The sequence below is a fragment of the Cynocephalus volans genome, chromosome 5 (assembly GCF_027409185.1).
Source record: "Cynocephalus volans isolate mCynVol1 chromosome 5, mCynVol1.pri, whole genome shotgun sequence".
NCBI classification, from domain to species: domain Eukaryota; kingdom Metazoa; phylum Chordata; class Mammalia; order Dermoptera; family Cynocephalidae; genus Cynocephalus; species Cynocephalus volans.
Genome location: NC_084464.1, coordinates 79,107,456 through 79,251,634, shown reverse-complemented (window position 1 = coordinate 79,251,634; position 144,179 = coordinate 79,107,456). Strand labels below are relative to the sequence as shown.

The 144,179-nt window shown below is 38.3% G+C and overlaps 1 protein-coding gene across 3 annotated transcripts; it reads right to left on the bottom strand.

Moving 5' to 3' along the window:
- Window positions 1–24,334: 24,334 nt before the first annotated feature.
- CD109 (CD109 molecule) lies at window positions 24,335–143,400 on the bottom strand. Of its 3 annotated transcripts, none has more exons than XM_063097479.1 (33): window positions 143,327–143,400; window positions 142,060–142,232; window positions 124,696–124,724; window positions 116,128–116,358; window positions 113,715–113,840; window positions 96,456–96,495; window positions 94,149–94,233; window positions 86,848–86,944; window positions 86,437–86,578; window positions 85,650–85,759; window positions 83,319–83,543; window positions 82,340–82,441; window positions 82,189–82,251; window positions 81,405–81,581; window positions 78,584–78,736; window positions 72,911–72,985; window positions 72,351–72,411; window positions 70,514–70,655; window positions 69,482–69,599; window positions 67,644–67,757; window positions 65,983–66,201; window positions 64,933–65,077; window positions 61,854–62,030; window positions 48,805–48,886; window positions 46,538–46,766; window positions 45,362–45,527; window positions 43,562–43,752; window positions 41,081–41,236; window positions 39,794–39,859; window positions 36,672–36,814; window positions 27,140–27,287; window positions 25,444–25,546; window positions 24,335–24,551 (listed from the first exon to the last, which is right to left on the bottom strand). In XM_063097479.1, the coding sequence occupies exons 1-33, from the start codon at window positions 143,398–143,400 to the stop codon at window positions 24,376–24,378; spliced, it is 4,338 nt and encodes a 1,445-aa protein (XP_062953549.1). In that variant the 3' UTR covers window positions 24,335–24,375. The 3 variants fall into 3 exon arrangements, with proteins under 3 accessions (XP_062953549.1, XP_062953550.1, XP_062953551.1); XM_063097480.1 differs by having other exon boundaries at window positions 41,132–41,236; XM_063097481.1 differs by lacking the exon at window positions 116,128–116,358.
- Window positions 143,401–144,179: the final 779 nt, after the last annotated feature.

Below are 144,179 nucleotides of genomic sequence, written 5' to 3'. Positions count from 1 at the left end.
ACCCTATTTTTAGGAAGCTGTCAGGAGGGGAGGTAAGGCTGGGTAGAGTACATTATAAGCAATGCTATGGCTGCCAATCTCAGATGGCTAGGAAGAAATCAAAGCTAAGAAAATTCATCCACATAACCCTCTGTCATAAGGAATTTTACTTGTAATGGAAATTTTCTACAAGCCTGGAAAATTCCCTAACCTCTCTTTCACATAAATGTATTATAATATATGACATAAGAGGAATATTACTCATTCAAAGATGAGTAAAGAAAAAAAAAAAAAGAAGAAGCCATCAGATAAACCTCACCAATGGAATAGAATAGATAGCTCAAAAATAAATTCTTGCATATATTATCAAATCATTTTTGACAAGTGTTCCCAGACCTTTCAATGGAAAAAGGATAGTCTTTTTACAAAACAGTGTTAGAGCTGTAATCCGCATGAAAAAAACAATGAATTTGGACCCTTATCTTATACCATATAAAAAAATTAACTCAAAATAGATCAAAGACCTAATTTTAAGAGTTAAAACTCTTAGAAGAAAAGAGAGGGAAAGTTTCATAACATTGGATTTGACAATGATTTCCTGGATATGACACTAAAAGCCCAGACAACAAACGATAAAATAGGTAAATGGGACTATATAAAAATTAAAAACTTTTCTGCATCGAAGAACACTATCAGTCCATATAATGGTAGGAAATTCTTACAAATCATATATCCAATAAGGAATTAATATCCAGAATATGTAAAGAATTCCTACAACTCAGCAACAAAAACATTAAAGTGAAAGTTAAAAAAAAAATGTTACTCAAGATTTTTTAAAAAAGAATCTACTACAGGAAGGATCTGGTTTCCCTGAATGACAGCTTATAGATTTAGTCATTGATTTGTAACACACAAAAAGTTCCCATGGACTGTATAAGAGGGGGAAAACACAGGGAGCGATGGCTAGCCTGTCTCTGATTACACAAGGCTTCATTTTTCACGGACAGGAGAGTGAAGAAAAAAAAAGCTCAATTAAATAATGAATACTTGTGCAGTGGATTGAATGGCCCCCAAAAATCACTGGAGTTTAATCTCCACTGCAACTGTTAAGAGGGTGGGAAATCCTATTATGGAATTGAAAGGTGGGGCTTTGAAGAGGTGATTGGATTCTGAGGACCGTGAACGAGGGAACAGATTAATAATGGTGGTCATGGGCATGTTTCTGAGGGCTTCAAAGAGAGGGCACATGAGAGTCTCACATTTGAGACCCCTGTATTGCTGTAAAGCCACCACCAAAGAAGACCCTCACCAGATGTATTCCCTGGACTTTGGACTTCCCAGCCTCAGAAACTATAAGCAGTAAATTTCAATTTCTTTATAAATCACCCAGTTTCAGGTATTTTGTTATAAACAGCAGAAACAAACCAATACAACTACAACAGACACTTCTCCAGAGAAGATATTTGTAGCCAATACATACATGAAAAGATACTCAATATCACTAGTCACTAGGGAAATGCAAATCAAAATCACAATGAGATATTGCTTCACACCCATTTGTCAGCTAATATCAAAATAACAGAAAATAATGAGTGTTTGGACCCTTGTGCACTGTTGGTGGGAATGTAAAGTGGTGAAGCTGCTATGAAAAATGGGATGGTGTTTCCTCAAAAAATCAAATACAGAATTATCATATGATCCAGCAGTTCCACTTCTGGGTATGTACCCAAAAGAACTGAAAGCAGGGATTCAAAGAGATATCTGTACAGCCATGTGTATGGCAGCACTATTCACAATAGCCAAAGGGTGGAAATCATCCGAGTGTCCAGTGATGGATGAATGAATAAACAAAACAAGGTATGTGAATTCATCCATTAATGGACACTTGGATGACTTCCACCCTTTGGCTTAAAGTACCCTAATTTCAGCAAAAAGGGAGATTGTCATAAGGCAGAGGAGTCTGTCAATACCAATGGCAAAGTTACAAATGGTCCGAGGAAATGAATTAGAAAAAGCAATGACTAGAATACTGAAGAGAACAAAGAAACCATATTCCTCACCCTGGCAACTGTCTAGCATCTGCCTTATTCTCTCTCACTCTGGTCCTGGTTTATATCTACTCTGTCTGGGAGAACAGCCAACTATCTAGACTCTCTTGGTCTCAGAGCTAAATTTGAGGAGGGACATATCTGCCCACATTTGTCCAATCAACTCTGAGGGTAGAGACATGTTGTATGAACCTGGTTGCTCCCAGTGTAATCACATGAAGAGGGTGTGGAGCAGGGGCAAGGGATGAGAAGTTACCAGAGAAGGAGAAACCACTACGAGCTGACCAGGCAACCGCATGGATGTCCACTACAAGCCCACACTCATATTTAGCTTTTCACACTTTGATTTCTTTTTCTCTCCCTACTCCTTGTTCCTACTGCCACCCACTGTCTCCAAGGTTCTCAGAATCTCCAAGTTCACTGGTCCCCCCATACATGCCTTGAGGGATTTACCCGTCCTGTACCCCTTTCACCAAGGGTTCTGCCACACTCTGCAGCTCAAAACAGCTCATTTAGTTCTTAAGTTTACACATGGTCCTTCTTGTGTGACCCTAGTTGCATTTTCACAGGACTTGCTGAATATAACACTTTATTTCTCTATACCATTAACAAGTATTTTAAGGCAGAAACTTTTCTACACCTTGCAAATCTTACTATGTGAAAAAAGTGACAAGGGCAAGTGAGTGTGGATCAGCATGGTGTTTGATAAATAATTCATAAGGATAACCGAGTAATTCAGATAATAAGGGCTGAAAATTTATGAGCTTAAAATTATTTATTTAGAAAAAGAAACTAAAACAGTACAAATTGCAGAGAGAAAAGAGTTTGAGCAAATCAAAGCCAGATGATAAAAGTTGAATACTAAAGAAAGAAAGAATGGCACACATAAAAAACCATCTTTAAGAGCAGAACATATATAGCAAAACAAAACTCAGAAACACAGAGACCAAGTGTTTTGATCCGTTTTGTGTTGCTATAACAGAAATACCTGAGACTGGGTAATTTATAAAGAAAAGAAGTTTATTGGCTTACGATTCTGGGACAGCTGCATCTGGCGTGGGCCTCAGGCTGCTTCTACTCATGGCAGAAAGTGGCAGATACAAGCAGATCACATGGTGAGAGGAAGCAAGAGAGACAGAGAGGAGGTGCCAGGGTCTTTTAAACAACAAGCTCTCACGGGAACTAATAGAGCAAGAACTCAGTCATCAATCCCCCCTCCCCCAGGGAGAGCATTAATCCATTCATGAGGGATCTGCCCCCATGATTCAACCAGTTTCCAACACTGCCACATTGGGGATCGAATTTCCACATGACTTTTGGTGGGGACAACACATCCAAACTCCATCACCAAGCCTACATTGTTCACAGTTTTTCAGGAAATCTCACTGATTGGGAAGATGTCTGTTCTGAATTGCACAATGGCCAACTAGGGTACTGATATAATTCTGTGATTAAGAATGTGTGCACTGGAGTCATAGCATTGGGTTCAAATCTCACTCTCACCTGTTAAGAAGCTGTATAATGCTCGGACATAACTCAATAATGTTAAATTCATCTTTAAACTAGGGACACTAATAGTACTTATCCCATTTGGTCACTAGGTGGATTGAGGGATAAGAAATGTAAAGCAATTGTTTTACATTTAGTTAAGTACTAAATAATACTTCAATAAATACTCACTGTATCATTTCAAAATAGTATTGTATCAAATGTAGGGAAGGACATCTCAGGTTATATTATTCCTGAAATAGCACTGGAGTGATTTTATCATCAAACTCCAGTTTTTACTCTAGATTGCTTTGTTTGTCCAAGCAAAACACACATCTTCCACATATGTGATCAAACCAGAACTTAAGGGATTGTGGATAAATCGTGCAAGATTTAATATCGGTCAGTAGGAAGTCAGGTGAATGCTACCAGGTAGCAGAGGGTATAGTGGTTAGGAGCACGTATTCTGGAACAGACTGCTGGGCTTTGAGTCCAAGCTCTCCACCTACTATCACGTGATATATACATAACCTCATTTTGTCAGCGTCTTCATCTGTAATACTGCACTTACCCTAAAGGGACTTTGGAAGGCTCACCAGGCATAAAACATCTAAGGAGCTTAGAACAATGCTAGATGCAATGTCCTCAAGTAATCAGTGTTAGCTACTGCCATGAGTAACATGTGGCGGCCACTGAGAGTTGCCATATTGGAGAGAAGACTGGATGGGTGTTATGGAAGAGTCTTTGATGTTTCTATACAACCTTTCTCACAGGAACACACATGGTCAATAATCTGTAATTATTAAGCAGTTATCATCAACATCTTGATGCTCTTTTCCCAAAGAGATAATTTGCACTGAGGAGGAGAAAATGGAACACCTGGACTCTCCTGCTCAATGCTCCTTTGTGTGGAATTGGGATGGCTTCCTTCTTTCACATTTAATTAACAATAAAGAGGATTCTGCCCTTCAGTGTACTGGATGAAGGAAGAGGGTAGTGATTTGATGTCTCCCTGGCCCAACATTTCTTTCCCAAAGAGACAATAAAAAGAGTCACATCCAGATACACATATACATGCACACATGCACAAACACATTCCTCAGAAGCACTCACTTTGTCATGCCCTCAAGGCTTGGCTGTGGGATGCAGGAGAATTCTTCTATGTCTTCCCTTCCAACCAATGAGCCACACACAGCTCAGGGTTCCAGGGTCCTTGAAATAGCCTCATTTATAACACAAGGCTGAAGACCATGTAATTAATATCCCATATTGTTTAGCACTGTCTTGGGTGGGAAATAAAGAACCTGTAGAAACCTTCTTTGGCTGGTCTCTATCTTTTGGTATCTTGAAACTTCTATCTCATTGCAGAGTAAGACCTGGCCAGGAAAGTGGAAACATGTCTATTAGGGGTAGTGTCAAAATTCTTGAACTCAGAAAATGGGTTTTAGCCCCTGCCCTGACTTCAACCCTGTGACATTGGGAACATCACTTAACTTCTCTGGACCTGTCTTTGGTTTTCTCTCCTTAAAACAGTTGGGCGAGGGAATCAATTCTGAGTTTATAAGTATAGATAAACCACCTACTTGACCTTCTCACCCTAGTAATTGATAGATTTGAAAGAACTTGTCAGGGGAAAGCTTAGAGGGCAGCTCTCCAAAACATTTTGTGTGAGAAGGAATTCCCACCATCCCGTCTTTCCACATGTCCTATTCTGGGTGTCTGAGAGGGATCCATCACCCTTTAACATGGCGATGAACAAAGGCTCTCATGGGAAGGAGTGCTGGCCTTGTGACCCTGACTTTAACTTTTTGACCTTGACATTCAATTTCTTTCTTTCAATGTCTCAGCTACTGAAGCTGTCGCCTTTACACCGGCCTCACTTAGAGGCATAGTTCTCACCTGACAATTTTAGCTCTTCCTTAAATTCCCTTCAGTATAGCTAAAAGAGGACCAAAACACTTAGAAATCATAACATCTAAGAGAAAACAGAAGGAGAAAAAAAGGGGCAACTAGGTAATCTGGTTTAGATGGTGTAATTCACTCATCTTCAGCCTCCTCCCTGAATCCTCGCCTTTGTCTGTATGACAGAGGCCAAATCAAACGCCTCCTACCTGGGGGCATCCTCAGTCAGGTCTAAATATCCCGAAGTCCAGACCCAAGAGAGCAATACCTAGAGAAAGGCAAGAGTTCGCTCTCCCACCTCCTGATTCCCAGTTTCCTGTCTGAGGACCCACAACTTCTCAAGATCATGGCCCCAGGAATGACTGCCCCCTTTGGGAGATGCACCTCTCATCCCGAGATCTTCCCTCCCTCACCAGGACAATTGGGTCACATGCAAGCTTCCCTGAAGAAGACAGTAGGTGGCCCCCTGGAGGGGAGGTCCCTTCACTGTAGTATCAAACTCAATCGTGCACTTTCCTATCAGAGACTTTCTAGACACTCCTCTCAAATGAGAAGGGTTTCTGGATTCTCATAAAACATTTTTATACAGATGAGCTAGTTTGCAATAGTTTCCTTGTATAAGGAAGATGGGCTTGGAGAAGCTCTCCAAGCACCCAAACTTCTACTAACAAGTCCATTTCGCTATCTTTTCAGTTATGTTTATTCTTCTCCAGCTGTGAACATAAAAGCAGCAGCCTGGGGGGGTTGGGGGGGAGGTGGAACACTTCAAGTGCAAAGCAAAAGTAGGTGGAAAAATTTAGTAATAGATACATGTTAGATGATTAATCGAGACTCTTTGATTCTATTAGGAGATTAAAATTCCACAAATTCTAGGTCAAATTTTACTTGCCATAACTTATTTCCTAACCAAAACAGGCTAGAAGAATGACAGTAGAATTTGGCAATAGTATCTCTTTCTGAAACTTCAAAAGTTAATGATCACTTGGGTTCTGAAAATCAGGATCTGCTTTTATAAAGGCAAACAACTCCCACTCTGGATGTGTTATTTTAACTCTAAAAATAACAAACTATTATGCATAAATTGCATGCTAAAGATGAAAATGCATCCTAAAAAGTGTATGGTAATAGGAGTAAGCAAACTACTTTAATAACCTTATTGTCTGTTTGCACAGAAAGGAAAAAAAGCAGTCGGATCTCATTTCATTTTTAGTACACAACAGGAATTTTAAAATTAGGCGACAATTTGAAGGAAGTACTTCTTTTCCTCTAATCCTTCTCTGCCCCCTAGTGGCAGCATATTTTTATGTAATATAAGTATTGCCATTAGGAATATTCAATTGTTGTATTTCCACCATTAACGTAACTCTATTGTATTTAAGCATATTATAAACCTTAAAAGCAGCTTAAACACATTTGATTATGTGATAAAACCTCATGATCATTTTAGTACTTACAGATTGTGTATTAATTTACAGCAGCTTTACCCAAAATATTTTCCCTGGAAAACTCCTACAGAGAGATATTCTGGGGAAAAGGACATACATGTGGTGGTCTAAAGATTTGGGAAGCATAGAATATCACACCTGTCTCTTAGAATTTGAAATATACATTACCATATTAAAGACAAATCCTATAGCAAAACAGTGTGATTTCCTAAACTTTGCCATTAAACACTTCTTTTCACATTAGACTTGTTGGCAGCCTGTAAAATACACTTGGGAAGCGTTGGCGTGTAGGCATCGCTCCCAGCCTTATTGATTTCTCCTGAGAATGGCTAAGAATTTCTTTCTTTGTGATTCTTCGTTTCTTGTCACACCTTTTATTCCTCATTATATCAGCTTCAACTATTTCATTTGAGCACTTTATATAAGGTTGGCAAGTGACGTATGCTCCATACCTGGAGTACGTGGGGTGTCAAAATCAAATTCTCATTGGGGTGTCCAAAGCAAATTCTCAAAAAACTCCTCAGTAGTAAAAGGCAATGAACACTGATACAAACAACTTGGATGGTGGTAAGGGCATTTTGCTCAATAGAAAAAAATCCCCAAAAGTCACATCTGTATGATCCCACTAATATAACATTCTCAAAATGAAGACAATTATTGAGATGGAGAATAAATAAGTAGTCACCAGGGATTAGGGAAGGGGTGGGGGGGTGACTGTAACGAAGCCTGAGTTCCTTTGCGCTGATGAAACAGATCTGTCTCTCCGTTGTAATGGCAGGTATATAAATCTACGATGTGATAAAAATGTCCTAGAATTAGACAAAAACACACATAAAAATGATTGCATGTAAAGAGACGATGAAAGCCAAGTAAGGTCTGTAGTCTAGTTAACTGTACTGTGCCAGTTAATGACTGGCTTTTTTTTCTTTCTTTTTTTTTTTTTTAAAGATGACCGGTAAGGGGATCTTAACCCTTGACTTGGTGTTGTCAGCACCACGCTCTCCCAGGGAGCAACCGGCCAGCCCTATATAGGATCCGAACCCGTGGCCTTGGCGTTGTCAGCACCCCACTCTCCCGAGGGAGCCATGGGCCGGCCCATGACTGGCTTGATAATGCACTATAGTTATTTAAGATGTCATCTTTGGGGGACACTGGGTGCTGGGCGGACAGGACCTCTGTGTAGTACATTACACCTTTTCATGAGTCTATAATTATTTCAAAATGAAAAGTTGTAAAAATGAAATCATATGCTCCACACTGAGTTTACAAGATGAATTCCTTTGGATTTTTCTAAGTCCCTCAGTAATTTTTAAATCCCTCTAAACTGCAAAAGAACAAAAACAGGAGTAGAGCATTGTACTGTATAGGAATAACTAGGTAATATGTTGTTATGCTATACGTTGGCAGATTACTCAAGGGCCATAACTATCTGTTGTTCCTTTTCACTGGGCATGAACGGAATCCTTCACACACACACACACACACACACACACACACACACACACACACACACACACACAAACTTTCTCCAGTCTTTCTTCTTCATCTCAATAAATGCCTCTCTAAAAATAAATTTTAAAAATAATAAAAAATAAAATAAAATAAAATATAAATAAATAGATGCCTCTCCCCCATCACGTAGTTGCCTTAGACTTTCTGACTCCTCTTTTCCTCACTTCCTACATCCAGTTGATTCTCAAGTCTTACTGATAACACCTCCAAAATACCCCAAATCTGCATTGAAAGAATATACAAGGGGAAACGAGATTCAGAGGACACTGAGACATTGCATCTGCCAGACAGGAGAATTTGCAGACATCGAAGGCAAAGGGAAAAGAAGAGTCAGGAGGGAGAGCGGTCAACAGTGTCAAAGGCTACTAAGATGTCAGGAAGAGAAGGAAGGACACTGCTCATTAGATGCGAAGTGAAGGAAGACAGCTGATCACTTTATTTAGAGCATCTTCTGTCAAGTAAGCCTAAGTTTCAGTGGTTTGAGGAATGGATGGAAGGTGAGGAAGTGTAGGTAATAAATATAAAAGCTGTCAAGAAGTTTGGCTGTGAAGGAAGAAGAGATAGAATCATAGCCAAGAAAGAATTTTCAATATGGTAAAACTTCAGGATTTCTTAAAATTCTGCTTGTAAAGAGTCATAATTACTATTCATTCATAATACTCCTTATTTTATAATTATTATAATACTCCAAAAGTATAGTCATTCACAACTATCATATTAATTATTGAAGTTAGTTAAAACTAAGAATTAACACTTTCTTATTCCTGAAGACTTGGGCAAGGGTAGCAAGGAATTAAAATAATTCAAGAAGAACACACAGAACAGCACTGGCTCATGACTTTATAAATTAAGGTTAACTTTTGATTCAGCACTTATAACGCAGGAGTGAAACATCTATAGTGTCTGGGATTAGCTGAGATTCTCCACTAATCCCCATAACCAAAATGTAACAAGTCACTCACTGGTCATGCTTAGAACTCCTCCTTATTTCTCTCTCATCCGCATTTCTTTCTTTCCACTCTCTTCTTCCTTTACTTCCTCTATCACTATTCCTGTATCTTTTTATTTATTCATGTGGGGAAGTTGTTCATTGCTGGTACTTCAAATTCTATTATTCGGTTAAACATTTCTGAACATCTACAGTGTTAAAGGTAATGGCAGGTGCTGTGAGAGACAGAGCACGGATGTGACACTGTATTCTTCCTTGTAATTGGCATCTAAACAAATTAACTGAGGTTCTGGAGGGATCCAGACAATGGGCCTTAAAAAAATTAAGGCCCATTGTCTGGATCCCTCCAGACAATGGAATTAATCCCTTCATTCATTCCAAAATAAATTTTTTGAGTTATCTACTATATTGAGTATCTGCTATATGCCAAACTCTGTGTAGATGCTGGAGATTAAAAACTGAATAAGGTATAATCCCTGCGCTCCAGGAACACACATCTCATTGCATATGATGTATAGAGTAGAGATAAAGGAAAAAGACAGGGTAATGTGAGAGGTGAGTAGAGTACTCTCAGAAACTACCAAGAGTAAGGACATAAATCTAGTTTGAGGACTTCCGGTCAAGACAGTAGAATAGATAGTCCCCAGTGTCACTCTCTCCAACAAATCAACCAATTTACAACTATTATAAAACAACAACAGCCAAGCTGGGGCTGCTAGAACTCAGGTGAAGAAGAGGAGAGATCTGCAGAGTGCATGAAGTCAGGAGAAGCCACGATGAGAGAAAGAAAGGATTGCTCTCACCATTTTAGGCCCTGGCCACATCCAGGCTGGAGCTGCTGAGCACATAGAGGAGGAGCCTGTAAAAGCCACAGCTGTGCCCTCCAGATGGAGTTGTTTGGAGGTGGCAGGGGAGAAGAGGGCCTTGGTGGCACCCAGGCCAGCAAGACCACTAATAGGGCTCCCATGGACCCACATAGGAGCAAGGGGCCACAGACAACTAAAAAAGGGAGCCACTCAGAGGCCAGTAAGTCATCACAAGGGCCCAACTCATGGCCTGTCTCATGTGATGTGTTTGGAGGGTGGGAGTAGGGGAGATGGGCCCACTGGGGGAACATTGGGGCACAGAATGGACAGCTGATCTGCCACCCAATCAGTGCAGGACCACTCAGTGGAGACTGGTCAGTAATACAGTACTGCAGGTGTGCAGTTTGCTGAAAAGACTAGGCCCAGACCAGAGTTTCCACAAAACTCAGGTGTATCAGACCTCACGAGATCTGCAAGTGCTTACAAGTTCAACAGTTAAAACCTTAGCTATACAAAGGATTCCCCAGAAAATCAGCAGCAAAGCAGCAATTTAGCCTAACCACAGGGCTCAAGTGCTGGTTCCCTTAGGAAGTTCCCCCGTTTTAGAAGTAATCAAAGGACAGCAAATTAGTTACAGTGTAGAGTTTAAGTGGTAGAAATAACAAACAATCCAACAGAGAACTGAAAGAAAAAACAAAATACCTACAGACCAGAGACAAAGTTTGATATTAACTAGTAAAAGTCTCACACCACCAAAGAACACCTATAAAACCTAGAAGGACCGGAAGTCCCCTGGGCTCCCAAGCCAGGAAGGGTGGAGGGCCAGGGGCCTCAGCAATGCCCCCCTTCTTCCCCACCCCCCGCAGCAACATCCAGCCCAGCAATGACCAAACCACTGCTGGAAGCCCCCTTGTCTCCCCTTCCGGAATGAGGGGGGTGCCACAGGCCTCGACCACACACCCCCTTCCTCCTCCTTTCACCCTATTCCCCTCTCCCTTCCCCGCCAAGTGCTCCACAACAACATCTTAGAATGTAAAAAGAAAATAATATTAATAAATAAATAAAGTTTTTTTAAAAAAGACTTTAGAGGCAGAGATGCTTGAGTCAACATCCTGGCTCCACCACATACCAAAAGTGCAAACTTCGGAAGTAACCTTCCTTTCTTCACCTCATTGCCTGATTTGTAAAATTGGAATAGCCACACCTTAGTGGCTTGTTGTGAGAATGAAATGATGTGTCCAGAGCATTAAGCATACTTCCTGTTACATAAACACTCAGTAAATTGTCATTACTATTATTATTTTTTAAAAAAGAAAAAGATAATCGAAGTTAAGAAAAAATATTTCATAATTCCATATAAAAGTATTTTTATTCCTTCTTCTTCTGGGTTCTCTGTTTTCACTACCATTAGGTCTACTCTGGGTCAACAGTTGTGAAATGAGTATGAGTTAAATGAGAATGTAAATCCACCCAGCAGGGAGATAGGCAAGCTGAGCTCTGGCACTAAAGGACTCTGAAAAAGGTATTATATAGTGTAGAGGGAACTAAAACAAGTCATCATTTAAGTTCATTTTTTATTAAAAAAATAATGCATTCATTTTCTTCTATTGGAGTTTGTATTATGGAGAATGTAGTATAAGTCTCTTCTCATTTAATAAAACAGCTTTTCTTTGTGGGAAACATACAAACATTATCTGATTTAGTCTCTTTATCTAGAGATGGAATTACCTACAGCAGTGGTATCTCTTTATTAGACCAAGGTTCACCACAAGAAAAAGATAATTATTTTAGTGATAATTTAAAATTATATGTATTCATAAAAAGCCAGCTAAGTATCCCACAGTCTGTGAGAAACACTGTATGAGAGGAGCACATTAAATATCTATGATGTGTCTAAAGAAGTTTTATGCAAAAAATTGATCAAGATATTAGGATTTATGAGTGATATACATTTTAAAAATAGTCATATATGATAGAAGAAAGCTGTGAAGCATCTACAAGATTCATGCATTTCAATTCTTTATTAATATTGGTTTTGATAATAATACTTTTTTTTCTGTGTACAAATCAATTTATCCACTTTCATTATTTTTATTTTAAGAAATTAGGCAGACCATCTCTTTATTTCTTTCTTTTTCTCTTTAAACTTCCTTCTTTTCTTTTTTTTAAATTGAATCATAATTGATTATACATATTTTTGGGGTTCAACACTAACATATATTGATCAAATCAACATTATTAGCATATGTAATATTACAAATCATACTTATTCTTTATGCTCCTTGTCCAATCTCTCCCCATGCCCCTTCCCCTCCCACCCACCCCCAATAACCCAAGATTTCTTCTCTCCTTCTAAAAGAGTAACAGGCCCTGTGGCAGTGGTGGTGTGTCTGGTTGCAGGAGAAGGAGTCAGTCCCTGGCTCCATACCTCAGGACCCTGAGCAGACCCTGAGCAGTTGGGTGGGAGGGGGAGAAGGGAAGGGAGAAGCAAATGGGGGGAGAAGGAGGAAGGAGGGAGAGTGTGGTTGAAGCCCATGGTACCCCCCTCATTCATGCAGGGGAGACTAGGGGGCTTCTAGTAGTGGCTTGGTTGTTGCTGGGCTGAATGCAGATGTCAGGGGGATGTGGCTGAAGCCCTTGGCCCCCCACTCCTGCCCCTGCTCAGGAGCCAGTGGGGGGGGGGTTCCTGTGGCAGCTTGGTGGTTGTTACCGAGCTGGTTGTGCATGTCAGGGGGCTGTGGTTGAGGCCCGAGGCCCCCCACTACCCCAGCTAGGGAGCCCAGGGTGCTTTCTGTGGTGGCTAGGTGGTTGTCACTGGGCTGGGTGTGGGTGTCGGAGGGGGCATGGCTGAGACCCAAGGTCCCCCACCATCCTAGTTTGGGAAGCCAGGGAACTTCCTGTGGTGGCTCGTTGGTCATTGCTGGGCTGGTTGTGGTTGTCAGGGGGTGCATGGCTGAAGCCCTCGGCCCTCCCCCATCCCTGGCTTGGTAGCCCAGGGGACTTCCAGTCCTTCTGGATGTTATAGGTATTCTTTGGTGATGTGAGACCTTTACTAGTTAATATCAAATTTTGTCTCTGGTCTGTGAGTACTTTGTTTTTTCTTTCAGTTCTATGTTGGATTATTTGCTGTTCCCACCACTTAAACTCTGCACTGGAACTAATTTATTGTCCTTTGCTTACTTCTAAAATGGGGAAACTTCCTGTGGGAACCAGCACTTGAACTCTATGGTTGAGCTAAATTGCTGCTTTGCTGCTGATTCCCTGGGGAAGGCTTTTTGTGCAGCTCAGGTTTTAATGGTTGACTTTGTAGGTACTTCCAGGTCTCACGAGATCTGGTACACCTGGATTGGGTTGCGTAGAAACTCTGGTCTGGGCCTGAGTCTTTTCAGCAAACCACTCCCCCTGCAGCTCTATATTCCTGGCCATCTACATTACTCGTCCCCACTGAGTGGTCCTGCACTGATTGGGGGGCAGATCGGCTGTCTTTTCTGTGGCCCAGTGTTCCCTAGATGGGCCTGTCTCCCCCACTGCCTGCACTTCAAACACTTCCCATGGGATGGGCTGTGCACTGGTCCTTTGCAATGACTCACGAGCCACTGAGTGGCTCCTTTTTTCAGTTGTTGTGGCTCCTTGCTCCTACCTGGGACCACAAGAACTCTGTTAGTGGTCCTGCTGGCCTGAGGGCCACCAAGGCCCTCTTCTTCCCTACCATCTCCAAGCAACTTCATCCAAAGGGCACAGCAGTGACTTTTGCCAGCTCTTGATCCATGCGCTCAGCAGCTCCAGCCTTGAAGCAGCTGAGATTCAAAATGGTGGGAGTGATCCTTTCTATCTTTCATCATGGCTTCTCGTGCCTTCATGAATTCCGTAGGTCTCTCCTCCTTTCCCCCTGAGCTCTAGTGGCCCCAGCTTGGCTGTAGTTGCTTTTTTAATAGATGTAAATTGGTCGATTTATGGGAGAGAGTGATGCTGGGAACTGTCTATTCCACCATCTTGACCAGAAGCCCCTGAAAATAAAATTGTAAACTATATTTTAAAGATAAAATTTTCTTTTTATACAAGGAAAAAAACTAGTTTGAATTTCCAAAGAACAGAGAAAAAATCCTTTCCAGTGTGCTTCTTTAAAATGCAAGAGAAAAATAAAATCCTTCAAACCACAGCTTTTATTTGCCAGTTTACCAAATTATCTTATATTCCTAAATAACTTCTGTTCTTCAATATCTGCCAACCAATTTCTAAGAAAACAAAATGTACGGTAACTTGCAGGGTACAGAGGAAACACGAAAACTAGAGAATCAAAGCCTTTACAGAAAAAGCAGTTGTCTGTTTTTACTTGTTAGGGATGTCAGGAAGCTTAATGCATTAACCTTATTATTATTATTATATTTTATTATTATATTAGTGTTATTTATAAATGCTACAATTTAAAGGCTGCAGTGTACACTGAATACATGAGTCAGATAGCCTTTATCTTACATATCATATGTGCAAGCAGATAAAGTCCATGGTGTAGGATAGAAAATTCTAAAAACGTAGGTTTATGATACAGTAAATGAATCAAGATCAATACCAATAAAGACAATTAGTTCACAGTGCAACACAATATAATTAAATGTTATATTGCATAGTTCAGACCCTACCTAAATCAGGAATGGAGAAGTCCCAGCTCAAATGCCACCAGCTGTCCCTGCCTCACCCATGCAGACATCCACAGCTGATTCCAGTTCTGATTCCTATTGGGTCCAGAAGTTGCCTCTAGCTCTCTAGCAAAATCCCCAAAGCAGTCATTTCCAACTGATTTCAGCTGGTACTTAAGAGGAAATCTATTTGACATCACAACTATAAGAGCTTATTAAAAAACAGAATAAGTTAGCCTAGACTGGATGGCAATCCCAGTCTTTCCACCTGTGACTGCAGGCGGGAAAGCCAAGAACAGAGGGCAAATGTTGGGGGCTTAGCCATTATGCTGGGTCCACAGAACAGGAAGCAGGAACTGGGAAAGCCATCAACACGCTAGAATTCAAAGTCAAGGTAAAGCAGGGCTTTACCCAATCTACAAATAGTTATTGATTGCCTGCCACATGCCATGCAGAAGTCCCAATTTTGCTCTTAAAAAGTTGTAGAGGGGGTGGAAAAGAAGTTGTAGAACTTGTGCAAGGCACTTGGTCTCTGGGTCTTAGTAAAAGGAGGGAGCTGTATCAGTTCCCTAGTGCTGCTATAACAAAGTGCCACAAACTGAGTGGCTTAAAACAACAGAAATTTATTGTCTCACAGTTCTGGAGGCTGGGTCTGAAATCAAGGTGTCAGCAGCACCAGGCTCCCTGTGAAACCTGTAGGTGAACCCTTCTTTGCCTCTTCCCAGCTTCTGGTGGTTTTCTGGCAATTTTAGGCATTCCTTGGCTTGCAGCTGCATAACTCCAGTCTCTGCTTTGGTCGTTGCATGGTGTTCTCCCTGTTCATCTCTGTCCTTACATGGTCATCTTCTTATAAGGACACCGGTCATATTGGAGTAGGGGCCCAGCCTGCTCCATTATAACCTCATCTTAACTAATTACATCTGCAGTGACCCTATTTCCAAATAAGGTCACATTCTGAGGCACTAGCGGTTGGGACTTCAACATATCTTTTTCGGAGAGGACACAATTCAACCCATGACAAGGGCAAAACTAGGAAACCTCTTAACCTCTACCATTTTTAACACTTAATGCAAAAAAAAGTAATAGATAAGATACCATTTTAAAAAGTGCTAGCCACTCACAGAAAGAGAAATACCACATTTTCTCACTCATATGTGGGAGCTAAATAGTAATAATAAGTTGAACTTTTAGAAGTAGAGTAAAGAACTGTAGTTACTAGAGGTAGGAAAGGGGAGGGGAGAGGGGGTATAGTGAGAGGTTGGTTAATGGACACGAAATTACAGCTAGATAGGAAAAATAAGTTCTATTGGTGTACTGTAGTGCAAGGCATCTAGGATTAACAATAATTTATTGCATGTTGTCAAATGGCTAAAAGAGAGATTAAATGTTCTCATAACAGAGAAATAATACATTTTTGCAACGATGATTTTGTTAAATACCCTGATTTGATCACTACACATTGTATACACGTATTGACATACAACTCTGTACTCCATAAATATGTACAATCAATGTGTTTAATTAAGCTTTTTTATTTTTTATTTTTATTTTTTTAAAAAAGTTTAAGGGGATCTTAACCCTTGACTTGGTGTTGTCAGCACCACACTAATCCAATGAGCTAACCAGCCATCCCTATATGAGATCCAAACCCATGGCCTTGGTGTTATCAGCACCACACTCCCCCGTGTGAGCCACAGGCCGGCCCCAATTTCTCTTCAATTAAACTTTTTTAAAAGCGTCAGCCACTAATTATTATTAGCCTCTGCTAACCAACCTCAGGGACCATGTAGTCACCACCCACTGAAATACGGATGTTCTATTTGGTTCTTCCTAATATTGACCCCAAATCTACCCACTTGCAATGATTCTGCAACTTGAGCTTGCTCATAGCAGCCTTTCAGATATTTAAGACAAGCAATAGATTCCACATTGTCTCTTCCACCAGCTGAGTACATCCTTTGATCTTTCACCCTGACACCATTATGGCCACTCTGCCCCATATGGACTCCAGTTAGTCATCTTTTGTTGTTGTTGTTGTGTTTCCTTTCTGTAATTTTTACATGTTTTTATTATTATTACTGTTAGCATATTCATTCTTACAAATCATGATTTTTCTTTATGCCCTTTACCCAACCTGTCACCTTCTTAAATTGCGACATTAGTAACTGGGTATGACACCCTGAAACATGCAGGCTATACTAGCACTGATACTCCCTTTGTTTAGAAACCAGAGGCATTTGCTCTCCTGTCACTGACCATACTTTGCTTAAATATCAAGTTTTCCTCACGTGTGCTGTCATTTAATGTTTCACTCATCCTGAACTCATGCAGTTGTCTGATTTTTTAGATAACTGGGAGAAAAAAGAGGGAAATGGCCTGAAGAAAACAGTGAGCATCCTCCACCCACAGGTTTCTCTGTTAGCAGAGGAAATGTCCTTGTGGGGACACTGCAAGAGTCCAGGCAGTAAGACCTCGTGTGGCTACACAACCTGACAGGACAATGTAACTAGATCAAGTGCACAATATTCCTATGTCTAAATCTCTATCATTTGGATTTATCATTGGTGACCTTGAATAAATTGTTACTTGAATGTCCTTCAAGGTCCTATTTGTGAATTGACCTTAGTGAAATGATGGCACAGGCAGGAGCAGGGAGGAGTAGAGAATCCATGCATCTCCAGGCCATTGTGAGCATCAGAGACCGCGTCAGTGCAACCTATGGGGCATCAGAGGGACCCACCCACAGGCAACAGCTCGGCTGGAGAATAGGGGAGTTCCCTACCCTCCTACCCAAAGTTACGCATATACAGCAAAAGCCTAAATTATGTCCACTCATGTATACACTCATTGCAACCATAATTAATTACCTAATGTGTACCAGATATTGCAAAACCTGCCCAAGATCATGCTCTTAGTAGAGGTTTTAGGGTCTCTGAGGGAGTGCAATAAATAGCATCCTTCATCCCCATCTGGTGTACAAAAGTCAATGGATAAAGGAACCAAAACATTCACTCTATTCCCGATAAAGCCTAGATTGAAGGACACTTGCCTGGTGTGAGAACCCAACAAAACTGCCCACTGACACCGTTTCCTGGGCATCGGCAAGATTGGGGTCAGCACAGGGGAACTGAGGAGGATGTCAGGGTGGAGCCCAAGACAGAGAAGAGGGAGGTGAGCCCGCCATCACCAGTTAATTCTTCCCAACTTGACAACGCAGAAAAGCACCGTCTCCTCCGGGGTGGCGCACGTTAAGGGAAAGAGAGAATCTAAGGACATTTATGGGAAAATTCACTCACACACCCCAGAGGGGAAAGGCTCTCCTCTATGACAAGAGGCAGAGCCAAGATTCGAGGCCAGGCCTGTCTGGTGCCAAAGTCCACACTCTTACCCACCACAGTATCTACATGTGAATGTGCCTCGTGAACTATTGGCAGGGAAGGTTACCAGGAGTCAATCTTGTTTGAGGATTTTGGAGAGGGGAGAGAGAAAGAGATTGAGGGTGTCAGAAAGAAGGCAGATTTGGAGGACAGTATAATATCTGTACCCTATGGCATATAGTCCAGCCTCCTGGTCTTAGGTCTCAGCTAGAGAGAGACTGTAAGCAGAAATTAAAAGAACAGTTTCCATTAAAAACTGTGAGCACTGAGGCACAAGGAGCCCCACTATGTGTCCAAGGGATAAGGTATAGCCAGAGACAGGGAGAGAAAAACTCCCCACTTCAGTGTGGAACTCAATGTAGCTCTGGAGCAATGAGGTCTTCAGAGAAGACAGCTTCTCTGTGGTGCAGAGACAGAGGTGGCAGTGACAGGTGGAGGAAGTGCTGGGCACCAGGGCTAATGCTAAATCGTTTACAGGCCCCTTAAGGACAGAAAAGATGACGACATCAGGTGAACCAGTTAGGAATAAATCAGGTGTACACAACAATTAGTTTTTTTAACTTGTGTATTGGTTATCTATTGCTGTGTAACAAATTACCACAAACTTAGTGGTTGTAAACAACACACATTTATTATGTCACAGTTTCTGTGAGTCAAGAGACTGGGTACTTAGCTGTGTCCTCTGTTTAAGGTCTCACGCAGCTATAATCAAGGCATCAGCTGGAGGCTGCCCTCAGTTCCTAAAAGTTCCTCTTAGTTCCTTGCCATGTGGGCCTCCCAACACAGGCAGCCCACATAGGCAGCTCACTTCTTCAAAGCCAGCAAAGGAGGAGGAGACTCCAGCAAGAGGGGTGCTTCAAGCTAATGAACATCCTGTCACCTTTGCCATATTCTGTTGGCTAGAACAAGTCATGGGTCACTCCTACACTCAAGGGGAGAAGATGCACAATGGCATGAGTATGAGCAAGCAGAGACCATGGGGACCTTCCTATTCTTTCTGACACTACTGGTTTAAACAAGAGAGAAGTTTGCTCTTTCGCAAAGAAAATGCAATGACAGGCAGTCCAGGGTAGTTCCATCATGATCAGGGAGCCAGCTCCTACAAGCTCTCTAGCTCCTAGTCCTCAGGGTTTGGCCTCCCTCCTGATAGACCAAAAGGCTGAGAGAGCCCCAGCCAGCCCGCCACAATCCGGGCAGCAGGATAAAGAAAGCAGAAAAGGGCCTTTCCAAAGTATCACTAACATCTCAGCTTATATCCCACTGGCCAGAATCTAGTCCACAATTCCACCTAGCAAAGGAAGCCGGGAAATGTAGCTGCCGGTCTGAATAAACTCAGGACCCTGAGACTAGGAGGAGGAGGAGGGACTGGGTAGGAGGAGGAAAGTAGCAGTCTCTGCTACACTGGACATCAACAAAGTAGGCCAGACAGGAGAGAAAGAACAGAGCAGATCCCTCACAACAGACCCCAGGATCTTCTGTGAGTGCATGAAACACTCCTGAGGCTCCCAGGAAAAACTGGGAAGGACTGCTCCAGGGGCTGGAGGTCCTGCATGACCATTAGCTTACATGGATGATGCTATTTTCAGGATCCTATTTTATACCCAGGCCAGTGAGGTCTGGAAAACTCGCTACATGTTCCAGTGGTTCCCAGACTGAAATGATCAGAATCACCTGTTTGCTTAACGATTCAGATCCAGAACCTAATCCTAGACCTACTGAATTAGGATTTCTAGAAGTAAGGTAACGATGTTTTGTTAAACCAAGATCTTTAGGTGAGTCTGATGATCAATCAACTTGGAAACTACCATTATATTTCAAAAAATAATTACTACATCTTTTACCAGTCTCCAGGTTATGTTTCCTAGACTTGGGATGTAGACTTACTTGCTAATCTAAATTAATCTAGTTCAGCATTTCTAATGACTCTATTGTTCTGCAAGGATGCATTACATTAATCATATTAATTGACATTACAAGATGATCTAGAATTGCCTAGCATCACTTAGCTAGAGGGTTTCTCAACCTTGACATTTTTGATATTTGGGGCTGAATAATTCTTTGTTGTAGGGGCTGTCCTGTGCATCGTGGGGTGTTCAGCAGCATTCTCAGTCTCTATTCACTCAACGCCAATAGCACCACCTCCAGTTGTGACAATCAAAACTATCTTCAGACATCAGCAAATGTCACCCAGGGACAAAAGCACCCCCAATTGAGAACAATCTTGCTATCCTTAATATTTCACAGAAGCCCAGAAATATATATATATATATATATATTGTGTGGGAATCAAGAAAATACCTAAAGTGTTACACTCCGGATGCAGTGTGCAGTGATGAATGCCTCCATTTTCCTGTGTGTACACAAACTATGCATTTTGTATTTCTATACAATTTCCAGAAGTACAGTGAGTGATCACCTCACATTAATTAATTTTTTATTTGTATATCACCTACCTCTCCACCAACTGCGCCCCAGTTCCTAAAGCAAAGAATGAGGAGGGAGGTAAAGGGGGTTGGTGATCAAATTTCATAAACCTCACCCATGTCAAGCCTTTGTAACACAATAATGCCTATTCTAACCCACCCACAGACATCCTATTTCTCGTAAATAAGTTTAAGTAAGGGAGATGTGCTATAGTCATGCTTTAAGCTAAAATAAAAAGAACACAGATAACAGATGGGAATTCTAATTTTTATTGATAAATCAAGGTTTTCTATTGAATCCATAATAAAATAGAATTAACAATAATATAACAGTCCAACATTTAAAATTAAAACTTTCATAATCATCTTGATCAATATATAAAGCTTTAGTTCCTGGAAAAGTGATGTTTATTTCAACAGTACATTTCTCATACGCAAAACAGCTTCCCAAAATAGGATATTTAGGAATGAAATTTATAAAGATTCCTGTGTACAAAAAAGATTGACTCCACGTTAACTGCACCCTACTAAAATCCAAAACATAAAGGCTTGAAGGAACAGAATCAAGCCATATTCTAATGAGGTTATCAAAGATAAATCTTAAAGATCTACAAATGGAACAATGGAACTACCCTCTACCACATATTCAATACACTGGGCAGAAGAGTGGCAAATCTCGGCCTCATGACAACATGAGATAGAACGATTCTTAAATACGTAGCAACACATATATCAGTATCATCCCTATTACAGAGACACACACATACCAATGTAGAAGTGTGCTTTGAAGTGAGAAACTCAGAAATCATCTAGGAAATACCTATTTTCCTGTGTTAAAATTGAAATGAAAATGACAATGTATTTTATGGAACAATGCAATATGGCACTGTCTTTTGATGAGGCAACCAACTCACTGGCTAGACATAGTTCAAAACAAGCCCACTCTCATTGATATATACTTAATTAAAAAGTTACATTTACTGCTTCGTTTCCTGAAGAAAGCAGGATAATGGTCCTCTATTCAAAGTAGTAATAAAAATAGTTGTACCTCAAATTACTCCCAATGTAACTTTAGATATTTAATATTAACATATATATCATTTGAATAGATGTTAAGAAAAATTTAAGTTCTTAAAAGTGCTATGCCTTACTGGAATTTGAAAACAAAGAAAAATGAGGAATATACTCTTCTGCCTGTCTAATGAAAGCCTCTACTGAGAATGTAAAAGGTTCTGAAGCTTATCAAGAGTACACCTACTATAAGTGTCTTAAATTCACAATTTAAATTTATAATTCTGCAAGAAAACGATGCAGCCAGAATAGATAATGGTACCTTGACCCATGGTAACCACTTGGAAGACTCAAAATAACTCCTGCCCTTATGTTGTGAAATCTTTCCAAAGGAGTATTTACAACATATTTTTGTAGAAATAAGTATACAATAGCTCAATAAAGCAAGTTAGAAAAAGCAAGGTTGTTACAAAGAACTCCATATTATATACCAGCAGGTTAATAAAATAGCCCTTTTAAAAAAATGACAAAGAAAAATCGTAGTTTCAGTTTTTTTTAATGTCATGGGACAGCCAAAATGTCAAATGAAATAATTGAATTATGTCAAAATAAAGATAGTTGGCATTATATTGCCAGACTACTTATAATTATATTTAGTACAAAAAGAAATTAAGGCTAAATATGACTTTTTAAAAAAAATAACTATACCCAGGCTCAAAAGAATGTAAACAGGGAGAGTTATGCTATCGACAATTCTGAAAATTCCCGTGTGTAGAATATGGTATCACATATATAACTGACAAATTTCTAGGCAACAGATGTGCATCTGTAGTAATGAGCACAATGCTCCTCAGATTACACTATAACCAAAATATTAAATCAAATATACTATTTTTACAATATTTTGAAAAACAAAGTGCAATTTAACAACACAGTAAAAGGAAACATTTCATTGACTGGGCACATTTTAATGGGCTTTAACTTCTTTTTTAGAACATAACTAAAGGAAGATAATGAAACCAAATACAGAAGTGTTGTTCTGTCCTAGAATTGTTTAGCTACTAGTTATTTCCAACATTCAGTCTCTGGTACCACTGGCCAGTCAAAAATGAGAGTGAGATATGCTGGTCTTAGTTCCCAGTCAGTGGAAAAGGGGGCTTTAAATTAGTTTAATACCAGCAAATAAAATTGACATCATTCTAGATGGATGAGTTGCAATTTGATGGGTGGATGTAATTTCTTAAAATTCACTCAAATAAGACCACTCTTTTAAAAATTAATTTTAAGAGATATATCTGCATACTTAGCTTTTGATAGATTTATTTTTAAATAGCCGAAAATATCATAAAGCAAACTCTTTGGAGTCCACGGCAATTATTTTTTCCATGCTCACCTGAGAGAAACACCATAGTTAAGGAGCTAATTAAACCACTTCTTAGATTAGGAAAAAGGTCCTCAATTTTTTTATATATCTAAATTATTTCAATATATTTAGAAAGGAAAGAAAAAAGGGAGAAGGAAAGTAAAAGAAAGAAAAGGGAATAAGGATGGAAAGAAAGAGACTGAAAGAGAGAAAGAAAGAGGGAGGGAGGGAGGGAGGGAGGGAGGGAGGGAGGGAGGGAGGAAGGAAGGAAGGAAGGAAGGAAGGAGGGAGGGAGGAATTTTTCTTTAAAATTCTCAATCAGATAAATGGATATTACCCTTTAGAACACAAGGTATGATCCAGGTGCTCAGAATTCAAGAATCTGCTTGAAGATTCGCAGCAAGCATCAGACATCACTAGACAGCTGGCAGTTCTGACGCGGAAGCTGAGCAGAGTTTCTACAGGACCCCTGGCCAACGCTGTCTCATGGCTGTCACAACTCTCGATCCCCATCAACCCCAACTTCTCTCCCAGACCGGAGAAAGGTCAGTCTGCTGTGACTCACACACTGAAACATCATTGTACCCTGGCTCCGTGTCTCCTGGTCTGGGATTGTCTCATGTGAATGACAGAAGGCGCATGCTGCAGTGCTCTCCAACTCTCACCCCTGCAACAGCGCTGGGGCCCAGCACGTGAGCGGAGCGAGCACACTCAGTACCCGCTGGGCAGTTTTCACTGAGCTCTCAGCCTCTGAGCCAGCATGCAAAGCACAGGAAACACACCGCCCCTCATTCTTCTCCAGAAGAAAGAGAGAGGGATGGTAAGGCTGAAGGATAAAAAAAAAATTCACCATCTACATTCTAAAAAAAAAAAGACATAATGTCCAGTTAGGAAGTATATACTGGACCACTGGGGGTGGGGTGGGATGGGCAGTAAAGTTGGAGGTGGGAAGAAAACAAAACGAGCTCCTCCTGCATGCTGTTTTCCCCCAGTTCCCAGGGAAATCCATCTAAATACTAAAGAGACATTGATATATAATAAGGCTTAAGAACCAAAGCTCATTTCTCTTACAAAACGAGAAAAATAACTAATCTAAAATAACACTTTTATTCTGAAGAAAACAAGCACCTCCAAAAAAAATTCTAAAAGATTTTGAGAGGGGGAAATACAGATGTACAACTACAATCTTTCTGATCTTCCACACAAAGGTCAGGTGAAGAAACCTACACAGCTATACACACTGGGACCATCCCCGCCCCCCAATCCCACAGAAAGCAAAAAAGAATTGCTTTTCAGAATAGTATCCCCCCCACCTCAACAGAAAGAAAAAAAATTGTTTTCAAAATAATCAGAAGCAATATCTGATTATGAAAACAAAACAATCACATGTGCTTTCTAGAAATGTTAGTGTTACATGGAGTCCTTAAAAAATAAATCACAGCCAAAGCTGCAAAGAGCTCAGAAGCATGAAACAGCAAATGAAAATGACTGAAGAGTGATGAAGGGAGACTGAAGCTGCAACCTCACAAGGACTGCAGCCCTGGATGTCTCTGCAAAGGTCACAGACGAACAGCTTCGCTTTGGAGTTGTAACTTCTCACCGCGTGTCTCCCTGTTCAAAGAGGCAGACGTCAATCTCCTTTGTTCAGAAACATTTACTTTGCCAAAACATAACAGCATTTAGATATACTTCTCTGAGTTTTCCCTTCTTCACATAATTTTATTTTTCTTCACAAGAAACAACAGAAATGCTCAAGAGGGGTCCAAACTGCTAATTGAATTTAAGAAAGAAACGATATTTCTCAGCGTTCAGTCCAATCTATCTACCTCCTGCACTTGGCTGGCAAGCAAACACCTCAGCCGCTATCGCAAGAACAGCTTTAACCTCCTACTGGAAAAGGAAAAATTTTAAATTGAGGATTGTTTAACCTCCTCAAGAGTTTATTTTAAGATATTTCCTATGCATTCAAATAAAATTCTCATCATTAGAATGAGTGAAAAGATACTTACCCTGGGCTTTATTTAAAACTACATAAGTACGAAGGGAAGTCTACCTATGCAATGCCTCGTTTCAATGTTTTAAACATTGAGCACATAGCATCTAAAAACCATTTATTCAATCTGGGTTTGAACAGGAAACAGATGAAATGAGTGCTTGGAATAGAAGCAAAACCTTGGAAACTGAACATAACTGGACTATCTATGTCAATTTTTCTTTGTAAAGTTTGCAATTACAAGTTAAAAACCTGAACACTATGAGTAAAAAATCACTTTTTAATATTCATATGCTAAATGTTATCATGTGACCCTTATAAATTATCAACAGTCTTTATTTAAATGGAAAGCTTACCTCCTACATTCCCACCTCATACACTTTCACCAACCAACCCCCCACCAAGCCAATACAATTCGCAGCAACTTGGAACAAATGAATAAATGAATGAATGAATGAATGAATACTTGGCTCAACTTCTAAAGTATTAGGAACACCAGAGCACACTTACTTGGTTCATAATAATCCACTATGGATACGGAAGCATCTTGGGTATTTGAAACTTTAAAGTTTCTCACAGCAGGAATATCCACACAAAACTGTGTTTCATTTACCTTGAAAAATACAAAAGACTCTTAAGGGGTTAGCACACTAGGTGTTCATGATAAAGTAAAAGACAATTCTTTTTCTTATTTTAGGAAACAGAAACTAACATTTAGGGGGGAGTTCTACATGCCAGGTGCAATAAGTACTTTCTATGACTATTTCATTTAACTTGTAAAATAACCCTTACAAGATAGGTATTATTCTTAGTTCCATTTTACCAAAAGGAATATTGAGAATTAGAGTTAAATAAGCAGCAAGCCCATGGTGCATCACCCAGATTCCCTGCCTCAGGCAGTGCACCCCACCCCCAGTTGCTGCTAATGGCTCACAGACATTCCCTTCCTCAGCTCACAGGAACCCCCTTACCCAGTAAGTAAGACAACCCCAAGGTGGAGTTGCACCCCAAAACCAGCCTCCCTACCTCCAGAAGAAACAGTTTATGTCAATTTGGCTGACAATACTGGTTGAGGAATCTGAAATTAGTAAATTCCTTCAAACATTCCATTACTTGCCAATAGCAGTAAATGAAAAGTCAAATAATCAGTCAAGAAGTATTGGACTCTCAAATTAGGATAACAATTAACAAGAACATCAGAGACACAAGACAAACTCTAAAACCAAATATATTATTAAGTAAAAACATTAAATTTGTTTTTCAAGTTCCAAATCAGGCTCATGGCTTTCAAGAGGTATTCAACATATAAAAATTTCTGAACAGCAAAAGGATCTAGAGACTGAATTAGTTTTACCAAGATTTAACCAGAATGGTTTTTGAAGTACTTAAACAAATGAGAACATTTAACAACTAGCTTTTTTAAAGTATATATTTAGCAATATATTTCTGATTCATACATAGCAAAACTGGAATAAAAACATACTTATTCCCCTAACGTAATACAAAATCCCAAGAATGCTTAGAACTCAATTTTGATTCAACTTATGAGTTTCACACAGATGCTAAAAGAACTTACATGACAGCAGTTTTGAAACGTAAGTAGAGTCTGAAATTCTTCACTTACCTTTCCCTCACATATTTTATGCACCTTATTCTTGAATCAGTAGTATTCATACATCAATGGGAAGAGTATATGAAGGAATTCTGTGTCAAGACCAAACTTCTGAGACTATTCTTCTATAATTTAAGCACCTAACTTGTCAAGGCAGGGATACTAACCTCTTTGGGATTTGTTAAGTTTCATGAAAGCATTTTAAAACATGTAATTAAAGCTTTCATCTTCAGTATTTAAACAAATATCATTTAGCAATTCTCTGAGGCAAAGGGGTTCTCAAATTCAGATCTGTACTAAATCTTGGAAATTATAATATGGTGATTTGTATATATTTTACATCCGGCGTAAATTAATGATTTAGTTAACAAGATCTTCATCAGGCTCATCGTTAATAGTAACTCTCCTTAACCAATTTTATACTGATATCTTTTTAGTGGAGACAAATATATGGTTGTCATGTTAAAATCATTCAAAAAGCTGAAATAACAGTGACTTAAAGAAAACATACTTAAAGTAAGGTAGACTTCTGAATACAATAAATGGTAGCTTTGTCAATAGTTATCTACATGAAACTTACGTTTTACTACTTACAGAATCTAAATAGAGGTTGAGTTTTCCATGATCGTGTTCCACTTTCTTCACTGTCTCACTCAGAGGGATTGCGTCTGAAGACACAGTAAAGCCACTGAGTAGGTTAACTTCCATGAGGGCCATGCCACTCCTATCTGGACCCAAAAACCTAAATCAAAAAGGGTAGGATAAAAGAAAACCCTTTAGGAAAAACCTAATGCTGTTAGAAATGATCTTCATACACGAATTAACACTGCCAAGTTTTATGCCAAATACTGTTTGAGTTCAAATAGAATTCACTAAGACATGGGGCAAAATGTCAGACTAGGGGTGGCCAGGGTGCATTTCTTCCACAGAAATGGACAGAACAACTAACAGCTAAATATAGACAGGAGCTTTGGTGGAGGAGCATAGGAGTACAGCAAGAGACTAGTGAGATCCCTGTGGAGCACAAAAGCCCAAGATGGTGGCACAGAGAGGAGAGAGAGGCACAAGGCCTCAGCTCCCACAACACTGGGATTGGCACAGGAAGAATTTTCTCTTGTGGCAAAAAGGTAGGAACATTAAAGGACCCACACCAACATTAAAGGAATTCATCACCACCAGACTGGCCTTACAAGAAATGCTTAGGGGAGTCCTACATATAGAAGAGAAAGAATAATAAAAACCATCATGAAAATACCTGAAAATATAAAACTTAGTGTGGACATACAAATTAGAAAAAGGAATCAAACTGTATCAACACAGGAAACCATCAAACCACAAGGATAAACATTAAGAGAGGAAGAAAGGAACAAAGGATACACAAAACAATCAGAAAACAGCCAACAAAATGAAAGGAGTAAGACTTCACATATCAATAATAATCTTGAATGTAAATGGATTAAATTCGCCAATAAAAAGACAAAGACTGGCTGAATGGATAAAAATTTTTAAAAAATGACCCATCCATATGCTGTCTACAAGAAACACACCTTACCTATAAAGTCACATATACACTGAAAGTGAAGGGATAGGAAAAGATATTCCATGCAAATAGAAAATAAAAGCAAGCAGGAGTAGCTATATTTATATCAGATAAAACAGTCCTTAAACCAAAATCTGTACTAAGAGACAAAGAAGGGCACTGTATAATGATAAAGGAATTAATACAGCAAGAGGATATAACAATTTTAAATACATATGCACCCAACACCAGAGCACCCAAATATATGAAGCAAATATTATCAGATCTAAAGGGAGAGATAGATGCCAACACAACAATAGATGTCGAATTTAACACCCTACTCTCAGTATTGGACGGATCATCAAGACAGAAGATCAACAAGGAAACATCATATTTACATGGCACCATAGACCTGACAGACCTAATAGACATATATGTTTTATCCAACAGCTGCAGAATACATATTATTTTCATCAGTACATGGAACATTCTCTAGGATTGACCATATGTTAGGACACAAAATAAGTCTCAACAAGTTCAGAAAAATCAAAATCATATCAAGTATCTTTTCTGACCATAATGTAATAAAACTAAATATCAAATAACAAGAAGAACTTGCAAAACTACACAAATACATGGAAATTAAACAACATGTTCTTGAATGACTAATGGGTTAAAGAAGATATTAAGAAGGAAATCAAAAACTTTCTTGAAACTAATGAAGACAAAAACACAACATACCAAAACCTGTGGAATAAACCAATGCAGTGTTAACAGGGAAGTTTATAGCAATAAATGCCCACATCAAGAAAAAAAAGAAAGAAAGAAAGAAAGAAAAGAAAAATTTCAAATGAACAGCCTAACATTGCTCCTAAATGAACTAGAAAAGCAAGAACAAACTAAACCCAAAATAAGTAGAAGAAATGAAAAAAAAAAAAAATCAGAGCAGAAATAAATAAAATTAAGACTAAAAATACAAAACAAAAAATTGATCAAAAAGCTGTTTCTTTGAAAAGATAAAGAAAAATCAACAACCATCCTCCAGACTGACCAAGAAAAAACCAGAAGAGACCCAAATGAAATCAGAAATGCAAATGGAGACAGTACAACAGATAATACTAAAATATAAAGGATCATTAGAGACTATTATGAGAAACTATATGCCAACAAATATGAAAGCCTAGAGGGAATGGATAAATTCCTGGACATATATGCCCTACCAAGACTGAAACAAGAAATAGAAAACCTAAATAGACCAATAACAAGCAATGAGAAAGAATCAGTGATAAAGAAAAGCCAGGACCAGATGGCTTTACTGACGAATTCTACCAAACATTTAAAAAATTAATATAAATACTTCTTAAATTATTTCAAAAAGTTGAAGTGTTTGGAATTCTTCCAAACTCATACTATGAGACCAAAATTATTCTTATACCAAAACCAGGCAAAGACAACAACAACAACAAAAAAAAGAAAACTACAGGCCAATGTCCTAATCAACACAAATGCAAAAATCCTCACTACAATACCAGCAAACTGAAACCAACAGCACATCAAAAAGATTATACAACATGATCAAGTGGGATTTATCCCAGGGATGCAAGGATGGTTCAAAATGTACAAATCAATAAATGTAATATATCGCTTCAACAGAATGAAACGTAAAAACCATATGATCGACTCAACAGTTGTAGAAAAAGCATTTGATAAAATTCAACATCCTTTCATGATAAAGACTCTCAATAAATTAGGTAAAGAAGGAAAGTATCTTAATACAATTGGGGCTATATATGATAAACCCACAGCTAACATCATACTGAACAGGGAAAAACTGAAAGCTTTCCCCCAAAGAACTGGAACAAGACAAGGATGCCCACTCTCACCACTTGTATTCAACACAGTACTGGAAGTCCTAGCCAGGGCCATTGGGTAAGAGAAAGAAATAAAGGACATCTAAATTGGAAAAGAGGAAGTTAAATTGTTCCTGTTTACAGATGACATGATTTTATATATAGAAAAACTTAAAGACTCTACCAAAAAAACTCCTAGACCTGATAAACAAGTTCAGTAAAGTTGCAGAATACAAAAACAACATACAAAAATCAGTAGCATTTCTACACAACAACAAACTAGCAGAAAAAGAGATCAAGAAAGCTCTCCCATTTACAATAGCAAGAAAAAAATAAAATACCTAGGAATAAATTTAACCAAAGAGGTGAAAGATCTCTACAATGAAAAACAGTATCAGTATAAAACACTGATTAAAGAATAAATTAATTTAATAAGTATAAAACACTGATTAAAGAAATTAAAGAGAATGCAAAAAAATGGAAAGACATTCCATACTCATGGATTGGAAGAATCAATATCATCAGAATGACTATACTACCCAAAGTGATCTACAGATTTAATGCAATCCCCATCAAACTACCAATGACTTACTTAACAGAAATAGAAGAAAACAATTCAGAACAACAAGAAGAGATCCTAAATAGCCAAAGCAATCCTGAGCAAAAAGAACAAAGTGGCAGGTATCACACTCTCTGACTTCAAAATATAGTACAAAGTGATAGAAATCAAAACAGCTTGGTACTGGCACAAAAACAGACAAATAGACCAATAGAATAGAATAGAGAATTCAGAAATAAATCCATGTATCTATAGCCAACCAATTTTTGACAAAGAACCCAAGAACATACGTTAGGGAAAGGACAGTCTCTTTAATAAATGGCGCTGGGAAAGTTGGAGATCAATATTCAGAGGAATAAAACTAGACCTCTATCTCTCACCATGTCTATAAATAAACCTAAAGTGAATTAAAGACATAAATGTAAACCCCAAAACTATAAAACTTCTAGAAAAAAACATAGGGGAAACACTTCAGGGCATACATCTTGGCAAAGATTTTATGAATACTTGAGAAGCACAGGGAACAAGAGCAAAGATTAACAAATGGGATTATATCAAACTAAAAAGGTTCTGCCCAGCAAAGGAAACAATCAACAGAACAAAAAGACAATCTGCAGAATGGGAAAAAATATTTGCAAACTATGCATTCGACAAGGGATTAATATCCAGAATATACAAAGAATTCAAAGCATTCAATAGTAAAAATAAAAAATAAAAAAATCTGATTAAAAAACGGGCAAAGGAACTGAAAAGACATTTTTCAAATGAAGATGTACAAATGGCCAACAGGCATATGAAAGAATGTTCAACATCTCTAATCACCAGAGAAATGCAAATCAAAACCACAATAAGATCAGCTTGTCCCAGTTAGAATGGCTATTATCAAAAAGAAAATAACAAATGTTAGCAAGGATGCAGAGAAAGAAAGAGAAACTCTTATACATTGTTGGTGGGAATGCAATTAGTACAGCCACTATGGAAAACAGTATGGAGACTTCTCAAATAACTACAGATAGAACTTTATTTCTAAGTACCCTGATATCATAACTACTTCTCTCCTGTCTACACTTTTTACACTTCTGGACTCACATCTAAAGAGTCACCTTTTAGAGACATTGCCATTGGACAGGAGATTCTTCTCCTGTGCATTGTTTTTATAATATTTAGGCCTTTGGTTCTTGAGTTTGTCATTTATTTCTGAGTGTTCAGGGGCTTTTTATTTGTATTTTCCCCCTCTGTATGATCCAGCAATCCCATTACTGGGTATACATTCAAAATTATGGAAATAAAGTTGAAGGAACACTTGCATTCCCATGTTTATCACAGCTTTATTCACAATAGCCAAGAACTGGAACCAACCTAAACATCCTTCCACAGATGACTGGATAAAGAAAATGTAGTATATATATATACAATGAAAAACTACTCAGCCATAAAAAAACAATGGAAATCTGCCATTTGCAGCAACATGGATGAGCTTGGAGAAAATTATGTTACGTGAAATAAGCCAGGCACAGAGAGAGAAATAACACATGGTCTCACTCCTATGTGGAAGCTAAAAAAATTAATCTCATAGTAGAAAGTAGAATAGTGGTTACCAGAAACTGGTGGGAGAACAGGAAGGAAGGGATAGGGAAAGGGTGGTCAGTGGATACCAAATATTAGAGAATTAGGAAGAATGGGATGAAGGGTTCTAAACTAACATAGGGATACTATAGTTGTGTATCTTTGAATAGCTACTTTAGATAATGCTGAATGTTCCTAACACAAAGAAGTGACAAATGTTTGAGGTGATGGATATACTAAGTACCCTGATATCATCACTGCACACAGAATGAATGTACCCAAATATCATATTGTACTCCATAAATATATACAATTATCATGGGACAATTAAGAAAAATAAACTTAAAAGAGAGGGGAAAAGACGGAAATAGAAAGTAGAATAGTGATTACCAGAGGCAGAGAAAGGGAGGGGGAAGAGGGGCAGGGAAAAGTCGGTAGACTGGTACAAAGTTACAAAGTTACAGGTAGATAGGAATAATCAGTTCCGGTGCCCTAGGCGGACAATAGCTGATAGTACTGTATTGTATATTTCAAGATAAACAGAAAAGAGGATCCTGAATGTTATAACCACAAAGAAATGATAAATGTTTAAGTGGTAGATATGCTAACTATTCTGTATAATGATTACATCATTATACAATATATGCATGTACTGAAACAACAAACTGTACGTCATAAACATGCACAGTGAAAAAAATAAAATTTAAATTTAAAAAAATGAATTCATTATACAAATTTTCAAAATGGTTATCTTTTGCTTACATGTGTGATATTCTTATAACTTTCAGCCATGTGAGGAATAATGATATAACAATGTGTTCATCTGATGGATAGTATGAAATGCCTGCAACGTAACAGGCTTGTGTTGGTGGTTATAGCAGGTGCGACCTACATCCTTTCAACAGATAACTCTGTTTTCTAGTGGTGAGTCCAAATTGAATTGCAGTCTGCATTTTCTCAAAAGTTTACAGCACCAAACTTTCCAGCTGAAAGCCAGGACCTGAAGATGAGGCATCACCTGACCACTCAGTGGTGGCCCCAGCCAAGTCCTCAGCCACCTTTTCTTCATCTGGTTTTAGAAAAAGACCAGTAGGGAGAGGCCTTCCCTTTGTTCTCCCACATACTTAGAGCACGTTCTGTCTTTTCTTTGGCCACCTTGAGAGATTACAAACCCTGGAAAGTTTTATTCCACTGCATCTTTCTCTTAGTCTGTTGTACACGATGTTGGCATCAAAGGATCTGGGCACCAACAACGTTTTGTCTCCTTGAAAATAAATATTTTTCTAAAATGAATATGTAGCAAGAGCTTTTCACATGGAGCAGAAAGAGCATGGTGTGGTTACAGAAATAAGTTTGCTTTCAATGTAAAAGGATCATAGCATTGTTAAGTTAGTTCCTGCTGTCCTGTTAGATGGCAAAAGCAAGGAGGGCTATTAGAAGATTACAGCAGCAAACCGATGCCTGCCAAATATCACTGACTGGAAAGCCATACAGTACGGCTGTTCACTTCAGCTGACTCAGCAATCCAAAACAACTGGAACTGTCCACTGGGCAATGCGCTTAGCCAACACAGATGTTATTGAAAACTAATAACTGCATTGAAACTATGTGAGCAAAAATTACAGAGGATATAAAAAGAAAATCTGCTCAAATACTTAAAAGTACAATGCAGATTATACTTTCAGTACATCATCAAAAATGACTTTGTTGACCTAGTCTTTCTACCAGCCAGGAGAGAATTTGTTAAACTACCACACCACACAGAAAATCTTGTATAAAGTAAAATCTTGGACCCTGTTAATGGGAACAAAGTGCCTGAAAAAATCTTTTTATAATGTGCCACTACAAAAATTCACTTAACCCAGGGGCCTGAGGCATGGAGTCAGGGACCGGACCCCCCAGCTCACAACCAGGCACACCACCAGTGCCTCAGGGCCCTGCCCAGGGTCCTGAGGCATGGAGTCCAGGGACCAGACACCCCCCCCCACAACCAGGCACACCGCCAGCCATAAGGAACATGCCAAAAACATCACCTCCATTTGGGTGGCCCACCACAACCACCACAATAAGCGCAGCAGCCATGAAAGTGGCTAGATGCCACAACCACCACACAGATGGACCACCAGCCACTGGAGTGCATTGACACAAGGAGAGTCACCAGCAGAGACCAAAGAAAAGAAGAGGATGTCTCTCTCTACAAAGCCCATTCCAGAGTGACAGAAGAAGCATCTGCTCTACAATAATACTGGGGGACCTGAACACACCTCTCAGCATTAGACAGATCATCTAGGCAACAAATCAACAGAGTAACTGTCACTCTTTCAGAGGGAGAGAAGAAATCTAGGGTAATCAGAGGAGGGGGGGAGAGGGAGAGGGGGACAGGGAGAGATTGGACAAGGGGCATAAAGCATAAGTACAATTTGTAACAATATATATACTAGTAATATTGATTTGATCAACATATGTCGACATTTAACTCCAAAAATATGTATAATCAATTATGATTCAATAAAAATTTTTTTTAAAAATTCACTTAAATGTTATTGGTTTTTCCTACTAGATTTTTCTCAGAAAACTAGTAGCAGCAGTACTTAAATCCTTTTTCGAAAACCCCTACTCTCACATGAAAACATTTCCCTTCTTCAGGTTCTACCTATCAACCAAAATCTGTTCCCCACCTGATGCTGGATTAAGATTTGGAATCCTGCATCCTTACAGGAACCCCTACACACGATTCATGGTCTGAATCCTGGTTCTACCTTATTTTCCTCATGTTTCCTCACTTGACCTCCCTAAGAGGTAAAAATCCCCCTTTCATAGCTCCATAAGATGGTTCCTCTTTGCCCTTTTCAAAACTGGAATTTTAGACTTGCTTAGGGGATTTTTTATTAATTTCTGTCTCCCCCTCCAAACAGTAAGTTCCATGAAGGCATGGCCTATCTCTTTTTTGGCTCACTATTGTATTCTCACACCTGACTCTGTGCCTGGCACATAGTGGAGACTCAAACGATGTTTACTGAATGAATGAATGAATGAAAGAGAAAAGCAGGTGTAATAATAGCATTTTACAGAGTTACTGTAAGAATTAAATGAGAAGCACGTAAAAGTGTTTAGTACAATGCCTGGCATGTAAGTCTGTGGTAAATGTAGTTTGTTTTTGTTTACAATAATAATAATAATTTGATATTGTTATTCTAGAACAGAGACAATTGCAAGCTTAGTTAAAAGTTACTGTAGTCCTACTTGTTTCTCAGCTGAAAAGGGAACTACTACAGAGATTTTGATATTCTCCTGCTGTTGGTCCAAAATGCCCAAGAAGGCGAGGAAGGGTGCAAACGTGTGACATTTTACACAAAAATCATGAACAAAATAGTACAGATGGTAGCAGTAATGGAGGAGATTGGGTTCAGGCAAAGGCTAAGAAGGTTGACCACCTGGATAAACACCAAGAGATGACCTTGAAGAGCACCTGTCAGCTCAGAACCACTTCAGTGACTTCTAGTCCAACAAGCAGCTAAATTCAATGAGAATGCTGTGGGATATTTAAAAAGAGCAGACAGCAACTCCTCAATGTCAGTGCATGTGTATAGTAACTCCCAGCTCAACACCAAATAATGCAGATGTAAGAGAATAGAGTGACAAGGAAGAAATTGTAAAGCCTCTTGATTCACGAACTTTCTCACGGAGTTGTTCCCAAATTTGTGTGTCCATTAGAATGACCAAGAAGCTGCAGCTTGACAGAGCTACTGTGAAGTCAGTAGGTTTGAGGTAGAACCTTTTTCCCTATATCCTGAGCTCCTCAGATGCTTTGGACACAAACCAATTTAACAATCACCTTAATAAGTCTTTCAGCTAATAGTGCCTAATTATGCAAGATGAGAACCTTCTAAATTAGAATATTTTCAGTGTATCTTTATCTTTAAAAAAAACCCATTCTTTTTATTGAATTTGTGTGCTCTCATAAAGTTTTGTGTTAAAAGTGTCACAATTAAGGTCAAATTATGAACCTAGAATAATTACTTAAACAGAAAAATAACTCACAACAAGAAATGATCAATAAGTCCTAGTATTCTATAGCACTATTGGATGACTATAATTAACAACAATTTATTGTATATTTTCAAATAGTCAGAATAGAGGATTTTCAATATTCCCAACACAAAGAAATGATAAATGTTTCAAGTGATATATATGCTAATTACCCTGACTTGGTCATTACACATTGTTTACAGGTATCAAAATATCACACTGTACCCAATAAATATATATCATTATTGTGTCAATTAAAAACAATAATGAAATGAAAAAATAACAATTTTTGGAATATTAAATATGATTGGCTAATTTAAAGTTCTCCTAAATTAGACCTGGTTTTTATTAATTTATAAATATTGTCCTTTCTCAAATTTGTTATAAATACAAGGAATACTTGTAAATTTTTGGACACGTCTAAGAAACATTTAAATATAATTAGTAATATTTCCAGTTTTATAACCTGAAGTGTCATATATAACTGAATTATTTGTTAAATATAGCTCCTTACATTGATATATTCAACCATATGTAATTAAATCTTCAAATCAATTTTTTTAAAAAAAGAGAAGGGAGAAGAGGGACCTAGAAGATCCTCACCTTGTACATACATTCAGATTCACGTGATTGATATCATCTTCATCATCTTTTACAGCAACATCTAAATCAAAGGCTTCTTGATTCTGAGTAGATCTTCGTCTTCTAGAAAACCCTGAATCTTTCACATTATAAATAACATTGAGCTGCAATAAATAACAAATTAGTATACATAATAAATTAGCAATAAATTACCATCATTATACATTCTAAATATTAGGTAATGATTCTCTCTGGAATAAACCCAATTAGATTTGTAATCTTCAAACTAGAAAAAAAAATGAGTTTTACTGGCTAACAAACTAACAAACTATCACTATTAACAAATATTATAAAAGTTTATAGAAATTACTTTAAAAATTGAGAAAACTGTTAGGTAATATTCCAAAACAAGTATCATAGAACACTGTGGCTATTACTCCTGGGATATTATTTTTTCAGAGAATGGAAACATTCCCTTGAGGGAAAAAGTGAAGCGACTGCCAACTTTCTTGAGAGTAATCACTAATTTCTAAGCTCTGCTGCCCAAATGGAGTGATTTTTCACAAAGTAGAACCTCAGAAACTCTCAGGAAGGTAAATCAAACCTAAGAGCCTTCATTGAACAGAAACTTGTTCAACTGCTGAGGATTCTGTCTGATCATACAACATTTTTTAAAGATGATAAAATAAATGATGGACTTCAGGTCAACTAGGGCTTTTCCAGCATATACTCTGTGCCCATCACTGATGTTAACAGTGCCGTGGGGACACTGGGGTGACTTGAGGATCTGTGTCTTTCTCAAAGGGTCCTAAATTCAGAAGCTTAGGAATGTATCAAAATTTCCTACACCAGCCTCACCACAGGATGGATCAGAATCTATTTAAATGTTTTACCTCATCCACTTTTTTTTTGATACCAAGGTTCATAACACTTACTATTGCTATGTGATATTGCATTGTATTGTATTTTACTTATACTTAAAACACATACACGCACACACACACACACTCCTTGGAACTAAATATCTAATAACCTTTGTGAATTTACATACTTTATTGTTTTTTGGTTTTTTTAATTTAGATGCTTTAAAAAATCCTCTCTCTATGGCTTCACCTTTCAAATCTAAGCGCTCCAATCTTTTTATTCTGCCATAACCCAAACTCATAACCCTTCACCCCCTTGGCCATTCTGGTTATCTCATGCTGGACATTCTCCAAGTCTTTCTTAAACTACAACAGTTAAAATTATACAGTATTCCTGGAGCAGGTGAAAAGTTTCATACAATTGGAGAGATGGTCTCTGTTATTTTCATCATCCCGTTTCCAGTGGCATGCAAGAATGTCATCAGGAAACAAACAAGGACTAGTGGATTTGTCCCTTGAGTCATAATTAATATCCATCTATAACTAAGTACTAGTGTTTATATTTGGCCTGTGGTAAAGCTCAAATGCTCACTCAGGGAACTTTAAAAGATCTTGCAGTTTTTTTCCAACAATTTAGCATTTTATTACCCAAAAGAGGTTAATATTTACTGCAAACCTGAGAGTTTTCTTCGCTCTCCTTTTCCCAGAGCATTTATAGAAATATCAAGTGAAGAAAATCTCAGCACCCATTTCTGGATGACCAACTTTTTTGAATTTTTTCCTCCACCGTGAGAAGTGCCTATTGGTACCTACCTTCTGTTTTCTGCGTTTGATACAGTCATGGGATTGGTGAACATTCTAACCAATAGCCACACACATTCACCCCTGTGTCCTTCAAAACTCAAGTAAAAATCTTTTGATCTCAATAAGTTATCTACATTTGGTTTATCAAAAATGAATTCTTTCAGGGCTGGCTGGTTAGCTCAGTTGTTTAGACAGTGGAGTTACAACACCAAGGTCAAGACTTCAGATCCTCACACTGGCTAGCCACCCAAAAAAAAAAAAAAAAAAAAATTCCAACCAACTTGGTGATTTAAGCATACATAATTTTTCAATTGTATCTAAAATACATTGCATATCTACTTTTGGATTTGCTCTTTGTATAGAAAGACAGGTCAGGAATGAGAATTTTCCCATGGTCTTTGTTAGTAAAGACGACTACGAATTACCTTTCTTTTTCTATACTTTTCATTGAATGCCATTCCTTTTCACTGTGATCATTTTTCCTTGATTTTTAAAAAACATTTACTCAGTTTTGAGTATCGTGAGAAATAACCTTAGATTTGAAGTTACCCAAATTATACCTGCTTAGCAAGGTAGACCTGCCCCACTTACAAAGGGTACGTGTTCTCTTGATCATAATAATTGCACCAGTTTTTGAAAAAGTATTTTTTCTCTATAATAATGTTCTCAGAAAGTGTTTCAGGGTTTGTTTGGTTTCTTTTTTCTACCCAAACACATATTCATTTCTGGTCCTATCACATTATTTGGGGTTTGCAATAAGATGATTTTAAAGTCCCAGATCTTCATGTATTATTTACTGTAATAATTATTCTATTCAATATTTTCATATTACTTCCATTTTATTGTAGCTCCAATGCACCATAAAAAAGGAGATTTCTTTGAATTTTCTTCCTCTACCAGAGCATTGAACATAATTATGTTCTAATTGTTATACTTACTATTTACAAGGTTTTACATTAAAGGGACACATTTCCTATCTTCATGTCAATAACTTGTGACACCATGTTGACCTTTCTATTCACAGATTAACATTAAGAAGCTTTAAGTAAAATGTATATTTGTTTATTAGGTCATAGTAGAAACTCTATCAGCATTACAATTTCTGAACTGTATTTTCACACAAAAAAAGGTGGGACTGCCCAACAACTCACATGAATCATGAATCATACTGGAGGATTTTAACTCTCACTTCAAAAAGCAAATAATCCCAAGAAATATTTTTTAAAATAGATTATCAATCCATATAACTGTTGTCTACTCATTAGCTGGTAACATTTCTAACACTTTTTATTAAGGAGAGTAATGTACCTTTCCTAAGTTATATAAGTAAATCATTAAGAATTTTTTTCCCTTTCCCCCACCCCCCCATTAAGAATTTTATACAACTTATGTAAGTCAAAGATTTGGCAATGCCCCAAATCAAGGAATCATTATAAAAAGTCATATTTAACTTTAAAAAAAAAAGTTATTACATACCTGACAAATAGCAAATCCAAAACCATTTGCAGAAATATTAACTACAGTTGGCTTTACCACAGCAAGCTGAATAAAGGTTAAAAAAGAAAGAAAAAGAGAAAATGAGATTAACTTTCCATATCCAGATCCTTCCGAGTAGCACAAGAGATCAGTGTTATCCCTTCTGGAGAGTGGAAGCAATCACTGGAAAGCACTACGAGCTTTGCATGTTCTCGCATGTCAAAAGCTATGGGTCAGCCAGGTAAGCGAGGTGAAGGCAGAGGAAGGGCTCACCCTCCAAGCTCCCTCACTTCTGCCCTTTGGGAGGGGGCACGTTAGTGCTGTGACAGGTCTGTCCTTCTGTTGGCATTAAAGCATGGAAGACAAGAAACAAAAGTCATCTCCCTTACCCTAACCTCCCTTAGTCAGGGCCTAACGTGCAGCCTTCCAGGGAACACAATGACACATCATCACTGACTGTGCCTAACTTTATTCCTTCTTCTCCTTTGCCATCAGCCCTCTTCCCCAGGGTCCAGCCTTGAAGTTATCACCTTCACCCACTGTCCTCAATTTCCTTAACTTGGTTAACTTTCCTTAACCAAGGAAATAACATATTATGTAATATGTTATATAATATAATATATAACATATCATAACAATAGCATATTCCTTTAATCCATTTTAAAGCAGGAATTCTGCTACTGGTTCTATCAATTCTCTGACAAGGATGTGTGAAGAGGATCAGCTGAAAAGAACATGGTCTTAAAAATCATGGGTCCAAATCCCAGCTCTGCTATTACTAGCAACATGATTTTGAGCAAGTTACTTAACCTCTCTCAGCCTCAGTTTCACCACTACACAATGGAGATTAAAGCACTGACTTCTTTTATTTTGCAATTATTGTTTAACTTCTGGCTGAACTTTTTACTTACAGTCACATAAAAAAAATTGGGGGAGTACGAAATATGCCTGCTAACCATTTTTTTTTAACTGTATGTTTATTGTGTACAATATGACTTAGAGTTGGTGTGAGAAGTCAGTGCAGTAGCATGTGTAATCTAGCGCGGTGCCTGTGAAGGGCAGGAGCTCAACGGTGCCCATTCCTTTCCCACCAATTTTCCCAAAGTTCCCATCTCCTCCACCCTTCAAGAGCTCATCAAATTCAACCAAATGGGGTACCACTTCCCCATCTCTCTATAGGACTCTGGAAACAAGTTTTTGTTGAAGTCAACAGATTAGAAATAAAGCAGTATTCCAGCATAAAGAATTATCCACACAGATTTTTAAATAACCACCCCTTGTCCACACCTCAGCTGTCTGAAGGAGCAAGCGGTTGTGTGTGTCAATCAGAAACGTGACAGGTTGTGGTGAGCTGGGCCCTATCACGGTCACTTGGATATGTGTCCTTTCTGTATTCATTAGGGCTGCAAATTCCGACAGGGCCTTTAAGGCCACAATGGTATCCTGTTGAAAAAAGAAAAACGTGTGTGCATGTAAGTATATATCAAGGTCTCCAGAGAGTACATTTAGTAATGTTTAGGAAGCCTGCTGTACATTCATCCACCTTCCTTAGGAATAAAACACTCGCTGACTCACCTTTAAATCTTCTCGGCCTAAAGTACAGGAGAGGCTCAGAAAACATTTGCTGAAGGGAACTGGGCATCTAGTTTTACATCAATTATCACAGATGAAAACTGGCTAATATAGATGGGAAGTGATTTATTCTATATAAATACCAGAGAGGAAGTTTATATCAATGATGAGAAAAAAATTAAAAATAGTGACTTAGAACCAGGCCTCATGACCATACAGAGCCATTCACCCCTGGGGCTCTGAAGACCATGATGGGAGCCACAGGCCTCAACCATAGCCTCGGCTCCACCCACCATCATCCACAACCAGGCTGACCATGGAGCTGGAACCAAAACCCACTGAACCAAAAGACTCCGGGGCCCTGAAATGGGCGGCCAAGGGCCTTAGTCCTACATCCACCCCCCACCACTGCAACAACAGCTTAGAGTGCACTTATTAGACATGAGTGTTTCTATGGGGTGTGTGACTTATCTGCTCATGTCCTTCACTGAGTTTCTTTTTTTTCTTTTTATTTTTTAAAGATGACCGGTAAGGGGATCTTAACCCTTGACTTGGTGTTATCAGCACCACACTCTCCCAAGTGAGCCACGGGCCGGCCCCATCCTTCACCAAATTTCTGCTTAGATTTTTCTAAATCATTTTTAAGAATTCTTTTTTCATTAAGGATGTTAATCTTTGTGTTAAATTTGTTACTTATCAATTGACATTAAAATTTTTTTTATTCTTTTACTGAGCAGGAAAATGCAGTGTTAATGTGAATAAGAAAAAGATTTTTTTTTTTTAATAAATAAACAATTTATTTCTTACAGTTTTGGAAGCTGAGAAGTACAAAGTCCAGGAAACAGATCTGGTGAGGACCTTGGTGGTGGTGACTCTACAGTGACGTAGGGCATCACATGGTAAAATATCTGAGCAAGAAAGAACTAAGCTTCTCAGCTGCTCTTCTTTTTTCTTTTTTTTTTATTTTTTATTATGAATATTCATGAGATACAAAGCTAATTGTCACCCCTCGTGCCCATGATGTGAGGGCCAGATTCATATGGACAGCATACCCATTACTGGAGATTATTTTTGTACCCTGTGTCCCCCATCCAATTATCCCCCAACCTCCCCCCATTCCCCTTTTCCCCCCACTCCACTTTGTAGCCCTAGGAATGCTCCCTCCCTCTGTAAGACAACACACCACTGTGGTCTTTCTTTCCTTCCTTCTTTCTCTCTTAGCTCCCACATATGAGTGAGCACATGAGGTATTTATCCCTCTGTGCTTTGCTTATTTCACTCAACATAAGTTTCTCCAGGTTCATCCATGTTGTTGCAAAAGGGAGTATTTCATTCTTTTTTACGGCAGAGTAGTATTCTATGGTGTATATATACCACAGTTTCCTTACCCAATCATCCATCAATGGACATTTAGGTTGGTTCCATATCTTTGCTATTGTAAACAGAGCTGCAATGAACATGGGAGTGCATGTATCCCTTTGACATGAAGATTTCCATTCCTCTGGGTATATACCCAGAAGAGGGATTGCTGGATCGTATGGAAGATCTATCTGTAGTTGTTTGAGAAACCTCCATACTGTTTTCCATAGTGGTTGTACTAATTTACAGTCCCACCAACAATGCAGTAGTGTTCCCTTCTCTCTACACCCTCACCAAAATTTGTTATTCACCATCTTTTTGATTACAGCCAATCTAGCTGGGGTGAGGTGGTATCTCAATGTAGTTTTAATTTGCATTTCCCTGATGATTAGTGATGTTGAGCATTTTTTCATGTATCTGTTGACCATTTGTATGTCTTCCTTTGAAAAATGCAATTGATATTAAAATTAATTAAAAAATTAAAAATAAATAAAAAATAAAATAGTGACTTAAACCTTTACCTTAAGTTACTAAACTTTTAGACTGCCAAGTAATTTTATTAAAAAATCATGAAAAATGCAACCACCTACAAGGGTACTTCAAAGACTTCATAGAAAAATTGAATTAATAGATAATACAAATCCTTCCATAAACTTTTTGAAGACCCCTCAAACTTCCTAAAAATATATATACAGTTTAAAGGAAGGCAGGTCTGAGTTCAGTGGTGGTTCCAACTAACTGATCACAACCAGTTACAGATTTCTTTGTTCCTTCTCCACTCCCATTGCTTCACTTGACTAGCCTTAAAAAATAAATAAATAAACTATCACCTCTCACCTGGGTAGATGCAAAACCTCCCAAGCTATTTCTTTGCCTGCTCAGCCACCTCATAATTGGGATTCCCTCAGAAACCTGCAGCTGCAGGAAGTGCGAGAGAAGTGCATAGGCCGCCACCTCAATATCCAGGGAGCGTGGCTGCCAGGAGTCAGAAAGTTTGGACACTGATGACACCCAGAACTGCATGTCTCCTGCACAAGAAAAGTAACAACGTTCTGATCAATTAAAGAGGAATGGGTAAAGAGACACGAAAATCAACTACAACGTATATTGAGAAGTTAAAATTAAAAATAAATAAATAAATAAAGCTACCAAAAAAAATTATATTTTATACCATTAAATGGTCCTATGCTGGTCCAAGCTCTACTTGACTAGCATAAAAATATATATACACATATGTAAAAATACATATATGTGCATTCACACACACATATATAAATATGTACTTACAGGTCACTTTTTAAACTATTACGTTTATATATTTTCATCCTTTTCTTATTGCCTATATTTTAGGATGTTTTGGTGAAAATATTTTTCCCAAGAAAGACTACATATGTTGGCTCAAGACTAATCAATGATAAATAAAAGAAAAAACATACTATATCCAGAAGATAATGTACATAATTTGTCTGCCGAGGCCATCTCAAAAATATCTTAGAATGAATTAGAAAGAATCCTGTTCTGGGAATCTGCCATTATCAGCTTGAACATTAGAGAAACCTCTTCCTTTTTCATACTTGAAAGTTGTTGTTTCAAGTTTGAAATCCAAGTCCCCAAGAAAAAAATAAGGGACTCTGGCCCAATCAACAACCTTCCTAGGGACAATCCTTCTCTAGTCCCAGAGGACCAACCTACTTGGTGCCCCCTATTTAGAAGATGATTATATTTAGGTGGAATGTGAGATAACTACCACTTAGCCAAGCAGAGAAGAAGAAAAAATGTCAAGGACTACTTCAGCCTCTACACAATGATCTTCTAGTCCCCAGCACTGGAATAGGTAACAAGGATTCAATCAAAGTTACTGCTGATAATAATATAATACTTTTTACAGTCTCAAAAGCCTTTACGCACTTCCTACTGTTATCCCTTCTTGAATTACAGAACTGTGAATCAGTGGACATTACCTAAAATTATTCCTGCCCATCCACCCCCATCTCTCTCTACCCTCTCTCTCACACACACACCTGGATCCCTGACTACTTTACAGAGACCATTTGGGTAGTAATGACACCAGTACTTTTTATCTTCTTGTAGCCCCAAAGCAGTGCCCATTCAAAAAAAAAAAAAAAAATCATACACACAACGCACTAACAGCATTTTTTGGTATATGCATTTCTTTTATTTAGTACTTTAGTTCATATGTTTGAGTACTTGCTGTGTGGCAGGCACTGCACATTATCTCACTTAATCCTCATAACAACTCTAAAATAGGCATTGTTCCCACTTCACAGTTGGGGAAACTGAAGCTCATCAGGTAAGTTGCAGAATTTAAACCCAAGTCTCTCCAGAACCCAAGATCTTAGTGAACACACAAGGCCCACAAACCAAAAATGGCATCAGGAACTCAAAGGGTAACTGACATAGGGCAGATCATGTCTAAAAAGAAGAGATGGTTTAGCCCCAAAATTCCGTAAAAAATTCCTGAAGAGACTAGAAGCGGTATAACCATGTCAGGCTCAGCTTGATCTCATTGTGCATTTCACTTTTCATCTCATTCCTGGCTTGCAAAACTTTCTCATAGAATTCACATATTTCAGAACACATACAGTCTAACAACCTCAAACAGGTCCCACACATTACCTTCTTGTTCTGCTCTCCAAGTCAGCATATTCAAAGCTTCCTTCGCTTTAGGACTCCCCACTGAGGACAACGCGTACGTTATAAGAGCTAAAGTGTAGTTGTCAGAAATTCCTCTATTGAATTCAGACTCCAGAAAACTGATAGACTCTTGCACATCAATATTAGGCTTAGAAGAAAAAAGATATTTTTTACTATTGAAAATAACCCATTACCACATAGTTAAATAAAAATACTTTGAAACATTAATTCAAAAATTAATTTGAGTGTTTATTAAGCACCTGACCTTGTCATAGGCAATGGGATCAACAATGATCATTGACATTTAAAGATTTGCCATGCATTTTGAAAATTATTCTGCTTTTCAGTTTTTTATAAGTAAATAGGCACCATTCCTTAGACGGAATAAGACATAAGAATTACAGCTCTTGCCAGTGTTTATCCCACTGAGTATCATAAACTCAGATGAGAGCAGAAAATATAGCTTGAGAAAGACATTTGATTTCAGGTGTTGAAGCTCTAAATTCAGGGAAAAGTTTATCTTCTACCTGCCTAGGATGGGACTAGAAAAATAGTAGGAGCTTAATAAAGAGAATGGCTGTTGGTGATCTTGTGAAGTGCAGTTGGCAGTAAGCAATAAAGGCATCAATCACCAGGACAGCTCTGGGGCAAAATTAAACTCATCAGCATAACTTTCCATGCTCTTTCATTCTCATCCAGGTATCTCTATCCATTTAACACGCTTTTCAGAGTATGGGTGTACTTTGCACTAAATTAAAAGACACTGTAATAGTTCCATGATATTTTAGAAATAAAAAAGCCTTCACACCTAAACTTGCTAGAACACATTCCAAATTCTAAAGAATTTTTCTTCCCCTAAGAAATTAACCTTTTCAATGATAAAATACGTATTGATTTATCTTACTAATAGCAAGTTCAATATATATATTAGGAAGCATTTTTAGAGTTTTCTTAGTTACTCTGAAAGAGTGGGTTAATATTTTTATACTAAGATTTGGAAGTGGCCACAAATGCAAAGCAAAAGGGTGCCCAAATTCAGATTCCAAATGTGATACAAAACTGCAAAACCCTTTAAGTTTCCAGACACATATTTGACCCATCACGACCTACCTTCCTTGGATTTCCCACCTATCACTTATTAAATTAAAGATTAAATACCTGATACTTTTTATATCCCAGGAGAGAAGTCACAATATAGGCTGTAAGTGTTACTGGGCTTTTGTTGCCACCTTGAAGCTCACTATGGATCACTCTTCCTGGTTCCCAAAATTCGCCATTGGATTTTTGACGTCCTTTAAGCCAAGTGTAGGTTCTGTGTAACACATTCTGGTCAATATCTATGTACGGATCAGCTTCAAGGAAACATCTTAAAACAAAAGCTGACAACCTTGGTGAAAAGAGGGGAAAATTACATAAAATACACTTATAAACCCTCCAAATAACACAGAGCAAGCAAAACAACACTTTTCCCCTCAGAGGTTCACCAAAAGGACAGCACTGAAGGACGAAGGGAAGAAAGCCAGCACAGAGGCCACGTGAACAGCTCTGCCGCGCAGGTGGGCCTGGATTCCACTTCAGCATGTGCAAGAAATTCCAGGTAGACTCACAAAAAATCAGATTTGGAAAGGAACTTAGAAATCATCTAATCCAGCCTCATTATTTTATCGATTGAGAATTCAACACTCCAAGAGAGTTAAATAAATTGTCCAAGGTTACTCATCTTTGAGCTGTCCTAGGTGTTTACTCAAAAAGATTTCATACACACTTCATTCAGGAAGTATATTTAGTTCACAAGCAAACAGAAGTACTTCATGTGGAGGGAATGGATATTTTCTCTCCTATAGGACAGGAGTCAGCAAACTATAGCCTGTGGGCCAAATCTGCCTGGCCCAAATCTGGCTCTCAGGCCACATACAGCCCGGGCCTGTTTATGTGTGCACCTCCACCCCCCGCCACGTGGCACCACCACCACCTAAGAATGGTTTTTAAAAGGGGAATGAAGGGCCGAGCCCGTGGCACACTCGGGAGAGTGCGGCGCTGGGAGCGCAGCGACGCTCCCGCCGCGGGTTCGGATCCTATATAGGAATGGCCAGTGCACTCACTGGCTGAGTGCCGGTCACGAAAAAGACAAAAAAGGGGGGGGGGGGATGAAAAAAAAGACAAGAGAAGGGGGAGGAAAAGGAGAATAAAAGGGAGAAGGAGAAAAGGATTGCTTCAATATTTGCTATCTGACCCTTTAGAGAAAAAGTTTGCCAATCCCTGCTACAGAACCCTATACTGAAGTGAAAAGAATGTCAAGCAATAAAACACTGAAACCTTTCTATTTATGGATCTATATCCTGATTCATGCCAAGAGAAAATGTGAAGCAGACCTGTTTCATCTTATAAAAGGCTTAGTGTGGTAAACATTACTAATATTCAATAATATCCAGTTCTGTTTTACTTTGGGTACACAAAGGAATTCACTTCCCTGCCCCTTTGAAGTTACACATGGCCAAGTGGCCAGCTCTGATAATGATAAAGTGGGTCAAAATGTTACACTCAGGCTGAAATATCTAATTGCCAGTGCGAGAGAATCCAGCCTTCTCATTCCCGGCTGTGGCCAGCCCAGAGCCTCCTGCTGAGCCAGTGAGATGGTGGCAGCTGAAGCAAAGACCGCAGAGCCCCCTGCTGACCCACAGTGGAAATGCAGCATGAACAAGAAAGAACCCTTCCTTGTCAACAAGCTACTGAGATTTAGCAGGTTGTTACCCCAGCACACCTAGTATAACCTACTGATACAGTTAGACAATATTTTTCTGAATGAAATATGAAATTGAAGATAGTGCAAGGAGAGAGATTAATGGTCCAACACCAGCCACACGGGGAGATTCCATTCTGGAAGAAACACTGGATGTTCATTACAAACAATGATAGAATTCTATCATTGTTTGTTTTTCCAAAAAATAAACTTAAAGAAACTGCATTGACTGCATTAACACACTTGTGCTAATCATGTCAGATTACGGAAAGAATTACGTCACAATAACCGATTTGCTTGTTAGTTGTACTATCATCATAAGGTATTTTTATTGCAGCTTTTCCCACACACAAAGATTTATGACTTAGAGGGCTGGCCTGTGGCTCACATGGGAGAGCGTGGTGCTGACAATACCAAGTCAAGGGTTGAGATACCCTTACTGGTCATCTTTTAGAGAAAGAAGAAAAAAACAAAAAAGATTTGACTTCCGTTTCCCACATAAAAACATCTGATTTGTTAATATTTTAAAATAATATTTAAAAAGGATAATCTCTTTTATGGCCTGACTATAGAAAAAGCAGCCTTCAAGTCTATACACAGAGAAGTGTTTGTCAATTTCACGGCCATTGTGACCTAGTGAAAGCCCAGTCTATGACAGATTCGTTCAGATGGCAAAAATACTTACCAAGTGCTCCCAGAAGGGTCATCATTCCCAAAAGCACTGAAAGAGCCATCTTCCCTTTGATAGAGAAGTTCTCTCTGGTAACCTGAAGGCACGAAAATGGACAGAAATTCAATGTAATCAACTTGCAATGATTGAAGGTTTCTAATCACTCTTCATATTGAGGAAATATGGGCAGAAAAGGGGAAAGAAGAAGACATCCAACCAACCTCTAATAATGAGTACTTTCTATATTAAGTGCTGTAGGAAGTTTAAAATACCAGGACTTTTCAAGCATAATACACAATTTAAGAAATGTGATATCCCCAATTACAGTAAATTCAAAAGAATACTATGGCATGTATGGCACTTCTAACCACTCAGAAGCAAGCAAATTAAAGGTAGAGTTTTATTTAACTATCCAGTGTTCACCACAATGGTTTCAATGCTTAGTCATCTAAAATTGTTTGCTACCTAAGAAAAATACTATCTGGAGTATCATAATTAAAGTTTAAGGCCAAAGTAAAAGTAAAAATACTTTTTATTTTTAGGACAGCAATAGAGAGGAGAAAATGTTAATCTGAGAAAATGGCTCTTATATTTTTTGTCCACGGCCAACTGAGGTATACCAAAAGACCAACTGGTCTGTCTACCACACCAATTCTACATTTCCACTAAAAAAGAAGAAAAAGTGCGTGGTGGTGGTAATGAAGTATTGCTATAGAAGTAAATTGGGGAAAGGGTGAAGGCTCATATATTTGCTCTAATAAAAGCAGATGTTTCATATTTGCAAAGCAATGGTTGCTAATAAGTGATTGCAAATAAAAGGCAGATGTTTCATATCTGCAGAGTAATACAGACCAAAGATCTCAAAGTTTTGTGACTGAGAAATCATAGGCCAAACACTATAGGATTCAGCAAACATGCACAGTAAAATAACTTGCTGCAAATGAAGTTAAAATAGCAATAATTTATGATTAAAAGGCAAGCATAAACAGGAACATTTCCAGCTCAAGACATTATCAGTGACTCTCTGATAATACAGAATGCTCCCTGAAAATTACAGGATTCCACTATTCGCAGGTGAGGATGCACAGTATGAGTTTTGCAGCATGACTACGGTACTCAACTGTAAAATACTGAATTCGATCCCCAGTAAATTCTAGTAATTAACAAATTTTACTTTACAAATACCATATTTTAGAAGTATCAATAACTACAAGTAATTATTCATAATTGCCTAACAAAACGTAAATTGCCTAACAAAACAGTACAGTAATTACATAGCCAACTTTTATTCAATACTGACCAGGTGTCAGAAACTGTTCAAAGCCCCTTGGAGGTACGAACGCAGGTAATTCTTACAATAACCCTATGATGTAGATGCTGTTATAATCCCCTTTTTACAGATGATAAAGCTGGTACTTAAAACATACAAACACCATGTGTAAGGTGACACAGCTGGTAAGGAGTGAAGCTAGGAATTAGCCAAGGTCTGTCTGGCTCCAAAGCCATTGTCTCCTAGTAGTTCACAAAGCTGCTTCAATGATTAAACATGATAATACATAAAAAGTTCTTATTATTATAGTTCCTTTTACATGGCAAGTTCTCAATAAATAATAGGCATTAATCTCTAATGGTAGGAAAAGGCTTTCTAAGCACCATATGTGATAAAATAAAAAACTGATAAATCTGACTATAAGAAAAAACTGTAAACTTTTCCATGGTAAAACATATTATAAGTGAGATTAAAAAACAAATAACAAATTAAAAGAAAATATTTGCAACATGTAATATAGACAAATAGCTAATACAAATAATATTAATATATTAATTTTATTTATATGTGTATATACTATATACACATATAAAGAACTTTTTATTTTTTTATTGAAAGGTGTTGATTGTACACATGTATGGGATACAGTTATATTTCAATACATGTATACAATGTGTGATGATCAATCAGGGTAATTAGCATATTCATAATTGCAAAACTTGATCATTTCTTTGTGATGTGAACATTTGATCTCCTCTCTTCTGTTTGTTTGGCAACATGCAATAAATTATTGTTAATTATAGATGCCTGTCTCAACTGTACACCAATAGAACTTATTTTTCCTATCTAGTGTATGTATGTATGTATTTTTTATTGATTGATTGATTGATTGATTAATTGGGAGTGAGAGGTTTAGCTCCCACATATGAGTAAGAACATGCAGTATTTCTCTTCATGTGCCTGCCATATTTCACTTGACATAATTTTCTCCAAGCTCATCCATGTTACTATGAATGGCGGAATTCCATTCTTTTTTATGGCTGAGTAGTATTCCATCGTGTATATGTACCATGTTTTCTTTAGCCAGTCATCCGATGATGGACATCTAGTTTGGTTCCATATCTTGGCTATTGTGAACAGAGCTGCAATAAACATGGGAGTGCAGGTATCTCTTCAACATGATGATTTCCATTCCTTTGGGTGTATACCCAGTAGTGGGATTGCTGGATCTTATAGCAGTTCTATCTGTAGTTGTCTGAGAAACCTCCACACTGTTTTCCATAATGTGCTAATTTACAATCCCACCAGCAAAGTATAAGGGTTCCCCCTGCTTCACATCCTCACCAGCATTTGTGATTCTCTGTCTTTTTTATAACAGCCAGTCTAACTGGAGCAAGATAATATCTCAACGTGGTTTTGATTTGCATTTCTCTGATTAGTGATGTTGAGCATTTTTTCATATGCCTTTTGGTCATTTGTATGTCTTCATTTGAGAAATGTCTTTTCAGCTCCTTTACCCATTTTAAATCAGATTATTTGGTTTTTTACTGTTGAGTTGTTTGAGTTCCTTGTGTACTCTGGATATTAGTCCCTTGTCAGATGCATACTTCACAGCTATTTTCTCCCATTCTGCATGTTTTCATTCTGTTGATTGTTTCCTTTGCTGTGCAAAAGCTCTTTAGTTTGATAAAATCCAATTTGTTTATTTTTGCTTTTGTTGCCTGTGCTTTTGAGGTCTTATTCATAAAATCTTTACCCAGTCCTACATCCCGAAGCATTTCCCCTGTGTTTCCTTCTAGAAGTTTTATAATCTCAGGACTTACATTTAAATCTTTAATCCATTTTGAGTTGATTTGGGAATATTGGTGAGAAATAGGAGTCTAGTTTCTTTCTTCTGCATGTGGAAATCCAGTTTTCCCAGCACTTTATTGAAGAGGCTGTCCTTTCCCCAATGTGTGTTCTCAGTACCTTTGTAAAAGATCAGTTGGCTGTAAATACATGGATTTATTTCTGTGTTCTATATTCTGTTCTGTTGGTCCATGTGTCTGTTTTTATGCCAGTACCATGCTGTTTTGGTTACTATGGCTTTGTATATTTTGAAGGCGGGTAGTGTAATGTCTTCCACTTTCTTCTTTTTACTCAGGATTGCTATGGCTGTCCAGGATCTTTTGTTGTTCCATACAAATGTTAGGATTGTTTTTTCTATTTCTGTGGAGAATGTTATTGGTATTTAGATAGGGATTGCATTGAATCTATATGGTCATTTTCACATTAATTCTACCAATCCATGGAAACATGCATTGTCTTTCCATTTTCGTGTGTGTTCTCTTTAATTTCTCTCATCAGTGTTTTATAATTTTCTTTGTAGAGATCTCTCACCTCCTTGATTAAATTTATTCCTAGGTATTTTATTTCGTTGCTAGCTACTGCAAATAGGATTGTTTTTTTAATTTCTTTTTCCACTAGTTCATCATTGATGTATAGAAACACTACTGATTTTCGTATATTGATTTTATATTCTGCAACTTTAGTGAATTTGTTTATCAATTCTAAGAGACTTTTGGTGAAGTCTTTCGGTTCTTCTATATATATAAGATCTGCAAACGGGGACAATTTAACGTCCTCTTTTCCAGTTTAAATGCCCTTTATTTCTTTCTCTTCCCTAATTGTTCTGGCTAGAACTTCCAGTACTATGTCAAATAAGAGTGGTGAGAGTGGGCATCCTTGTTTTGTTCCTGTTTTTAGAGTAAAAGCTTTTAACTTTTCCCCATCGAGGATAATGTTAGCTGTGGATTTTCATATATGGCTTTTATTATGTTGAGATACTTTCCTTTTACACCTAATTTATGGAGAGCTTTTTATCATGAGGAGATATTGAATTTTATCAAAAGCTTTTTTTGTTTCTATAGAGATGATCATATGGTTTTTGTCCTTTATTTTATTGATATGCTGTATCACATTTATTGATTTGTGTATGTTGAACCATCCTTGCATCCCTGGGATGAATCCCACTTGATCATGGTGTATAATATTTTTTACGTGTTTATATTTAATATTATATATACATATACAAAGAACTTTTTTAAATTTAAAGAAAAAGATTTTTTAAAAGTCCTGTAGAGAAAAGTAAACAAAAGACAAGAACAGACAAGTCATAAAAGACAAAAATATAAAGATAGACTTTAATATGTGAAAAAATGTTCAACTTCCTAATAGGAGAAATGCAAATTAAACCTACACTGAGATACCATTTCTCACCCATCAGATTACCAAAGATTCAAAAGTTTGAACGCGCATTCTGTTGAATGGGCTATGAGGAAAACAGTACTCATTCATTGCTAGAGGAAATTCAGAACGGTACATCTACTTACTATATGAAAGAATGTTTTTACCCTTTAACCCACTAATATCACTTTTGGTATTCTACCTGAAAATATACCTCCAACAATACAAGAATATATATGTAGAAGATTATTTATTGCAGCATTATTTGTAATAGTAAAATATTGGAAATTACCTAAATTCCCCCAAATCAGAGATTGGTTGAAATTAAATATCTCTGCGAACACTGAGCATACACTGTGAAGTGAAAAAGGCAAAGTCTAAAATAGCATATATACAAGTAGTACCTACCATTTTGTGTAAGAAAAAGTGGAAATTAGAAAACATACATGTATATGTTTATTTTTGCAAAAAGTGTGTGTGTGAGAGAGAGAGAGAGAGAAAAAGAGAGAGAGAGAGAGAGAGAGAGAAGATAAACTAGAAACTAATAAAGTAGGTTACCTACAAGGAGTAGGAAGAAGGAAAGGGAGAGGAAGAGAGACACCTTTTTGAATATTTTAATATATATCTGACTTTTGGAAGCATGTCAATCTTCTACATATTCAAAAAATAAACAAGAATGGAAAAAATTAAATGATTGGCATTATTATTAACACTAACCTAGTTCACTTTTTAGTTTTCATATAACCTTGAAAAAATGCAGCATAAAATCTCTTCATTTTTCAGAGGCAGTCAAATCACAGAGAAACAGAATAATTTTTTTAATGTTCACAAAGGAAATTAGCAAAAGAATTTATGACATTCTCCCTCAATTTCCAATTCAGGACAAAATCCACCAGATAACCAGAGTTTAACTGTGAACTCAATCTAACAGAAAAGGGGGCAGGAGAGAGAAAGGAAGAGGGAGGTAAAAGGGAAGGGAGGGGGAAGGAAGGGGGGGGAAAGGTGGGGAGAGGAGGGGAGGGACAGAAGGGAAATTTGAGGCCCCCCATTACTACAGGAGGTACTTCTGTGAGAAGAAGAACCAGTCTCGAGGAGAGGACCATGTGCCTCTAAGCCCCCACATCACAACAACGACTGCAGTTCCAAGTATGAGATATTGTAAAACTGGCCAGAGAGATGAGATCATGGAGATGAGATCAGTGCTTAGGGAAATTACCCCTCAGGTGACTGACCTCCAACATTCCCCATTAATATCAACAAGTAGAACCATTCTTCCACTAGAGGCAGCCAGTCCAGAGGATGAGAGGAGCCACATATAATCTCCAGTTGTGGAGTGAGTTTCTTGAGCCGGTTTAGATGAAACTGAGGTTTAGCCAAACCTTCAGCTCTGCTCCCATGGAAAAATAATGGAGATAATGAGAACCTAGAGAGAAGGTTGTCTAAGACTCTCCTGCTTGGGGTCTCCTGCAAGGTTTCCTTCCTCATCTTAAACCAGCCGTGCAGCGCGGGAGAACTTTCAGTGGTTTGTCCTCCAAAGCATCCCAGCGTGTCAGGTCTAATTTCCTCTCTGACAGCAGAAAAGGACTGTAAGGTTTGCTGTTGATACAGTAATTCAATACTCCAGTGTAGTCATCTAAGTTTGAGACGTTTCATCACAATAGCTGAGAAAGGCAATAACATGGTTTTCTCCAAAAGTTTATAGGGAAATAAAGGTCTCACCTTTAAGTTAATAGTTTAATGACTAGCTCCTGAGTTTTGGAAAGTAACAGTATTATCAGAATTATCAGACACTTCTGAAAACTGAAATACAGAAGAAGTCAAGAAGCTGTTAGGATAATGACCCCTGAACTGCTATTTACAATGGGCCAGATAAAATACCTACTTTACTGGGTCATGAATTTTCTATGGAATAACTGTGAATGTAAAAGCTTCAGAATTTATCATTAAAAAGATGAAATTACTATGCCTGGGAACACGGAATTTCAGTGTTCTAAACATAATTTGACTTGGTTTACCTCAAGTGTCAAATCACATGTAAACAGAAGTAAAATCAGCTCTTTCTGACTACATCAAGCACTTTCTCTTGAAACAGAGTAAGGCTAGGCCTGTGAACCAAACTGACTCCATTTTTCCCTGCAGAGGACACCTTGTTACTTTTCCACTCCTCAGTCATGAGACCCCTCAGGGCAAATGATTACCCCATGGGCTGCCCTGATAAAATAGACTGAGATAAGAGAGGAAACAGATATTTACTGAGTTGCAAAACGCCTCCCCAAGGCTTGTTTACTATAATTGTAAAAGTTACAGACTAACCTTAAGACCCCTTTAGGAATTCCCACCTGTGCACAAAGCATCAAGGTGACTGCTACAATGACCCTCCTGGGGTGACCATGATGAACAGCACTGCCTACTGAGCATGAGCCCATGACGCAACCAGGAAGTACAGAATGGACCACCTCCAGTGATGCTGGCCTGCCACCCCTTAATTCCTTTCCCTACAAAAAACCCTGAACAGCTCCCCTGGGGGGCTAGCTTTACTGTTGCTACCCCCTTTATGCATAAGTCCATCTCCTCTTTTAGTAAAGCTTTGCTTGCTTTACTGGTGGGCACATTTTTTATTTCTATGAGTTTGGAATCCGAGAGCCTAATTTAATCACTGGCAAAAATTGGAAAGCTTTGGGCACGGGAGAGGACTCCAGCTGCAAGAGGCAAGTGGCCACTGGGACTATTATGCTCCCAGGTCTCTGCTGCTGATAGATCTCTCTCCTGGAGTCCCTGGCCTAAATTCTGACAAGGCAATGCTTTATTCTCTTTACCTTTCTCTGATTTTCTGAGCCCTCTTCTGTTTGGTTGGATTGTATCCACGTCTGTATAGGAGCATCCTGGAGGGGTCCTGGCTATCCTTTATTTTCCTGATTTAAATCTAGTCGATACTTTTCTTCTTTATGCTGAAAACAGTGGGGAGAACTGCTTTTATCAATTACTGTTAATGGAATAGGTTGGCCCCGCCGATAAGGACTAGGCTAAACTGGCCCCCACTGCCTGGACCCCACTGCTCCTCTTTCTCTTTATTTCCTTGGTTAGACATTTAGTTGAGTACCAGTAATCTGAATAAACCTTCCAATCCTTGCATCAACTTTTGGACTTTCAGGTCATTTGTTTAAGGCGAGAGGGCAAGCCGAGCCTGACCTGTCCATAACACTCTGGTAAAAGAAGTTGATAGAAATACTGTCTGTACTAAAAGTAATCATCATCAACTTCCTCACTTTCTATGACATGAAATGGAAAGTGAGAACATTACCATCTTCGGGGTTTTTTTAAGTTTCTGCACTTTTCTCTCTAGCCATACTTGTAATATTCAAGGCAGCATCAGAATTCTGAAGCCTACTTTTTTCCTGCTTTTATTGTGATAAAGAAAATATAATGTGTTTCAACTAGACTTGGTCTGAGTATCACTTGAGTAACTGAGCTGCAGGCACTGATTTAAATATTTGAAGAAAACAAGTGGTTTAAATCTTCAGTTAACAGCTTCAGGATTTCCAGTCCTTATCAAAAAGTTTTTGTTTTATGGTTCTATTTTTCTTCCTGACAACAAAAAATACTTCAGTGATGTAGCTGTTGTTCTGAGCAAAAAAACAATGGGTTAGGTTACAGGGCTCCTGGGCCAAGCATGATTTAAGTAAAACAATGTGCTATTCATAAATGACATTTAAGTAATATAATCATGACTCACACCAAAGCCACTTTAATTTCTTAAAAAATAAAAACAACTACAGTATATTTAAAGGACTTGGCAAATGTGATGGCAAAAGAAAAAAGAGAATCTCTGAAACAAGACACTGATTTCATAATGAAAAGCATTATACCAAGAAGCTTTTGTCACTACTTTGAAATGTAATTTAGTTCAGCATGTGAGATGACGTAGTTTGAGAAGCTCCACTGTGCTGGCTTTCATCAGCCACTTCACCAGTTCAAAGGGTAACACACTAAAATCCCTGGTCACATTTCCTAGCTTACAAGAACATACCAAAGCCAGGTAGAACCTTTAGTGTCTACAGACAATCACTATATTGTGGATGCACTTCAGAGATCTTCTAGAACCCAATCTCCACATTAGAATGATGAACCCAGGGCTGAAAGAATTTAATACTGGTGATAATTCATTCATCCATTCTGTATTTACTGAGGTGCCCATAGAGTAATGTAATGGAGAAGAGATTAAACTCAGTCCCCACTGTCACCAAGCTCATCCTCTAAGTCCAGGAGACAGATGATGGGCAGGATAATTTTAAATAATGTTAAGTAAAGAAAATAAAAGAGTAATATTAATGAGAGTCATTAAATGGTTAGGGAAGGGCACCCTGAAGAAAACACCCCTGAATGATGAAAAGAAAGCTAGCCACAGAAGGGTCTGGGGGAAGAGCATCCCAGGAGAAGAAAGGGCAAGCTTAAAGGCCCTGAAGCACCGTGGAGCTGGGAGTGTTCCGGAAGCAACCAGAAAGGGAGCTGCCGAGAGTGGCTTCAGATGAGGCTAAAGACGGAGGCTTGAGGCCAGCTCACTCAGGATCCTGTAGGCTGGGGCCCAGAACCCACTGGAGGATTGTAAGCAAGGAAGTGACAGGATCTTCACATTTTCAAAAGATCCCTTTTACAATACGTGGAGAATGTATTGAAGGGGACTGAACACAGAAGCAGTGAGACTGGTTAGGAAGCCACTGGGGTAGTCCAGGTGAGCAGTGATGCTGTTTGGGTGGAACACTCAGCTGTGAGATGGACAGGAGTGGAAGAATTTCACGTTTGTTTTTAGAGGTAGAATGGACAGGATTTGCTTGCTGATTTTAGAGCCTAATTCCCTAGTTACAAGCAACTAACTGTACTACAACTGACATTTGTTGGACACTTATGCGTTGAATAAAGTGCTAAACCATCTCATTGAATCCTACCAAGTGGGCTCTTTTATTATCCCTGACTTGCCTCAGACAGGCTGAAGAAACTGGTCTGAGGTAGGAGCCAGGACTAGGAGCCCAGGTCTAATTGCCTCAAAAGCTAGTGCTGGAACCCCTGTACTCTACTTTCTCCCAAGGCCAGACTCTCCTACTGTTGGAGTGAGCAGGACTGAAGCCATGTTAGGACCTAAAGCTCCCTGGGCTGCAGGGGAGTGGAGGATTTTTAAAAGGACAGTTTTTTCTCTCCACTCTTTCTTCCCATCCCCTGACTTTCTTATCTCACTCGCCAAGGAGGAAAACAAGGCCAAGAAGCTAATTAGTACTTTGCAAAGCTAACAGTACTTTCTGTGAGACTTGTAGAGTTTTGAGAAATGATCAAGGCCAAATGACTGAAGCTGACCTTGGGCACCAGCCAAGTACACCGGTGCAAATCAAAACCTTGCAGTGTCCTGAGATAACAGCAAAGATGAGAACAGAAACCAGATGAGGCCTTGGCAAGACCTTGTACCTGACCCACAGAAACAGACCCCTTGTAACTCACGTCTCCTGCTCTCCTGATTTTCACCTCCCACATTCCATTCCCTCAACCCTTCCTTTAAAAACCCCTCAGTAAATGTAAATCTTTGAGATGGGATAGCCTACTATCTCCTTCAGCTGAAAACATCTGCTTTTCTAACACCAAACACTTGACTTCTGAATTTTTTTTCCTTCCTTCTCAAGGAGGCAGCAGCTGGACCTGAGCCCAGTAACACTTCTTACAGCAGTAGTGCTCACCATTCTGAACAACCTGGAAGACTATTTGGCATTTAGGGAACAAAGCTTTGTTTACCCTCTGCACACTCTCCACCTTTAACAACCAACAAATGTGAGGAAAGATCCCAAGCAACCAGCAGAGAGACCAAGGGGCTGCTTTGAAAACCTACAGTTGAGCACTTGCCTGGCCAGGACTGGCCTGAGGGACTAGAGCTACTTTCAGAAAAGAACAGATACTGAGGACCTCTGCTGACCCAGAGCAAAGTATCTAGGACACAAACTCAAATTATTTTTAAGGGATGAGTTATCATTCCTTAAATGATTCAAACTATTTAAAATTTATTCTCTTTTTAAAGCATTAATGTTTTATTAGCCAAAGTTGCAGTTCATAAAACATATATAAATACGGAATTATGTGACACTTTCTAAGAATGTATACCAAATTATAAAGCACCAGTCTAATTTATATGTGCTTTCTATTTGAAACCTGACAAACTAAATCTTGAATACGAATTGGAATCTTGCTTTCAAAAGGTGCAAAGTTAAATTATGACAATCCCAAATACTGTTTACTCATCTCTTAATTATAACCATTATGCCAGTGTATAAAGATCTCACATGTGTTTAGCATGGCACACAATCCACCAGAGAGCACTTGGTACCACTTCTAAAACTTAATTATAATAAAATTTGGAAAAAGCAGGTCTTATATGTATATATTTAAAATATGACTGATTCACAAACATACATATAAAAGAGGGTAATTTTAGATGGACAAGTGTGTACAGAAAATACCAACTGCTAGATCTTTGACAATCTCCTGGAGGACCTAACCACCTCTGGGGTTTGCGGGCCATCCGTAGTGTCTGCCAGGCCCTGATCTGAGGGAAAGTATACCACTATGTCCTTCCCCACATCAGCACTCAGGTCACACTCGGCCCTAGTTCCAAACCCTATTGTCCCTTGATTTGTTTTCTCATGCATGGCATTGTCCCTGCCTTGCCACCTTTGACTTCTACTCTCCTTCATCTGTGCCATCCTACCCGGGGGGATCTTTGGACACAGATTCCAGCTCATCTACTTGAACCCAACACCTTACAGCTCACTCAGTCTCATCTGACACCCCAGATTCTAACCCTTGGTGTCTCCTCCCCTACAGGACCCCATGTTTTTTCCTCATTATTCTATCAGAACCCCCACTGAGACCTCTTCCACGATGGTGGTACCCACGCATCTTAGATCAATTCCTGGTCCTCTCCCATCCTATCTCATTGCTTCTAACAACCCAAGAACAATGCAAACTAGAATTATCCCACGGTGTTCTGAGGAAGAGTGTGGACTCTGGAGCCAGACCACCTGGGGGTAACCATGCGTAATTTATTTAACCTCCCTGTGCCTCAATTTCCTCATCTGTAAAATGGAACTAATAACAGTACACACACCTCCTAAGGTTTTTGTGAGAATTAAATGAAACATGTTTAAAGATTTTAAACACAGTTAGTTGCTATGACTATTATTACATAGAATTTATTTGAGGATAAGCAAGTCTCTATAATAAGGGATCCTGGAAGAAAAGTTCACATTTAAATGGCGTCTTTACTGAGTTTTCTAATTCTTCCGTGGAAAAGTTAGTAAAACATCTAATAGCTTGCCTGTATTTTGCATTTAACCCATTCATTATAAAAGCAAACAAAAAACTTAAGAGTTAGAAAGTGTTGAACTATATTTTTCTTAGATTATACTGAATAAGCATTTCCCAATCACTTTCTATAAACCCTTCTAGCCCTCCTGAGTTTGATGGACAGCGTATATCACACAAATCATGCAGACAGAAAAAGCCAAACAGAGATCTTGCTAGAGGTCCCCTAATAAGGAAATGCAAAACTGAGGCTATAACTTTGAGCTGTTTTCTGAAGTATTTCAGGAAATCAAATTTGCATTATTATTATTATTATTATTATTACTACTACTAAACATGTCATACCTCTTCATTTTCTCCTAGATGTGAACATTAAGGGCACAGACTCTGGGGCCAGATACTGAGTCCAAATCCCAGCTCTGCTGCTTACATGCTATATGACCTTGGGCAAGTTAATTAACTTTACTGTGCCTCAACTTCCTCATCTGTAAAAAATGCTAATACTAATTGTGAGCGTTAAATGAGATATTTGACCTAAAGTGCTTAGAACAACTGCCCGCCACATAGTAAGCACTCAACTCATGTTAACTGTTATTACCAAGTTGCCAACATAAAGCATCTGCTGTCTGTGAAGTTTCCACCTCTCAAGGAGTCGGGGGACAGTCATCACCGGTGTGGTATTTCCTGAGAGGCCAGCAGGTCCTTCCCATACAAACATTTCTCTCTTAACCCCCATCTGCTTGACATTTTAAATGCACCAAGAAGTTCCCTGCCACACGACATCATGTGTGTTTATGTAGACTATCTTCTCCACTGAACAGTGAATTCCATAGGAGGAAATGCCTTCACTTCCTCTGTTTCCTCAGCACCAGAACTAATCCTAGTACTAAGAGATACTCCATAAATGTGTAACGAATAAATGAACACTCATTCCTTTACATTTTTAGAGTTTTCAGATCTCCTATTATAATGCAAATCCCTCCAGAAACTAACTCCTTAAGCCATTGCTAACAAACATCTCAGCAGCAATCAGTGAACAATTATCTGAAGGAAGAATGGTAACAGCTCCCCAGTGCTTATACTTCCAGCACATTCGAACACCATCTAGCTCCACCATCACACACCAGACCAAATCCGTCTATTCTGAAATATGGCCTAGAGTGAACCCTGCATAGAAAAAAAAAACCAAAACTTTTTTTTACAAATAAAAGTAGGTTTCTAAAATGCTTACCTTGCCTCATAAATGAAAGAGCTTTTTCTTTCAAATTGTCTGTCAGTTGTTTCTTTTTAGTCAGATAATCCAAAACATAAATATTTGGAGCAAAATTTATCATGTTCTGTTCACCACAGCCATAAGGCATCCGAATCAATGAGGCTAAGCCATTGATGGAAGGACCTAGAATATCTCCTGAAAGCACAAGATATTCAATTCATTCAGTAAACACTCAATAACTGTTACCTGCTAGTGGAAAGAGACTTCCACTAAGAACAGAAGGCATCTGTTATTGAAGCAATATGATTATTCACTGCTTGGAAGAGAGCAGAAACTTTACAGCAAACTTTCAGGAAGACTGGTCAAAAAAATAATAATGCAATGGTACTAATCTTACAGATGATGTGATAAAATAGGAGACTTTTAGCTCAGTAAAAGATATGGCATAAATTAGGCAAAAATATATGTATTTTTTAATCTTGAATAAAAATGCCAGGAGTTGACCATTAGGAGACTATCATTCTTATACAGGAAAGTAATGTTTTATTATTAGCAGTTTTCACATAAACAGAAAACTGATTTATTTATTTTATTCTGATTTCTTACTAATACTTTTATTTACAAGTACTTGAGAAATGATATTTCCTAGAAATGGAGGGCTATGGTGCTTTTCAGTGTGTTCTATTTAACAACAAAGGAGAACAAGTATTTCAACAAATCTCAAGATCCAAAGGATTAGAAATACTCTTCAAAGGTAATAATCTAAAATTAAGCAAAAAACACATGCCTAAAAAGACTCTTCACCCACCTTCTAACACCATGACTGAGGGAAGCAAGTAAAAATTCAGAAACATGGAGGCTGAGTTCTAATTTTGACCATGCTATGGGTAAGCTGTACAGAGAAGAGTATCTTTCTATGCAGTTTATTTTGAAAACTTACACCATGCCAATTCCAAATACCTAGTGAAAATCTGATCCTAAAAAAATGAATACCGAAAAGAAAGGAAGACTTCTTTCATATGAACAGGCTGAGCCATGCCAACATGTCTTAAACTATAGATGTTAACACAGAGAAGTAAACAGAGGTTATATTATCACCACTGCAGGTTATGTTTTTAATATGTGAAGTGAACATAAACTTAGACTCCAAGTTCAAAGAAGGAAGCTAATATTCTCACATTCTGGGCTACAAAGTAGGTTTTTAAAAAAATACCATATAAAAATAAAACTTGAGAATCCATTCTAAACATAAAGCATAAAAATTAAACCTCAGAGCATTTCTATTATCACAGATAGACTCATTCCTATGTAAGGAGTGGTGGTATAAATTTAAAATTCAAAGTTTCTTCCTTCTCTGTGCATGTATGCATGTATGTGTGTGTGTTTGCATGTTTGGTGTGTGTGTGTGTGTGTGTGTGTGTGTGTACACTGCATCTCCCAGCGTGTGTGTGTGTGTGTGTGTGTACACTGCATCTCCCAGCGTGTGTGTGTGTGTGTGTGTGTACACTGCATCTCCCAGCATCCCGATACTGTGGGAGATGCTTAGGCAGAATTAATTTATTCTCCTAAATAAAGAGCTTATTTAATTCTTTTTAAGAATTATATCTAAGGCTCCAAATAAAGTCCTGTGTATGAGGATGGTTTGGTTGGGTTATAATAAAAAAGCATTACCCTACAGATGAAATTTTAAAAGAACTCTGAAAAAGTGTTTTAGGCCCTGACACCTTAAAGATCTAACAAACTATTTAGATGTCATTAATTAGAACATTGTCTTCCGTCATTTGTAAAGCAAGACTACATAGAAAACTTATGATGATTTATTTTATGTGTCAATTTGAGTGGGGGCTGCCCAGATTAGACACTGTTTCTGGGTGTGTCTTCAAGGATGTTTCTAGATGAGATTAGCATCTGAATGGTAGACTGATTAAAGCAGATTGCTTTACCCAACCTGGGTGGTATCATCCAGCCCATTGAGGGCCTGAATAGAACAAAAGGCAGAGAAAGGAATGATTCATCCCTTTTTTCCTGCCTCACTGCTTGAGCTAGGACATCTCATTTTCTCCTGCCCTCATACTGGGATTTACACCATCAGCTCCCCAGCTTACAGACCACAGATCATGGATTTTTCAGCCTCCACAATCGCATGAGCTAATTCCTCATGATAAATCTCATTTTATATGTATATCTCCTATTTTATAATTTCATAAATATATATATATAGCCTATTGGTCCTGTTTCTCTGGAGAACCCTGACTAATACACCATCCAGACTCAAATTAAAAGCTATGAATTAAAAAGCTATGTTTAATTCAAAAGTATTTTATTGGGCTGTCCAGTTAACTCAGTTTGTTAGAGCATGGTGATATAACACCAAGGTCAAGGGTTCACATCCCTGTACTAGCCAACTGCCAAAAAACAAAATAAAATAAAAGTAGTTTAGGTTACTGGAAGGCAACTAGGAGAGGTGACTAAAGTCAGTAGGTAGCTTCTATTATAAAGGTTACTTTTATCTTGCACAGAAAACTGCTCTAGGCAATAGTTCTCAACCCTTGGTTCTCACAATCAGTCATGGAACCTTTTCAAAATATATATGCCCTAACCACAGCCCAAAAGATTCTGATTTAGTAGGTTTAGAGCACAGCCCAGATATCTGTGTTTTTACAAAGCTCCATAGAAGATTCTGATAGACACCAGTGGTCAAGAGCCACAGAAGCCAGAAACTCTGCTCTTAGAAATAATCCTCCACAGCATAGTGGAGCCTTGCCACTCAAAGTATGGTCTGCAAATAAGAAGCATCACAATCAGCTGGAAGTTTGTTAGAAATACAGAATCCCAGGCCCCACCCTAGAACTACTAAACCAGAATTTGCTTTTAAACAAGATCCCCAGGTGATTCGTATGCACACTGAAGACTGGGAAAAACTAATCTAGGATATATAATTTGCTAGCCTTTCTATTGTAATCAGCAGGTGGGATCAACTAAAAACTTTTGCAATCTCTTCTCAAGAGGACTAAATAAGAAAATACATCTATAAATAGATGAACATCTATTATCATATACAAATAAACCAGTAGATGGTGATAAACTCTAATCTTACCAATTGCAGTGATCTGTACTCTTTCACTGCCAGTCACAGTATCAGGAGGAAACGAGAAACTCAAAGTTTTCAGGATAGTTTGTGGCTTGTTGTCAGTCAAGTCTAATAAAATGGATTGCGAATGTGATTTTTCTATTCCTTCGGCCTGTTAAAAAAAAGGACCACAATTAACATGGTCTCTACTCATCTATTTACAGAGAACTACATGCAAATATAAACACAAACGTCTGGCCTGTTGTGTCTACAGTTTATGTGCAGCTAGATTAGCACTACCATTTCTTGATTCTTACCTCAAATCTGTTAATAAGTGCTCACTTTCTAGTTAAATTGGACAAAACATGTCATGGAATGACAATGGAAATGACAAAGGAGAAAATGAAAATGTGATGAGAAAAACCCTCTGAGGTAGGTCCTATTATTATCCAAACGGAGGGATTAAATACCTTGTCCAAAATCACCCCTGACACAGCTGGCATTCAAACCCAGGGCTGTCTCACCCCAGAACACAGTGCTTAACCATTATGCTGAGTTGTCTTTTTTGTGCAAAATCACTTCTCTGCAAAAATCTACGAAGTCTCTCCTACCTGCACTAAGGAATTCCAAAATTCCAAGTCAATTTGACCATGACTTAATAGGATCCCCATGTAACATAGTTTGTAGATGTAAATGACTGTAAAAGAGACTTTATAGTCTTCACAGTCAAACTCCTTATTAAGTTCAAAGCGGAAGGACTGGCCGATTAACTCATTTGGTTACAGCGTGGTACTGGTAACACCAAGGTCAAGGGTTCAGATCCCAGTACCAGCCACTGACAAAAAATTTTTAAAAAATTTTTTTTTATAAATTTAAAGAAGAAATTGCCAATTACTTCTTAAACATATTTGTCATATATTTTTACAAGCAGATGAGAAAACAATTAGGCATTACCAGGAGGGTGGAGAAGATGACTTACTTGATTTGCCAACAAATTTAACCAAGAGAAAAGCCACCTTCTGTTTCCTTTTCAATTATGTGTTTCCACTTCATTTATTTAAGACTTCAAATATTTACCTTTACTAAAATCCTCTGGGTGACAGCATCAGAAGCAGTGGGTGAAACAGCTGTGACTGTGACAGGAACCTCTCCCAGGTGCGTGGGCCTGACAGGGAAAAGAACAGTGGCTCCATCTTCACTGGGAACCAGAATGGTCTGCAGGTGTCCTGTGGCATTTATTTCATTTGAAGTCATTAGAATATCAAATTTGTCACTTTGCTCAATGATTACCTTAACCTGGAAGAAAAAAATATCAAAATTTTTGTGTAATAAATGTTCTTCAGTAAAGTATTGTTTTATCACTACTTTAAGTGCTGTTAAACCTGTGAGGCTCAAGACTAGAGAAACATGAGACAAAGATTCAGCCAACAAGAGGATGAAAGTGTTCAGGAAAAACTTCATTTTTTTCTCTGCTTTCCCCCTCTACTTCTATATATGAGAAGAGAGGGCACTCTTCAGCTCTATTCCTAATCCTCCCACTAACATTAAGTTCTCCCAATATGTAAGGCCAGTAAGTGCTAAGGATGGTCACAGAAAGGCTACTTCATGTACTGGTATCACTCACCAGCCTGATTTAACTGTGTCATCCTAGGACACACTGGTTCCATTAGCAAAATATGAGACTAACAAGACGAAATGTTTTTATACTCACTGAGAATCTCTTCCAAGGAAAGTGTGACTCAGACATCAGTCCTTAAACATATCTTGGTTGCAAACTTTTGTAAATTATGCCAAAGTTGCCAGTCTCATCAAGAATAGCATTTCTCTAGGCCTTACATTTAATGAATTGTTTTCCATTTTCTTATCTGATTCTCAAAATATTTTCTGTAGAGCTAATAATTATGATCCCCATTTCAAAGACAGGGAAACTACAATTAAGTTATTTGCTGGTAAGTGGTAGACTCAGCATTGAATCAAGGCCTTCCGACTCCAGGTCTTTTGCACATTATATTATACTATGTTGACTAGATTAAAAAGTAAAATTAAGAAATCAAAAACAAATTACTCTATAGATATAGTGCTTAAAGAGATTATGGCATTTTCATGTAATAAAATTAATTACATATCCTTACTTCCTCTGGGGAAAAAATATCAATCATTTGGTTGACACTACCATGGGCACAACACAAAGAGTGGCCTCTTCCCTGCCTTCCAGGGAACTGACTAGCTAAGAAGACAAAAGGCACATGACTCAAAAGATAAATCCAAGAAAATATAATATACTGTATACACATGGAGACTGCAATCATAACAGAGTGGGTGTGATTCCTCAGGAAAGGCATCTTAGTTTCAAGCCAGGTCATGAAGTGAATAAATTCTTGTCAACTTCAGTGGGCACAGAACGGCAGTGAGGAGTGGCAACACACCCTAGATGTGGGGAAGACCAGGGCAAAATGCAGAGAGGCAGGAAAGAGGAAAACATGCCTCAGAGGCAATAAGGAAGTTACGTGGCTAAAGCGGAGAACCTGTGCTAGAAATTAGAGAGAGAATGCTTAGACATGCTAATGATATCCTTAGACATTAATAAGCAGAAGACACCACTGTCAAAGTTTGTCGATTTTCAACCTCCCAGAAATGTACAGAAGCCCAGATGTCACCCACTGCACAACCCAATCCCTGCATGTCATCTCCATTTCCTCCTGAAGTGTTAATGATAAACAAAACCTTGAAAATATTACCTCAGTGGCATCTTTCAAATAATTGAATATGGTTACTTCCAAAGCAAATTCTTCACCTCTGATAACAGAGTAGGGAAGATTCAAAAAAATGAAAAATGGTTGGAAGGCTTGTAGCTGGAAAGAACACAACAAGTACATATTTTTATTCAGGTCAAAATTCTTCACATTTTATGCAGTCAAAAGCAATTCTTACAAAACCTTTGAAGTTTATAACTTCACCTAAAAATGTCCACCAAAATGAATGACAGCAAATTGACTTGGGTTATTTGACATAATAATCACTGCTTTTTATTAAGTGCCTACTAGAAACCAGGCACTTTATATAAATTATTTCATTTAATCATCACAACTCTGTGAGGCTAGTTTTATGCACCTATATTATAGAAAAGAAAACTGAAGTTCAGAGATCTCTGTAACTAGTACAAGCTTATGCTGCTGACAAGTAAAGGACCCAGAACGGTGTCCCAGCCTGTCTGATACCAAAGCAAGTCGCTCTTCTATTACGCTACATTTACTCTACCAATCCGCTTTAAAAGCCACTGGCCAAATCGAACAGTCCCCATCTTAGTTTAGTGTGGAAAATCTAAACGTGGCAGGCCCAGTGATGATCTGCTCACTCCCTTCTACACATACACGTCCACGTGTGCTTCTCCTTGCTGATCCAACTTATAGTGTTGGCCAAGTCCTGCAGGGGAACTGAGCCCCTCCTCTGCCTCTGACACTAAATCTTGATTAGTTCAGGCCAAGGGTCTCACCAGCAGCAATAATTCCCTCTAGAGGCTAATTTGGACATTTGTGAATGTGTCTTAGATTGTCACAATGATTGGAGGGTGAAGGTCTGCGAGGCTCGGGCAGTCCCAGACAATAAAGAATAGTCCCATGTTCCTCATGATTCTTGAATGTCCATTCAGACATTCATGTACATAAAGCACCTATTTATAATGACCTGAACTTATTATCTAATTCCAATTTATATATAAACTCAAAGCTTTTTTCAATACACATTGAATTTTTCATGAATACAACTATTTCGTTAGTCAAGAAAAGGTTACACCATGTTTCGTTTGTAACTTTACCAAAACTTCACCGTTTCAGGAATTTACACCATCACAGGCAGCACCACTCAAGGTTTTTGAATTACTGAAACATCAAACTCCATTCGTAGCTGTTTACATGCAAGGTGATTCTATTTTTGGCACAAACATTTAAGGATGTCACTACGCCTTCTAGAACAGCTATGCCTGGTCATTGACATACTGAAATACATATTATTTTATCATACATTACTTTCTTTTTATTTATCCTTAATATTTCAATTAGGGCATCATACTGATTTTTTTCTTGGGATGATAAAAGGCAACACAAAATATCTATGACAAAAAAGGGGCTTCAGGCATAATAGAGATGAAAGCTACTGGTCTAAGACAATTTGTGGTCTTTACATTCTTCTTGCAAGTGACTGGTGTAGGAAACATGTGATGCAATTTGACCAAAGAGATGTGAAGGAACGTCTGCTCGGGGACATCATGGGATGTTCTGCTCATCCCTGACGAAGGACACATGAAAAGATGCTCTCTTCTGGCCTTTGGAAGTGGTGAGACCAGGTCAATAACAAAGTCTTCTATCTAAATCTTAGTATGAACTTAGCACATTTAGCAGATTAGCACAGCTCATATTCTTCTAATACATAAATCAGAAGAAAAGAAATGCAAGGCCAAAAAATCTCTAAACTGTGATAAACATCATAAGCAATCATCTTTAAAAAATCCATTGAGGAGTTAATACTTGCTTAGCTTCATGGCACTGTAACATTAATAAGCATCCTTTTAATATGATACCTCCACTGGAGTAGTTGTTAGTCCAAGACCTAAGTCCTCAGAGAGCACAAAACCAGTAGCCACCCAAGAAGTGATAGAATCGGGTACAGTAACTTCAAATTCTTGGTAAATCCTGGAACTGAAGTCAAGATAAAAATAGAAATCACAAAATCAAGAACTGACATATTTAAAAATAAATCAACATAACCTAAACTATTTTTTGGAAGAATTTTAATTTCCCGTATCATTTACATATCTAAATTTAAAACTATTTAAAAGATTAAAGCATATAACAGCAGATCCCAAGTTCTCAAGGAATAGGTCATTATAAGGTCATAATACTGCATGCTGATTCATAGTCTAATAAAACCCTTCTATAATATTTATATCTTCAGAATGAACATCAATTTTTCATAAATTTTGTATAGACAATAAATACTTATTTTCAAACTTAACTCCAATTTTTTTCTCTCAATTTGCAGAGAAGATTTTTTTTTCTGTGTCCCTGTCAATGCTGTTACATTTTTTTTTTTTTTTTGAGATTTGACTCATGTCTTATTTCAAGTATCCCTAAATAGCTGACTACAACATACTGTGTAGATTTCATTACCAGGCCAGTTAGCACAGGGTTTATCAGCTAAGCTGCATTTTTTTCCCCACCCATGCCCCTTCTTCCTGTGGCTACTGGGAATGTTTTCAGTTAGCAGCACTCTCACAGGGTCATAGGAGGTAATCATGAGAGTTTCCCATCTTGCGGCAACAAATGTACTTCTAGAAATTTTTCTCCAATGAGAATCATGAAACTTCAAGGAAATTAAAATGTCCCTTCATTGGCTTATCTTCTTGATGATACTCTCCCCCCATAATTTGCATGTAGCTTTATTAAATGCTGTATTTAGATTCAGTAAACATCATTCTAAAACAAAAACCTCTTGGTCTACTTAATTCTTTAATCACACTACATTTGTACTTAAACACTAGAAAGAGGGCAAAACTTATTTAAAACAAACACTAAACAAAATGACATGGTAAAAGAACTTTATAAATTTTTACCCCATGTTGGTGTCTAGCCAAATCCAAGTCTCTGGAAAATGCTTTCTGACACGTGGACTGCCAACTGAAGAAAAGTCATGAATATCTACCATGTATCCTTCACTTTCCTCCACAAACCTCTCAGCATACTCTGCAGTGTCATCTAAAAGTAAACATTGACAGTGGTTAGGAAAACAGTCACTAGAGAGAATGAACTGTAACCTTCGTGCACAGAATCACAGCACCTCTCAGCTGAACAGAGTTCTAGAGTTTCTCTTGTCCAATCCTCTCACTTTACAAATAAGAAACCTGATATGCAGAGAAGTCATCTGATTTACCCCAGGCAATGTAGACAGTGATGGCAGAGCCAGAACTGAAAAAAAAATGCTCCATCTCCTATGATCGATACCTGGACCAATACATGGACATTCACATCCCCCAGGATGACAACAGGAGCAAGACTTTGACTCTTTGAGAGTCATCAATGTATAGAGAGGGAAAGGGGAAGTAAGTAACCTGAATTTTGATTGAAGAAACTATGATTGAAACTTTTGAGCTTCAAATGACAAGGGGCTCTTAACTGAGGATTATTGAACAATGGTCTGAAAGTAGTAAAAAGAAAAAAAAAAAAAAAAACCTATGTACCTATGTACCCTATGTACCTATGTACATATATATGTACCCTATGTACCTAGGTACCCTGAGCCAGAAGAGAGGCAGAAAAATGAATGTCGATCACTTGAGGTCTCCAGGGACATAATATGCTAGTGAGAGCATCAGGTGTCTTCTGTTGCGGTGAAAAGGTAGAAGGTTCTCAGAAAAGATAAAGGATACAAGTATTAACTGACAGTAGAATGGTTATTACAGTGAGCATCAGGCAGGATTTGATAAGTAAAGATGAACAAAATGGGTAAAAGCTGAGACTGACAAACGGAAAAAGACAGATGCTCAAAAGGTTGTCTGGGATAGAACACTACATGAGGAAACCTAAATGTTCCACACGTCTTTAATACATAGAGATCATAATGACTTCAAAAAAAGCTTCAAGACTGTGAACTATCTTGAAAGCTTCAGGACAGAGATACAGGTGTCCTGTGGTGGCAAGAACCAGCCTAAAGCCAGAGAGCCTAGGGCTTAGCATGGGTAACTGAGAACACTTGACAGAAATAAGGAATTCAGGGGTACAAACTGTGACAGTTCTGGAAGCTTTTCGAGATGACATTAGTATAATTTCACCTGAAAGAAAAGAGGATAACTTCTACAGTTAACCATTCTCATTTATACATTTCCTTCAGTCAAAGCATTTTATGACTTCTTCCTAAAAGCATGCCTCTTATTATGACTGGGTGACCAACTCTATTCAGCAATTCAGGGCACTAGGATGTACAGATATGACCCTGCCCAGGAAAAACTCAGACTGATGGGGGGGTGGTACTAGCACACTTTATAGCACCTGGGCTATTTTCTAGGTGAACATCAAAAAGCTAGAGAACACAAATGTTTCAAAAATACGTTGTTCCTTTTAACTAATTCCAAAATAATAGCACAATTTCTGACACAAACTGGAAGCACGGGACCTTCCAATATGACCAAAAATATAACCACCTCAAAGAATTACAGAGAGCAAATGGAAAGCATTCATTTCAAAGATCTAGACAGGAGCCCAGATGAACACTGCATGACTTGGCCCAGCTGTACTTCCAAGTACATTAAACTCCAAAGATTTTAGGACAAGAGAACAGAAAATGAAAATCTCAATAACTACGTTCAGCCAGAAAGTATCCATACCTATAAGTAATGTTAAATATCTGAGATAAAAAACAAGTATTTTACTAGCACGTTGCTGGGTTTTACTTACAAACGCCATCAATATAATCCTTTGTAAGCTTTGCATCCGTCAATACCCAGAGGCCACATTCCTAGAAAAAATAATTATAATCTTCTTTTAAAACAAAAGTTTAAATGCTCTCTAAATTTATCACAGCAGTCTCCCACACTCCTGACTTACTCTTGCTCATTTCTGAAAGCTTAGGTACATACATTTGATCTCTCTCTCTCTCTCTCTCCCCCTCTCAGTCTCTCTATCTCTCTCTCTCTCTCTCTCACACACACACACACACAAACACACACACTTACATGCATAAAGAACCATTCCAAAGTCAAGAAAAGTAATATCAAGGAAAGAAATCATCTGCTTAATGACAATTCCATTAACTTCTCTAATGGTGAATTTTTCCATTTGCTCTTAAAATTGGAAGGATGATTATCTTTCCATTCCAAATTACATGTACATAGCACTGAACTTCAGTGACACATTTAATAAAAGCTTAATATTTCATAATGATCATTAATTCTGAAAGTGTTTGCAATAGTAAATATACGAACTTCTTTCCAAATTATATAACAAACTAAACATACCTGAAAGACTGCAAAAGAATTCATGAACATGCCTAAATAATATCCTGTGTTATAAAGTTCCAACTCATGGACAACCTAAAAAGAAGATAAAATATACAGAACGAATAGATTAATATCAACCTTCCACAGCATTTCTTACAAGTAACTTAGATAAGACATAGCCCTCATGCTTAACAAATTTGAAAATGACACAAATTGGGGAGTAATAAATATGTAAATGTTTTGTTCATGATTCAGTCAAAACTGCATTTCTTATTTAAACTTATCTTTACTCTGCTCAGCAATCCAGAGTTCCTAAGAAGTATGAACTTGAGTTTTTCCCAAGAGGAACTCAAATGTTGCTCGTTGACAAGACAAACCAATAGAGGTCTGCATTAAAAATGATGCATACTTAGCTAGAAGGGAGGATTCTGAACATTCCCAACACAGGAAATAATAAATGTTTCAGGTGTTGAATATGCTAATTACCCTGTTTTGATCATTGCACATTATATATACATGTATCAAAATACACTCCATACCCTATAAATATGTACAACTATTATGTGTCAATTAAAATTAAAAAATAAAAATAAAAAATTTAATGGCCCATACTTTTGGCAAAGATAAATGGGTTAAACTTGATGGCAATTAATATAACTTCTGCAAAATGGCAGTTACCTAATTAAAAAAAAAACCTAAAGAGTCAATTCACAAAAGAGGAAATCTAAATTATTAAAAAACAGGAAAAATATTCAGCCTCACTGATAATCAAAGCAACGCAAATTACAATATCAATGAGATACAGTATTTTCAATATAAGATATTTTCATGTATCACATTAGCAATGGTTTTTTTGTTTGTTTGTTTTTTAAGAACAGTACTCATTGCTAGCAAGAGTGGGTAAAACAGATTAAAAGAGTAAGATTGGCAGTTCCTCAAAAAGTTAAACACAGAACTAGAATATGACCCAGCAATCCCACTCCTAGGTATATACCCAAAATAACTGAAAACAGGGAATCAAACAGATACTTGTATGTTAATGTTCATTGAAGCACAAGGCACAATAGCCAAAAGGTGGAAACAACCCAAGTGCCCATCAACAGATGAATGGATAACTAAATGTGGTATATACATAAGATGGAATACTATTCAGCCATAAAAAGTAATAAAGTTCTGACACATGCTACAACATGGATGAAACTTGAAAACATTGTGGTAAGTGAAATAATCCAGACTCAAAGGGACAAGTATTACCTAAGTCCACTTACGTAAAATATCTAGTATAGGCAAATTCAAAACGACAGAAGTAGATCAGAGGTTGCCAGGGGCTGGGGGGAGGGGGAAGTGGAAAATTATTGCTTAATGGTTACAGAGTCTCTGTTTGGGGTGATGAAAAAATCTTGGAAAAAGATAGTGGTGACAATCATACAACATTGTGAAGTAATTCATGCCACTAAATTGTACACTTACAAATGGTAAAAGTGGCAAATTTTGTTGTATATATATTTTACTACAATAAAAAAAAACTAAGGTATTATACCTTTTTTTGGTAACTATTTTGATACTTCGCCCTTATTTACATTAGCATTAACCAGACAATTAAAACAAAGGCAGGATTAAAAACCCCGAAAGAATTTAAGTACCAGCTGAAAAAACAAATTCCAGCATAAAATGAAACACCTGCAGCCACTGTTTCTGCTATGCTTACAACACTGGCTACACCCACCATAAGCAAACATGATGCTAGAACACACACCCACAAGAAAACAATAGGATGAAAAAACAGAAAATTTTGTAATGTCTCAATGAGCTGTCAAATATAATTAGCCCAACTACAGACAATGGAGATTGAGCCAGACATAATGGAGAGAAGAGGTTTGAGTTCCATGACTCGAACTCTTCCACAAAATACAAAAACATGAGGCTCTGCTTCTGCTCTGGCTCACGCATGATGGATGGATGGAAGTGTTCAAGAAGCAGTATCTAAACAACGGCTACCAGGGGCAGGGTGAGGATACAAAGTAGCAGATAGGTAGAATGAACAAGTCTAGAGATCTAACATACAACATGAGGACTACAGGTAATAAAATTGTACTGCATATGGGACTCATGCTAAATGAGTAGATTTTAGCTGCTCTTGTCCCACAAAAAAGTAACTATGTGAGATAACAGGTATGTTAATTTGTTTCACTATAGTAACTACTATACTATCTATGTTTATCCCATAAACATCATCTTGTAACCCTCAAATGTACACAATAAAAATTTATTTAAAAAAGAAAAGGAGCAGCATTTGTCTCATAAAGAAATCCTCCTTTTCTCATTGGCTCAATAAAAAAGCATAGCCAAAGCTGTAGCACAGGCTAATGACAAGAAGGCTGGTGTCTAAAAATTATTCCTGGACCATCTAGTACACTTAAACTATTACAAGAATTCGAGAATTCAGAGAATTTAATTCTCAGTAGCATATACAAATTTAACAAGAAAGAAGCCAAATAGTCTACTGTTTTAGGCTCCTAACTCCCTCCTCCAGAGCCAACTCTGGAAAAACAGTAAAAGCAAGCAGGAAACTTGGATGAGTGGGACGAGAAAACTCCAGGAAAAGTGGTGTTGGAAGGAAGTGGGTGGCTTCAGTTTGAGGCAGAAGACAGCAAGAGGCAGCAGTCAGAAAACAGGCTGGAGGGAAGGTTTTTAAATTCTGCTGTTGCTTCTCTCCAGGGAATAGGCTCAGGACAGCCCTTCCCTGCAAATTCACTGCCAAAATCAACAGCAGCGGCGGCAGCTCAGACTGTCTGTGCAGGTGTCCAAAGGATAATACCAGGTCAGCACTTCTGCCCTTTTGGTGTTAGAAAGTGAGAAAAATATGTGGAAAGACCCTCAAACATTCACTCTGCTTCCCCCCGTCCTCCAAACCCTCAGGGCTGGTGGATCACAACCTCAGGAGAGGGTCCCTTCCTGGTGCTGCTTTTCCCTAGGGGTTTAAAATGAAACTCTGAATAGAGGCAGGCAGCAAGCAGAATCAAAAGTGATTCTTTAATCCATGAGGCTCAACTCCTCCCCACTCTTAAATTCACAGGACTTATACAGATTGGAGCATGACGTTCAGCTTTCCCCACGAGACATTATCAGGGGAGCTGCCAAATCAACTAGTATCAAATCAACTAGCATAACTACTGTAAAAGACAACATATGGGACAACATATGGGATGTCAAGGTCAACTTTTCAATAATTTTAAATAAGCATAGAAAAGATACATAAGGAGATATGGGGAAATATTAGCAATATAAAAAAGAACAAAAAAGGAAAAACCAAATAAAAATAATAGATATTAAAAATATAATAGCTGACATAAAGAACATGATATAATGTGACCAAACCTAAGATAGATACAGCTGATGAATAATCACTGAGCTGGAAGAGGCAGTTGAAGAACTCTCCCAGAGACGTACAGAAAAGACAGGCACAGAAAACATAAAACAGAAAGCTAAGAGATGTGGAGAATGGAAGTAGAAGTGCCAACTTCTAAATAACAGGAGTCCCAGAAGGAAACAAAAAATAAAATGGAGAGGAGGAAATATATGAAGAAATAATGGACACAAATTCCCAGAACTAAAAAAATAAAGAAAAAGCATAGATTGAAAGGGCAATCATAACAACACAGAATTAAAATCTGTACAATAGCAACATGATCTGGCCAGGGTAGAGGGAGAGACAAAAAGGATCTCAGAGCACACTAAAATACATGTCTTGGCAAGCGAACAGATATGATTAGTTGGAGGGGAGGGAAGAGAGGGATAAAAAATCAAAATTAATAAAAAATAAAAATTAAAAATAATAAAATAAAATACATGTTTTCAGCAGAAAAGGAGGAATTGGTAAAAGGACACGAAAATCAACTACATTGTACATTGATAGATTTAAAAATAATTAATTAATTAATTAATTGGTTTTCTTGTTAGAGGAAGATACAAATACTGATAACCTTAAGAAATAAATAAGGATTTATCAGCACCGCACTCTCCCGAGTGAGCCACGGGCCGGCCCTAAATAAGGATTTATAAATACGGGTATAGTTCTTGAGTTAAGGGCATCTAACACAGTAACAAATAGAATGCCTAAACTAGCAAAACAAAATATGATCTAGCCCGCAGAAAGTAAAAAAAAAACAAAAAGAGAGTAGTCTGAATTTTAAAATATGAAATAAAATAGCAGTTAAATAAAATAAATAAAATGGGTTACATAAGCTTACTAAAAGATACTATCAGATTAGACTAAAAAACAAAAGCAAAATATGTTTTCTACAAGATACACTTAAAACAAAAACTTACAAAAGGTTGGAAATAAAAAGATGGAAAAATATACCAGGCAAGGAGGAATCATAAGAAAGCTGGGATAGCAATCTTAATATCTGACAAAACTTAATGTAAACATATGTATTATATGTGTATATATATATAAATATGTGTAAATATATATGTATATATATTAGTGTAAATAGAGAGACAGAGCACACACACCAGATAAATATATTCCATAAATATACAGATTTAAAAAAAAGAAATGTCACCTACAGTTTTTCCTCATTTTCATACTATTTTTAAATTTAAGACACTCAAGGAAGTACTAGAGAATTGACTTGCACAATTCTGGATGACACTGGACAAGAAGGCTTTAGATAATTCTGAAGTGCTTGGTTGCTATTTTGGCTATACGTAATGATTATAAGTAATTACCATTCCCATTGAATCAGGAATTTGCAGTATTTTGAAAGAGTGAAAATTAATGTTAATCTGCAGAAAATTTACAAGCCAAGAAGTATATAAACATATACCATTGCATAAATAATTCTGTATTCATTATTTTATTTTTATTTATATATTCTTGATATACTCTTCTGTGTTATTGTTAGTTGTAATGTGGATTGTATAACCTATGTTCATTAATCGATTCCGTACAGTGATTAACAACACATCAGGAAGAAAGATACACTGTATGTAGTGAGGCTGATTTGGTGATTATGTTGTAAAATTAATTCGCTTGTGAAAAATTATACATTTCCTTCATTTTGTACAACTAAATTTTTTCAATCTTTTTTAAGGAAATCCTTTGAAACCAAGTGGTACTTTTTTTTCTTTGACTTTTCCTAAATTCACGTTATTCTTGAAAGTCTATAAATCTTGCGTTTGATTTAACTGAATATAATAATATCTCTTATTTTACAGCTTTCTAAATATCTTGATAAACACATTATTTCATTTTTAAATGAAATGTGATATTTTGATATAGGTATACATTGTCATATGATTAAATCAAGCTAATTAACATATCCATCACCTCACATATTTGCCATTTTTTGTAGTGAGAACATTTAAAATCTACTCTTTTAGCAATTTTCAAGTACACAGTAGATTATTATCTACAGTCACCATGCTGTAAAATAGATCTCCGGACTTGTTCCTCTCTAGACGGTATTTCTTATGTAAAACAGCAAGAGCACTTAACCACATGAGCTTCTTTCCAACACAACCATTGAAATATAGGTTCTTTCCTATTGGGAAGCTTTACTAATTATTGACCTGCACACACAGAGGAACTAATAAAATTTCCTTTAAATATTTAAAGCGATGCAATAAAGTTTCTTTTTTCTCTTTTAACATGTATTTTGTAATGAAAAAAATAGCTAAACTCACATTTTCCATGGTAATATCATTTGAGGTATTCATCAGATTCACACTTTTGTCAACAGCTACAATCCCAACTATTGAGTCAGGCTGTGTCACAGAGATCCTAAGAGAGACTTTCTCAGAAGGTTCAGCATTAGCTTTACTCCAAAATAGCTTTATCTAAGAAAGGGAGAAAACAGCATAGATTTATTTCATTTTTTTAAGGCATTATTTACATGTCACACCAAGAGCAGATCAATGACTCAAAATCTACCAAAAATTCTACACTTGCCTTGGCTCTGAGAAATCTAAAACCATATGTAACCATTCTCTAGGGAAAGGAATAAAAAAAACTTTACTCCTACAGTGTTTGCAAGTCATGGAACACCTCAGAATGTTATATACCTGAGTTTCCTTTGCTTCTCTACCTTCCCTCTTCTGTTTCTCCATCCCCAACCCCTGAGTCACCAGCCAGTGCTGAACAGAAGTCAGCAGTGTCTAGCATACCTGGGCAAGGCCAGTATCCAAGAGGAGGAACACAATGGAAGGAAGAAAAATGTAGATGCCTATAGGTTGACGACCTGGATTTAGGAATGAATACAAGGAGAGCTCCTTGGGGACTCACAGAACTACCTGGGCTGGGGGTGCAGGGAGCTCTTTCCAAGGGAAGGGGGTAATCAGACGAAACACTAGTCAGGCCCCTATGCTCTGTGTCTGCACAGATGCCTGGCCTTCCTGTGTCATGACACTCATCAAAGCATGGTCCTACTAATCCTTCATAAAGAGCAACAATCATCTGAGCACTACTGAACCAGATGGCTTTGTCATGAAGCCTCTTCCTACTGGGAATTTTCATTTCATCTAGCTCTATCTCAACATTCCACTGCACCAGCTATTGTACTTACTGCCTGACTAAGATGGCCTTAATGTTCCCATCAACTTGACTAAAGTTTAGATAGGCTTCTTCCTGACTATGGGTCCCTGATCTCCCTTTTCTCAGAGCATTTACTTTAGAAAACTTGCAATTATGAATTCTTTCTCTGCTCATTTGAGATGTAAATCTTCTCCCAGCCTCTTGCCAGTTTTACAACCCAGGAATATCTTTCTCAAGGACATGGAAGCCATCCCTTTGAAATATAATCATCAAAAAAGACAGGGCCCAGTCTCTGTGGGAGGGTGGCAGTCTAACCTCAGTAAGTGCTAATTAGGAAAACAGTGGTCCTAATCACACTGACCAACCTCCACACAATGCCCGCCTTTTATATTAATTCACCCAAGTGCTTAAAAACTCTCCTACTGTTTATTTCAGCTAAGTTGAGTTCAATCTCTCTCTCCTATTGCAATAGTTTTCAGTAAAGTCTTCCTTGCCTGTTTAACTTATTCAGTGTAATTTTTCTCTGACATACCTCTCAAGTCATTGTATCTAGTTTACTTTTTCCACCTACACCCTAAATGGGGACAGGGAGGTGGGAAGCAGCATGTTCAAGACTCAGTCCTAGACTTTGTACTTCTCACTGTATACACTCAGAGACCCCATGGCTTCAACTTGCACTTCTGTGTGGATAATTTCTAAACCTACATCTCCTGTCCCTTACACATCTCATTCATTTATTCCATAGTCATTACCGAACTGTGACAAAGATTCACTAACTTTTTCTTGCTTAAACATATTCTATTTCCAATAATGCAGTAAATGAGATGATATTTCATATAAAATTAGAGACAGATACATCTTTGCAAATGGAACTAAAACTAATTTCCTATCTTTTATATCTAAGAAATTTCTTGAAAGTATGCTATCAATACATTCTGCTTCCTCAGGGTCGATGATCTTTTACACTATAACTAGCTTTAGAACCTGTTCTCACTTTCAGAGATGTGTGCCTCCATGTTTAAGCCTCCATGACTCCTACTTCAAAATTCACATTTGTCAGGAGATTATTAGAACCACTAGAAGTCAAAAATTGTGCTTTGAAACTAACAAAATACAGTGTCATCTTTTTAAAAACTCTTTTCATGAGACAAAAATAGAAGTTTGTATTATACTTTGACAAAGTTAGCATAAAGAATTCTGAACAAAAGAAAGCATGAATGACTACTGCTTCATCTCAAAATTTTAACAAATTAAGGAAAAAGAAATATCAGAAGTACCATACACTGCAAATCACTACTTTAAAACAGTGATTATTTTACTTAAGAGGACCAAAAGCCAGCAGTTTTTAGTTAGAACATGGCTTATTCTGATATACATGAGATGATTCCATCAGGTTTCTTTTCAGAGTTGGGGTCCAAGGAGATTTCCTACATAGCTTGTTACATTAGACTACAAAAGCACATGTGTGTTTGGAGACCAGACTCCATGCAAAATCCTCACATGCAAGGTAACAGAGTTTATTGAAAATGTGGCCTGGGTTAGTTTCCAGCTGATGAAATAGATAAAGCAAAGCCCAGCTCTGCTTGTCATCTGAGCTGTCACTCCCTCCCACACCCTTCATCTCACTCTCACGCCAGTACCAACACCACACAAACTCTATATTACCAACAGGATTCCATGCCAGAGACATATTGACTCAACCACTTGAAAAATCCTGAAATGGCTTCATGGATTTGAGATAAAGTCTTAAAGCCAAGAACTATATCTTAAAAATAAGACCCACAGCACCCAGTAATGCCACATGCGAAAATACGTATACAAAAACTAAACATAAAAAGGTTTAACCATAGCTCTGGAAATGAATAATATAAATTTCTAACCAATTTGGTTTAATGATACTCTTCTAAAGAAATATATTTCTCAGACCTCACTAATGCAAAGTTTTCTTTTAAACGTCACTACCTTAAATCTTACCTTATTTTTAAAAACAAGCTGAACAGGAATTTTTAGAACATCATTTATAATTTCCCCATCTTCTTCCACATAATACACAATTATACAAGCTTTTGGAGCCCAAGAATTTTCTGGTGTTAAAGAGAAGGTTGTTGAATTTTGTTTGCCTACAGCCACCAACTGTCCCCTGGATACTACCTGAAAAGAATAGTAGATGAGTTTAACTTTTTGCTAAAGCTAGTAGGATCGCAACTGAAGCTACATTTTCAAACTTCCAAGCTTTACAAATTCTTGGCTTAAACCAGCTTCAAAGGCTTTCTGAATGCCAGAAAATTTCCCTGACAAATACAGAGAGCATAAGCTGGGAAACAGAAAATGATAAGATTAAAGCGGTACTGATTGGAGCAACAGCAGCTTCATAGTGAAGAATCTATTTTTGATTGGAAGGAATACAAGGCATCACCAGGAGAGTTAGATTTGCAAAATCACAAAGGCATGGATAACAATTTTTACTTTCTTTTTTGTTTTTCCTATATTTTATAATTTTCTACAATGAATGTATGTTGCTTATCTAATAGAAATTTAAATTTTAAACATTATGCAAGATTTAATTATCTATTTTAAATTGTAAATATAAGTATAGGTGAAAGAAAAATAGGTATTTTGATTGTAGTATAAAAAGTACAGGCTAAAAAGGTGTGAGGCTGAATTTTTTAAATTAGCAAGTTTAATGTAGACATAAGATAGAGACCATTCAAGATGACTGTATGGATAGGTCACAAATTTAGATTCTATAAAAGATTACCATATAGCTTAACTCCTTCAATTGCTTGTTGCCACTAACCACCAACTCAAAAGGTGACCCCACCTAGGAAAAAAATGTTAATTAATATGTACATGTCAGTGGCAAAAGAGTCCAAATGTATTGTAATTATCAAGTGTGTCGTAAGCATTACCTTTATATTTTCATCTCTTGTTTTTAGCTGGATGTATGTCTTACTAGGAGACATAAACATACCACGAACTTCCATGTTACTTACACTATCAAGAAAATAGGCCTATAACAAAAGAAAAGAGAACTATAAATTTTCATCTTTAGTAACACCTTGAGAAAAGATGCTACCTGCTGGACAATTGCTGGAAGCCAAATTCTCTTTCATTTTTTTTTAATGCAGGGAAAATACATTCACCAGGCATTGGATCTTCACCATTTTATAGCTTATATTATAAAGAAACTGATAGTTTTAATACATGGGTCATCACAATCATATTAGAGGGAAAAAACATAGTCCTAACTTATTTCAGAAAAAAAGGCATCTTATCCGGAAACACTGTGAGAAGAGAGAATGAAATTAAAAAAAAAAAAAATCCTTTCCTTGCCTCTCTTTCTTTCTCTCTACAATGCACAGCTTATATATAAGCAAAAAATTATACCACCCACTAGATCCGCCAATGTCAGAGTAAAAATCAAAGAGGCCACACCAGTGCAAACCTTGCTCTGCCAGGGCCCTGACTTGAGCAGGGTTGAATAACCGAAAAAAAGGTAGCGGGAATGGCTGAGGACTCTCAGACAAGCACTCTGGGAAAGAGAATTCAGCAAAGGTGTGCAAGTGTAAAAAATGTATATATGCTTCTTTCATTTCAGCTCCTGCCAAAATAAAATTTCAATTGACCGAAAATCAACTTAGACTGGGGGATGAGGAGCTTCTCCGTCTTATCTTCACATTGCTATATTTTACTGTGCTCTCCAAGATGGACTTTTGTCTAACCCTCAGCCACTATCATCAAATTACTTTTAACACTTGTCCCCATTTCTTTTAAAAAGAAGCCTGTGTCCACTTCCTATGCACTGAGTTCCGATAGGTTGAGTCCTACCACAGATGCTAACTGTAATGGTACTGCTACAGTCACACAACCATGCAGAACAGATGGCACCTTCAATTGTAGCTCACTGCAAGAGTCCAGGATTGGGAATTCAATCTTAAAGGTTCCATTTGGGGGGACAGTATAATTTAAGATCTGGACAGCTTTCATTTCCTGATTTCCTCTGTTCCATCTGCTCCAGTACTCAGTATGGTTTCTCTGTGTCACTTCTATAACTATATTATTTCTTCTTTCTTCGAGAGTCAGTCGATTGCCATCAGAGCGGGTTACCTTCACCTGATTGTCAAAACAAGACATTTTAAAAACAGATAATAAGAGAAAAGGACTTAAATTCAACCGAATCCATTTTCCATCTGTGCTGTTCCCACAAAACTGAACTCTCAAAAATGATTGGCGGCACTCCATTCTCTAGGTTCAGTGGCCTCTCTCTAGAAGGCATCCAACACCACTACCACTCCCTTGTGATATCACGGCTTCCCTCGCCTTCCATGGCTCCACAACAACTTCCTTCACTTCATACCTCTCTTTCTGCATTCTCTCAGTGTCCTTCTTGGTTCCTCTTCTCTCTCCCTAAATGTAGGAATTTGTCAAAGCCAAATTATCAGTCATCTGTTCTTCTCTCTTTCCCGAAGGTCTCAGCACTCCTATGGCTTAGCTTGTTATCTCTTTGTGAGTGTAACCCAAATCCAAAATTCCCATCCTCACCTTGCTCTGGAGCTCATACACAACATCTCCAATTCCCTGCAGAAGATTTCTACCTGGATATACTAGTCACCTCAAATTCAGCACATCTAAACTTGAGCAACTATCTCACACTTCCTATTTTTGCTAACACCTTAATATCTCTGAATTTCCCTTCCCTCTCAACACCTCTCTAATCAATGAATACCAAATCCTATATTTCTCTCTTCCATCCTCTCCACTTCCACAGCCACCACCATGAGGCTCCTTGTCACCTCACGCCTGGGCCACTGCCATCCTCCTGCACACACACACAGCCCTGCCTTCCTTAAACACTGCTATCACCACATCCCTCCCTCATTCATAAGCTTCCTCATTCATAAGGCTCCTCACTGCCTTGAGCATCAAGTTCAAACACACATGTGAGACACAGGATCCTCTGCAACTCCTCAAGCTTCACCTCCTGTTTTATTGCTCCCAGACACAAGCCCGCAGCTGCAGCTGCTCTGGTCCAGCCACTGTCACCTGAATACACCTTGAACTTGCCAACCAGAGCTATCGCTTTCTTTCTCAGCTCACCTTGCTCCCCACTTCCTACACCCGCCCCAAACATTCAAAGTCCTACTAACCTTTTAACAAATAGTTGAGAACTTCCTGTTCCACAAAGCATCCCTTAAAAACCCCCATCCCCATCCCAAAGTCAACCCTCCTCCTTGGCCAGTTCAGGGGTCCAAACTCTTGACCTTGATGCTATAACACCATGCTCTAACCAACTGAGCTAACCAGCCAGCCCCCCAAACTGTCTAAACTATTAAGATCATTGAAATCAAGAACTACCTAAAACTTCTCTTGACCCATTCAACAAGAAGTGACCCCTCCTTTCTTCAAATTAGGAGTCAGCAAACTGCAGCAAGCAGGTGGGCCAATCCAGTATTTTTGTAAATAAAGCTTTACTAAACATAGCCACTTGCACTTGTTTACAAATTGGGTGTGTCTCCTTTCATGCAATGAGTAGCTGTGACAGAGGCCATATGGCCCACCGAGATGAAAATATTTACTATCTAGTCCTTTGCAGAAAAAGTTTGCCATCTTCTGCTTTAAATCCCTGTAGAAATTAATTCATGACACTAATCTTTTTCTGCCTTGAATTATAGTTGCATGTATATTTTCTCATCACCATCACAAAATCTGTGAACACCAGGGTAGGAACTGGGTCCTTCTAAGCTTTGAAAGCCCTACCCAGCACTATGCCTTGCACACTGTCAAATTCCACTCAATTAATAAGTGTTAACATTCTCTCAGAAAAAACATGAGAAGATATGTTGATAATTTTTTGATATTACATTTTTGCCAGAATTAAAATTAGTCATTATAAAAATCAAATTGAAATTGAAATTTTGGACTAGCATCTAATTTCTTCAATTAATAGAAGCATCAATGTAACAATCCACATCTAACTAAAATTGGTTGTTCAATAAATTTTCTGAAAAAGATTTTTGCTGTTGTTGGAAACTATTTTTAGGAAAATTAGGCAAAGGTCATTTGGAAACAATTCTACATGACTCACATATCTAAAACGGAAAAGCAATCTATCTACTTTTTAGTTTAAATTTTTAGAAAAACATTAACAATACTATTTCCCATTCTGTTTCATTAAGTTGAACTCACTGCCGTAGACCAGTAATAAATGTACCAACTTACAGTGGCTGTGAAGTTGAGAGCTGGCTTCAAGATGGTGGCATAATCAAAAAATTCAATGATGTAATCATATTGCTTGAAAAATACATTGGAGCTTGTATTTCTTGAGATACCTGTTTCGGAAATTATACCATTTAGAACGCAAAAGTAATATTTCACCAACAGCTTCTACCCACCAAATCTCTTCATCTAAGCTACTTGCCAAAGGGGTTTACGATATCAGGACACATACGCCTCATTCCCATACTGGCCTCGACACTAAGAGAACCACACAGTCCTATTTTAAGCACCATTAGTGCCATCCACCCTCAGTGACATGCACCCCAGCAGAGCAAGGCTATTGACAATATAGTCTTTCAGGGATTGGTTAAAGCTGTTGAAATAGTAACAGAAAAGTCCAAGGAATTAACCTTTATTTTCTTATTAAAAGAGAAAACCATCTAGGAGCAGGTGAGGAAGATGAAGAATGGTTTAAATGAAAAAAAGAAGATAGCCTGCTGAAAAGGCAGGCCTTTCCATGTAGTTTTCAGGCTGAAAAAAAAGAGTTTAAAAAAAAAATACAAATAGCTATCACATGTGGTTGAAGTACAGCCTTTCATAGAAAATAAATTTCCCCTTTATTATAAAAACATCCAACAAGTGAAACTAATTAATAATCATGACAATTTCAACATTAAATAGCATCTTTAAAAAGGCAATGATGCTCCCAAATAAACATGCTAGTTATAAAAGAAAGATGACATAGCAGCACCACATCAATAGCTTTACCTTCACTGCAAAGTCTACAAACCTGTGAGTGATTCTGTCACTGTGGCTAAAATTTCTACAGGCCCAGGAGAAGACGGATCCACGTGTTCAGACAACTCCTCTGAAAACTCCATCACTTTTTTCATCTCTTCATCATTAAAGGAGAAGTTTGCAGACCCATTTATCTATTTTGTTAAAAAAAAAAAAGTTCAATTTTATTTCTCACTTTAGCAATTCAAATTTTAGAAATTATACTCAAATTAAATCACAACGATACGATGACTCTGGTTCCATTTTAATCACCATTGCTGAGTAAATTCTCACTTGTCCAATGCTGGAAAGCTCTTGATTTTTTTTACAATCAATCTTTTGTTAATTTAGTACAAAATCTTATTTCTAGAAAAGTACACATATTTTTTCCCATTAAAAGTTATAAAATATCTGCAAAAGTTACCTTAAATTTTTTTGTAATATTTTTTTTCTCTCCCCAAAAGGATAAAGGTAAAAATGTAACTGTTACATCTCCTTTCACTGGCTTCCCATATGTATACCTGAAAAATAATAAACAGGCTTTTTTTACATTTTCAATTTGATACTGCAGAGCAACATAATGAAAATATTACTTTCAATAGTATACACTATCAGGGCTGGCCAGTTAGCTCAGTAGGTTAGAGTACAGCCTTATAACCCCAAGATCACAGGTTCAGATCCCCATAGTGGCCAGCCACCAAGAAAAAAAAAAAGGATGGGCACTAACCCATCCACTTCCTTCAGCTGGTCAATAGCATGCACTAGCAATCCAACATAAAAGAATTACACTAAAGACATACTCTTACTATGTATTTTTAAAATTAAACCCAGCAAAGAATGTCCTTAACAAATGGTGATTCTTGAAATTAAGTGTCCAAAACGGGAAGACTATTAACTATGTACCTTAAAACAATCTGTAATACACATTTTACCTAGCCTCTGACCATCTGAGAGATCCTAGAGAAAATCTGATCATAATTGGAAGCGACAGTTTCCTGTTCAAAGATTTTTAAAAGGTTATGAAAACCTTTCACTCCTAGAAATCTGACCTGGCCAATTAACTTCGTGCTCCTGAGAATTCACAGCTTTTGAAGATTTTTAAATGTTAGCTGAAATTGCAATCATCACAGCCTATTGCTGCATCTTCCAACATTAGCCAGCAGGGTTTATTAGACCATAGATTCTGGAGCACCAAATGTGCTCATGGATTTAAAAAGCTGGTTTTTTGCAGGAAAATTTAAAGTAAGAGTGATTTTTTAATTCCTAGTAACACACTTTTCTTGAGTCAAATCTCATTCCCTGCTACTTTGCATTCTATGTATTCATTTAATTCCCTCTCATTATGGGAATCTCTTCATGTAAAAAAAGGCTATCTTTGGTAAACATTTTATTGCCAGAAAGCCTTTTTTAAATGCATTTCCTGGGTTCCTTCCATCTCTGTTGTGAAATGCTGAGCCAAGCGTAGAAGTAACTTTGCTTTGCAATCCTTAAATCCTAACAGTAAATTGCTGCTTCCTTAATCCATTAATTGAACACAGAAACAGCCCCTCATCTGGATCAACTCAACTCAAAAGTTGCATATTCCAAATTAAGAAGAAAAAATACAAATATACTTCAAATGTACCAGCCTTCCAAGTGAAAACAGTAATGTTAGTGGAAAGCCTAGTAAGCCACTTTAGCATCAAATTCACTAACTCAAAAGAAGAGTCTTTGAAACCTAACATTGCTTATATCTTGTTAAACGGCAAATAAAAGCAAAACTAGAATATACCAGAATATTGTATTTCAAAAGAGGTATATCACCTGACAGTACAGGGAGCTTTAAAATCCAGATGTAATTAAAGTATCTCAGACACAAATATTTTTAATTTTGATTTAAATGTGAAGCAGATTTAACTTTGCAAGCACCAAGCTGAATATAATAATTATGAAACAAAGATACTCACAATTATTGTCCTAAAAAGAATCTGGAAGCACTAGGAATAAACTAAGTATTCATAAAATAATAGCTGATGACATTTTAAAAAGCAAATCAAAGATACTAATCAAAGATAGTATAATTAACAAAACAAGGATTATTTTTCCCCAAAACAGCAATAGTAAAATAATACCTAAAAAAGTGAACCTATCAGTATAATTCATGTTTCTCCCCACCCATCTTCTTTTTTTTTTTTTTTTTCATGTCATTTCTGGGATACAAATGTTTCAATTCATCAAGTAATAAATACATTTTAATAAACCTTAGTTCCAATAATATTTTTAAAATTCTACTGTCCCCAGGAGTTATGTAACAAAACCATCTATATGCTGTTATTTTCTTTACAATACTCTAGAGGTCATGGTGGCTAGTGGGAAAGAGTTTATTATTTATTTTTAATGAAGTAGGAATAATAAGCAGATGTTCACATCAAAGCTAATAAACAAATGCATATTTTTATTTTTTATTCACCTCAGTTAAAGATTCCAAAACTAAAAGGAGCCTATTAACCTTCTTACCAAGAAATTTCTAACAATTCTCTGCACATTAACTAAAGCCTCGATGGAACAGAAGGCTACCAGCAAAAGAGTAACCTAAATTGCTTATCATCAACTCATAGAGAGGACTATAATAGCTATTATGAAATAAGTACTTACAAAATCATCTCTATAATTTAATACCAACCATCCAAATGGTAAGACAACAGAACCCATGTTTCAAAATACATCCAAAGAACCACTTGATTTCAGGCCGTACTCCCTACCCCCTAGTTTGGTAATGAGATCAAACCTGTTGCCCTTACAACTCAATTTGGCTCACTCCTGTGGTATTCTGAAATATATATTTCATCTTCTCAGTGTTTCCTGGCATATAACTCCTAAGATCCTTGGAATATTCAAAGTGACAAATATGTTTTGGGGAGTTGACTGATGGCTGACCACACCAGGTGGCTTCAAGATGGGGACTCGTCACCGGAAAGACCAAGGCATGATTAGAGGGTAGGGACTTCCAGTCCCACCCCCTAACCTCAGGGGAGGGCAGAGGGGTTACAGGTTGAGTTGATCACCAACAGTCAATGATTTCCATAAAAGCCAAAAAGGGCAGGGTTCAGAGAGCGTCTAGGTCACTCAATAACTGAACACAAGGAGGTTCCTGGAGGGTGGCACATCCAGATAGGGCATAGAAGGTCTGCACCCTTTCCCACATGCCTCACCTAGGCAACTCCTCATCTATATCCCTTGTACTATCCTTTATAATAAACCAGTAAATGTAAGTAAAGTGTTCCCCTGAGTTCTGTGAGCTGCTCTAGCAAATTAGTCAAACCCAAGGAGGGTTTAGTGGGAACCCTAACTTATAGCCAATCAGTCAGACATACAGATGATAACCAATTTCTTGAGACTGGCATCTGAAGCAGGGCAATCTTGTGGAAATGAGCTTTCAACCTGTGATCTGATCTCTAGGTAGATAGTGTCAGAATTGAATTGAATTAGAAGACACCACTGTAGAATTGATTGATTGGCTGTTGGTGGGGAGAAATACCCACACACTTCTTGGTGACCAGAAGTCACAGAAGCCTTCTGTGTTGATTGTTGAGTAAGAGTATAGGAGAAACTGAGTTTGTTTTTTCCTGCATCCTCAGAACTCCAAATAGTCAGCTTTTGATTTGCTATGAAGACCTTTGCTGTGCTACATACAGCTTGCAACTGAAATCTTACGGGTCATGTTGTTTATCCATCTGTTCTTCCGGTAAATATTTATTGGATGTCTACTCCATGGCTGGCACTGTACGAGGAATCATGGTGCAAAAGTAAACAAGAACAAGAGGCGGACTAGCAATGGCAGCTCTGTGTGACTAGTGCTATATGAGAGGTACAAGGATAGAGGTTTGGGGCAAGCAGCAAGCCTTGAAATTGCCTATGTAGAGGCCTATTGGTCAGAAACCGCAGCTTGCATTCTTGAAAGCACAAGTAAAACTTGGGAGTAGAGTTTGGAACAGTAGAGAATAGGCTGGATGAAATGTGTCAAAAGACATAAAACTAGAAAAGAATCTTGCAAGAGATACTAAAATATTTGAGAAACAATTGGAAGAGGTAAAACTGGAGTCAGGAAAAATATTTAAGAAACTGAAATAGTAATTGAGGAAAGAGAGATGATATTGGCCTAAATCAAGGAAGTGACAATGGAGAAAAGTGGATGGATTTGAGAGAAGTTAATGAGGTAGAATCGATAGCATTGGATGGCGAGTGGCTATGGGATTAGGGAGTAGGTAGAGTGCAGCTGACTTGGGCAGCTGTGCACATGGAGGTGTGGTCCACCAAGACAGAGATGCGAGAGCAGAATCGGGTTTGGGAGAAGATGATATGTTAGTTTAAAGCACCTGTGGGGCACCCAGCAGGTGTGTCTAGTGCACAGAGAGATATGAGGGTCTGCACCTCAAGACAGAAATGTGGCTGGAGATGTGGATTTAGGTATCATCAGATTATGTAACAGAAGCCCTGGCCATGGTGAAGAAAACTGAGTAAATGTGTAAAGAAAGAAGGGAAGAGAGACAAAGATGGAGCTCCAAGAAACAAAAATTTTTAAAAGGTGGACAGAAGAGAGTCTCAAAGGAGTAGCCAAGGAAAAGGAGGAAAACCAGAAAGGAAATGGGAGTGGACAACAATGTCAAATGCTGCAAAAGGAAAAAAAAATGTGTAAAAGCCTAAAAAAAAACACCCACAAGGTGGACCAAGAAGGAGGTCTTTGTGACCATGATGAAAGCAGTTTCAATGACACGGTGAGGGTGGGAGGCTCAGGTGGCTGAAGGATGAATGGGATGTGAAGAAGTGGAAACCATCTCTAACTGGCTGTGTGGGAGGGAGAGAGAGGAAGGAGACAAGCAGGCCAGGAAGGGTTTGTTTCTTTTAATAATAGAAATGATTAAACACAGAGTAGAGATGCCGCTAAAGAGCAAAAGGTTAAAGATACCAAATGGAGGAAGCTGAGACACAGGCAAAAGAGGAAGTGGGACTTGGGCTCTTCTGATAGATGACAGTATCCAAGGCTCACATGGAGGAGTTCACCTCTGAAGGGAAAAGAGGTGCTGCTTTCATCATGACAGATACAGTCAAGATGGTAATGATGATGATGATAACCCTTTCCACCTTTTTATAGAACAGAAAAAGTATTTATAGAATAGCATATGCCAGTATTAATATGATAATTTTTATAAAATAAAATATACTGATAAAAACATACTGATAAAAGACCCCTGGAACTCAAAAGATTTTCCTAATCTATTGCAAAGTTGTAAATTATATTCTCCATCTAATTCCCCACCCTAGAGGCCAAAGCAGACTCTGCTGAAACTGCACTGGTAGGCCCAGAATTCATGACAGCTGGGGTGGAGAGGGAATGGTCATGATTTATTCACAGGCCTCTGGGGAAAAGGGCCTAGGCCATGTTGGTGGCAATTCCTTTGAATTCACACAGAAGATTTGCACTGCCCTGGGCTAGAACTACCTTCCTTTGTCATACCATGGACATCATCCCTAGACAACTGAAGCCTCAAGTGCTTTATTAATTATAATAAATAATTAACTAAGTGTTAATTATTTATTATAGTTGTTTACTGCCAATTAGCATACTTTAATAAGTAAAACATTGTGCTAATATTCTGAAGGAAGGAGATTTAATAGGAATTGAGTACGCAGAAGGGACTATCATCAGAACTAGCCAGATCTGAGAACTTCAGTGTACATGTTGCCTAAGTGAGCACCAGATCTGAGAACTTTAAATGGCAACAAGGAGGCTCACTATCAATAACAGACAAGCCAAAGATGCTATGATGGTCTTTTTGGTGTGTCACCTTCACCAGGCTAAAGTCCCCAGTGATTCAATCAAATACTAATCTAAGTATTAAGGTGAAGGTATTTTGTAGATGTGATTAAAGTCCATCATCAGTTGACTTTAGGTAAAGGAGGTTATCCTAGATAATCTGGATAGGCCTGATTCAATCGGCTGAAAAGCCTTAAAAGCAGAGCTGTGACTTCCCTAAAGAGGAAGAAATTCTGCCAGTGGAAGCAACTTCAGCTGTGTATGAGAATTCCAGCCTCCCCTCTCCTTCCTGACAGCCTTCCCTACGAATTTTGAACTTGCCTAGTCAGCCCTGCAATTATGTAAGCCAATTCTTGGCATAAATCTCTTTATCTATATCTCCTATGGGTTCTTCTCTGGTTGAATCTTAACTGATACATAAACTAAGGAAAATGATGAGAATACAACATGGTGGTTGTAAAGAAATGCCAGGAGGCCATCAAAATTGTCAAGTCATTCTCAACCACTAGTAACTCCAAAAGGATCAACCATGAGAATGTCCATGAAACTACTGGGCTAGGGGGAGGAAGGTGTTAATTGTAAGGCTTCAGGGGATATACAACCCCCTAAAGTTACATGTGAAAATTTCTGGAGAATTACCAGAGTTTAAGAACCACTATTTTACTGATTATATTATATCCCTGGCACACCTCTGAAAACCAAAAACAGAACCAAAGAAGATATCCAGACTCAACCCAATCCAAGTGGACATGGATTGTATGGATCCATATACAATGTTTGTGTGGATTTTTACCCAGTAAGTTTTATAAGCATTAGTCAAAGAACTCAAAATAAAACCCAGACAGAATGTTTAACCTTTGGCTAAGATCAAGTGCAATATAATAATTATGTCAAATGCAAGCATGTATGCGTTTTCTAAACCATAAATCCATCCACAGTACCCAAATTCATATTGGAAGTGGCCTCTTAGTTGAACACGGGCAGAAAACTAACAGTACAAATCGTAGATATGTTTTTGCCTTTTTGTTGCATGGGTTTCACATGATTTTTTGCCAAATAGTCTAAAGCAGGAGTCCTCAGAACATTTTGGTTGGCAGACTGCTGCTGCTATGAGACTCATTGCTGCCCATCACTTGCCATGGCAACAAACCCTCACCAAGCAAGGAATACAGTGATGGGACAGCAGCAAGGTGAGGTCTGGTTTTATTAGCTCTTAGAAATAAATTATGAAACCAAATAAGTTCCAGAAACCAAAGCACAACTATTGATTAATCAAAAATAAAAGCTACAAAAGACCAGTCCTTGAATTACCTGAGGGCAGTCCCTCAGGTACTTTTGAGAACCATTAGTCTGGAACTCTGAGGATGCTTTTTCCCCCAGCAAAACAAAATGTTATGCTTTTCAAGCCAGTGGGTCACAATCATGAGCAACACCACCCATTTGTTATGCAGGGTGGTGGGAAGTCTCTGTGCACTTAATGCTGAAATGGATAAATATGGGTCATTTACTCATCTGCTAATTACAATAAGACAACCAGCCCCCTCCCCCAAGAGCTCAATCTCCATTATTGATGGAAAAAATAGGATTTAAGAGGTAAGTCATCTCAACTCCATGTCATCTGAATAGGGAATAAAGAAAGATATGACTTAAAAAAAAAAATCCGGCACTATCCATAATTTAAATCCTGAATTAGTCTTAGAAAGACACTAGTCCATGAGAAATATTTCAGGACTGGATCAGCTTAAAAGCAGAGATAAATGCAAAAACCTGCAGAGAACTGTCAAGTGTTAATTATTTATTATAGATAGTTGTTTACTGCCCATTAGCATACTTTAATAAAAAAACATTTTGCTAATATTCTGCAGTATATAATAGCTTTTTGTCATCTAGTTTTATAACAGTTTAAGGTCATATAAAAAAATGATACTTACTTTGCCGTAATGGTACCGTTTAAATTCTTAGAATTCAAAGAGCAATATAATGGTGTCTGCAAAGCCACTTCAAATTTTGGTAATACTTGAAAAGAAAAGCAAGGGTAAATCTTTTAAAGAATCTATTTTACTATTTTTACTATCATCTTCGACTGAACAAAATAAAAAATAGAATTACTCTGAAGGAGTTGACAACTAGTACTATTTGAACTGAGACTCATTAGGATCCAAATACATGTTAACACAGATGACAAGTCCTTTGTTTCACCAAAAATTAGAAATCTCTCCTTTGGTCAGCTTTAAATAAATAAGATGTGAAATATTTTATAAACATTAAAACTATATTTAAAATAAAGAACTCCACCAGAATAAAAAGGTTTTGTTTCTTTCCAGTCTATAGAAATGTTTTTTTCTGTAACTTCACTGATCAAAGAAATAGATCTAAGTCTCACTACAAGGCACCTCATCAACCAATTAACACAAGAGAAGTGTCAAGAAGCCCAATGGGTCAACAATACAGGGCAGACATGCAGCTCCAAACAAAGCTAAAGGCTCTTAATATGCCAAGACATACCTGGACTCTAGGCCAGTCTAGGACAGGAAAATCAAAAAAGTCACATGGGTCAGCTATGACCTCCTTCCAAGGTCCTCCACCAGCACAGAAGTTAGAGGCCACTCAGAGGTGAACAGTCAACACAAGGAAATTCGAATGCCCCCTCCTCAAACATTAGTTGAGAATCAAATCCTCCACTGTACCACAGTCAACAACATACAACTACCCAGTACCACCACAATGTGATATGAAAATAGCATATGAAAATGTTAGTTGCCTATGACATTCTTCTAGATCAGGGCTATCCAAAAGAAATGAAATGTGAGCCACATGTGTAATTTTTCATTTCCAGCTGTCACATTTAGAAAGTAAAAATAAGCAGATGAAATTAATTTTTGCAATATTTTACCTAATCTCATATATCCAAAATATTATCATTTCAACATAAAATCAAAATTTAAAAATATTATTAGTGAACTATTTTTCTTTATTTTTTTCTTGTACTAAGTCTTCAAAATCTGGGTGTATGTTTTACACTTACAGCACATCTCCATTTGGACTGGTCACATTTCAAGTGCTCAATAGTCACATGCAGTTGAGTAGCCCCCACCTGGACAGCACAGTTCCAGATCAGGGTTCAGCAAACTATGACCAGCATGAACTAAAAATAGCTTTTACAATTTTAATTGGTTGAAAAAAATCAAAAGAAGGATAATATTTCACAGCACATGAAAATTATATGAAATTAAAATTTCCATGTCCATAAAACAAGGTTTATTGCATCATGGCTGTTCTAGAGCTACAAAGGCAAAGTTGAGTAGTTATGACACAGACATATGACCCACAGAGCCTCAAATATTACTACCTGGTCCATTACAGGAAAACACTTTACTGATCACTGTTCTAGGTGATCATGAGACTTAGATAGGACAATACTCGTATGAGATACATGAGCCCGAGCCACAAAGGTGTAAGGCAAACTACTTTCCAGAATTTCAATTGCCTGAATGAAATGCAATCTTAAAAAGTGGCACAAGTCAAATGAAAAAGCTCATGTGTAACCTCAAAATAGCTGTTCTGGGCCGAACCCGTGGCGCACTTGGTAGAGTGCGACGCTCCCGCCACGGGTTCGGATCCCATATAGGAATGGCCAGTGCCAGTGCGCTCTGCGCTGGGAGCGCGGCACTGGCTGAGTGCTGGTCACGAAAAAGACAAAAAAAAAAAAAAAAAAAATAGCTGTTCTAATTATAAACTAATACTGCAATCCTAGCTTTCACTGTCATCTCCCTTTCCTCACCATCTACCAACAAAATATCTGGATCCCACCATTTTTTTCTATGTGTTTCTAACTACAATATAATGTGTGGCAGGTACAAAAAGGGGATTTATCTGAGAGGTCTTTACCATTGCTGACCAAATACAAAACATGGAAAACAATTTATGTTAAGCTTCAAACAAAAAAGTACAAAGTTTTAAATGTGGTATAATCACAACGAAGTAGAAACACATAAAAACTGTGCATAGGAAAAAGACCAGCATAATGGGACAATAGGTGATGTTTTTCTACTTTTTTTTTTATAATGAAATTTTAGAACATTTACAAAGAAAAATATATGTTTAGGCCTATAATGAACACCAGAATTTTACTTCCATTTGGATTTTTACTTTAAATAACACATTTCTTGAAAACTTCCCTTAACTCTGTGGAAAGTAATAGATGTTTTTTCTCTCAAAATAAATTAAGGAACTCTTACCGTATTCTGAAACCTGAAATGATTGATAGTATGTCTGGTCCTAGTGGGAGAAAGAAAAAACATACGAGAAAATACATGAGTTCTTATTTAATTATTTTGCTTGCTTACTTACCTGCATAAAAAGATTTAAAATTAATTTTTTAATTACATTTATAATGATTTAATGAACAAAACAGTTTATTTTAATTTTTAGAAGTTTATTTCTAGTCAACTGCAACATGAAGCCTATGAGATTTCGTGAATTTTTTCTTGCCAACTGGCTAACAAAAAAAAGTTACCTGTCTCTATAATTGATTGCTTAATCTGACTTCCATTTGAGAATTGAGAACTAGATTAAATTAGATAATTCAGGAATTTATGAAGCAAGGAAAACACATCAAACAAACAAGAAATAACTTCAAATTTGTTTTGGATATCACTATCAAAAACCAATGGAGAAAATGAAGTTACACATAATTCAAATACTTATAAATAATCAAGGATACAAAGTCATCATAGACCAACATCCTCTACCTCTCTAATTCTTTGAATCATTTTCTAGTGTACCCCTTAAATCAATACATCCTACTCTATTTTCATAGGTATCATTATTTCCTTTTCCAAAATCAACAAGAAAACATGTGCCCTATTGTATCATTTTTCTAATTCCTCATATTTCTTTCTTTTTTTTTTTTTTTTTTTGGTGGCTAGCCAATATACTGATCCGAACCCTTAGACCCTGGTATTATAACACCTTACTGTAACCAATTGAGCTAAGGAGCCTGCACTAACTCCTCATATTTCTAACAGTCCATTCTAAATCATAGGTAGCACATTAAATAGAAGCTCTCCAAAAGAGCTAAGTAATTCCACTAATGATATTTATTCTAAATCTAATCTCCTAAATTTATCAAAGCAAACACACATATGCAGCTACAAAATATTACCTTTTCTTAAAAAGCACCCTTGGTTAATCTAAAGCATCTGTACACCAAGAAGTTATTTTTTTTTATTCAAAATATTTTAATATTTACTTGTATATATTTGTGGGGTACAGTGTGTTGTTTCAACATGTGCATATACTGTACAATAATTCCCTTACAGTTAGCATAATTTTGTACCCATTAGTCTAAGAAGTTATTTTTTAATCCTAAAAGAAGGATATCGTTCACTTCAAAATAAAATGTAACTACTTATATGCTAACAAAATAATTGTCTAAAACTTGGCTTCAATGTTGTCATAAAGAAGATACCAAAGAAATTGTGTTGTTTTAATCAATATCTTAAGAATCTTCACATTTGTGACTTCCATCTAAAATTGTTTTCGTGTCATAAATAATAACATTATACATTACATGGATTTGTTCATTTACTAGTTCTAACTTGTCATCCTCAATAATCAAGTCAAAAAGGTAATTTACCTGTATTACCTGTTTTATTGATAAACAAAAAAGAGTGCTAGTCCTTAAATTAGTTTTTGCTTTATTACTGAGGCCAGCACAGACAAGGCTGTGGAATAAGTAATTTGATACTGATAACATCTCTGTTTGTCAGGTTAAATTCATATAGCAAACATTAGCTGGGTAACTACTACAAAACACCATATGAGGCATTATAAAGATACATTACAGTCTGAGCACCAGCCCATCAGTCTAGTGAGGGAGACAGACGTAGTCAAGAGCAGTCACACAAGACTGACAGTGTCCTGGGGTACACAGCGCACTGTATTTTTACTCTTCCTCTCTCCTATTCTTGACTTACACGTACTTCCATCCCTACTCACCTTCCAGGGCTTAGAAACAATGTTCCTGCTTCTCTGAATCCCCAAACCTAAACACAATCTCTCTGCCCTTAAAGTTCCCATGCACTTTAGTCCTTCCTTCTCTGTCGCTTTTTACTCTGTACCATAAATATTCACCAGATTCGCCTCAGTTATCAGACAGCATCTCCTGTAAGACATTAAAATAACCTTCTCTTGAGAAGGATCAGGCTGCCTTGAAGAAACAAATGACCCATAGAGTAACCTTAACTCTCTGCCTTTTATTTGGAAGAAACATGAATGCGAAGGAGAACAAAAGGCCAGCCATCATAGAAAACTGAAGGAAGGAAAGTGCTTTGTTTCATTGTTATTTTAAATTGTTCCAATAAATCAAGAAATCATTTTATAACTGAGTGCTAACAGTGTGCTTTGTACCACACAATGTCTTCCCAGGGTGTTTATGAGTGGTAAAGAAATAAATTATTTTACCGTCCAAGGGAGTTGAAAAGCAGAAATGAGTTTTGCAATGTTCAGCATATTGTCCATTAAGCAATTAGGCCATACCAATTTTCACAATGAGTTTAGTTATTTTTACAAAATACTTAATCAAGAATGGTAGAGGATACTGAAATATTTAAAATTAGTAATAGTTCAGAGAATTAGTAGCCATTTGCCGTACATAACCACAAAAACACTGATACTCAGTACTTTCCTTAGTCTAGGGCTGGGATCAGCAAACTTTTCCTGTAAAGGGCTGGATAGTAAATATTTTAGGTTTTGCAGGCCACGGGGTCTCTGCTGCAACTACTCAACAATGCAGTTGCAGTGCAAGAGCATCCAGAGACAGTATGTAAACAAATGAGCATGACAGTGTTCCATTAAAACTTTATTTACAAAAACAGGTGTCAGGCTGGATTTGGTCTACAGCCAGGGTATGCTGACCCCTGGTCTAAAAAAGGAATAAAATTTATTTCCAAACTGTTTCACATGAGTTCTAGCTGAATGAAACTAAACTTGGCTAACCTTAACTAAAAACATGGAGCACAAAAAAAAAAAAAAAAAAAAAGCCTCTTGTAGGAAGTACAAGTTTCTTTAATAAACAATTTTCCTTCAGTTTCAAAGGAACTTAATCAGCTTCAACATGAGTCTTTATGTTAATTGTAGCTCATCAAATATGGCTTATGCTCATTCACTCTGCTGCTGCCTACAACTAGAAAAGAGAGGCTGACCCGAAGGCTTAAATACTTGGGCAGCACGTCTTCTAAGCAAACACCTTTCCAGGCAAGAGAATACGTAACTCATCAACGTCTTCTGGGTGTTTCTTTCCTCAATATGGTCACTGTTCCATGTGGAAAGCTCTCCCTTAGAAAACCTGCTCTGAGGCACATATGTTCATTCTCTGTTTGTATTAGATGTAAGCGTGCCTTCATTAGATATTCTAAACAACTTCTAAAGCAGAAATAGAAAAGAAGAACCAGTAGGTTTTCTCAGCAATCTCTGTTAATTTCTCTAACCTAACCCCTTGTTATGGAAATTGGTCTAATGAAGGGGAATAGAGAAAAAACACATTATTTTTACTATCCTCTAAGAAGTGTACTATGACTAGAATACACATTGGAGACGTGAATTAACTAAAATCATCAATTCCAGTTACAGAATTTTCCTTCTCTAACCCTGAAGCCATCCAACTAGAGAGAGTTTCTATTTTTAACAAACAAAAGAATATGGCAGGGCCGGCCCTGTGGCTCACTTGGGAGAGTGCAGCGCTGGTAGCGCCGAGGCCGCAGGTTCAGATCCTATATAGGGATGGCCAGTGAGCTCACTGGCTGAGCGTGGTGCGGATGACACTGTGCTGAGGGTTGCGATCCCTTACCAGTCACAAAACAAAAAAAAGAAAAGAAAAGAATATGGCAACTCCATGACCATGAAAAATACATTTTTTTTTAAATGCAGGTCAGTTTTCTGCAACTCTTGCTTCTGGAGTAAAAAGAAATGCCAGAACAGAACTAAGGGGATTATTTCTGTCTGTACATTTATGTTCATTCAAGATCATTTCAATTTACCAGTAGTTTGCTTTAACGCTGATCTCTGGTGTCTGGATTAACCTTTTTTTTAAAGAGTAAGAAAGGCACTAAATGTTTTCAATCCACACATAACACATAACAGGATGTTAAAATGAAGCTATTTCAGATTCAGTTTTGGCTCTGGCCTCCAAGACAATAGGTACCAACTATGTCCACATTCCAAAGCAAAGTGAAAGCCTAACATGCAGGACTTGCAAAGGAGGTTTCCAAAAACTGGCTTTGCAACTCTCAACCCCTCACCTATGTGGAAGGCATAAAAAGGTCAACATGAAAATAAATGAGAAAGGAATTTGAGGAGAAAGCTTTCAATGAGCTAGGAGTGGCAAACACCCCTGGGAATCAGGTGGGAGTTTCTTGCCCCTTGTTTCAAGCCTAGGAAGAGCGGCTTCAGTAGGACAATCCAAAGAGCTGGACATGTGTCCCTGGGTACATCCTCAAGCTGTCAGTGAGCAGACTCTTGACACACCTGAAAGAGCAGATTACTGGCACCGAGCAGCTATGCTGATGGTAGAGCTAAGTGTTCTATGTTGGCAGTGGTCACACCTCCTGAGTGTCACAGAGCAAAGAAAGCATGAGCATTTTCCCTCAATTAGGTGTGGAAAAAAGAGCAAGTCAGTATAAGACTGTTCTCTATCCTGATCAAGACAGCCTCAAGAGGGTTAGGCTACCTAAGGAGAGACAAGCTGGAGATGTGTACTCCAGACACCCAGGAGCTGAAGCCGGAATTATGAGCTGCCAGTTGGAGAAGATAGATTCAAAAGCACCGAAGCCTCTTTGGGTGAAAAACCCAAAGGGTGCTCCAAAGAATCCACAAACAAGTTCTAAGAAGGAAAGGAGTTAGTTTTAAATGCCTGCTAAGCCCAGAGAGCTCTGATGCCAGATGACAACAGTATTACATTGAATGACATTAAATTGCCATTTCTATAGGACAAATATTGGCAAATTCATATGACTCATCTCTATACATCAACTCTCTTCCCTCCACCTAATTCAACGTGGAGGAGTTGAAGGCAGCCTACTGAGTCGGGGACAGGCAGGCAGACCAGAGAAGACACAAGCTGGGAGAAGGGAGCCCTTTATTTTATTGGACTGGACATATTACTAAACATAGACAGTTTTGCATGTGTGAATGTAACCAAAAATGACAGGACCTTTTACTGCCAAAAGATAACCAGAAAAATGATGGGATTCGCCCTACATTTCATCCAAGGAGTAGGGAAGAACTGGTCCCAAGGAACAGACCAAATGGCAAAAGGGTAATGTCGTTTCTTATTGCACTTTTCGAGTAATAAATGTGCAACGAACGTCACAGTTACACACAAGTAACTGAGCACAGCAAACTGGGCAGCTGTTCTTGTTGAGAAAGGCTGGGAATGCAGAGGGTATCCAAATTTCTAACTCATAAGGCATTTTTCCACAGAAGCAGTTATGGTTAGAGTTCTAGACTACTGATCCACAAAAGTTTACATAACACGAATATGTTAAATAAGAATATGAATACCATACATGAATGAAATTATATTGCTGCTTTCCCCACCAGAAGCCACATTAATTCACTGCTTAGGAACAAAAGTTTTAAATGAGCTATCTACACTCTTTATTGCCCTTGTAATCTGGATTCCGCTTCTACCATATCATTGGCACTAAACGATGTAAGTGACTGCTGCTTGCCTCTGACCCATCGCCTTTCTCAGGCCTTGCTCCCCTTGAGACCTCTATAGCACTTGACGCATAGCCACTGATCTATGCCACTCTCCTGGTTCTCTCTTCCCAAGCCTGGCTGTTCTTTCTCTATTGCTGTGGGTGGCTCCTCTTCTTAGCTCTTAAGTGTGGTGATTTCTGATAGCTCAGTCCAAATACCTCCCACTCATCTCTCTCCCACAAACAAAGTTTCCATTCCTGACTTCCCTAGAGCTTATAATGGGTGATTCTCCCAAAGACCCACACTTGAAATCCCACAGTCACCTCTTGCTCTTCTTTCTCCTTTGCCTCAATCACAGTACAACTGGTCACTAACCCTAATGATTCTTCCTTTACAGTATCTCTTGAATTCATTCATCCCTCTTTCATTTTTGCTGCTCCCCTAAATCAGTCATTATTACCTTCAGACTGGACTGTCATAACCTAAGATAGAAGGTATTCATATATTTGTTAAGCAATGATACTAACTCCCTGGTAATCTCCCAGACTTCAGTTTCTCTCCCTCTATTCCCACCACACACTGTCAACAAAATGATCTTCCTATAATACTACTTTAATTATGTTATACTATTACCTAAAAACTTTCTATAAAATCAACAAGAAGACAACAAATATTAATGATTTTTTGTTTGGGAATTTATCATATGGGTGTCATACTTTCTACTTCATGATGTTTGGATGTTTTTACCTTACCGATGCATTACTTTTATAATCAGAGGAAAATTTTTAAAGTATAATCTTATATCTTTTATAATTTGAGACTCATTTATACCCATCTTGTTTCCTTTTTCCTCAGAAGCCTTATATGAAATTTGTAACACTGATTGACATTCAAAGTAAAATGAATAGAAGTTTTTAGAGCTCCCCACTGTCCACAAAATGAAACCTAAACCTTTAGCCTGATACCCAATACCCTCCACAGCTTGGCCCACAAACTCTCCCAACTTTCCCTTCAACTTTTACTGTCTGTAGACCTTCCACTCCAGACAAATGCCTACTCCCAACTCTGCAGCTCTGTCACCTAGCTCAGAGCCTCATTCAACCTCCCCTCTACCCTCACAGTCCCCTTCCAAGTCCCCACCATCCCCATCTAGTTACAGCACGGACTTTTAAAGCTGTGCCGAGCCTTGAAAGTTCTCTGATCCAAGGCCCTTATTTTCTAGCTGAGGAAACTAAAACCCAGAGCTGAAATGACTCACCCACCATCTCTCAGCTAGGGCACTAGGACCCAGGTCCTGTGACTCCCAATCTAATGCTCTTTGCATTTGTCACATGGAGCCATCCTTGACTATAAGCACTTTGAAAGTAGGGTCTGTGTCTTATCATCTTTAGATGTTTACTGACGGGTAATTTCTCTTCACCTAGCACACAGCAGAAAGGTTCCATATTTTTAACTCAGATCCCTACTAGTCTTGCCATGCTTAAACCTATGAGTTTTGCCTACAGAACAGTAATCATGTAATATTCTTTTTCCCTCTTTAATTTTTACCATAATAATGGCAAAGAGCTTAAAAATAAACAAGAAATCATGATGGAAATATCATCTTGTAAAAGTGTCAGTAGATGAATGTTGACTGACCTATTTAGAGGGATGACAGAGTCAATAGGATTTGCAAAATGACTGAAAATGTTTATTAACATACAGGGCCAGCCCCGTGGCTCACTCAGGAGAGTGTGGCCCTGGTAGAGCCGAGGCCGCGGGTTCGGATCCTATATAGGGATGGCTGGTGCGCTCACTGGCTGAGCGTGGTGCAGACCACACCATGCTCAGGATTGCAATCCCCTTACCGGTCAGAAAAAAAAAAACATACACATTATCCCTCCTCCCTGTTAGAGTCTAAGCATCTGTGGTCTAAACCATAGTTGTGTTGGACATAGCTTACATTATAAAAACTAAAGATTAAAGTATAAGGAAGTCTAAGTTCATGCTGCCTACCTCTAAGAGAACTCTCGTTCTTCATAATCAATAATGTTGTAACACCACCGATTCACAGGAGTTTAAACTAATTCTGTGGGACAGGACACCGGAATTATTAGTGTTCATTTTCATCTAAGATTTTTATTCTCTAACATTCTTGGTCCTATTGAAACATTTCAATGTATAAAAATATTGCAACATTAAGAGAAAAACCATGTGTATGCTGGTCATCATGATCGGTGTGGTACAATTTTTTAAAATAAACTATCACGCCCTTCAAAAAAAATAAAGAAAGAAAAATAAAATAAAATAAGCTGTGGTTGCAAGATATTTCTCTAGGTGTTTCAACCCAAACCAAGCATCAGGATCACTGTGGTGGGTTTCATAGAGATGCCCAATTCCCACCCCAGAGCTGCTGAATCAGAATTGCCGGGGCTGAGGCCCAAACATAACAAATGCATCCACTCACTTATCCCTCAGATGTACCACGCCTGAGTGCCAGGCATTGTGCTCAGTGATGGAAATACACCTTCCCTGCATGGAGCTTTTAGTCTAGTGGAAACAAGCATATTTATCAAATAATCACACACATAAGCATATAATTATGATTATGATATAGGCTGGAAATCAAATCTACACAGAATTATGAAATCTGAAGAAACGGCAGGAAAAGTAGAATCAGATCAGATAAAGTTTTGTGTAGGCCATACTAAAACATCTGAATTTTATTCTGAGGGAAATGGAAAGTCTTGGGAGAGCTTTAAGCTGGGGAATAATATGATCCAACTAACGTTTACTTTTACTACTGTGTACAGAATTGGTTGCAAGGGGAAAAAAGTAAATTTAGAGAGATTAAGAGACACTGCAAATGTCTAGGAAAAATATGAAGATGGCTTGGACAAGAGGTGGAAATAAAGAAAAGTAAGTAGATTTGAACATATTTAAAGGTAAAAGCTATGGGAATTGGTGAAGGCCTAGAAATAGGTAGTGAGAGAGCACAAGATGTCAACGAAAACTCCAGGGTTATCAGCTTGCCCAGCTGGGCAGAGGGTAAAGCAATTCGGTAAGACAGAAAATGCTGAGGAAGAGCCATGTGTGGTGGGAGAAGATCATAAGAATGATATCGGGCATGAAGAATTTGGGGTGCTCTACTTACAAACAGAGATGCTAAATAGACAGATAGTTATAAAGGCCTGGAACTCAGAGGTCTGGGTTATCTCAGAAGTGAGAAATAAAAGAAACTTAAAATCAAATCTTGTAAAGTTCCAATATGTAAAAGAGAATATGTGACAAAAGTGGCCAAGGAAAAGAATCCAGACAAGTAGAAAGAAACCTAGGAGCCAAACTGGAGAGAACTTAAGAAATGGAGGCTAAGAGATTAGACAATAATTTTTATTTCTTTTTTTAGAAAACCACTAAGCCACTGTAAGAAGCGCCCTGGGCTCCCGAGCCAAGGAGGTAGGGAGCTGGGGGCCTCTGCCACGCACCCCCAAAATCCCAACCAACCCAGCGATGACCATCAAGCCATCGCAGTTAGAGCCCCAGGCTCCTAAGCCAGGGTGGTGGGGGGCCAAGGGCTTTAGCCACACTCCCCTGACATCTGCATCCAGCCCAGCAATGACCAAGCTGCTGCTAGAAGCCCCCTGGTCTCCCCTGCCAGAATGAGGTGGGTGCCACAGGCCTCAGTCATTCACCCCTCTTCCCACCCTATTTCCCTCCCCCTTCTCTTCTCCTCCTCCAAATGCTCCACAACAACATCTTAGAATGAGGCATGGAGCCAGGGGAATCCTAACCCAGCTGCAACCAGGCAAGCTGCCACCACCACCGTGGGGCCCCACTGGTGTCCTGAAGTGTGGAGCCAGGGGAATCCTAACCCAGCTGCAACCAGGTAAAGAGCACACCAAGAACACCATTTCCACGCAGGTAGCCCACCATAGCCACTACAATTGCTATGGCTGACATAAAAGTGTCTAGTCTCTATAGCAGCAGTCACAGCCACCGTGTAGATGGCACGCCAGACTCTCAACCTCAACTGCATTGACACAAAGAGAAGCACCAGTGGAGACCAAAAAATTTTTTAAAAAAAGGAAGAAGTGTCTCTCTCCATGAAGCACACTCCAGAGTAATAGAAGAAGCACCTGCTTTACAATAATAGGGGAGGACTTGATCACACCTGTCTCAGCACTGGACAGATCATCTAGGCAACAAACCAACAGAGGGACAGTTAATCTATCAGATGGAGAGAACAAATCTATAGATATTAGAAGAGGTAGGGGGAGTGGAAAGGGGAAGGGGGAGGGGGAGAGGGAAGGGCAGAGATTGGATAAGGGGCATAAAGAATAAGTATGATTTGTAACAGTGAATATGCTAATTTAAAAAACATTTAAATAAATAAACCACTTTAAAAAAAAAAAAGGAACCTGAGGCTCCTTGAGAACAATCCAATGTGTGAGGAGATGACCCCTGCACCACCTCAAATCATGTAACAGGTGGGCATCTTCCCCACCAATGCATACAGCAGGCCCCATTGACATCTAAATTCATCCCAAAGGAGTGAGCATTTTAAAACAACAATTGCTGCACATATTAAATGATTTAATTTTACAGAGCTGAAAGTACCAGGAAACTAGCTTCTAGTCCTGACTCCACCGTAACACATTGCGTTAGCCTAACCAGGTCACATCACTTCACTCAGATTCTTCCTCCATAAAATGAGGATATGCATCTGCATGACCTCTAAGATGCTCTCCAGTGCTGAGACCCTGTGATGTGTGCTGACGGTTTGCTCAGATCCTCCATTTCACTGACAATCACAACGTACTAACATCTGACCCCAAAGTTTCCTAACTGGTTCCAAAGAGATGTACCTGCAGGGAGGGATAGGGAAGAGACATTTGAAAGGAGGGGCACTCCTAGGATGGCTTCTAGAGGGAAAGAACAACACAAAGAACGTCTCGTGAAAATTTTCATGGGGTCCAGAAGCTAAAATGCACACCACCGAAGGATGGCAACCGCAGATCAAATGGCTCCATAAAGTCACAGGAATAATATGGCACGAAAATTGTGAGTGCATTTTAAATTTTATAAGGAAGTAAGGTATTCAGTTCTTGACTGAAATCTTCTTTAATTTTCAAAATGAGAAAGTCCAGGGCATTAATCCAAATGTGCTGTTTTCCACTGGCTCACAGGGTCATCAAACACAGCAACTATATATATTCTCAAAATGAAAATACTAAGCTGTAGTATCACATAGAAGAGTGGGACTATAAGTCAAAGGACATCACAAAGGATAATAGTCGATAGCAATTGTCTAGGAGAAACTGTTCACTCATTCCACTCACTTATTCTTTCATCCTACAAGCATGAATGAGGTCCTACAACAGGCCAGACACTATATGAGACAGAACAAATACAAAAATTAATAAAAGAGAACTCCTGAATTCAAGGAGCTGACAGTCTCATAAATGAGGCAGACATTTTTTAGACTATACTGATCGCAATTTAGAAAAATACAAGTTCTGGAGATAGATGGTGGTGATGGTTGCACCACAATGTGAATGTACTGGATGCCACTAAACTTTAAAATGGTTAAAACAGTAAATTTTATGTCATGCATATCTAACCACAATTTTTAAAATGGAAAATAATACTACACGGATCAATAAGTGTTGTTGTAGGGGTGAGTATCAGGGCCCACGGAAGACTGGAGAATGAAGTGCTGAGCTCTGCCAGCTGATCTTGTAAGAAATCAAAATTCTAAAACCAAGCCAACTCTTCCCTCCCTTTCTCACTGCATGTGGAAGTAAGCACTTGAGGTCTTTCCAAAAAAAAAGTATTCTTCTATAAGCAGAGGCTAGCAAAAGTATTTTTGAAGCCACAACCACATTCCAGAGAGGATGCCACTGTTTTCTGACCTGTCACAGTTTGCTTCATGCTTTCTATTGAGCTGTCATCACAAGCTGGAGTGGGGGGTGTTACCAGATGCTACTGGCAGAGTGCTTCGGGGACAAGAACTGTCCAGACAAAGATGTGCTCTTTTACAAAGGAAAAAATGGCTCCAGAGAAACCTAACAGCAGAAGCAAGCTGACCTGGGCAACAAGGCAAGATAAGGAGCACTTTGAAAGGCTATAAAAAGCAGTGAGATGTTGGCAATCCTCTCCCAACCTTTCTACAACAACTAATCAAGAGAAAGTAGACGTAGCTATTATAAGCAAAGGAACAATCCAATGCAGTTTGCTTCTGAAATACATAATAATTTGACACCCACAATTTATTATACAGGGTCCCAACAGGGTGATTTCAAGCCTTGAGCCTGTTGGGTTTTCTGCATTCTATTTCTTGTCCCCTAACCCCCAACATTGGCTTAAGACTGAGACAAGGGCTGAGAAATTGCAGTTAGTGACAGTAGATTATTTAGTTCAATGTTCCCAAGCTGGCTGTGCATCTGAGGCACTAGAGAAGCTGTCGTAAAAATAGATTATCCCCAAAATTCTAATCTAGTAAGTCTAAGGTGCCAGAGAGCTCTACTGAGCAAGTCACCTAGAGAGGTAAAGTAAATAGCTAAGAGTACCACCGCTAGGAAATTCAAATGGATTGTCCCCAGTTCCATACCTTGTCCACAACCCAGCATTGCCTCTCAATGGAATAGACAGAGACTAAATATGACTAACTGTGGGCATTTATCTGTACTTCTCAAAATGTGGTCCAAAGAAACAAATGGAATTTCCCAGAGTCCTATTTAAAATTCAAATTCCTAGGTCCCATGCCAGAATAAGTAAATTGCCATCTGAGTGGGGCCTGGACTATGCATCTTTAACAAGCTCCCCAGTCAGTTGGTTCTGAGGCACACTGATATTTGAGAACCTCAGGTTCCCCTTTGTGGTAAACTCAGATGCCTGAGCCGCTCTGAAAGGGAGCACAGCCTTCCATCTTACACTGAGGGCTGCGGTGATCAAGGGAACAGGAATCTGTCAGTGACCTAGGCTCTTCCTTTGGGCTCTCACAGGAACATGAGCACCAATACTTGGGTCACCCAGAGATCTGGAACTAAACATGCAGGGAAAAACTGCTGTGGCCAGATCCCTGCTGGCTCCCAAGAGCCTGGTTCTCAGACACCACTGTTAGCTTTTCTTTTAAAAAACCTCTAAAACTGCCTTTTAGTAACCTGGAATACAAATTTTATTGTTTTAGTTGAAAAATAATTGATTATACATAGTGGTGGGGTACAGTTGAATATCAGTACCTGTGTACAATGTGTGGTGATCAAATCAGGATAATTAGCACGTTCATCATTATAAAATGTAATCATTCCTTGTGTCCATTAACCAATTTCTCACTCACCCTTCTTCCCCTCTACCTTTCCTACCTCCATGAACCACAGTTCTGTTCTCTCCTTCTGGAAGTTCAAAGTACTATTGGAATTGTTATTTCTTTCTTTTTTTAAATTATTTTAGCTCCCACTTATGAGTGAGGACATGCGGTATTTCTCTTTCTGTATCTAGCTTGTTTCAGGTAATGGAATTTTTAAATCATAGATACAAAAACATCTGCAAATAAATGTGGCATATTCATACAACGGAATATTATTTAGTTTTTAAAAGGAAGGAAATTCTGACATGCTACAACATGGATGAATTTTGAAAACATTATTCTGAGTGAAGTCAGTCAGTCACAAAAAGACACACTGTGTGATTCCACTGATATAAGGTAGTTAGAGCAGTCAAAATCACATAACGTAGAAAGGTGGCTGCCAGGGGTAGGGGGAAGGGAAAATAAGGAGTTATTTTTTAATGGGCAATTTCAGTTTTGCAAAATAAAAAGGGTTCTGGAAATGGATGGCAGTGATGATTGCATAACAATATGAATGTACTTAATGTCACTGAACTGTACACTTTAAAATGTTTCCGATAATAAATTTTATGTGTATTTTGCCACAATAAAAAAATTGGGAGGAAAAACCATTTGCAACTATTTGGGAGAGGCATCAAAACCAGTAAAGAGATTAAATACCTAGAGATAAGGCACCTAGAGAAGCACTGCAAAAAATGAAAATACAAACAGTGTCTAACTTTTAAAACAAATTATCTTCCCTGTCTCTTGCCTATGGGAGAAGGAAAAAAAAAAGTTATCTTCTCAAGGCATATTAGCAAGTCAACTATCAAATCAGAACACATTTCTCCCTTTAACCTATAATATACATAAATTATAACAGCCCAGTAAAGCATGTTTCTATGGAGAGATGTTACAGCTAAAATAAACTGCTTCCCTCTGAGGGGAGGGCTTAGTTCTCTGGGAAGTTAAGGGAGAAATGATGGCAGAGGACTGGACAATCAAAGTGTGGGGAAGGTAGAAGAGACAGCAATTCTTCTCAAGAGAAGAAGTACAATCCCCAAAGCAGCGAAGAACTAGTCACTTTAGTTACAGTATGCCAACTGAACACATGCATACATAGCACACAAAAAAAGTCAGTGTTCTTACTAGATTTTACTGATTTTAAGAGGTCTTAAAAATATCAAGAATTGCTTTGAAATTTAAACTAAGATTGTAAAACATACATAAATCTTTGAATATTATAGAGAACCTTCTATGTCCCACCATCTTATACTGCACAATGAAGGAGACAAAAAAATAAAAATAAAAACCTAGAAATTTTACTAGGTCAAAATAATTACTCATCATTACTCATCATTAAAAATCCTAAGAGTGAAAAGCAATACTTGAAGGTTATACACCATTTAAGTTAATCCGGAAAGGTTAACAGTGTAATAAATGATTCATTCATTCTTATTCTACAAACATGTTACAATTGGAGAAATGCCAAGGAACCCATCAAGTTTGTTTTATCCAAAGGATCCTTTTCCTGACCTAGGGGAAACGGCAACTAAAGAACATCACTTTCTGATTATCTGCACAGTCACTACAAATCAAAGCTCTGACAAGTCCTGTACTTTTTAGATATGTTTTCCTTTAGTAGTCATACAGAGATCATTCCACATTTTTTCTACAGACAAAATGAAGTTTCAAAACACTCCTTGAAAATAAATATTTTCCCTTCCCTGAGTTTTATACTGAGAATGGAAAACATAGTCTACGATGGTGAACTACTTAAATAATAAATATATCTCCTCCATAGTCATTATTCACCGCTAAAAGAAAAGGGGTTTGATAATAAGCAATATACAGTCTTTTAATGCCGTGCAGGAAAGACAAAAACCAGAGATTGAGGCCATGTTCAGGGTTGCGTCTCGTGCCATTTCTTTGGTTATACTGACCTCTGGTGGCCCTTGAAGAGCCCCTTTTTTAAAGGGGGCTTATTTTTTCTTAGTGTGTGCCTCAAATTAACAATTTATCACCAATAATAAATACCTCATCAATATGCTTCTCTTCAAAAGGATAAAGATGCTTTATAGAATGTGAAAAAGGTATAAGCTGCATTTAGTTCAAGACAAATGACTATTGTATAGCTTTTGTACATTCATCTAATAGATACTGACTTCTACCTAGGTGCAAAGCACTGAACTGGGTCCTAGGAATAGAGGGGTGAACAAGACAAGAAGGTCACTACCCTTACAAAGACTACAGTCTATTAGAGACCACCAATTAAAAGCAACGCGAATGCAGCAGGAGAAGCAGAGTGCCGTGGGAATGTCGGGGGTGATGAGGCCACGTTAGAGAATGCCTGAAGGATAAAAGTGACTAGAAGCACTTGTTCCATCAGAGGGAGCAGCACGTGGAAAGGCTCTGGGATGAGACAGACTAGTGAGTTTAAGAAACTTAGAGGATACAATATACCTAAAACATAGAATTCAAGGGTAAGGGTGGCACTAAACAAGGCTGAAAAGATGGACGAGGGCCAGATCTTGTGAATGTTCTTAATTATTTAAGCACCTAAATTTCTTTTTTTTTCCTGTCAAAGCAATACAGCAGGTCAAGTCCACAAGCTGCTACATAAGAAATGACGTAAGTCTTTCAAAGTACAATCTCACATCTTCCACACGTCTTTCTCCACTATTCTATGCCCCTCTCTCCTCTGGTACTTATTATGTTCTCCACTCATTGAACAAACTAATCTCTTGGAGCCTGTCACCCAGCTAAAACTGCCCTTGCTGGTCATTGTGCATGAGTGGCTTCTGAATGGACCAACAACGGACACCCTGACCCAAGAGCAGCCCATCCATAGGCTGCCAACCACCCACGAAGAAGCTTGCTTGTGGCTCTGAGGATGATGGTTATTTAGCTGAGCCGATATAACCAGCCCCATTCATATTTAGATTGGAGGATACCTCAAAGGTTGGTAGAGAAGTAAGAGGAGAATGGAGCAGACCACAAAAGACGGAGGGAACAGCTGGTCCCAGAAGCATCGGTGTTCATCTTTACAATAAACCCTCTTCATCACCAAGGCGGCCCAAGCACCTTATGATGCCTCTGCTGTTGCACTGCTTTCTGTTTTTCTGTCATCCTTGTGTCATTTAACTTTTATCCTATTACTCATGTCAGCACAACAACGATCTTTGAAAGTAGAGATCACACGTTTCACTTTCTTGTACCCATCACAACATTGTAAGTTCTCAATACATATTGGATGGATGGATGGATGGATGGATGGATGGATGATGGGCAGGCAGGTGGGTGGATGGATAGATGGAGGGACAAAAAAACTAACCAAGGCCTAAACTCAAGGTATTTCCAACATGATGGTGGGATCACAGGGTCATGGCAGGAGCCTGAGCTTTGCTATCAGTAACCTGAGTTCAAATCTTACTCAAGCCTCATGGCAAGTTGCTAAACTTCTCCAAGCTTCATTTTCCTTATCTAGAAATTGAATTTAATAAAACCTGTTTTTCAGGATTTTTTGTGGTAAAGCAAGTAAAAAGCAGGGCACATAGTAAGTACTGGGTACTTCTGCCTTATTCAGGTCTATACTAATGAAGGATTATTCCTTCCAATACAGTGGTCTCAACAGAGCAGGGAGAGACAACTTCCACCCAGGGAACATTTGGCAGTGTCTGGAAACATTTTTGGTTGTCACACTTAGGGGGAGGGAAAGCTGCCATCTAGTGGGTAGATGCCAGAGACGCTGCTAAATGTCCTACAATACACAAGACAGTGTCCACAACAAAGAATTTTTGTCCAAAATGTTAATCGTGGGGAGCTCTGTTCTAATGGAACTATTTTTTTAAAGCTCTTATGCATGAATTTATATATTTTTTAATTCCAAAGAGAAATGGGAAAACAGTCAATGAGTTTTCAAGTACCACACAGCGATGCACAGGAGAAAACCTGAGGCACAGTGAGATGGAAGGCATTTTACTGCCCCTGCCCTGCTAGATCTCAGAGCTACACAGTTGGCAGCAAATAAAGCAAATAGGTGCTGGAGCTGGGGAGAAAGAAGGACTAGGAAATAGGTTGATGTGGCTGTTTAAAGTCATTATTTCTTAAAACAAAGATAAAGAAGGTTAGTACAATCATTCTGAGACATAAAATTTGCCTAATTATAGTTACTACGTATTCATTATTTAGTTTTAAAATATTCAATGCATGCAATAAATAAATAAACATGAATTTCATCAGTTTTATACTAAAATGCCAAAATGTTTTAACCTTCAAATGTTAATCATAGAAAAAAAATGACTAAAACTCTGATATGTTAAAATGAAGGCTAATCCACTGAAAAACACAGTAAATTAAAAATAAACCACTTAGTCTAGATGTTCATATTAATTTTTTCTGTTCATTGAATAAATAACTTTGGAGATAATTCCCCACTTAACCTATTAAATCATTTTAACATTCCCCTCAAAAATACATTTATACTCACATTCACTTGAACTTGAATGGACCAGTCACCAAGTATTGGATGGGAAGATAATTGAAAAGTTTTAGAAATGACTCCAAGATCACTTTGTTGTGACAACCACTGTTGGATCAAATTTGATTTGGGGTCCTAAAATGAAAACCATACATGTTAACAATATAAAGGCTGCCTATGTACATGTGTATCCCATCCGGTTAGAAATGACGCCTTGCAACACTCCCCGGCACATCCAGAACTTTCCCCAAGATATGGCACAAAGTTTTTGGAAAATGTCAGCTCTATACTACTAAAGAAAACAAATCAAATTTCTTCCTTTCTCCTGTTTCTCCAGAGATCATCTTGATTCTGCTCCACCTTTTAATTCCTGGCATCATATTTCCTTGTACATGAAACACTGCATGTACATCACCAGACCTGCAGGGGTGGTGGTGGCGGCGGTTTTAAAGACAGACACTAGAGCAGAGTAGAGAGGCAGAGCTATAAAAATGCACGGACCAGCTGTCCAGAATCAGCAGGGTTATTTCTGGGTTAATGCCTAGAACAGGCAATTTATCCAGTGCTGACTTTTATTTGCCTGAGGGAGAAGGATTAATGTAAACAGCCAGAGATAGGCAGACCTTTACTTCTAAATCATCTATCTTACACATACTTCCTGGCGTATAGTAAGTTCTTAGTATCTGTGAATAAATGATGAAGAATGACATAAATGAAGTCCATTTAACCCTGCCCAGAAGGTCCCATGCATCTGGAAATTCTACTGACTACGTCAACCCGCTTCATAGATATTCCATTTATGTACCAGAGGCAGAAATTCACAGAGCTGCAAACTCTGAAAGACTAGCTCAATTCAAGAAGTATGCACTGAGCAACATGCCAACCAACGTGGCATGTGCTACAAACAAGTCTTGGCTTGAAGTTACATGTATTCGTGTTTGTTTGTTTGGTTTTTGTTGTTGTTGTTTTAATTTATAACAACAAAGAAGCTGGGAAGAATAGGAAGATACTGAACTAAAAAGCCTAAATTCACCTTTCACACTATGTTATATATTAAAACATTTAGGATGACCAACGTCCCAGGAACCCCCTCAGGGGTTCTGAGGACCAAAGACTTTTGGTTTTAAAATCAGGAGTGTCCCAGGCAAACTAGGATAAGTTGGCCACCCTATTTCTATGTAATGATCAAATGTCTAGTATTCTCCTCAGCCTTAATGTAGAAAACCATGCCCAGCTGGTTCTCAATTGTCTTCAACTTGATTCTCAGGGAAAAGCACTCAGTCTGCTAACCATGCTGCCTCTGAATCATCGGAGCATTCAAGCAGCAGAGGCCAAATGACTACCTGTCAAAAAGGGTCCTATAATAATAACAATAGTTAATGTTTAATGAGCATGTACCATGTGCCAGGCACAGTTATAAATGGTTTACTTGAATTACCTCATTTCATCCTCACAAAATTTTAATAGTAGTAGGTAGTAGTAATAGTAGCAATAATAGTATTCATTTTATACATAAGGAAACTGACGGTCAGATAGGTTATTTAATATCCCCAAGGTCACACAGCTAGATCTATTCTTCTTAGAGCTAACAATGATCCTTTTAAGATGTTAAGTAAGATCACATCACGACTCACCTCAGAATTCTCCAGTGAATTCTCATTTCACTTGGTGTAAAACCCAAAGTCCATATCATGGCCAGGAAGACTGTGTAGGAGCCCAACTCCCCACCAATTCACTTGTATCTGACTTCATCTTCCAGTACTTATCCCCTCACTCCCTGGACTCCTGCCAGCTTGCTGTTCCTCCAGTGTACCAAACAAGCTCCCACCTCAGGGCCTTTGCACATGAGGTTCCCTCTGTTTCTACAGGCTCATTTTTTTATTCCCTTTAGGTCTCTGCTCAAATAGATCTTCCCCGACAACCCTATAGAAAATAGCAAGCACAAACACTCTTTCTCTCTTTCTCCCGCTCTCTCTCTCTCATTCACACACAAATACATATATACCTGTCCCTTTACATATATATATATATATATATATATATATATATATATATATATATATTTGTGTCTGTATTTATTGTCTGTCTCCTCACTGCCCACTAAAAAATAAACTCAATGTGAGCAGGGACTTAATCTGTTCTGTTCACTGCCCTATCTCAGTGCCTGGAATATAGAAGTTCAATAAATGTTTGGCAAATGAATAAATCAATGAAGAAGTCAAGACCAGAACTCAAGCAGGCCAACTTTGAGGCCTGAGCTCTTCTGCCACCTCCCTTCCTGGATAGAGGATTCCCATGTTGACAGGGATTCACCTAATGGTGAATACTAAGATATTCCTGTCACAAAACCTGAGCAGAACATCCAAGAGAGCTTTTAGTAAGATGGCTTGAATTCTTTGCTTCTTTTCTGTCTGGCACTTACCTTAATTAGAATGTTTAAAGAGGTTTTGTAAGGCTTGAAGTCTGAGAAGAGTGTAACAATACGAAACTTCACTTCTTGCTTTGGCTTGTATAGGGCCTTGTCTGTTTGAATGAAGACAGATATTCTCTTGGTCTCAAATGATAGGCGCGTACTATTGGAGAATAAAATCTCATCCTGGGCACGTCCAGTCACACGTAGTTCATAGATCTCATCTGCACTGTTCAGAGGTAGCTGGCGGGTAGGGGGGGAAGAGATTAGACATATCAAGGTCTCGTTATTTTACCTCAAAAATGTTTTAATTACAAGTTAGAATAGAAAATTTAAATACACAGTACTATCAAAAGTAATTACGATGTCAAAAAACTTGCCCCTCCTAGGCACGAACATTAAACAATCTGTTTTCCCTCTTTTAACATCCTGTAGTTTGCTCTCCAATTACATCACAGGGTTCCTGCAATAGGGGTGCACACCCGCAGCTCTCTCAGCAGCAGGCACCTTGCCATTTACTATTCCAAGTGCAAATTCGTCCTCAGTGACAGTGATTGTAGGTCAGATTATCTAGCATCCTTCAACATTCTTTCCTATGCTCACCCTCTTTAAGTCAGTGAGACCAGTGAAAAGCACATATGCACAAGATCTGCTTTCTTGCTATCCCCTCTCAAGCTCTTCTCTGAGATGCATTCTCTTCCTACAATTCACTCATCATGTGTCATAGTCTTGGTAGGGATGATGGTGCTGTTACTTTTACCACTATTATTAATAACAGCAGTCCTACCTCCCAGCATTAACAGGCCAGAAGCCATATTAAGCAGTTTATACGCACTGTGTCATTTTCCCTCACAATAATCCTTCAGGTGGAGGCTCTTACTAAAACCATTTCAACAGACAAGGAAACTGGGGTTTAGAGGAGTTAAGCAAGTTACTCCAGGTCGCTAGCCGAGATTCAAACCCAACATGATATACCACTCTAATAACCCTGATCTGGTCATTTTAAAGTATGTCCAAAAAGTCTCTGACATCTTCCCTTCAAAAGGTGGAACCTAATTTCCCAGATTTAGTGACTTGCTTCTAAAGCCTAGAATAAGGCAATGTCATAAAAACAATAGCTTCTGTCTGGTTCTCTTCCTGTCTTAGATTACTTGCTTTGGGAGAAGCCAGCCTTCACGTGATGAGGACACTGGAGAAGCCTGTGAAGAGGCCACATGGGGAAGAAACAAGGCCTCCCACCAACCACCGCCACCAACTTGCCAGCCAAGTGAACGCACTACTTCACAGAGGATCTCCCAGCCCTAGCACAGCCTTCTGATAACTGCAGCCCTCACTGACAGCCTGACTGCAATCCCATGAGACCCCAAATCAGAAATGCCCAACTATGTTGTTCCTGAATTCTTCACCTACAAAAACTGTGGAAAGTAATAGAAGTGTATTGTTGTTTTAAGTTAAAGTTTTGGGGCTACTCAGCAATGGATCATTAGAACACCTAACTTTCAGTTGATCTTCATAGTAAAACCGAGGTCCTGAAACTACATTCTGACTCACTTTCACAAATAAGTTTTGTCAACAGACAGCTCAGAGGGGATTTTCCAATAGCCGCTACCATAAAGCTATCGATATGGTTAAGAATAAGAAGAAATAGTAAGAAACCATCATCACCAAAAAAATGGTCAGCAGGAAATTTTCAGGGAGAAGAGTACTAATGTCTGCAATTGATTGAAAATACATTAAAAAAGATGAATTAATGGATAAATAGAAAGATGGGTAGATGGAAAGATGTATGATAGAGCAAGTACAGTAAAATGTTAATGGCAAACTCTAAATGGTAGGAATAGGAGTGTTCACTATAAAATTTTTTCAAGTTTTTGCATATTTGAAAATTTCATAATAATATGTTGGGGGAAATAATCAATAACATCACCTCCAAATGAGCTCTGCTATCAATTTTTGCTTTTCTTCAATAAATAAATATTTATTGAGCATCTTCTATATACCACATTGTCCTAGGTACTTGGGATACAACATGAACCAAAGACCTGGGCCCTAGTGGAGCTGACAGTCTAGCCTGGAACTTGCATTCTTACCTTCCATTTTCTCAAGTTATACTACAGTCCTCAGATTCTTTTAACCAGATTCCTTAATACTATGAGCACAAAAACATATATGCCAGGCACCAGCATATCATATGCTTATACATGGTGTAGATTTACAAATATATCCGTTTAAAAACAGGATGGTTGGGCCGGCCCCATGGCTCACTTGGGAGAGTGAGGCACTGGTAGCACAGAGGCCACAGGTTCCGATCCTATATATGGATGGCCAGTGCGCTCACTGGCTGAGCGTGGTGCAGACAACACCATGCCGAGGGTTGCAATCCCCTTACCGGTAACAAAAAAAAAAAATAGGTGGGATTGTTCTTTATGATTTGGACATAGTTCAACCATTTTTAGTGCACAGAGACTCCAGAACAGATGATAGATTGAAGACTAATGTCAAATTAATGATGCAGTGGCCTGAAGCCAAAGAGACCTATTAACCACAAGGAAGTCAGAGTCAGACAATCAGAATTAACACAAATGTGCCCAAAACCATTTTACTGTGTCCCCTATTCCTTCTTTCTTAAGGGAATTGACACTGACTTAAGGGGAGATGCTACTGACTATCTTTCTCCCCACCCCCCCCATATAAAAAGAGGTTTATTTAGATGTTAGGATCATCTAGGGATTGAACATGGTTGGACATTAAATGCTCCAGGCTTCAGGGCTGAGCTGCAGAGCATCCTTCACCGAGGCCTCACTTGGATTTACACATGTAACAGGGAACAGTTCGGGCAGTTTGCACTTTGGCCATTGTGCTTTGAAATATTTTTCCAATCCAAGGCTGGGACTGCAGTTTTCAGAAGTCATGCTCTGACCTCTAAGGGACCAGGGTGTCCTTTATATAAAAAGTGCTGTCCCAGGAGCTTCCTGACAGACACCTTCAGGCACTAGTGACTCTTGGGGAGGGCAACTGCTGCCTTCCTCAGGCTTGAGCTGCAGGTACAGCTGCACATTTCACCAGCAATCACCCAAAAAGGCCTCGTCACAGAGTCTCCTTGAACCTGGCTGTGATGGTAAGAACCAAATGTTTGTTCCTCCAAGACTTGTTTGCAGACCACAGAAAACTGCGGTTAGAAATGCCCTATAAAACTGAACAACAATATTTTCCAAAAATATTTCTTACATCACTTTAAATAATTTACAAAAAGCTACAAGAAACATATTTACCAGGACACACCTGTTAAATAAAAACATCATTTCATGTTAGTGTACATATACACAGGGCTATGAATAGACTCCAGTTTTCTCTCCTTTTAATCACAAGTACTATCTATACACATGCACAGATTCACACACAGACATACTGCTTTCCACAAACGTGATGAAAGCCAGAAGGCCCACTCACAACTTGAGTGCTTTGCCCTTTACAACCGACCAGACACTACCCTCCTCCACAGAGGTGTCACTGAATTCACTGGCATCACTGCCCAAGGCCTCCTGGTCTGGGTCGTTCTTGTCCATGGCCCTTCGTCAGCACCTCAGGTGCAGAAGGTTTTTCTTGGAGCCCAAGTTTCTCATGTCACGTAAGTTTCCTTCTTCTTTTTTTTTTTTTTTTAATTTTTAATTTTTTGTCTTATCATCACATAGTGTAAACATTTTTTTGTGGCCCTTTACCAATTTCTCCCTAACCCCCCTACCTCCTCCCCCTTTCCTACCTCTGGTGGGTTCAGTTCCATCCTCTCCTTTTGAAAGTTCAAGGAATTATTGTGATGGTTGTATCTTTCTTTCTTTCTTTCTCTGTTGTTTTTTGTTTTGTTTTGTTTTGTTTGTTTTTCCAGCTCCCATTTTTGAGTGAAGACATGCAGTATTTCTTTCTGTACCTGGCTTATTTCACTTCACATAATTTTTCTCTAAGTTTGTCCGTGTTGCTATGAATGGCAGAATTTCATTCCTTTTTATGGCAGAGTAGTATTCCATTGTGTATATATACCACATTTTCCTTATCCATTCACCCTCTTATGGACATTTTGCTTGGTTCCAACTCTTAGCTATTGTAAATAGAGCTGCAATAAACATGGGACTGTAGGTATCCCTTCGACATGATGATTTCCACTCCTTTAGGCATATACACAGGAGCAAGATTGATGGATCGTATGGCAGTTCTACCCGTAACTGTCTGAGGAACCTCCATACTGTTTTCCATAATGGCTGCACTAATTTTCAGTCCCACCAACAGTGCAGGAGGGTGCCCCTTTCTCCACATCCTTGTCAGCATTTGTTATTCTCTGTCTTTTTTATAATAGCCAGTTTAACTGATGTGAGATAATATCTCAATGTGGTTTTGATTTGCAATTCCCTGATGTTTAGTGATGTTGAGCATTATTTCATGTGTCTGTTGGCCATATGTATATCTTCCTTTGAGAAATGCCTATTCAGCTCCTTTGCCCATTTTTTAATCAAGTTACTTGTTTATTTATCATTAAGTTGTTTGAGTTCCTTATATATTCTGGATATTAATCCCTTGTCAGATGCAAAGTTTCCAAATATTTTCTCCCATTCCATAGGCTATCTTTTTGTTCTGTTACCTGTTCCTTTAGCTGTGAAGAAGCTTTTTAGTTTGATATAATCTCATTTATTTTTCTTTTGTTGCCTGTGCTTTTGGGGTCTTGTTCATAAAGTCTTTGCCTCGTTCTGCTTCCTGAAGTGTTTCCCCTATGTTTTCTTTTAGTAGTTTTATAGTTTCGGGTTTTCTACTTAAGTCTTTAATCTGTTTTGAGCTGATTTAGGTATGTGGCGAGAGGTACAGGTCTAGGTTCATTCGTCTACATAGGATGTCCAGTTTTCCCAGCACCATCTATTGAAGAGGCTGTCCTTTCCCCAATGCATTCTCCTATTGCCCTTGGTTGACTATCTTTCTTCTTCTTTCGGTTACCTTAAATAATTTGCTTTTTCAACTTTCCCCATTAGAAACCCCACCTCCTCATATGTAAAGTTTAGGTAATTTGGGATCTTCAAAGACTCAGTGTTGATCCCAATGCTGGAAAATCAGACATGACAGTATGGACCTTGGCAAGTCAGTAGACCTGGGGTATCTCCAGGAAGCTGGGGCATTGTTACATGCCTCGGGGTGTCACCATGGACTGGGTGATTCTCCAGAGTCCTGAAGTGTCAATACAGATCTTGGTGCTCCACTGTTAGCAACGGGGCACATAATTAGGAGACTGGAGAAACTATTGTGGATTTTAAGCAATCTTTATGAAAGTTTCTTTCTGTGCCAGACACAGAATGGGTCATAACCTGCTTCCCACAGGAGAGTAGACACATGAGGTAACAGAAGCTCCTACACCTCTGCCGGTCAATTGCTTTCTGCCTTCTTGGGGCCACAGTTCCTGAAAAGGGTTCCCAGAATTGGTGATCCAGCGGTTCCCCAATAAGAGACTTCCATATCTCTTATACAAGTGTCAATTATTTAGATTTTGGATTCCTATTCTTTGACCAGAGGGCACATTCTCATAGTTGGAGACAGTCTGGCAAGAAGACAAGAGTTTGGGAGTCGACAATATCAAGGGGCTTTAATCAACAAAATATCACCAGCCTCTGAGATGGGCTGATATGTTCAGTCTATTTTGTGTATGCATAAATGCAAACTCCCTGAGTAGATAACAGATCTCTGCCCTTGGTACATAAGAAAATGCATGTTCAGAAAGATCCCTGCTGCACAATAGGTAAGAATTATTTATCTTAATCTGGGCTGTCTAAAGCCATATCACCTTCTCTGAAAGATTCACTGCTTTAAGTAAACTGAGACAACACAATAGTATTTAACCTCATTTACTTCATGAATAATGCCAGTTACTAAAAGTAATGGAGACAAACTTTTAAAATAAAATTGAGATACTTGAAGTTGATACGACAAGCAAACAGAAAGGACATTGTTGGGGGGGGGAGAAGGGAGGGAGGTTTTGGTGATGGGGAACAATAATCAGCCACAATGTATATCAACAAAATAAAATTAAAAAATAAATAAATAAATAAATAATTTTAAAAAATAAAATAAAATAAAATAAAATTGAGAAATATAAATGATAGTTACTATTAAAACATAGTAGTATGTATACTTAAAATAAACTTTAAAAACATTTCTAATTAGATAAAATCACTCCCGCATCCTAAGCTGGATTTATTTACAAAGAAAATAAAATAAATTTTTCTGCCATATTTTGTACAAAAAAATAATTTTTATATTAAGCATCAATTATGTTTTTATTTACTTCTTATTAAGGGCTATTTTAATGTATTGAGGTAGAAACAATGAGTAAATCATATATTAAAAACAAATTTGCTTTAATGCAGTCTTAAAATATTCATATTTTTCAGTAAAAATCCATGAAGTCCTTAAAAAATCATTTAAAATATTACATTTACAAACATCAGAATGCAAGTTCACTTTGAAAGCTGGTTCTACTTTAATTGAAAATTCATAAAAATGCAGAACCTTCTATTTTTGCCAAGTGTTATCAAATCTTCCCAGACACTTTATGATTCTTTTAAAATGTGCTTTACTAAAAAGGGATATACTCCTAAATATAATCTCCAGTAAAGCTTTCAATAAATAGTTGCTATATCTATTCACAATGGAAATGGCATAATATTAAAGACAAATATAAGATGTCATTGTTAGTATTTCACATTCTTAAGATTTGAAAGAATTATAGTGGCCAAATTTCTAGCTAATGGTAGCCCAGACAAGTACTCGTATAGTTTATACAAATACGATTGGATGAAGCTCTCGCGCCCTTGCCCCGCCTTCTCCTTTCAGCCTTTCTACACTTCCGGTCTGTGAAACTGCAGACTCCTTTGAGGAAACCAGACAGTTATTGTGCTTTAAGCTGTGATTCCTGAACTTAAATCCCACCCTCCTTCTGCTACAGGGCAATGATATTACACAGAAGTTATTTTAATCTTACCATTGGAATTTTTCTTTCAACAGAGTTATGCGTACAGGCACTGGGGGCCAGCATCTAATGTTTTAGGTTCTATTACTGCAAATAATATTTTATTTCACAAAAATTGCAGGCTTTTCCCCCCACTTCTGCCTCCTGATGCCTTCTTCCCTCCACTTTCTATTGTTAGCAGCAGTACATTTGTTGGTAAGGAAAGAACAAACATAATATGTAAGAAACATAATAGATAGAGCATATTAAGTAATTTTTATAAAGCCTATTGGGAGCACAGTATTGTCTAGGAATGCCCCAAAATGAAATGTGGTTTCTGGCTGTGCTTGACAAGTAAACTTCAAGAGGTAAAGTGTGAACCTGGCTCAGGAAGTAATACTGATCCTACAGATGTATATAATGTGTCAGGACCAAAGTCATTAACAATCTGTTCTAAGAGAAGTATAATGAATTGCACCTCTTGCTGGATGCTGTGGTCTACTCTATTGTACATTAAACATGTGAGACTCTGAAACAAAGCATAGTAAAAAGTGCAAACTTCCAAATCAAAGCCATGGGAGGTAGGATTAGTTCACAAACAACATTTAATAATCAAATTTTATGACTCTCTCAACAAAGTAATAATCCCTTTCCATTTCTATAGCAAATTTTACAGCACTTTCACATCTCATTTCATTCCAGGGTATCCCCATGAGATAGAAAAGGTATCTCTATCCCCTTTTTTCAGAGCCAGAGCTAGGGTGAGGTGAGTGAGGCACTTGTCTTGGGAACAAAATTTAGGGGGACACCAAAAAACTCAGTAGTCAAGAAAATAACATTTTAATACAATATTTTTAAATGCCAAAATTAATGCAAAAAATTACATTATGAACAAAAAAGTCAAAGTTTTAAACAAAGACAGGATCAGTGTTACAAATTTTTCCTTTGCCTCAGGTTCCAATCTGGCTTAGCATGGCAATGCCCTTTTCAAGGACAAGGAAATTGACAAACAGTGTTCATTACACACTCAAGACTATTGGGTTCCCTAAGGCAAAAGTTCAACCAAACCAGTCCAGGTTTCTTTCCTAATAGTCCAGTCCAGTTTTCCTCCGTGAAGTTCTCTATTTTACAAGAGGAAAATCTCTGCTAGAGAGAGTCTGTAGAGCCTAATAACTAATCCCTTTCAATATTATTCTTAAAGAATTCTGAAGGCTGAAAAGGAGAGAACAGAACTGTGGTTACTAAAGGTGGAAAGTGGGGAGGAGAGGGGAGTTAGCGAGAAATTGGTAAAGGATCGCAAAGAATGATTACATTTTGTAATGATGAATATATTAATTATCCTGATTTGATCACCACATATTGTACATAGGTATCGATATTCAGCTCTGTACTTCACAAATATGTATAACCAATTATGTTTCAATAAAAAATAAAAATAAATAATAATAAAGCCAAAAAAAAAAAAAGAATTCTGAAGGCTGAACTAAACTCAAGCCAAACTCACAAGTGTAAATTGATATAAAAATCCAATAAAATATTAATTTATTTAGTTCACTGACGCAATGTACTTCTGAAACCAAATTTTTTAAATGGATACTTACTGATGGAAGAATTAGTGTCTTGAAAGAGCCTAAAAGGAAAACAAGGAAGAAAATAGAGTCATCATAATTTTAAAATAATGATACAATACAAAGCTTACAGAACTTTCCTAATATTTTTTTAAATGTAGATGGAATCATAAACCTATTTGGTCAAACCAAAATTATTTTATCAATACCCATAACACTCAAGAAATTACTACATATCTTTATGCCAGAGAATTAGGCATCAGGATGAAAAGGATATCAGTGGGTGAACCCAAAACACAGTAAGTTCTGCTTCTCTGTGCCACTATCATTTTTGTTGTCAAGTTGCTGCTGCTCTTGATGGTGTTTTAAGGTTATACACACTTGAGGAATGCTTCATACAATGTAGAAAGGGAACCCGGGGTTTATATCTTATGTTCTCATACTCTCATGATAAAAGAAGAAAAGGAAGACATTAGTCATGTCGAGGGTGAGCTGGGACTCACATCTGACTCATGAGTATTAGGGTGATGCAGACTTTTTTTCATGTAAAGCTTCTAAACATAGGACTGCTAACTTAACTCATGCCCATTTCTCATAAGATCCATCTATTTTAAGAGAAAAAATGGTTTCAAGTGAAAAATAAAAGAATACTTATCCACAGTTCCCATCAGAGGTGATGATGCACCTGTAGTTCCTTCTTTCACTTAAGAGCTATTTATTAGGGTACCACAATGAACAGGACAGACATGTCTCTCTCCCGGAAGCCACATGGGTTTACCTTGTCGGAGCAGAGAGGCACCAGAGCATGGCACAGTAAAGAGCAGTGGTAAAGCAGCAGCCTCTGGAATCAGACCTCACTACTTCTATCATAAATTTGCCACTTACTAGCCCCGTCCTTCAACAAGTAACCTGACTCTCCAGCTCAATTTTTTCATCCATAAAATGAGGATGCTAATAATTGCACCAATCTCATACGGTGGTTGTAAGAAATAAGTATATTGATGCCTGTAAAGTATATAAAACGGTGCCTGGCACATAGGAAACACTTGATATATGTTAGCCATGATAGCGCCAGAAAGCTTGAAGAGTTATCCATTGGGGATATCAGCATGCCTCTACAGCAATGATCTTCAAATTGTTATGATGGAGCACTACATCAACAAAAACATTTAGTACATATCACCAATGTCAGATTAGACTTGTAATGTTATATACACATACTTTCTCAATCAAAATATTAAATATTAGAAAACCTCAATTTCTTAGTTTTTGCTCAATAAAACAACATAAATGAAAGTACATTTTCTACATTCACCCTCAAAAATGGTCCTGTACACTCTCAGATGTACACACCCATGTCTAAGACCACTGCTCCTGTGAGCCTCAATGAAACACAAATATGTGTTTAGGAGCAGATGAGCAATTCATCACCATCACTTATCACCTAGCACAGGTCAGTTTATCCACGAACTGTCACCATAGGAAGCAAAGAGCAAGACTCTTAGATCAGAGGACACTGGACAACGAGTGTTTTGAAGAGGCAAAGGAGAAAGAACAATTGAACAGACACAGTCAACATGGAATAGCTACGATAGAGGTAAGGTGGGTCGAAGGAAGGTGCCCAAAGAAAGTGATGCCAGGGTCTAGAGTTGTAGGATAAGGAGAAATTAGCCAGGTGAGGAAGGAGGGGAAGAGTGATGCAGGCAGAGGAGCAGCAAATATAACCCAGTGGAGGTCAGCGTGAGGTTACTGAAGCACAGAGCTGGGTGAGCCAAGGCCACAGGGAGAGGGTGGTGAAGATGAGGCTGGGACACATCTCTGCACAGTGTGAGCCTTCACCAGGATTGTTCCAGGTGACACTGTTATCCCAGCATCCTGGCTTAGCATCTGTCCTGGACCATTTTTTGGTTGGCAAAATATTATTGTGGGGATGGGTTTAATATGCACACGATTTAACTTTGAAAATTTTTTTATACTTTTTTTAATTGATGAGTAAAAACTATATATTTATGGTACAGAACATGATGTTTTGATACATGTATATCTTGTGGGATGGCTAAATCAAGCTATTTAACATATATATGCATTACCTCATATACTTATCATTTATTTGTGGTGAGAACACTTAAAATTTACTCTCTCAGCAATTTTCAAGTACACGATATATTGTTAACAGTAGTCACCATGATGTATAAGAGATCTCTTGAACTCATGGCTTCTGTTTAACTGAAATTTTGTGTCCTTTGACCAACAACTCCCCAATCCCCCCCATTCCTGGCCCCTGGTAACCGCCACTTTTACAGCCTGTTTCAATGAGTTCCACTTCTTTACACTCCACATGTAAGTGAGATCATGCAGTAGTTGTTTATCTGTGCCTGGCTTTTTCACTTAACATAATGCTCTCCAGGTTTATCCATGTTGTCACAAATGACAGGCTCTCCTTTTTTAAGGCTGAATAGTATTCTATTGTACATACGGTCAGCCCTCCATACATGCAGGTTCCTCATCCATGGATTCAACCAACATCTTATCAAAAATATTCAGGAAAAACAACTGCATCTGTACTGAACATCTACAAACTTTTGTTGCTATTAGCCCCTAAACAACACAATACAACAACTATCTATATAACATTTACATTGTATTATGTATTATAAGTAAACGAAAGACAATTTAAAGTATACAGGAGGATGTGCATAGGTTATATAAAAATACTATGCCATTTTATATCAGGGACTTGAGCGTCTGAGAATTTTGGTATCTGTGGGAGGTCCTGAAACCAATCCCCCACGGATACTGAGAGACAACTGTATACGAGGGGTATTTTTTAAAGTTCATGGAAAAAACTGTATTATCTTTTAATTCTACTTCCCATGAACTTTTTGACGTACCCTTGTATACCACAATTTCTTTATTCATTTCCTTTATTTATGATGAATAATGCAGCAATACATACAAAAGAATGAAATTCTGCTATTCACAGCAACATGGACAAACTTAGAGAAAATTAAAAGAGAAATAAGCCAGGCATAGAAAGAATAATACTGCATGTCCTCCCTCATAAGTGAGAGTTAAAGAAATGAAAAAAAAAAAAAAAAGAAAAGAAAGACACAACAATCACAATAGTTCGCTGAACTTTCAAAAGGAGAGAACAGAACTGAGGCCACCAGAGGTAGGAAATAGGGGAGAGGGAAGGGAGCTAGTTAGTGAGAAATTGGTAAAGGGTCACAAAAAATGATTATATTGCGTAATGTTGAATATACTAATTATCCTGATTTGAACATCACATATTGCACACAGGTATTGATATTCAATGCTGTACCCCACAGATATGTACAATCAACTATGTTACAATTAAAAAAATAATAACGCTGCAGTGAACATGGGAGTGCACATATTCTCTTCAATATACTGATTTCATTTCCTTTGGATGTATACCCTGCTGTGTGTTGGAAATATCTCAACTTGCTGGAAGAAACTTCTGTTCATTTGGCTCCTGCTTTTAATGGGATAGCCTTATATTCTATACTGAATTGAAGTGAAACTGAAAAGCCCTATGATATTACAGCAACTAAACTTGTTGAAACCTTCAAAAGAACCATAAATAGAGACAATTTGCTTGACAAATTCTGTCTTGCAAAAACATTTGTTGAAAAGAGGCACAGTGCTCTGCACTCAAAAGAACAGACCCTGTGAAATATCTGGACTGAAACATTCAAATATTTCAATATGAGGGAAAAATTAAATTGAGAATATCATCCATATGCCAGAATTTGTTCTGACCTTACCAGGTACCTCAGCACATGTGCAGAGAGTGTTCTCTCAATTAAAAACATTATGGTCAGACAACCTGAACACTAAGTAAATAATGGGTTATAACCTACTGAATAAAACAAGACTCTATGAATTCACACTGCCATATAATTAAATAAATGTCTATATGAGGGAGAAGAAAAAGTTCTCCTCTACCACAGAATTCTAACTAAGAAATGTAGAAGGAATCATGGAATTAGCAAATTTCACAACTATCATGGTAATAAATTGATCCAGGCAATATTCATCAATCTAGTGTGTACATGCTGGGTGAGAATTGTGAGAAATAATAAACCATAGTTGTTTTAATCTACTAAATTTGGGGGTTGCTTGTTTTACAGGAATAAACACTGGCACACTTTTAAAACAAACAAGATTAACTAGAAAGCCTCCAAAGCCATGCAGTCCTTCCTATACAGTAAGTAGCCCCTAGCCACATGTGGCTATTAAGCCATTCAAATATCCAGCAAGTGGAAAATATACCCCATATTTCTAAGACTTACAACCAAAAAAAAAAGAATGCAAAAGATCTCATCAGTAATTTTTATGGTAATTACATGTGGAACTGACAATATGCGTGAATTATTGAGTTAAATAAAATATATTATAAAAATTAATTTCACCTGTTTCATTTTACCTTTTTGATGTGGCTACTAGAAAATTTCCAACTACTTACGTAGTCAAATTATACTTCTGTTGGACAGCACTAATCTAGAGGACAGAAGACAAATTTTGCTTAGAAACAATAAAGCAGCCAATAGATCTGACAAAATACTATTTTCTGAGCTGGACAGTTAGCTTAGTTGGTTAGAGCATGGTGTTATAACACCAAGGTCAAGGGTTCAGATCCCCGTACAGGCCAGCTGCCAAAAAAAAAAAAAATCTTGTGAATAATAATAAAAGATACTACTTACAGAATGTTCTGAAAGCATTACGTATACTAACTGGTTTAACCCTCATAACAATCCAATTAAGTACTATCATCCTTGTTTTACAGATGAGAACCCTGAGTCACAGAGACATGAAGTGACTTGCCCAGGGTCACAGAGACAAGAAGCAGTGGAGCCAAGCCTCTGACCCAGGCAAGCCCGGCTCTTGGGTCCAAGCTCTAAGCCACTTGCTCTACACTCAATCTCCGCAAGCAGTTGTACTTTTTTTCTTTCATTAGACCTAGCTTTGATTATCGTAAAAGTTCTACAACCTGAATAGCCTGTTGGTGTGTGTTGCTATCACCACTTTCTTAGTCACAAAGGTTCAAAATCTCTATCATCTTGGACTCCTTTCTCTCCTCACCTCCATGTTAATCAGTCACCAGAACCTGTGGATTCTCCTTCCATAATGTTTCCCCCAACTCTTAGAGTTACACTCTAAGCACTGAGGTAGCAGAGCTAACTTCAAAATAATTTGTGCTACACAAGAACTTGTGAAAAGGATACAAAAATTAGAAAGTTTTCTAACATCTGTAGAAGGGGAGGAGAAGGGAGGAAACAGGATGGGGGTGGGAGCAGAGGAGCTGCTCTGTAGGCCCCAGAGGCATCCACAAGGGAGCCCCAAAGCAGCCAGGACCCTTGGGAGTTTCCCTGAGCTGGGGTGAGGGAACTGGGCAAGGGGTCTGGACCTTTACACCCAAGGTCAATCCATCCTAGGATGCGGGCCACCCCCAGGAGAGGTGCAATCTTGGGCAAGGAGACTCTTCAGCTGATGCAGCCGCCAAAGGGAGCTGACTCTGAGACAGTGGGCTCTCAGGAGCAAGTCCCTCATCCCTCGGGGGACATCTGGGTGGCACATCCCAGCACCCACCATAATGTCCCACATTGGAATAAAATTTAAAAATTAAACTGCAGTGTGCTGCACTCCAATAAACCAGCACCCTCCGTTATTGAGAGTTACTTATTTTCTCATTACTTGAGGATCAATCATCAGGGGTTGAGTGTTTTGTCAGCTCAGTGACTGGAGGAAACAATGTGCTTCCTTTCTGCCCTGGTCTGACACACAGTCTACCTCCCACCACCAGCAAATCTGCAAAGACTAAAGAGGGATGGGAAGGGGTGGTTATTTATTTTTATCCAAGTGACACCAGGCAAGGAGAAAGTAAAAAAACAGCTGGGAGTCTAATCCAAATAAATCTCACAGGCTGATTAATTGGAGGGCAAGCATTCTGGCAATTCAAAAGAAGCTAACCAGATTTGAAGTGCAGGAAATCGCATTCCATAGAACTTTTGTAAAATGTAGCTCTTAGTTGAGTCAAACCTTTGAGGGATTTTTGCACTCCAGAGAAGTTGGAAGAGGGGGTCCACAGCATGCTTGGGTCCCACTGCTCAGACGTGTGACCACGACTGTTCACATACCCAGAAAGATACAGAGCCAGAAATAGAAGCTCCACCCAAAAGCTAGAGTGTAGGGGCAGAGATATCACACCCACTCCTACTTCCTGCGGGATCAAGGGAAAGATTCACATGATGCATTCAGAGATCCACTTGAAGGCCTACTCACTGGTCTCATGTGTCCTTATTAAAAGGTCGACTTCAAGTACTTTACATTTTTTTCTACTTCTTGTCTTCTCTTTAAATTTACAAATACAGCGTGGAATTTCTTAGGCAGTTAGTTATTAAGTCCTAGCATAGGACTTATTTAAAAGCCCTAACATTCTAGCAATAACTTTGCTACCACCAGAACATAAAATTGATGGGGAGGGAGAGTGTAGAAGAGGAATAATAATCTCTTACTCTGTTGTTGCTAGGTTGAGAATTAAATAGATAGTATTTGCAAATTGTTGTGAACATTTTTTTCCCTTTTGGTGAGGCTCCACTCAGGCACTGGAAATAGTCGCCACCTCTTGAAACGCGACATGGCACTCTTTTAAATCACTAACTCTGTTATGTAGAGTTCTTCTTAATGTTATTGTAGACAACTTTGTAAAACTCCAATCATTTTTGTGTATAACCAGAGCAATTCAATCTCAAAACCCTTTCAGATGCTTTCTCCTTCCCAATGCCACCTAAGCAACTCAAAAGAAACTTTGTTTGAAGCCTTCATGCTTGGCACAGCCTGAGAACTAGCCGTTTGATTTACAAATAGAGTCAAAGCTATTTTTAAATTGTGTAATAAGCACACACAAAAACTAACCTTTCCTTAACTTTTTAAACACACTCTGTAATACCATATGCTGCTGCTTCTGACATCTGTCCTCACCAAATAGCTCTGGAGAATGGTTGAAGGGAAGGAGTAGTGTGTAATTGGAACTCCAACTAGATCCATAAATACTCTACGGAAAAATAATGGGTTTTCCACTATATATATGCTTAACTCAGTATTTGCTGTTTAATTATTTTTGGCAGCCCTTTGCTATTCAGTCATATGTAGTAGTAAAGGTAAACTAGGGCTGGCTGATTAGCTCAGTTGGTTAGAGTACAACTTTATAATCCCAAAGTCACAGGTTCAGATCCCCTTACCAGCCAGCCACAAAAAAATAAGTAAATGTAAGCTTATTATCACTTTTTTTAGCTGAAAATTTTGATATCCTTACCAATTTATTAAATATTCTTTCATTATTCAGCATTTCCTTTGATCTGCATATGGACAAAGGGAGAAATGGGGTTTTCCACCACAAATTCAAGAAAGACAAAACCCTAAAATAGAATGCTTCTGCTTCATACTTTAATGTCACTTTAAGGCTAAACAATTACTCAGATTCAGTGAATTTGATCTATACAGAAAACACAAGTATTTCAACCAACACAAAACACCCCTTTGGTCCTTTTTTTTTTTTCTATCCTGCCTCCCCTCGCTTATAAATATCTCAATAAATATGTTTCATAAATAACATTTTGTTCCACTTAGACCACTGAGTGAAAAACAGGTCAAACAAAAACCTACTAAAAGTAAAATAAATAAAACGGTACAGGATAAATTAATGGTTAAGTTAAATTCAAATGAAAATCCAAGAGTCAAACAAGGTTCTTGGCTGCTAAATGTACAGGGCACTTATTATGGCAGGGTCAGCAGTCTATACAGCCTGCAGATCCAATCTGGCCCACACCTGTTTTTTGTACAGTTCACGAACTAAGAATGGTTTTGCATTTTTAAATAGCTGGGGAAAAAATCAAAAGAATATTTCATGACAAGTAAAAATTACATGACTCCAAATTTCAGCATCCACAAACAAAGCTCTTTTGGTACCCAACCACACTCACGTGTTTACACACTGTCTACAAAGGCAGAGTTGAGCATGCAACAGAGATCATAAGGTCAGCAAAACCTACAACATTTACCATCTGGCCCTTAACAGAACAACTTTGTTGATCCCTGTGGGATGGTCTTTTTAGGGGACTTCCTCCTTCCTCAAAGGATAAGGAATAAGGTTGAAGACCCACTCGAGCCAAAATCAGTCATCAGTGGACAGACCTGGACTCATGCCACAAGCTTGTGCTCAGAAGGGAGGCATAGGTATTAATATCTGACCCTTGGAAATGTCAGATACAATATAGCTAACATTCTCTGAGTGTTTCCTATGTGACCAGTACTGCGATAAAAGTTCTAAAACAGTGCACTGAAAATTTAAAAATAGGTGAAATTAATTTTAATAACATATTTTATTTAACCCAACATATTCAAAATATTATCATTGAACAGGTAATAAATATAAAAAATTATGAGTTTTGCATATTTTGCTACTAAGTATTCAATATCCAGTGTGTATTTTATACTCACAGCCCATCTCAATTCATATGAGCCACATTTCAAGTGCTCAAAAACCACGTTTAGTGGCTACCACAGTTGATGGTGCACCTCTAAAGAGTTCTCTCATTTAATCCTCACAACAATGCTATGAGGTAGTTACTATTATTAGGTGATGCTAGGGTTCAATTTCAACGTGCCTCCGGACAGTACAGGACAGCTTCCTTTCAGAGCAGTCGTCCAAACACAACTTCATATTCCCTCCCTGGCCCTCATCCACAGCTCACTGTACTCTCACGTTAGTATCTGGACACACCTACTCTTTCATCTTTCTCCCTTATCCCAGGTGCTATTACCTCAAGCCCCCGTGTAGCCATGTAGGCACCATCCCTCTTCAACCCAATAGGATTGTTTGCAGCATTCATACCACACCCCCCATCCCATGCCCAGTGCAGACACAGCTCATTCATCTAACTCTCTAATCCGGTGAACCAAGATCTGACTTGAAAGTGTCGACAGAGCACTCCAACCAGCCTCTACCATCAACTCGAGTTGGCACAGGAAATGAAGCCCACTTGCTTCCCTGGGAAGAGCATAGAGACAAGAACTTTGTGTGGTCACCAAATATTTATGTCACTCAGCATTGTGACATACACAATTTGGTGCCTAATAAATATTTGAAATGCTCAAAATAATAAATGCTCTGTCTTAAGTGCATTCCTGAGGAGATTTAACACATACTTCGGTGAAATTTAAGTTTGTAATTTTAAATCATTTCTGCCAACTACATTTTCATTAATGTAAATTTCTAACATTGCTCTGACAGAAGAAAGCTACAAGTGTTCTTAAAAAAACTTACCTCCTCGTTTATTCCCAAACCCTTTACCAGTCTGGTTTTCAGATTTTAATTCATGAATCACTTCTTCAGAACTAAAGACCCATGGACTTGTCCACTACCTGCCTACTGCTACTCCCTCCACCAAATCTTCTTTGACTAATTTCACCCTGAGCCTTGAAGAAAAATAAAGTCAACTCATAGAATTTTCCTGAGGGAGGTAAAGAGTAGAAGAGATAGAGCAAGACAAGCGTCCACTATAATCCTCCTCGTCCTCAAGGCTTGTCACCACACTATTGGTATAACAGTTATCTTAGCCCAGGCCAAGAAATGGTGAATCACAATTCCACTTCTTACACTGACAGCCATGACAGTAATAAAGTAACTCTGCCCCATTCTCTCAAGCTTCAAGTGAGGCGCACCACCGTCATAACCACCCTTCCCTCTTCTCTTCTCAAGACATGTTTCTCCCTGTGCTACCTGCCCCAGGTACCAGTACAACTTCTAGCCCTTGTGTTCCAATTTCCCACAATCCAGCAGTGACCCAGTTCAGGACACCACCGTGTAATCTCCAATCCCGTCTTTCTCTTTCCAATGTGCCACTACTCGTCACGTCTATTCCCACCACCTATAAAGAGGTAGCCAGATCTGTGCACTTTAGAGGTAGGTAGACAACTATGGCAAAGTTTTTCTAAAACTGCATTTCAATTTTATTTTTCATCTCAATGTCATACCTCAAAATATTTCTTCCCTTACTCATTCTCTTCTATCAAAGGGAAAAGTAGAAGGTTTTTCTTTAAGGATAATCCACTCGCCTGTGCACCTAATCCTGATCCCACCACTTCTGACCCACAAACTATCCACCCCTGTTCCTTGTATAACCACCTTTACCTCTCTACTGTGCCCTTTAAGAGACCATCTGCCTCTCTCCTTTCAACGACCAAATTTCTGGGAAGAGTGAAATAATTTCTGATTATATTTTCCCACCATCCATTTATTCCTTAAAAATTGCTACTGTCCCAAACATTCAACTTAAAACCATTCGCTTAAGGATCACCAGTGTTCTTTCTTTGCCCTCCTCTTCTCTTCTCTGATCTTCTGGGATACTTGGCACTATTGAAGCCTCCTTCTCAGAACTTCTTCTTCCCTTGGCTCCTGAGACACCTCAGCATCTTCAGTCTACCCATCTCTGACTGCTCATTGTCCATCCCTTTCTTTGGCTTATTTTCCTCCTCCCAAGTTTCTGTCATCAGTCTTGTTCTTTCCATAAACTCTGTCTCTCTCCTGCATCTCATGTATTCCCAGGATGTCAAATAGTGTCTGCCTCTATGAAAACAATGTCTTAAACTCTCTCTCCAGCTACAACCTTAAAACTACCTGCTGGACATCTCCACCTGGCTGTCTCCCCAAACTCACATCCAAAGCAGAATAAAACATCTTTTTGGAAAACACATACACAAACCCCCTATCTCCTCATGACTTCCACTGCCAGCCATTAGCTCTTCCCTCCAGCACACCCTTCCCTTCTCTGGTTTGTGAAATAACTGTTCCCACCAAATGCCAAATATGTCAGCAGAGGCGGGACATTTATGAATAGACATCTGTATAGCTCTGGAAGTAAAAGGTAACAGTACCAGGCACAGGGCCACACACAAGAAACACTATTTACAAACCTCATTGAATTTTTTATACAAAAATAAATAAAAACTCCTCCAGTTTTCTGCTCTTTTAATATTATATATTATCCTTTTGGAATCTCCTCCTGTGCCTTCCTTCCACTTATTCTCCCCGCCGGACCCCATTCATTCATGTTTCACATACAGCAAACAATCAATGCATAATAAATTAATGGGGAGAAATGTCTCTGGAGTAACAAGTAGTTTCAGTCCCATCAAGCCCTCTTAACAGGACATAAAGGATCAACAGCAACTCCACCCAAATTCTTACAGAACTGATTTCTATTTCCACCACAACCCTTCAGTGAGTCACTAGGACAGTGACTCATTCAGTATTAGAAGAGGAGCAGCACATGTTTGACTTCGACTTTAAAGTTTCGGCGTGTTCACTTTCAACTTCACCCAGTCATTGATTCACAATAAAACCCCAAGACATGTTTCTCCACCGCTGAAAATTAACACCAATACTTAGGGTTGGGGTCTGCCTAGAAGGCAAACACAGAAGTCCAGGAGAGGCCTCCTCTCAGCTGCCATGAATCATCAAAGGCTTGCAAGGGCATGCCACTTGCTTGCAAGCCTCCCAGTACTTGGTTGAGAACAATCTGTGAGATACCGAAGGGCAGCTGTTCTCATTTTAATGTGGCTAAGGATCACCTCTGGTGATGGCTGAACATAAAGTTTAGATTCCTGGACCTTACCCATGTCTTAGGGGGGCCATTCATTTATCTGCATTTTTAATAAGTATGACTTGCACTTTGAGAAACACAGCAATAGAATTTAGTTTTTAAAAGGCCTGTGATGCTCCTAGCCCCATCCCCACCCCTTATGCAGAACCATTAGTCCATAAAGAGCAACACCGCCTTGAGCTAAAATAAGAAACTCACACAAATACACAAGTACACCTTTTTAAATTCCTCAGTTCACCTTCCTCCATATCAGAAAAATCAACATTTGCAAATATATCCTAGGCCTTACATAGTTTTTCATACGTTAGGAAAGTTTCCTAGAGTATAATGGAAATAGCACTGGACTGCAAATTTGGAGACCTGAGATCTGTGTCCAGCTCTGTCACCAATAAGCAATCTGACCTTGGACAAGTCCCCCAAACAGCATGCCTCACCTCAGTCTCCTCAGCCATACATTAAGTGATTGAATTGTCTTATCTTTGAGGTCCCTTCCAGCTCTAAAACTCTATGATGCTCGAAGTAAATTAAGAGGAGAGCTAGCATTTCACCTTGTAATTCTTAGATCCAAATTAGACTTCAGTAGATCCAGGTCTAAACTACTGCAAGCAAATGTGAAAATGATTTCAGAGGAAGATGACTACATAACAAAATGACAATACCCCAAGACGAAGAAAAAAAAAAAAAAATCATTCTTTTCAAGGCAGGAGAAAACCTCATGGTCTCTGGACCTCAGACAGAACTAATTTCACACTCACACTTCACTATTTACTATCTGGGTTAAATCAAGAAAATTAATGGTTTCTCTTAGCCGCAGTTTCCTATCTCCAAACGAAAAGTGCCTACTTCATAGGGTTGTTGAAATTAAATACTGTGTATAACGTCGCCAGCACTATGAGGAAATTCAATACTTATCACGTTAAAAATCCCTTCCCAAAACGAATGAAATACTGCCATTTGCAACAACATGGATGGACCTTGAGAGAATTATATTAAGTGAAACAAGTCAGGCACAGAAAGAGAAATACCACATGTTCTCACTTATTGGTGGGAGCTAAAAATTAATATATAAATTCACACACACACACACACACACACACACAAAAACCGGGGGGGGGGAAGAAGATATAACAACTACAATTATTTGAAGTTGATACGACAAGCAAACAGAAAGGACATTGTTGGGGGGAGGGGGGGAGGGAGAAGGGAGGGAGGTTTTGGTGATGGGGAGCAATAATCAGCTACAATGTATATCGACAAAATAAAATTTTTTAAAAAAATAAATTTAAAAAAAAAAAAAAAAACAATCCCTTCCCATTCCTTCCTAGTGATGTGCTCTTTATAGAGTTCCCTGTTCAAGATCATCCCAACAGGTGATAAATAATTGCCTTTGACATATTTGACATAAGTTTTGTTACTCTCTTCTCATAACTATAGCTACCATTTTCTTGAAAAACACATACGTGTTAAGTAGTTCAAATACGTTACCTCATTTAATCCTCACAATAACCATATAATTATATAAGGCAGAAATCTATTTTCAGATGATAAAATTGAAGCCGCAAGAGATCATGACTGCCCACAGCCTTACCCACTAAGTGGAATGGTCAGCACCTGCGTCCAGGTAGCCTGGCTCCAGAGCCCAAGCACATCTGGTTACACTATGGTCCTTTATTCTTAGGCACCACCAAAGACATGTGAATGAAGAGCCTACACCCTTTAAAAATAATTCTCAGGTAACTGCAAGTTCAGACTGGGTTCTACTGGCAAAGCCTGTGAAAACCTGCCCTGGGAGATCTGCCCACACACTACACTAATTAATCTTTCATAAAAACTGAGACTGATTTAGATCTACAAGGCATGAAACGTATGTTCACAAGCTTTGTTTCCACCAGAAAGCCATCTTAATTGAATTGAGTAATTTTTTTAAAAAGCTTTTCAGCTAATATCACAAATTTTTAAAATTTCCCACCCTTACTAGACCAAGACAGAAAATAAAATCCCTCATTGTCAAAGTGAGAAAGACAACAAAGAACAAAGCAGATTTTTAATTCTTAAAATATAGAAAGCAAACACTCTAAGATTTCAGGGCAAAAAGAAAAAAGCAAGTTATTAAAGAATATAGACACATCTATAAAGGATGTCCCATCTCAATATCTCAAAGAAAAGATGCACGTGGGCTTGGCATCGCAAGTAAATAAACAGTGCCTCCAGACCAGCAAGGAGATGCTCATGCAGAGTCCCAAATTTTTCAGTTGGTATTTTCAGTTTTAGGTCTTTTTTTATTTTATTTTTTTCCTTTAATCAGGTTTATGTGAAACCAGTGACAATAAATTCATTAATGGGGGGAAAGGCTACTTTATTATTTGAAGTAAATCTTGTTCAGGAAAAATACTGAAAATTTACAAATGAAATTTCACACTGTAGAAAGAAACAAGAAAATAAAACAGAAATTATGGTTTCAAGGACATCAAAAATAATTCAATTATTTCATATGCCTTAACAGATGAAAAGATAATTATCATTTATGACCTGTGAATTCAAATGTTCTTAACTTTTTTTTTCTGGACTTGGCAAGAAACTCCAGGACATTACATCAAAGAAAGAGATAAAAACCAATAAGGGGACAGGCTCACTCACTCTCCACCCAGCATTATAGTCTGACTTGATTTCAAACGCTGATAGCTGCTTTACTCTGCTTTGCCCACTACATTTACTTAACTAATTCTTTAATACAAAGGAAGAAAAGATTATGAACCTGGTTCTATTTACTACAGGGATAATGCTGACAATGCTGATGAAGATGATGATGGTGGTGATAGTGGAGATAATGACAAAGACACTTCAATATCTGAATCTCACCACTAAAGAGGCATTAATACACCTTTACAGAATCTGCAAAGTTTAGCAGAAACACTAAAGGGCTGTCGTTCACCAAAAGTAAAAACTAAAAAAAAAAAAAAAAAAAATCAATCCCCAATAAATGTAGAATTAATGTATTAGAAGATGAATAACTGTAACACAACCAATGCTGCTGGCCTCAAGGGTGGAAATGTAAATTAAATTTTCCCCATATCTGTTAAACAAATTAACTCTTCCCTGAGGAAAAGCCATACTTTTATGCCTCTATTAAAGCATATTCTGCAATTTGAATCCTTTAGTTATTACTATATCTGAGACAAATTAAGCCAGAAGTACATTCTGGTTATGGTGAAACACTCCCCTACACTGGATATGTCAAAGAAGCCCAGGACTGCTAGAAACAAGGCACTCAAAAACAGTCCCCCTCCTTACCCAGCTCTTCTAGATGATAAGTCTTTTTTTAAAACCAATCTTTTCTTGGGGCCCTCATGAGAAAGTAATGAAACAATCAGATCTAAAATGTATTTATTTGTTTGTATTTACATGACTGGAACAAAACAAACATGCATCCTATTAAGATCCAGACCCCGCTCATTCAGAAATCCTCGTTAATTTACATAGTTACAACTGGAGAAGCTAGATAAAGCAAAGGATGTGAGGACGAAGAGGAAGAAATGTCTTGATCCTTAGGCCCTAACATTACAGGAAGCATCTGCTCTGAGAACAATAACGCCCAGCCTCTGATATTACCCTAACATTCTCTGAAAGAGAATGCTCCTAGCGATGGTATTTTCACTGAAACTGTATATCGAGTCAAAAACAGCCTGTGAAAGAAGGAGCGTTTTTCCTCCTTCCTTCTCAAAGATCCATTCTGCTCCCAAGACAGTGTTGCCCAACCCTGTCTTGACCACTTGAGCCTTCCCAGGGGCTTATGAGGGACTCTCCCCACAAAAGAAAAATCCGAGAACAGGGTTAAAAACCAAGCCACAACAACATGTGCCCCCCGTGCAGGTACTATTTGTTTCAGAAAAGAGAAAGAAGAGAAACTGATGAAGAAGACTGCAGAAAAGACAGTAACAAGAGAAATTCTAGAATAAGACTATGTAAATGTCCAAGCAAAGTCCAAATATTTATCCAAATCACCCATGTTATTCTGGATCTCTGCATTGCAGTAAAACTGCCACACTAGAAGAGCCAAAATTATAAATTCTTAATGAATAAATAATAAATGTAGAACTATCTTAAGAATTATCTCCTGTGTTTTTGTATTTCAATATTTTCTTTAGCTATTATCATATTCATTTTCAGAAATGATAGTTCAAAATGAAAGTTGAGGTCTGCCCCCATGTAAAAAAGGAAATGATGCTTTCTATATCATCTTCTTCAGTATTATTACTACTGAATATTAGCAGTTGTTGTGCATTGCATGCCTATTAGGTACTACATACTGATTTTAACTTTATAACTACCCTGGGAAGTCAGTTTTATTATCTCCGTTTTACAAGTGAGGAAACTGAGGCTCAGAGCAGTTATGATCACATAACTAGTAGCACGTAGTGCTAGGATTCAAACTCAGATCTTACGGGCCAACCTACACTTCCTCTCTAAGGAAACAAGGCTTCCCACTTCCCACTTCCCTGTCACTGCTCCTATGAGGGACTAAGTGGCCTGGCCCCTGTACACACCACTTCTTCCTGCCTCCTATCCCAAATTTACCCACCCAGTCAGTCAGCTGCCAGTGGGAGAAGAACCACAGATGTAGATAAACTTTTATTTTATCTCATTTCGTAATAATGTTAATTTCTCCATGTTGGTAAAGCATGAACTTTTATGTAATGAACTGCTGTGGCATCTCATCCACCCATCATTGCGTGCCCTTAGATGATTTTTTTTTAAAGATAACTCTTAACATTGTAGGAATTTATGCCTTGATTTCTAGCCTCTGACTAAACATCTAAACATGCTTCTAGTTAATAGTGTTTATAGTTGGGTAGTAGGACTACAGGTGATTTTTCATTTATTTACAGTGTTTATCAAGTTGTTAGCACTGAGCATATATTGTTCTTGAAATTTAAAAAAAATACAGTAAATGTTCATTTTAATGAAAAAAGGTTAAGTACTTAAACTTATATATTGTTTTTCCTTTAGTATTGAAAAAGAATTTGGTAACGGGCCACAATAATCAACTACATTGTATATCGACAAAATAAAATTTAAAAAAAAAAAAAAGAAGACATTCATCGGCCCAAGTTAATTCTGGGCCAGGTTAGAACCCAAATTCAAAACTTGAGATGTAGGCTCTTTTACAACTAGCTACCACTTTCACTCTATGTTTTTCTTTTTTTCCTATTACGTTAAAAATTAAGAAATAGTCCATAAAACTGGATTTTAATTATTGTTAGCACTTCTTTTCCTACCATACAGGCCTATTTAGTAAAATCCCATTTAGTAAAGCATAAAATAAATAGGTGTCAGAGATCAGCCTTTAACTACGCCTGTTTCCTCTTGTGGGGTGCACACTAACCTCCACTTCCTAGCCTCCTTTGCCATCTGAATATGAGCAGCAGTGGCATGAGCACTCCAGGGCTCACCCATAAAAGCTTCACACATGAGAAACTCCATGCTCTTCCCCTGCAGTCTTGGGAACAACATGTTGATGATGATGGAGCCACAAAATGGAAAGAATCTGGGTCTCTGAATCTCCACTTGGAAGAACACCCGTGAGAATTAAGGTGTATTATGTAGGCCACCACAAATTTGTGGCTTCTCTGTTATTCTACTCACACATGGCTTTAGTAACATATGCCAGCTATTCCTGAAGAAAGGGAAGACTCATCTCAGTTTATCTTACCTTTTTCAAAGACTCCTTCTGCTTCCAGGACAGAGACGGTGAGGTTTGATACCGTCTTAAACACCTCCGCCTTCACCGTGACCTGTGAGGGGCTGTGTTCCAGAAGCTCCACCCCAATAGTCACATTTCCTCCAGGCCTGATGATCCCTGGGGCTGTCACCAGAAACTGGGGCCTAAAGAGTTCCAAACAAGGGAAAAACAAAGTTTCTTATCCTCATAGCTCCTTTCTTTTATGACCCTGAAATTTCATAGATAGTGAGATGGACTCTCCATACTATGCCAGTTGTAGTTCCAATAAACATTGCCCACCGCTGTCTTTAGCAACTGCACTGAAACAACAATAATGCCCATTAACAATTTTAATGCGGTAATTCATGCACCACTCCTAGAGGAAGGCCTGTGTAATTATTTCCATTTTATAAACCACAAACTGCACAGGAGGAGCCACAGTATAAATAAATGGCTTACACTGGGGCATGCTGAAGTTATTGCAGAGAAGTACAAGCCTCTAAACTTCTCCTTTACAGGACGACCTCATCCTAGCGTCATTATTTTCTTGAGATTAAAAAAGAAAAAACAAAAAACCTAGGATGTTGCCTGTTTCTTACTCAAACCTTTATCCCTGGGCATTCACCCAAGGGGGGAAAAAAGTCACTTAACCAATACCATTGATTGAAATACACCATCTGACAATAATCTACCAGTGGTGAAAATTCCAGGTGTAGCAGAGCATAAAAAAATCACTAAAGCCTCACTTTCTCTGCCCAAGCTAGGGGTTAGGGCTCAACTGCAAAAATCTTTGGGAATGGGCGCTTTCCATTATTTGGGTGTTGTCATTCGTTATCTTCCTACAATGTCCACACGTAAAGCCATACTTCAGTCGCCCCAGCCACCCTTTGGCAATGTCAACCTTCAGATATCCTGTTTAGAAAAAAAATGTATCATGTGTCTTTGAGAGAAGGCACGTTACTTAGGAGCAAAACGCTGAAGAGCAAAAGGCAGAGGCCACATGAACTAAAAATAAAATGACTCTCCTTAGACACTCTCTATGGCCAGAGAGACGCTGAAACTCATGGGTGGAGAACGTAACTGTCCCATGGAGAGCCACGCTGAAGCCACACACGGTCGAACCCCCATGCCAGCGCCGGCCCGGAGACCGCCTTCGCGCGGCCGCTTCCCACCCGCTGCCGCCCGGCCGCGCCCACCTCCCGCAGCCCCGGCCCCAGCGGGCAGGGCGGCCCGGCCCGCGCGCTCCACGCGCTCCTACCCGGGGGCCGCGGCCAGCGCGGCGGCGCACACGCAGAGAAGGTGGGCGGCGGGCAGCAGCAGCGGGCCCTGCATCTCGGCGGCGTCTGCCTGGACGGCCCGCGGCGGCCGGGGAAATTCGCGGGCACCGCGGGGTGTGGCTTGCCACCGCCTCCCTGAGTTTTTTTTCTCCTGACTCGAGTTTAGCAATCTGAAATGGGCGCGCCTAAGAGCGGAGCGAGAGATCTAAACTGAGACAGGACTAGGTGGCTCCACCCTCCCACCCTCATCACAATGGCGCTTCTCGCTGCTCTGGCAAACGTCGCCGATCCAGGAGGGTTAGAAGGTCTCTCAGCGCGGTCAGCCCAACCTGGCCCCGCCGTGCCTGCTCCCCGCGGAGCACAGAGGGCGCCCGCTTCCCTGGGCCACCCGGGCCCTGGGGCTGTTTACACTAGCGCTCGACCAGTGATGCCCAGAGCGAATGAACAGGCCCATCCTTGTGAGGAGAAATTCATAGCAGCGATGCGAAGTGGAAAAAAATCAATCATTGTCCTCCAGGCTATGAGTCAGTTTTAGAGAAACGGCAAACACACACACACATACACACCAAACAGGGGTGTATTTTCCGGGGAGTTGTTTGATGTGCTGGTGGTGTATGAATTGGGACAGAGAAAAACTTTTTTTTTTTTCCTTAAAATAAAAATTGAGGTATATTGCTTTCCTCTCCAGAAAAATATTATGGTTTCTCAACGTAAAAAAAAGAAAAATTTTGGCACGTGCAAAACTTAGGTGTTGCTACTTGGAACTCTGAGAAACAATTATGTGGGCAAATGCTTTTATACTTTTGGCTGTCTCTAAACACAGTTGCTACAGAA

Bases quoted from the DNA above. Each gene is read 5' to 3' on its own strand.
- CD109 (XM_063097479.1), bottom strand. From the start codon at position 143,400: ATGCAGGGCCCGCTGCTGCTGCCCGCCGCCCACCTTCTCTGCGTGTGC. The intron at 81,582-82,188 runs GTAATCTTTTAT...TATTCTTTTCAG, and splicing joins TGAAGGAGTTAAGCTATATG to GTAGTATCCAGGGGACAGTT. The intron at 72,986-78,583 runs GTGAGTTTAGCT...TCTTCTTTTTAG, and splicing joins ATGATATTACCATGGAAAAT to GTTGTCCATGAGTTGGAACT.